This window comes from Lycorma delicatula, chromosome 7 (assembly GCF_047948215.1).
Source record: "Lycorma delicatula isolate Av1 chromosome 7, ASM4794821v1, whole genome shotgun sequence".
Lineage (NCBI taxonomy): Eukaryota > Metazoa > Arthropoda > Insecta > Hemiptera > Fulgoridae > Lycorma > Lycorma delicatula.
The window spans coordinates 85,017,814-85,161,992 of record NC_134461.1 but is presented as its reverse complement, the minus strand read 5'-3'; the positions used below and the strand labels follow the sequence as shown (position 1 = coordinate 85,161,992).

The 144,179-nt window shown below is 29.4% G+C and overlaps 3 protein-coding genes across 6 annotated transcripts; all 3 read right to left on the bottom strand.

Annotated features, from left to right (window-relative positions):
• Positions 1 to 28,822: 28,822 nt before the first annotated feature.
• Positions 28,823 to 104,043, bottom strand: LOC142328094 (uncharacterized). Of its 4 annotated transcripts, none has more exons than XM_075371585.1 (26): positions 103,874 to 104,043; positions 98,449 to 98,522; positions 92,242 to 92,330; positions 91,191 to 91,296; positions 87,001 to 87,210; positions 85,803 to 85,916; positions 81,695 to 81,927; positions 80,046 to 80,127; positions 78,820 to 78,998; positions 77,903 to 78,029; positions 56,550 to 56,691; positions 55,193 to 55,374; positions 50,445 to 50,576; positions 48,559 to 48,744; positions 48,317 to 48,423; positions 47,837 to 48,022; positions 47,185 to 47,383; positions 45,933 to 46,220; positions 42,738 to 42,938; positions 37,696 to 37,841; positions 35,665 to 35,757; positions 34,959 to 35,022; positions 33,873 to 33,954; positions 32,325 to 32,404; positions 30,019 to 30,098; positions 28,823 to 29,070 (listed from the first exon to the last, which is right to left on the bottom strand). In XM_075371585.1, the coding sequence occupies exons 2-26, from the start codon at positions 98,500 to 98,502 to the stop codon at positions 28,899 to 28,901; spliced, it is 3,534 nt and encodes a 1,177-aa protein (XP_075227700.1). In that variant the 5' UTR covers positions 98,503 to 98,522; positions 103,874 to 104,043; the 3' UTR covers positions 28,823 to 28,898. The 4 variants fall into 4 exon arrangements, 2 of the variants coding, with proteins under 2 accessions (XP_075227700.1, XP_075227701.1); XM_075371586.1 differs by having other exon boundaries at positions 32,331 to 32,404; XR_012757185.1 differs by having other exon boundaries at positions 28,952 to 29,070; positions 29,920 to 30,098; positions 32,331 to 32,404.
• An 8,368-nt stretch (positions 104,044 to 112,411) lies between these two features.
• LOC142327983 (retinol dehydrogenase 12-like) lies at positions 112,412 to 128,933 on the bottom strand. Its single transcript, XM_075371409.1, has 5 exons — positions 128,628 to 128,933; positions 121,424 to 121,627; positions 119,337 to 119,618; positions 115,747 to 115,954; positions 112,412 to 112,805 (listed from the first exon to the last, which is right to left on the bottom strand). Exons 1-5 carry the CDS (start codon positions 128,743 to 128,745, stop codon positions 112,694 to 112,696), a joined length of 924 nt encoding a protein of 307 aa, XP_075227524.1. The 5' UTR covers positions 128,746 to 128,933; the 3' UTR covers positions 112,412 to 112,693.
• Positions 128,934 to 129,263: 330 nt separating this feature from the next.
• LOC142328322 (uncharacterized) lies at positions 129,264 to 133,938 on the bottom strand. Its single transcript, XM_075372028.1, has 2 exons — positions 133,801 to 133,938; positions 129,264 to 129,902 (listed from the first exon to the last, which is right to left on the bottom strand). Exons 1-2 carry the CDS (start codon positions 133,936 to 133,938, stop codon positions 129,264 to 129,266), a joined length of 777 nt encoding a protein of 258 aa, XP_075228143.1.
• Positions 133,939 to 144,179: the final 10,241 nt, after the last annotated feature.

Here is a 144,179-nt window from a genome sequence, read left to right as displayed (position 1 = left end):
GTCAAAATACTTGCAATGACTGTTCTTAAACCTACTTTCTAAAATTTGCTCATTAAGTTTTTTTATTACTACTATTTTATTTTTTTTACAAAATTATAATTAATTTGAAATGTTTTAAAATAACTGAAGAGAACAAAGACAATTTGCTACGGGATCATACTCTTTCACACCCACAGAATTCCACCAAGATTACGACCAGAAAATAAAATATTGAGATCAGTGCACTAACAGTATGAAGTATTTTTGAAGGTATATAAGCTAAAATAATATTTAAATTACCAAATAAATCTTATTTTAATAATATTTCAAATATTATGATAGATCAAAATCTATCGTTGAAGACAAAGAAAGACTACAGTATATATAAAATAGATAATTGAGAACGTTTGGTGTAGTAAGTGATGATATTAAGAGATTAGTAGTGAATTAAAGTTGTGACAATTAATTAAAAAATTAACATAACAAATTCAAATTTTCTTTAACAATGCTTAATCAGTAATTTAGCAACTGTAATGATATTTTAAAATTAGTTCTGCTGGATAACTCAAAAAGAGTATATCTTTTATATTTTGCTCCAGAACTAAAACTTAACACAGGCTTAATATAACTAAGAAAAAGCGTTAACAGATAAAGTAAAACAAAAAGATCGTTCAACACATCTTTGAAGAAGCAGTACATACTGAAAAAACACCAGAAAGAATTATAACATAAAGAGGTATTTATAGCAAAACGAAAATTAAAGTAATTTAAGTAAAAGAAAAAGAACACCAGAAATGGTAGAGCCATAACATTAATGGTGGGCCCCCATCCTGAACTTCTTTTGTGTTTTTGGATATTAATTATTTAAATGTTTTTGCAAAAATGTAAACTAATGAGAATGAATGTATATTTTTAAATCCTCTGTAAAACTATTTGTAGTAAATCTAAAGCATCTGTTTCAATAAATTTTTCAAAATCTATGAATTTTGTTATTTTTATTGTAGTTATTAACACATAATGTTTCAGTGAATCAGATATTTTTGAAAAGTTTTAAAATACGAGAACACTTCAACTACATTGATAAAATATTTTTCTTAAATATTATAATTCTTTAGGTAACAACAATTTTGTTACAGGCATTTGTAACAAATTTAATTGTAAATATAAATCTGCTGTGTTCCCTTGTCCCTTGTTACTCTTTTACAGCATTTCCATAGAATTCGGGTAATTTCTAGTAGTATTCAATGTTCCAATTACTGAATTATGAGGATTGTTAATTCATTAAATACATGAGTTTTCAAATACTTAGAGAAGAAAAATAGGTAATTCTGATAATATTGATATCATCAAAACTTTCTTATAAATTGCATTTGTCTTTTTAAACCGTCGTTTAAAAACAATTAGATATACATATTGTAGCAATATTTAGTAAAAAAAATACTTATTACAATACTATTTTTGTTGTCTTCAGCTTGATCATAAAACAAAAGTAAATAAGTGTAAAAAAAAGAAATCATTCTTTTACATTAATGTACAATTGTAAATATAAAAATCCATTTTTGTATTTTTTTTTTTACAAAATTGATGATACATACATCCAGTTTACATACTGACATTTCAGAACATTTTTGATGACAAATTGAACATTAACAGATTATTAATTATAAGTTAACTAACCGGTCAGGAGCTCTGTCTCTTGACGCGCCAGTGTTCATTAAATGTCTTTATATTGTCATTTAGCATATAAGTTTTTGTGTGTACTACATCATGTAAGTTTTAAGTATGTAAACTCACCAGGTTGATCTACTGGTGAATTTGTGATCACAAATCAGCTGATAAAATCTTCTTGACTGGGCTTTTAAGTTTAAGTACTACTTCAATCTTCAATATTCTAAGATGTTTGTTTAAAACAACACGGTTTTTGTTAGTCATGATTCTTAAATGTAGGTCTCCTGGCTGGCCTTCTGCTATAATAACTCATTTTGATCTCCTGAGCTTCATTTTGCATTTTATCTGATCCATTGTGAATCATGATTCATTTACTTCAATAGTCCCTAGAGTTAGAATAATTATGAATTATTTAATTTTCTACTTAAAAATTCGTCTTTTGGCTATCTATATACATAAAAAAGGAAATGCAAGATTAAGGACTCCATAGGTATACAAAAAAAATCTAATCTGGCAAAAAGTTTCTATTTATTTCAAGGGTAGTTTTTATGTGTTTTTTTACTCTCAATTATTCGGTTGTCTGATCATTCTCTTATTTCAAAATTCAGTTATACAATGAGATGGTATGACCAATTTTAAAATTTCAAGTGGCTTATTTTTACTGTGTTGAGAGTTAATGTTTGTATGTATAAAAAAGATGTACAATGGATCATTCGGTTATCTGTTATTTTTCCAAAATTTACTTAATCTCTGACCAGTTTTAAAAATTCAAACATCTTATTTGCTAGCAGTACAAGGGCTAACATTTGCATACAAAAGATATACACTCGATCATCTGGTTGTCCCGTTATGTATATTCATAGATACAGTGATGAAAATGAGGTTAACTACCTAACAGAAGTGTTAAACAGCCTCTCACCTCCTGGAATGTCACCCCATAATTTATTATTGAATAAATATGCAGTTGTTATGCTTTTGCGTGCATCCACCAAAGCTATGTAGTGGAACATGTCTCGTGTGATTGAAAGTATATCTTCCAACGTATTAGAAGGAATTATCCTTACAAGATGTGGATAAGTATTTAAATTAGAGTATTAAATGAGAATAAGTATTTATACCCAGAATACCAATTATTTCCAGTAACCTCAATCTTCCATTTGAATTTAAAAGAACTCAATTTCCTATTCGATTATCATATGCGATGACAATAAACAAAGCCCAAGGACAAACTGTGGAAGTTGTGGGTCTGGATTTAAAAGAACCATGCTTCTCAAAGACATCTCTACATTGGATGCTCTAGGGTAGGAAGTTCTAAAGGATTGTATATCTTTACCACAGAAGTCAAAAAAAAAAAAAAACAAATATTGTCTATCAGTAAAATTGCTTTACAGTAAAATTATGAAATAGAAATCAAAATGTATAAAATTAAACCGGAAAAACAAATAGTAAAAATCTTTTAATTAAAGTAATTTTTCGTAATATGCAGTTAATGTGAGGCATGCAAAAATGAATTATCTTGAAAAAATTTTCCAGACTATAAAAAAAAAAACGTACATTTGGCAGTACCTCATGGGCTGAGTGGAAAACAATTATGGATTGAGTAACAGTTATTTTCTAAAATTTTATAACTAAATTTAAAATTATGTATTTTTACACGATTACAATAAATAAGTCAGTTTTTAAAAACTGAATCTCCTCTTATGTTCCAAAGAGCAGAGCAATGTGGTAAATGCAGAGCATAAGTTGTAGATTGATAAATAGAGCTGCAGCTTAAAGATCACAATAAGTTTATCGCGATGAAATGCTAATATTTATTTTCTGAAAATATTTCAGTAAAATACTTAATATTCTCACAAACATGAGGATACAAACGTGTCAAGGGTCCAGGAGGTAGAGTCTCCTGGCCAGACGGTTGGGTGATTGAAGCAAGCCCTGACCGGCAAGTTTAAAATAAAACTAACTAGTTTAACCTTAATTAAAAAAATAATGAAAAAACAAAACTATTTTTATCAAGGTTCTGTATCCGAGTAGAACGAAAGTTTTGAAGATTAACAGATTGAAGGTATCTGTGTATTAGTATTTTTAATACTGTCAGTTCCTTGTTTTTCTGTCTCCCAGACACATATCATTTTTCAATTTTAGTTAATAAGGTGCTTTTAAAGGGAAATGTTGACATATTGAGGCTTAGTCATGTTTTTAAATTAAAATAGTGGAGCAGTACCTTCAGTATAATTCAAATGCTACCAATCCAATTAACTTCATACCATAAATATCATTAAGATTTCTGGACTATGTACACTCACATTCATTTATTTTACTGAACATTACTAACTGCCTCTCATTTGACTGAAATTCATAAGCAGAATTTTTATAAAAAGTTTTCACCTGTTTTGTTGAAATTTAAACTACACAGCTATATGAAACCTACTTCATACATGCAGTAGTTGTTAATTCAACTATTACTTTTTATCAGTCTTCTACCAGTTACCAAACTTTGCCTTGTGAATTAAAATGTGCATAGGTTCATGTATGAAATAAAAATTATCCTTCATAACAGACTTAAAGAAAGACTCTCAACTCACCTGAATATTTTTAAATACTGAAATCTTATTCACAATCGAATTAGATTTTATGTAACAACTCTAAACTTCTACGTGACTCATACTATGATTCTTTTTTTTATTTAATAGGGGGAATTTACTAGAGATCCCATATTAAGTTTCTGCTAGGTAATATTGGTGGAAAAGTTTTACATGCTTTTTGCCTGTTGTCATTCTAATAATTCAAGAACATGAAACACACATTCTGAATTTGAACATAAAACTTCAAGAAATTACTTTGAAGACTTGATATAAAAGTGATACTCATACATATTTCTACACTGTACACTTCTTCAGCTCTAGCCAGTTGTCTTTATCATTTCTCCATAATTTTTTTCTTTTCTTTATCAAGTACAACTTTCTAACCTTTATCATTTGTTTTTTGTTTATATTCTACCCATATTTTGTATAATAGTAAAATAAAAACCGACTCAAAGAACAAGTTTAAAAATGAAAAAAATCAATTCTTTAAATTTTGATTTTTTGAAGTTGAACCAAATTAAAAATTTAAACAATTCTTAATTTCATACCATCTTCAAAAGCAAATTAGGTAGTAATTTTTTTTCTTTTTTACTGCCAGTTCATGAACTGAAGAGAATGAAGATGTCATTGATAGGTTTAACCTGGATTTAGCAGGTTTAGCTAGCTGATACAACAATACAGCTCAATGAAGAAGGCAATAAAAACCCATTTCACTTCTCATTTACTTCCCTAGTAAGCCTGGAATAGGATGCTTATTATACAGTGTGATTCACAGAAAATGTAACAAACTTTCAGGATATGTTATACTGGTGAAAATAAAGAACAAAATTCATATAAATAAAACTCCAGAAACACTTTGTTAGTAGGTTTTGGCTAATGAAAGCTTTCACCCTGATTTCAGCGCTTTCAGTACAGTAAGCCAGACTGTAATTCTTGGGATCATTTTATGGAATAAATTTAGTGGTTTTACATGAAATCTCCTCTAAAAATAGAAGAAAAAGTCTCAGAACTATATTTTTAATAGTTTTTGAAAAATGTGAAGTAAAGATAAAAGATTAGAGCTGAAACACACACTATTTTATTTTACGTATAAAACAACTGTGTTAAATGAATAAGAAACAAAAAAAATTTTTAAACAAACTTTTAAAAAATTTGATTCTGAGTAAAATGATATGAATTAAGTCCACAGAAACTAAAATACAAATGTAAGAACTTAGGAGTTTATTTTTCTAATATAGTTTCTTTTGATTTGTAATATCAAAAATTTTGTTTCTTATAATACCTAGTTAAAATCTGAATATAACTAGAATTACAGTCCATTTTAATTTTACTGAAAGCACAGAAATTGGGGCAATATTTTTTACCAGCCAATTTACTAGCAAAGCGTATCTGAATTCATGTTTATATGAACTTTCGCCTTTATTTTCAATGTAGTAATCTTGAAAGTTTGTTACATTCTTCATGAATCACCTGTAACTGTAAATTATTATGCAGATCACCTACAACTATAACGGTTATGATACCTAACATAAACCATAAAGAATTTTTGAAATTAGTTTTAATATTTTTTTGGTTGAATATAAATAGCTTTTTTTTCAGCAGATGTAAACTATGAAATAAATACACATATATTTTATATAAAACTGTAAAAACATTTATTTGTAGGAATTTCTGAGTTACTAAGTAACTATGGTATTATTACTAATAAAATTAATAATATGTTTGTTGTAATAAATGAATTGAAATGCCACTATTTAAAAAATAGAGTAATGTGCTTCCATATATATACATAAATATGCATACATTAAAAAAAATCTATAAAATAAGTTTTCTTATATCATTATTATAACATAATTAATAAAAACAAATATTTTTTATGAACCACCAATACATTATTAACATTTACAAGAATCCACAAACTTAGTGACTCAATTTTTATTCTTGTGATATTGTTAGTCAATTTATTTAAAAACAGATTAGAAAAAATCCGGTAATGCCATTGATCTTTAATAACCATTACTCATATCAGCTTAGTACATACTTATCTATTTACTTTTATTCTTCCATATATATATATATATATATGTTCTCTATGAATACAGAAAACTTCTATTTTACTAAAATATCTTGTTGAATATATATATATATATACATCAAGAACTGGTTCAAATAAATTCACAAAATTTGATTTGAAATTTATGCATTAAAAGTATCGACTCTGTTTTTAAAGTTCTAATAAAATATTGAAAACATTTTTTTTTTAATGGGGATATGATAAAATTTTTTCCATACTGAAGTTTTATGAAAATTTTCTTAACTATAATAGTGATGTGTCAGAAAATATCAATTTGACAAATTGTTTTACATAAAAAAAAAAAATGGATTGTTTCACTTCAGTACTATCTTTTCTGCCCAGTAGAATAGCAAATCTGCCTATACTGCATTGCAAACACGTTGAATCAATATACACCCATTTTAACAAATACTAAGTAAATGAAAACAGATAAAGTGAATAAACAACTGTCTGCTGAGAACAGATTGTTTACCTGGCAAACTGTTGTTTTATTAGTATTAGATACGCCATCAAATCTTGTGATAAAATGATATATGGTATTCGCTGGGATCAACCAAACATTCTGCAGCCTGCAGTCAAAAATATTAAAATTTATGTTTTTAAAGGCAGTTTATGCAGTTAAACAAGCAGTTTAGCAGTTTATGTAATGGAAAAATGAGTCACAAACATTAACAGATTAATAATTCAACCTGTTTTTTCCAACAGTTCATTTTTCTTTGGCAGAAACAAAAAAACGTCCACTTCTAATCTGGTTTATAACCATAATTAAAAAGTAAATTTAACCAAGATATTAAGGTGGAAATGACTTACAAATTTTTCAGAAGAGGTAGGAGAAATATTATTTAGAAAAAATGTAAATTTTCTTTAAACAATCCATAAAATACTGTCATTTTATGATATCTAAAGATATTAATTTACACAATTTTTTTCACGGAAGAAAAGAAGTAAATTTATAACAACATACATAATTAAGGATTGTATAAATAAAAGAAATATCTTTTAAAATTAAGCTCTACGAAAATTCTAGGCATAGTTATATACCAGCTTTTTTGTTTCTATGTCAATCATTAAACTATTCCATTTTCTTTTTAAGTGGTTATTTTTGCAACACACATGTAATACTTATATAACAACCATAAAATCTTACTTCAAAAATTCTTCCCTAAATTTTTTATTTTGTGCATCACTATCAAAATATAATTTTATTATCTGATTATACATAGTTATAGTTCATTTATGTTTTTACTTAAACACACCTAGTATGGAGAATGAGGCATTTCACACATTTATTATTTGTTACCTAATTAAAGCATAAATAAATAGAACACATCCCACTAAACCAGTGACAAATATAATAAACTTCTTTTTATCTTGTGATTAACAATGAATTTATTAAAATCTAAGTTTACCTATTTTTTTTTTTTAAACCTCTAACCACTTATTATTATTATTACTTTTTTTTTGCTTTAATGGTATCTTTCTGTTGGTGGTTCATTATTAAATATTTATTTTTTACTTACAAATAATATAACAACTGTAATATATTTGCTAAATTTACAATATTATACATAAATGTAGCACTGAATAATAATCAAAGTTTTAATAATAATACACAATATGAACTCATTAATTTAAATTGCAATTATTTTGAAAATCCAGTAACCCAGATTTTGTACTTTGTCATACATATTAAATAAAAATATCAATTTAATAAAAAATTAAACTCAATACAAACATTTAATACAAAATTAGGTTATAAAAACCCATCTTTTTTAACAACTTATGTTAAATTTGTATTTGTATCTATTTCTTTTGATTTCAAGAGTTTTATGGACATTATTCTTTACTTAAATAAAACTTACATTTTTTTAATGTCTAATAACAATTTCATCTTAGTTAGGACTGACCTACAAGCAATATTTTACGTTAAAATATTTTTAAATGATTCCATTCTTTAAATTTACCCCTGATTCTCACCAGAAGTTCAGTCCATTTATGGAAAATTATATAAAAAAAGAGAAAAACTACTTAAATTGTTAAAAAAATTAGAGTAAAAATAAAATGTGTAATTTTTTTTACATTAAGAACTTTCTTTGTTCCTTTATGTGCCAAGATTTTTTATTTAGGAATTCTATTCTGAATCTATTGGGCCTAAAGAAATTTATATAGAAGAGTTTTATTTAGAAAATAATTGCCCAGCTTAGCATCAGTTTTTATTATAACTGCTGAAGAAGAGCTAGATTCAAAACCAAGGAAACTTTTTATAGTATTATCATGAAAGAAAACTTTGTCTTTGATGATCATATTAACTATTTTAGAAAAAAATGAATTTTATACCACAGGATTTTAGTATGTGAAAAAAATGATGCTAATTGTTTGTCATATAGAAATTGACATAAAAAAATGCAAATAATACGTAAAACTATTACTTAAGTTAAATGAACTAAAATTAAGTTTTTATACAACCTTCTTCATAAAATTAGGAAAAATATGGTTATTTGATGTAATTATGAAAACCTGCAGGTTTCCTTCAAATAAATTCAAAATGTCAAGAATAACACATTAAAGGTTTAACGCAATATAAAACTCAATTTTTTCCATCTTATGTTTCATAAGATATAACACCTCCAAAACAAATTTTTCTTTTATGAAACATAAGTAGTAAATTACTTATGATTCAGATTATATATCTGGGCATCTATCACACACACACTCGCACATAAGCTTGTGAATGAGAATATGGATTGGAAATGTTGTAGTTTACAAAAATGCCATTCCTAACTAGGATTCAAATCCAGGACCTTCTGGATAAGACGCTACCACTCCACCATGGGGGTCAGAACATAAGTTAAATTAACTCCTTAAAATTTAATGGTATTATCTAAGGACAAGTCAAACATGATTCAAAAAATCACATAAAGAACAAAAGAATCTTTCCCCACTTGTTTCTCTATTTATCTCCTTGTGACAGATTTTACAACCACAGAATCAGTGATTTGATTTTTAAAAATATATAAAAATGTATATTTAAAAAACCACAATTTTTAATTAAATGTTTATTTTCTTTAATGAACTACTGCTAATAAATCATCATTATTAAATGTAACTGTGTGCTACGGGCATATGCTGAATAATAAATAATTATGATAAAAAAGGGTTGATCGATAAGTTTACCTAAGTTTTAACTGGCCATAAAATAAAAACAAAAAACTGAAATTGTAAAAATGAAAACTATTTCATTTGAATCAGTTAAATGGTTTCACTATATAAATGAACACAAACTAGAAAATTATTCTTATATGAATTAATCTCTTAAAAATTTATATCATAAAATTTGATAAACGTTTAACATTAAAATACTAAGTCTATTTTTATTAACAAAAATTAATGCCAATAACATAGAAATTATACCATTATAATCTACCTATTGTGCTTTTATAATATAATATGATATAATACTTACAAAATAGTTAAATATAATAAAAAAATATTTTAAAAAATCATAATATTTTAAATATTACAATATACAAAAGGCACCAGCTAAAACTAATTATTGTATAATAATAATAATAATGAAACAGCTGCGATAAAATACTGTACCAGAAAGCACCTACCCTATTTTATCAACAGCAGAATACAGTTTTATTTTACAATAAAACAGCAATTAATATTTTTTTATTATATTTTATTTATTTATAAATAAAATTAAACATAAAATTATTATTAAATCTTACTTACAAATACAATAAATAGAATAACAGCTTTCCCAGTTAATATATTTGGATTAGTAGATGGCAGGGATATTAAAAGGGAAAAAATGTAAAAGTTATTATATTAGTATTAAGAAAAGAGGAATAAACAGATAATTTTTAAAAGAGATTACCTAATAATATCAAAATATGCTATCATTTAAAAAGAGATAAAACTAGACTACGGCTGTAGGAATATAACATGTCTGAGCAATATAGAACTGATTGAGTTACAACACAAGTTACTCTGTATTTTTCAGAGTTACATCCTTGGGGTAAGAGTGAGAAGGAGGGGGTAATACATAAAACATATTTCCAGGACTGCAAATATGTAATACCCATTACTCATTTTTTCGAACAGCAGACAAATAATAGTTTCCGACTGAATGGCGAGACAGACCGCAGAAAGTAACAATAGTGTGAAATGGCAACATTGTGCTCGATTGAGTGGTAGTGATTACTGGTTGTTATGACTATACACAATGCCTGCAGAAGCCCAAAATCCATCGTTCAACTTTGAAAAATATAAGAGTGTTAATAAAAATCTATGAAACTGGAGAAATGCTCTTAAGATTTTAACAAAAGTCTTACTTTTGTCATTCCAAAGAATGTATTTTCAGATAAATATGAATTTAAGATTTCATCTTTGAAATTAGTAATATAATCTATATTAAGTATTATAATAGATGGAATATATAGAAATAAATACCAGTTCAATTTTAGGAAATGATTGAGTATAAAATAAATAACTTCAATTATTAATTTTAGAAGCCAAGCTGAGTAATGAGAAAACTACTTGCAATTTGCAGTTTTAAAATAAATACAATGTGGAACGAATCATAATGAATGAAAACAAAAAGCTTATAATGAAAACAAAAAGCAAGCAGCAACATACAGGAGAGGAAGGAATAAGACAAGGATTTAGCATATTTTTATTATTTCAATTGAGAAATGAAACAGGAAAGTAAAATAAAATAGTTTATTTATATTTGTTATAAAATATTTTATTAAAAAAGCAGCTAACCTAGTATTATGAACAGTTGAACATTTTTAACAACATGGCATATAACAGTTTACAAAAAAAAAAGAAAAAAAGGAGTTCTTTAATATGCTAAACATGGGATGGGTTAAATATTAAGCTAGGAGTATTATAATCTATTAGAAACAACAGAATTTTTAAAGAGTCAAAATAAGTATGAACGGACAGGACAAGGAAGACATATAAAAAAATTAACTGGTCTGAGGCCAGGCGATATTAAATGCAAATGAAGTTAATATTTTAAAGTAGCAGTTAAAAATATAAAAAAATTATATGATAAATAATAAACAAATCAAATATTTGAGAATAGCTTACATAAGAATCTGGTAAAGAGAAGAATGTAGTTGTTCAGGATTATATTAAAGCATCCAACAACCATTCGATTTCCAAAGGAATACAATAATACGAATATATAAAATGGGAAAATACAACGTTGTACATAACTGAAGATGTAGATTATAGTAAATAATTTGCATTTAAAAAATTAGTGGAAAAATGTACTTAACCAGTCAAATGGTTGATGGAAAAAATAACTAAATTTTACAAATAAAAAAATGCTTATATAATCATATAATCATATGAAATGTTATTATGCATTCACTACAATAACTAATTACTAATAACAACCCTAATAATAAAAAACAAAACTAAATTTGATTTGATTATTTAAAATTATATTAGTTAATTAAATATAATTACTAGAAAGCAGTGGTAAAGAATTTATTTAAAAATGATTCAGTTTAAGGAATTATTTAGCAAAAATTGAACCTTACACTACTGTAGGTTAAATCTTATGTTACACCATTGACAAATAATTTTACTCAGTTAATTACTTTCTATTATGTATATACTAACATTAGGAAAGGAACTGGCTAGTACCTGAAAATTCTAAGTTGAGGAAACCTGTTTAGTATTTTGTTAAGGTATTGATTGTATAACAACTGATGGGTAGGTCAAACTAGTTTAACTTTAACTTTGTTTTTAGTTTCAGAATGTTTTTAACCACAGCTACTTCACTCTTAGTCCTATTATACTTAGTACGGTCTTGTGCTATATCACAATTAGCAATAAGACTGTCAAGTGATCCAGAGAATGTTAGTAGCACTTAGCTTACCATGCAGGATGTACATAGAGGCAAGGCCAGAATAGTTATACTTTAACATTAATGGAAGTCTGATACTGTTTAATCACCATTAAGTTGTAGGGTTCTAATTAACAACTGGTATGGTGATCCAAAAATTTAAGTAGCTACTAGTACATATACAAAATAAACAAGGGATACAGATGCCTACAGGTCCTAAACCAAGACTTTCAGAACGTCATCCAAATTAATAGATCAAATAGTGAGTGATAAATGCAACTGTACAATCATGTATAACTTTTGTAAAAATGTTTCATAAAATTTTAATTGTTGTAATAGTAAGACTGCACAAAATTCTTCACAATTTAAAGCCAGAACTTTCTGTAAGAAAAAATAGGTCTTTCTGTAAAAATTGTGAAAAACTTTCTGTATAAAAAAAGAAAAAGAGGACTATACTTAAATACAAAACAAATTACTGAAATTTCAATGAAAACATGATAAAAAAACAATAATTTTTAACTAAAATGATAATGAAAATAACATAAATCATCTGAAGATCAAAAGTTTTGAAGTTTGTAATCAATTACAAACTTCACAAGTATGAGCTAAAATATAAATAAAAAAATGAAACCACTGCTTCATTAAGTAGAGTGATAAAAAACACCATTAATAAATAATACAAAATTGAAAATAAGCTATAGATATGATAGTTTTAATAACTGCATTGGTAACTGTCTACTAATATGTTTAAACAAAAAATGTACAATATAAAGTAGCTAATGTTAGTAATTAATGAAATAATACTAATAATAGTAACAAAAAACCTAAAAAAAAAATATCACAAACAAAAATAATTATGAAAAAATTACAAATATTATACTTAAAACTTGGAAGTACTTATAGGTGGGGAGGGGTTTCTTAAAAATTATATTTGTTTTTAAATTTACACAAAAAACTTAAATGCGTGATAATATGAATTGATAGATTATATAAAACAAATAACAATGGTGGCTCACACAACCCACATAGAAGGATGTAAGATTTTCTTAGTAGCCAAGCTTACATGGAATAGTAGAAGTGTCAAGGAGTACTGAAAAGGCTTACTGGGTGTCAAGAGATTTTAAATATTCAAAAAGAAAGTTGAACATTTTATTAACAAAACATTATAAAATATTTGTACTAAAAACTGGAATTTTAAGCACTGGAATTTAACCGAAAGTCTTCTTTGGGTATAAAGGTTTTAAAATTATTTCCAAGAATAACAAAATTTTATTCCCTGATAAAAACTTATACATTTGATAAAAAAAGCCTGTTTCATCACTTTAATATTAAAAAAGAGTTTAGCATTTTTTTATATGATTTTTTCAATCTCTTTTTAATATATGGCTGGGTAAAACTGCCATTAAAAAACAAAAAACAAAACTGCACCTAAACCTTAAAGAAGAACTTTATACAATTTATTGTCATTACAAGAAATTAGGTGAATTTTCAACGGAAACAAATGTAAAATTTAGCTAGTCTTATTTTGATTTAATTTTTGACAATTAATATTATTAAATCAACAAATATATTTTTGTCTTCAAATGAACGTTTGAAATTTGGAATTACATAATACACTCGCTATATGATAAATACAAATAGTTTGCACAAGATTTGAAAAAAATCTAATCAATTTAAACAAATTTGAGAATATACTCAACATAATAAAACTGAGAATCAAAACAAAAATTTAACATAGCCACAATTATTATGTAAAACCCTATGAATGAGCCACCATCAAAACACAATTACATAAAAAAGAAAGGAAATAAATAATTCTAAACAACAGATTAACATTTTAATAATTATAAGTTTAAAAAACTAATTATTAAATTAGGTATCTTAATCTATAATATTTTACTAATATAAACAAAATTTGATTACAAAAAAAATTGTTAAAAAATAAATTTAATAAAATATGTATGTACATACATACAGTAATAAAAACCCATAAAATATACCACAATTACACAAAACAGAAAACGAGCACATAATTAAAAAAACAAAAACATTTTCGAGTAAATAATATTAAAATAAACAAAAAACTAAAGACAAACCATAAATACAAAAATCATGTTAAATATAAGGCTTATATCATATATAAAAAATAAGAACATAAAGTATTTTAACGAATCAAAATAGAGTATGAAAATAAGATACTAATGAATAGCTGGATTGTACATCATAAATTAAATTATTCAAGTAGAAAAAAAAATATATACGTATAATTATATTTATACAGCCAATTCTGAATTTTCAAACACTATGAACATATATCTGATTCATCAAGACATACACAAATATACATTATAATAAACATGTGTTTGTATGATTTCACTAAATAATTACGATTATTTTAGCTTTTAACTACTAAAATCAATGTCATTATTTATTAGAAATAGAGAATCTCTTAAAAAAATAATTAATTATGAATGAATTTCTTGGTGAAATTTCAGTTATAAAAAATGTTTCCTTTCTTATAATTTTTTATTTTCATGCTAAATTTACCATAATGTCCAAATTATCAATAATTGATGATACAATCAGTGGTAAAATTTCTTTATTTACAACTTGGTTAGAAAAAAAAATACAAAAAATCAAAAATGGAATCCTTGTAATCTGGAAATATATACTCATTTACAGAACATACAATAAGTTATTTGTGGTATACTATATTACTGAACTCAAGCATTCGCTTAAAAGTTAATAACTAGTAAAAGATAAATGGTATTCAAAATAGAAAATAATAGAAGAGCATCAAGTTGACAATAGTAATATTATTATGCAAAATAAAAATATGTCAGTCTCTGGTAAAACATCTCATGATGCACTTTTACTAGCAACTAGAAAACTAAGTGTTAGTAATCACACTAGCTTTCCACAGTATGAATTGCAAAAGAAAAGGCTGTCTTTGAAGATTTATGAACCACAAAATGGGAAAAACTGAATTTTTTACCAAATTAAACCTTGCTCAATTCTGTGATGTAGTGAGAAGTTTCAATCTACTTGAAGAAAACTAGTAGGAAATATAAAATTCTATCTAAAAAAAAGCTCATCTTTTATAGGTTATCCTGATAGTGTAATTTCAACATCATTGCAATAGAAAAAAAAAGAAAAATGAAAAGTTAAATATGTTTAAAAAGGAGATTTATCTGTTTTGTAATATAATTTTTACGAAAAAATTCCTGGTCAGCTTCAATATGGTAATATTTTTAAAAAAAATTGCTATTCAGCTCTTAATAAAGGTAATTTTTTTTACATAACATTGTCTTCTAGCAAAACTATTACTGTAAGCAGCTAGTTCTTAACTTCAATTAACAATGGAGCAAGAAAAGGGTTGGTAAATTACCATTAAAACAGGTGACTGTCTTAAACATCTGTTAAAAAAAGACGACAGTTGCTTCACGTAAACAAAAATATATTAAAATTCTGTACTTTGCTATTACTCTTACTAGAAAAGAGTAAGGTAACTGAGTCTACTAGCAGTTTTTTTAACTATTCAGCTGGAAATTATCACCACCTTTTCTTTTTCTATCCTGTTGTCAACCAAAATTATGAAATTAATTACTGCATTGGTGTTGTTAAAACATGTTTCTGTGCAGAAATAAATTTTTTAGTTCTACAGCTGAAGTAGCAAAATTTTTGTTAAAAAATGGAATACTTAAAGAACTGAAACTCTTAAATACTTCTTTAATAAATAATTAAACAAACTAACACATACTTAAGTGCTAATTTTTTTATCTCTTCATGTTACGAACACTGAAATCTAACTACTAGGTAGGCAGGTGAAAAATATGTACTTTTTAAGCAATAATTATCAGCATTTCCTAAGTCTCTAAATTAAATAAGTAATAATTTCCAATAATAATAATAATAATACAGAAAAGGACAGGGTTTAATGTGATATAAAACTCAAATTTTTTTTTTGCAAGAACAATTTGTAAAATATATCTTTCAGCGACAAACTTTTTTCCATTTGTGATGAATATTGTAACATAAGATTTTATAAAAAAATTATTTGAAATGCAAACAAAAACAGTGGTTTTAAAACATCAACTTTTCTTTCATATGTAAAAGATTTCACAGATAGGAATGAAAAACTTAGAAATTTTTATACATTATTAAGAGAAAAAAACAATTTTGGTGTTTACATTAACAGCACTAATACAACTAATACGCACCAAATAATAAATAAAAAACAAAAATATACAGTATAAAGAAAAAATTCTCTACAAAATAATTCAGGCACACATTGGAGTACTAGTTTATCATCATATTACGTATTATTAATAAATTACAGTCAGTCATAAAATTTTCATTCAGTCATTAAAATTTAAATAGTAATTTTTAATAACATTACTAATGTTGTAGAGAACTTTTTTTATACCAATATATAAATGTTTTATAATTTTAAAATATAACATTTTTTAAAAATAAATAAATAATTAAGTCAAGCAAATAATAATTTTCAAAAATATTTAAAATCACAAAAACAAATTTACAGAAACATCTTCTTAATATTATTGCATGTTTGTATTAATTAAAAGCTAATTTTAATAATTTCATATAATATAGTGATGATTATTGATTATATTAAACATAAAAAATATTTATAATTAAGTTATATGAACATCAGTCATCATTATTATTATTAAACAAATAGTTAATATCTATTATTTTATAGAAAACTTAATTAATATTAAATTACATTACAGTGCATTACATACAGTGATGAGCACTATCAATAGTTTTTATCATCAACAGTTGAATAATTTTAAATAATCAATTATTTTTATATACTGAAAAAAAATTACAGACTTTTACTTTTGAATTGTATATATGTTATATGAATTGGAATTTTATCATTCAGTGAACAGAAGAAATAAAAACAGGCAAGTGTACGAGCTATATCAATAAGGAAATATAAGCTTAGAAGAGGCAAACTGAAGGTATAAAAAAAATTATAACTTGTATACACTGAATATAAAAAGTAAACTTTCAACTGTTACTGATAAAATTCTTCCTCTTTTCTAGAACAAGTTGTAGATGCTAATATTTTTCCTCTTATAAATATAATTACTGCATTTTCATGATGGAGTATTTCCCAGTTGCCTTAAATCATCCACTGTAATTCACTTTTCTGAAAAAGTTCTGCATATGGTTTACAATATTAAAAGCCAATCAATCTCATTATTATCTTTAGTTTTTTAAGTATTTAAAATATATTTTTTAGATTACTTGGAAAAATTCCTACTTGTACAGCCATTTCCTAATATTAATAAATATTTTAAATAGCATCTATAAAAATAAAATCTCTTTTCCATTTTCTGTGATTTTACAAAACCATTTAGTTTAGCAGTCATTATATACTTATGAAATAACCTAGTACTATGGAATCAGAGAAGCTGCTTACAAACAGTTTACTTAGCCATACCATAAAAACCAACTTAAAATTTCATTTGTCAATAAAAATATTTATATAAAACATAGATCCTTATTTTAGGATGTAGAATGCAAGGTGTCCCAAGGGAACCTCATAGTCTAGTTATTTGTTCATGTCAGAGTTATTTGTTCTTCCTATTAATTATACATAATTTTCCTAAAAATTACAAATAATTCACTGTTATTTATTCACTGATGTCCCCTGTATCTACATCTTACGATAATTATTTACTGAATAAATTGTAAGAATCTTACTTAAAACATAGAAAACATTTTAGTAATTGCTTCAGGAAAATTATTAATTTTGTGAGGTATTATTTGCATTAATGATAATAGTACTCCTGCTAATCACAAATTTCTGATTATCTTGATAGATAGTGTACTAACGATGTAGAGTAAGCGTTTCTTAGAATAATCAGAAGGAAGATAGTTTATGGCTTAAATATCTACCAAGTACCACCAGTTCTTTTAAAAATACAAGGGTCAATCAATAATTAAACAAACATTTTTAGTGAAGGAAATGCTAATGCAGGCAATTGAAACTTTTGTAAGCGTTTGCCTTGTGAAGACTATTAATCCAGCTGTTTGATTAATATTTACGTAATCTTATCCTCTAAGTCTTAGTTACGATGGCATGTTTGGTCGAAGAAAGTACTTTTGAAGAAAAGTGTTCTGTGATCAGATTTTTACTTTCGCTAAGTGTACAATCGTCAGAAATATTCTTTCAGATTAATAAACAATATGGCAGTAGTTGCATGAACCATTTGAGTTTTTATGCGTGGGTGGAAAAGTTTAGAAGTAGCCGCAAAAGTGTGACCGACAAGCACTGCTCCGGGCGTCCGGTAACAGTGTCAACCTCAGCGTTAGATTCTCGCATTGATTCACTTATCCAAGAAGACTGATGACTTACAGTTGAATAAATTGCTAAAAAATGTTAGACACAACTCATTCAAAACAAACTGAACTACTGTAAGACTTGTGCAAAGTGAGTTCCCAGAGAGGTTACCGTTCATCACAAAGCCGAGATTTTGCATTTGCACCGAACTCAAAAATTGTTTCAATAATGAAGGCGACGCATATTTGGACAGGATTTTAACCTGTGATGAAACTTGTATACATCATTTTGAGCTGGAGTCCAAGCGTTAAAGCATGCAGTGTAAACACCCTGAATTTCTTATGGACAGGGTAAACACCCTGACCATAAGAAATTCAAAACGCAACCATCAGCTGGTAATCTTTTGGAGTGCCCATGGTCTGATTTTCTCTGATTATTTGGAGGAGCAACACGCTATCACAAGCCTATACTACTCAGTCATGATTAAGAACAAAGTCAAGTCCGCGTTGAAGAGGAAATGTCCAGGATGGCAGAGGAAAGACATGCTTCTTCTTCAAAATAATGCTCGACCTCATGTGGTACAACCAATGCTGGAAACTATTGGCAAAGTGGATTGAGAGCTCCTCATCCTCCTTACAGCCTTGACCTTGCCCCTTCGGATTTTTATCTGTTTGGTCCGATGAAAAAAACTTTGCGTGACATCAAATTCAATGACAAAGAAGAGGTAAGAAAAAAGTCCAAAACTGGCTTCGAGATCAAGGTAAAGAATTCTTCACTGAGAGCATAAGAAGACTAGTAAAAAGATGGGGCAAGTGAAGTTGGTGGAGATTACATGGATAAGTAGACAATAATTGTATTTATTTAATAAACCATTTTTGCTAAACAGTTATTTGTCTGTTTAATTACTGAATGACCCTTGCACAAATACAGTACAGAGCAATTCAAACTATCCAGGATAAAACTAACAACAGTAGTAAGAAAGCCAAATAGTTAGGATTAGCTTTTAATTAGCTCGCATACCTATGCTCCAGCACATAAAACCCACATTCAAATATTAATTCTTTAATTCAAAATCAAAATAGTTTCATTCCTGTCTAAAGAAAATAAGTAGATAATAATCTATTCTCATTCATTAAGAAAACTTACTTGATACTAAAATGAACAAAAGATAGTAAAATTTATGTGATAGTGCTCATCACTAAATTCCATATAAATATGTGCCTCAAGGTCACTTCTTTACCTAATTAACTGTGTAATTCAAAAGTCAATTGCTGTAGCTGATCAGTATAAGTTAACCTCTAAATACCTTATTTCAGTTTAATTTCTAACTAGGATTTGCATTTTTCTCTTCTTATCTTTTCTATCAAATAACGTGTATAAATGCAGTTCTGAACATAAAAAAAAAAACAAACAAAAACATGACAACACCCCAATTTTGTACAGAATGAAAGCAACAATATGTTCCAATTACAATACCATTATGGTCTTTGTAATTACAGTTTTTTTATGTTTTTAACAAATCCTGTAAAAATAATGGGGTGGATGGTCATGTACATAGAAAACAAAGCACCTTATCTTGCCAAGATTCTTTGCACCATACTTATAGCAATGTTATAAATCTTTAACACTGTAAAAATAATAACATTCTTCAGAAGATTAGACATGACAAAAACTTCAAGTATTTTTCAAAAATAAATACAATCAATCCTTTTTTTTCAGCACAGTAGGGGCATAACTTTTTAATTCTAAAGATAACTATCTACCAATTTAAGAGAGAATATTATGAAATGATGTGATGTACATATATTTTTCTAATATAATTTAACCATTAATATAATATGTAAGTATTCATAGGAATATATTTAATTATTGAAATATATATAGAAATAATATTTCATTTTTAATAATAAATATTTTATGATTTTTATTTAATTCCTTTTCTAATAATAAACACCACTGTATTCAAATAATAATCTAATAAGTCTTCTTAAAATATATTATTAATACAAACTAGGTAGCTGCTAATAATTATTTTAGTTAACATAATATTGATTTTACTGTATTTCCTTCTGTACATAAAATGACCTTTAATACAAGAAAAGTATGTTCTCATTTTTAATGGTATTTATAAGAAAAGTAGCAACTAAGTATAAGATCGAGATGAAACATTTTAATGGAATTGGCTTTCATTAATCAAATATTTTGTAAATCAGGTGTTCATATGACAACAATCTTCTGGATTAAAAAAAAATCAAAATCTCTTTTAAGTGTATAAAGTACTTGAAACTAAATTAATTAAATTGTATCCATGAAATTATGTGTTTTAAGTTATATAACTTCCTTCTCTTGGGAAGAGGCCTCCGACTTGGAAAATGAGTATGTCTCCTGGATGGAAGAAGGGGAACCAGTGGCGGTGAAGAGGTAGTACGAGTATGGATCTTAGAAAGTGGAGGGAATGTCTAGCTTTTAATACAGCGACTCTCCTGCGTTATGTCAAGGAACTTAGTTCGCTTATTTGCAAAACTGCGAACATGAAACTGGAAATCAGAGTGTTCTTGCAATATGGATGGTATTGCCCACATGGTGGAAATGTTCAAAGATGTTTTAGAGGATACAGCTGTGAAGTCTCAGGAGACGCGGCCTACTCAGTTGGACATGGTAGATGAGGCCACACAAACATACTTCATTATTTCGGATGTGGGCTTCCAGACCCCAGTTGAGGGTCTTCACCAAATGGTCTCATCAGTTGGGGGGGTGTGAATGTCCAGCAGGTGCTCGAGAGTGGTGTTAACAAGGCTGATTTGCCATGATTGGTCCTTTGGGGGCGAGCGAAGGACATTTTCTAAGTATCTGGACGTTGGTGAACTCCAGGGTATCCCCCAGGCTTGGCTTTCGACCTGGCAGCAAATGTGGATTGTCAGCATCAAACTCGTTTTCAAGAGTGTGTTACCTTGGATGGGACACCTGGTCCATGCCGGTAACGTGTAGGGTAAGTCCTATGTGGATCTCTTCTGGGCAGTTAAGCGAAGTGTGTCAATGGGTGAGGCAGGGATCCTCTCTGCCCATAAGGGTCAGGGGGAAGACCTCTTCATCCGGGTACATGATGCAGGTGGTACTGTGGACAAGCTTAGGCAGGAAATCCTGGAAAAGGTAGAGGATACCATGGTACTGAATGGTGATGCTTGACGGGTTCACCTATTGGTAAAAGCTGTAGATGTGCTCACAACAGAGGAGGAGTTGGTATGTGATCTGCGCCGGGCTGCTGGAGTCAGTGACCATCAATGTATTCTCTATGCTCCTGACTTACAGTGCCACGCAGATGGCAATGATTGGTGTGCCACCCGTCCTGGCAGGTACTTTGTTGAAACAGGGTTGTGTCCATATTGGATGGGTGAACTGCCAGATGATGTGCCAATCAGGAGAAGAAAGATGCTTTTGGTGCTGGAAAGTAGGGCATCATACATCCTGCAGTGGGCCGGACAGGAGGGAACAGTTTTTTAAGTGTGGAGGAGTTGGTCACCAAGGCAAGGACTGTACGAAAGAGACCAGATGTCCCAACTGTAACATGTGAGGCCTTTGCTTGGCGGGTCGTGACTAAAGGGCCTCGCCACCGAAATGAGATTCCACCTGTAGAGGTCTGGGACAGCCCTGTTCAGGAAGGGTGGGATCACGTTTGCTGATTAATTGCAGGTCTGGCACCAGGAGAGGGAAAGACAGATGAACAAAAAAAAAAAAAATAGTTACATAATTTATATGAAATGTTACAATCTTAAATAATTACATTTCTACATATTTTAAATGTAGAAAAGAAGTATAAAAGCTTGTTTAAAGCCAAAAGGTCTGCAATACAGGAATACCTCAGCTCCTGGAAATTGAAGGATAAAAAGTAACCATAAAATATTAACAGTTAAAATCCTGTTTAACTAAATAGTTTTCTTGGTTCCAATGATGAAACACTAGGTAATCTTTTATTGACATTTATTAGATGATAATGGCTAAATAACTCCTGCATTTTGGTGGACTTGGCATGCTGATATACAAAAGTATATTCAGCTTAGTGAAGAAGCTAATGGGCATTCCTCATACTTTCCTTAGTAAACTTGATATGTGATGCTTACTATTTTTAAAAATGACTATGTCATTTTTGGGAATTATTTGTGACAAGTCAAACCACTTACAACTGTCACAGTCATAACCCTTAGCACATATGAGATGTTCACGTCAATCTGAAACTGTTACACTCTGTTACACTAGAGTGAAAATGTAGATTCCTGCACACTCTGTTGGTTATACACATAAGGTACAAGTGTCAGCTATTACTGTATGGTGTGTTGGTGTGAAGCCAAGTTAAACAACAGTCAATCGTAAAGAACATGATGTCCAATGTAATGAATTAATATGTGGAACAGCACATTGTAATGAAGTTTTTTGTGAACGAAGGCATAAAACCCAGCGAGGTTTATTCGCAACTCCTTGCATAGTAGGGTGATGAGACTCTTAGTCACAGTAAAACATTTGTATGGTACAAACATTTTAAAGAAGGCCGTATATCAGCGAGTGATGATCCGATTGAGGTGGTTCAAAGCCACCAAAATTATGGCATCAGCTTTTTGGGATAAAAATGGCATCATTCATGTCAATTTTCTTCCCCATGGAGTCAATATTAACAGTGAATACTACTGTAAAGTTCTTCAAGATGTGCACAATGCTCTCAAGAAAAAATTTCCTGGTGTGATCACTAAAGGCATTCTGTTTCAGCAGGACTATGCACGACCACATACAGCCCACCACACGACATGCACACAACAAGCATCTTGGCTGGGAGTTACCATGAAATTTTTCCTGGGAGGCCAGCATTTCATTAGCAACGATGAGGTGAAGCATTCAGTCCTATTTTGGTTGACATAACAACAAATCTTTTTACAGTGCAAGAATTCAGGCACTAGTGAAAAGCTGGGATAAAAGTATAAATGTAGAGGGGATTACATCAAGTAATAAAAGTATTTTTTTACTATCATAAGTGCGTTCTACGTTTATTAAAAATTAATAGTCCCAGATTGAACTGAACATCCCTCGCATATAATGAATATGGCAACTGATGTCACTTAAAAGAAAATGGGGTAATGTCAGAGGGAAATCTTATTGTTAGATAAACCAAAGAAATCTATGTAAGTTGTTTTAAGATGTAAACAACAATTAAAAAATTAACATATCCACTTAAAATACAGCAGGTTTTACTTTTCTTCTTTTAAATACTTTCTACAACTAAAAATTCCAAAATGCCATTTTCTGAACTAATACTAAAATAAACAAATCTCAAAAACATCACTGGGTGAAAAACTGAGTAGTTTATTTAGTAGTAGATGGTTAAAACTGTTATTTCTATAACAGAAATAACAGTTTATAATAATAGATATTATGCTATCATTTATTTTATTTAAATAATATTTATTCAATATATTGCAAACAACTCATTGCACTGGAAATAAAATGATCATTAAAACAGTGAATTAAAAGCTTTTATTTTTACAAAAGGAATTTTTACTTTTGGTACACTTCTAAATGATAAATACATCATCATTTCAGCCTTTCTACATCTGTCAAATGTAGAAAAAAGTATAAGACCCTGCCTATGTGATGGAATGCTACCTAATGGTTTTTCAACATCCAAATTGTCTCAGAGAGTAGCATCCTGGAAACTGAAGGATGAAAGATAAAGATTTATATTTACTACATGTAGCTTCTAATTTTACATTAAATGTAATACAAAGGGGAAAATTAAGAGCTAACAATACCCTGAGCACTAATGTCAGTCTTAAATTTACTTTTAATAAAGAATAAAGCCAACAGTATATTACTGTATTACATATAAACAGGTCATCTTACATACAAGTTACTACAGTAAAATTTTACAAGTTAAAAATTAATTTTATTCATTATATCCTATAGATAAGATTTTGACAGCACATGAAAATTGTTACTATTCTAATACATAAATGTTTTTTTTAATTTGTTCATTCTTAAAATTTTAATCTATTTCACATGATTGGTATTAATTTAATGAAAACTTTAATGTTAAATAACATGACACTATAAAATGTACATGTGAAAATACATGATCGAAAAAACCTATGTAATTACATTACATGACATAAAAAAAAATCTAATAAATATTTCATGAAATATGGTACAAGAAAATCAATAAATACAAGTTTAGGACTTCATACTAATTCAAATAGTAGTCCCACTGTATCTGATGTGATGCATTATATATCCACACTAACAAGATAATACATGAATTCATAAAATTATAGCTATATAACTCATTTTTTTTGTGTAAAAACATAACTATTACATATACTAATATTATCATATTTAAAAGTACAGCAATAATAAAGCACAGTCAACTCTAAAGAATTCATGAATAAACTTCTTTATATAATCAAAGTTAGCAAACTACCAGCACAACTTGTTTTTTAAATAACTTTAAAATGCTGCAAAATGTATTTGTAAAGGTTCATTAAATAAAATTAAGTATAAGTAAAGTACAAACAAATACTCAAACAAATACAAACGTTAAATTATTATGTAACAGAGAGTCTTTTAAATAATAATACAAGCTTTAATCAGTAAAAAAAAAAATTACGTTTTTTTAAACGTAAAAAAATTACTTTCTACGTTTAAATTTTTTTTAAAACACTCACGTTTCACATTAAATTTACATCCAATATTATTTATATTATTATAAATAATATTGAACAATATTATATTATACATTGGACAATAATTTTTTATATTATTTACAGTGGCGGCTCGTAGCTAAAATTAGTGGGGGTGCTGGTCCAGAAATTTTTTTGTGCCTTTTCAAGGCCTCAGTTAAACTTTTCTGTAAAATAAAAGAACTGAAAAGAATAATGAAATAAAAAGAATAGTGGGAACCAGGATAATAATCTAATTTTACACTTTATCATATTCAAGAATATTGTATACTGTTTTTAAGCACATTGTGCTTAAAAACCAAAAACTACTATTTTAATAGTTAAAAACTATTTTATTATTTATTCAGTTTAACCGAATAAATAATAAAATATCAATAAAGATAATATATTTTAGTATTATTAGATAATAACTTAATAAAATGACTGCTTAAAAACACTGTAGTTCAATGGTGCTTAATTTAAATTTCTATGAACACAGAAATAAATGCATAATTAGTTTTAATTACCTTCTCTTTCGCCCTTACAGTGTGTTTTTGGACAGATTTGGCAATCAAAGAGTCCTTGCTTTCCACCATCTTCTGATCACTACTGAAAGAACAACTATACCACTTTTTCATATTCCTTCCACCGACTAAACTAGAAAATGGAACGAACAAGGAATGTTCCATATACATGTGGTGTAAAAAAAAACTACCTTCGTCCAGCAAGCTAGGGTCAGCCCTGCAGGAGCGATGGTACTCTCTCTCCCTTGCAGCTTCGTATGTGCGCATGCATACAACAGCCAAACACCATGCCGCTGGAACTGTGTTTGAAATGAAAATTCATAAGTTTCAGCCTGCTGTTATGATAACAGATATTGTTTATGAGGTCTGTTAATGGCTTACAAACTGATGAGGGATAATTGAGAGTAGAAAAGTAGAGTTTGAGGGTTTTAGTAGATATTTATAGAATCCAACCTGATGCTATTTAGTTAGGTAGCACAGACACACACATGTAGCCATATGCATAAAGGTAAGTTTAAAAATGGTGTTCTTGGAAAGTATACATCAACAACAGCACACTTTTTTGTTGGCAGAAGTAGTTTTTGCAAAGAATATTCATAAGTGCTTCCTGTTTAGGGCAAGCTTTTAAAGTAGCATATAACTGAATTAATAAATCCTCTCACTGATCCTCCTCAAAAACAGGACACGAAAACTAAGTCATTTTGCAGAAGCGTAGCAATTGAAGGAAAAGTCATACCAAAAGGCAAGTAATTATAGACTGCATAATAATTTTAATAGATTGTTTCAAGGTTTAATCTACAAAATAATGAATCTACCTACAAAATGGTCATTTGAATCTCTCTAAAAAAGAAAAAAAATTCTTAACACGTAGGATAACCAGATGACTAAATGAAGAATATAAAATGCTTGGAATAAACCTCTCCATATGTCAATGAAGGTAAGATGTTCCTTTTTTTAAAGTTTATGTAATTATATTTATTTTATTATTAACCTTCCCTTGTATAGGGACATCAGCTTGATTGTATGTTGTGTAAAGTATAAACTTTCTAACTTTCATTGTGACCTTATGCCTATTACTACTGTGCTGACAGAAGCACCAGCTGTCAAATCTAAAAATTGTCTTCACTTTCTTGCTAGAAAATGCTAATAAAATTTCCCTATCTTAAACTTAAAATTAATGTAATATAATGTTTTTTTTTTCTTTTAATCAAAATAATCTAAAAAAATATCTCTTGAATTAAATACAAAATAAATTATATACTCATGAATTTTTTTGGAGTTGACTGTACATTGCATTGAAACTTATAAATTTGTTATTTCTGTAACATGTTCATTCACGTAGTAGTAGTAGTAAATTCGCAATACAAGGACCTACTTTTCAAGATTATTACATACATAACATTCAAAATTAAAGTATTTATCAACTCTTGGTTACACAAGCTAATATTTTTAACATTATTACAGTCAGAATTCCCTCATTGTGACAATTAACTAATTCTAAGTACGCTTTTGTATAAAATATAATAAAATCTACCTTATAATTTTGGATATATTTTACAAATACAACATACTGATGGTTTAATTCACTATAATTTATACAAAATCCATTTACAGTTACACAAGATATAATACACGTTATAGTGAAACAAACTGCATGTACTCATGAATCAATCCTTCCATATAAAACAAGAACCTTGGTTTTAAATTGTAAGGAGGTTAAAGAAACAGTCATGAATGCTGTGAAAATACAGACATTATAATTATTGAGTAGTAAGAATGGGACAGATGAAAAATCTATTTGATGAAGTATATAACTGTAAGTTATGATCATTTTTAATATATGACAAGATGGGGAAAAGAACTAATACCGAATAAGACTTTAAAAAGCAGAAACAGAGAAAAACCATGAGAAGGAACTAGATCCTTGAAGAAAAAAACTCAAAATTAGCATAATTAAGCTACTTTTACCTTTAAAAGATATTAAACTTAATCCCAGGAAAAAAATGATCACATTTGGTTAAATTTCCAATTGTAATGAAAACCTTTCAATGACTTGAAAACTGGAAATAAACTATCATGTAATATGGTTGAGATATTCATTTTTTGTTATAAATACTAGCCAATAAAAGTTATCGTAAAAGAATATCTTAAAGTCATCAACAGAATATTGCTCAAAAGATTAAAAAAAAATTGAAATAATCTACATATTTCCACACATAACAAAAACTTGTGATAAATTTTTACATAAAAAATAGCATCTAAATTTGTTACCCAGTAAAATTATACAAATAATTTTTTTGTCTGAAATGCTCTGGATATATCATTAACTAAATAAAATTTGTGAATAACAAGAATTTTCGTTGCAGATTTCTGAAATTTTTTATCAAGAAATTGGTTTACTTTATTTTTCTGAACTTCTAACAAAACTTTAAAAAATTAAAAATCTCAGAATTACGATAAATGTAATTTCTACAACTAAATTCCTATGTCATAATAGACACTTTTCAGTTGTTAAGAGAATAACCAATTAGCTTGTGTAATGAAGATTGGATAAAATAATACTCTCAAACTAATTATAAAATTAAAACTACACAACATAATGGCAGTTAAAGAGGCACCAATACTTTCAAAAAGTCATGCTTTAATAATATAATGGAACAGCATCTGCATATTCCAAACAATTATAAACCATATATATTCTAAAATATATAACATTTATAAATAAACAGATAATTTTAAAATTAATGCTTCATAAATTTATCAAAAACTTAAAATTATTATTTTTTTTTTATAAAATGGAATCCACTTATATATTTTTTTTATTAATTTGAAATAAATATTTAAAAAATCATATGGAAATAAAATTATCAAATACTTAAAAAATAATATTAATAAATGAAAAATAATTAAATAAACTTATAAAAAATACAGATTTCATGATATACAAGTTGATGAAAATAAATAAAAATTTACAGAAACTATGATCAAGAAAACATACATATGTAAATAAATAAACATGCAAAAATTATGACAATACATGTAAAAAGGAATTGGAAAAACATAAATGGATAACAAAACAACTCGATGATTAAGAAAAAAATGTTCCAAGTCAACCAACATCAGAATAAAATTTAAATTTTTAATAAGTTAAAACATAATACTTACACTTAATGTTATTAAAATTAATTTTAAACACAACCATATTCATACCATACAGGATTTTTATTTTCCGGTGAATTTGGTGCATTTTTATTATGACCATGTCCATGCTGTGGTGTAACATTAGGTGAATGCGGTGCTGATGTTACTGTTGCTGGATCGTTAAGAACTGTTGTCAAACGATTATAAACTAACAAAGACCTGTGGGTAAAAAAAATTATTATAAAAGAAATGCAATACAAAAATGAAAAGCTATAAATATACTACTGGAAGAACCTAAAGTTTTAGAAATTAAATAATTGGGAACAAGTATGGAATTATATTTAACTAATTTTTAAATGTAGTGGGGTCTTATACAAAGAACAATGATGATGAATGCATTTCATGCTCTTTTTTTGTTGTTTTACACACTTCATGAAAATGATTACCGCTATATGCATATCCAATAAATATATCTTCTCCTGCACTTATTTTTTCTTTTCAAACACATTCTTTCCTTTCAATAAAAAAATTTCATATAAAATAATTTTCATTAAATCATAAACATCTAAAAGATGTACAATCTAAAGATTCAACTAAAACACAGACACAATCATATTTTTTAAATTTTATTTCTATATAACAAGTAACTATCAGAGAATGATATTTTTTGGAGTTTAGAGTTTATTCTTTGTTTTAGATTTTAAATTTCATCTTAAGATTTTAATCTTAATGATGATAATTTTATCTTGATAGCATCTGTTTTGTTTGTATTACAGCAAAGTTTAATGATACTTGCAAACTGAAGTTATATTAAACAAAAATAGCATTTTACATGCCTGAAATCTCAGCTGTGTCTTTTGTTTTCATTTGAAGTATTTTTTAGCCAACCAGGCTCTATTTGTGAAAAATAAATTTTGGTATTTAGATGATACAACATAACTTAAGAATATAGTTCTGAAAGACTTTTATGTAACAATGTAAGTTTCATATTGAAAACATTGGCTAATAATAAGATAAAAATAACATAAGCTGAACAAATGAGTGAGATGAGATTTCACTCAGACTTACATTTACACTTTGTTTTACATGTGGCGGAAGTTTGTTGGCAGTTTAAAAAGGTCATGACCAATTATTCTATATAATTTCAAATTCATAATATCAATTTACCCAGTATCTTGTTGCTGATTCTGATGAGGTGTTGATGTTCTTGGTACATCTGCATTATTTTTCATGTTATCTTCATTATCCTTAAACAAATGACAAAATAAATTATCGTTTATCATACAAATACAAAATCTAACTTATAGGAAAAAGAATTTTTTTATAAATTGTTAAAAATAAATTAAAAAAATAATTCATAAAGTACTTCATATAACAAGTAAATGGAGAAATATAGCCCACTTATATATTGGTTTACAGTTGTGCATACACTCTTATTCAGATTCTATTGAATATATTGTCATTTTAATAATTACAACAAAAAAAATTATTGATGTTAACATAACCAAAAAAATTACATCAATTATCTGATTGTTGTAAAAGAAATCACTCTCTATAACCAAACATTTGCACTAAAAAATTTCCAATAAATTATTTAAAAGAAAGAATTATTTTAAATTAATAATCTTAAAAAGATTATTTAAACTGAACAGATTATTATAATTAAATAAATTTAAATAAAAACACTATCAGTATATATAAGTTTATGGTAACTATACTATAAATGTTTCAGTTAATATGTTATAAAATGAGGTAAAAATTTATTTAAAATCAATCATATTAATACATTCACCGTGGATGACACACTGGTGCATTGGTGACTATAAATACATTGTGAGGATGATGCACTTGTGAGTCATTGACTTGAAAAATCATGCTATCTTTTCTCCACATCTTTTTTCTCTTTTTGTCACATCACATCTCAGTTTGCTTTGTAGCATGCTTGTCTTGTTATAGTTTAATTATCACTAAAATGTGTTCCGTTTTTAGATTGCCAGTTCTCTTGTTTTTATTTAACGTATTAGTGATATGGATGACCTAACTAATTGCAAGCCAACTGCTTCAGATGATTATCGTCATTTGTTGGTAAATTAAATAGACAGATTAATTAATTCTGATTCGTCTTCTGAAGCTTATGCTAGTGATGATAAATATCTTCCAAATAGAAATGCTTCAAGTAGTAGTGAGTCTGAAAAATACACTGTCGAACCTTGTTTTTCCAGATGTGAGTGATGATGCTCCAAATTTTGAATCATGTGTTGGTGCAATTAACATTAAGAACTTTTCTATTTCTTTATCTCATACAAGTTCCAATACTTGGAACTTGTATTGGAACTTGTATACAAGTTCCAATACTAGGCAATAATAAACCCATCGATTATTTCAATTTACTGGTAGATGAAGTGTTTTAGAATCCATTGTCAAGGAAACCAACCACTACACTGTAGAAGTTTTTTTGTCAGTGAAAATCACAGAAAATTCCAGGATAACTCACTGTAGAAAGAATTTCTGAACTGAAAATATTTTTTTGGGTCTACTTTTTCATACGGGTAATAAAAAAGTGCCAAAGATGCAAGATTACTGGCGCAAAGATAAATTATTCAAAACTTGTTTTGGAGAGTATATGTCACGTGACAGATTCCAGTTAATTCTTCATTGCTTTCATCTTGTAAAAAGTCTCATTGACTATTTTAATAACAAAGTATTATGTGCATACAACCCAAGTAAAGAGCTTTCCTTTGGTGAAGCTCTGGTGCTTTAGAGAGGATGGCTTGTTTTTAGGTAATATATTTAAAACAAGCGCCATAGGTATGGTATAAAACTTTATTTATGTGAACCAACCAACCTAATATTGTAATTTGCAGTGTATGCTGGAGCACTTGATCACTAGGAGGTGAAGGACATACAGAAAAGGTGATCATACACCTTTTGGAAGAAAGACTTGGAAAAGATCATGTTGTTTACTTGGATGACTTTTATAATAGCGTAAAACTAACAAAAAATCTTTTTGATAATAAACCTGTGCAACTGGAATCCTCTGTTATTGACAGGAAAGATAATCCTAAAAAAGTGACGGAGAAAAAACTACAGAAGGGAAAAACTTATACAAAGTATACTTATAATTATATATACAAACTTATAAAAAATAGAGAGATAAACGTAACATTCTGTATCTTTCAAGCCAATACAAAAATTGATACAGCTTAAAACAAGAAAGGCGAAGAAAAGGAAATGTCCTTGACAATAACAAAATATAATGAATACATGTAGGTCATTGATAGACAAGATCAACTGCTAAGTTATTATCCTTGTGAAAGAAAAACATTAAGGTGGTATAAAAAGATTTTCATAGACATCCTTCAAATGTATGTCCTGAATTCATTTCTCCAGCGCAAGTGATATGTTCAGGTAGTTTAGGAATTATTGTTCTAAGACATTAATAGTTATAATGGAATAACATTTTACGTACTTACACTTACATTAGCGGTAGAATTTTCATCACCAGAATAATAAACAGTACGGCGAGTACCAGGTGTACCAAGGCTTAAACCATCTGCAGAAAAACAAAAAAAATATCAGAAATAAAATAAGCTTTTTTAAACAATAAGTCTACTTAAGGAAAGTACACTTAAAAAATAAAACATTATTCCAGTTATTTAAATTTTTAAGTTTTAAGTTTTAACTCTATATTTTTATTTACATGGATATGCTTATAAAATCCAAGTGGAAAAAAAACAATTTGCAAGAAAAGTAGCAAAACTTCTGCATTTTGATAAATGTAAACAAAATGTAGAGAAATGACACAGACTAACTACTATTCTCTTAATTATAGAAATATACATTATTCTTATGTTTTCTTAACAATTTTGTTGAACATGTAACACTTTGAACATCAGAATGACATCAAATTACACACAATTATACTACAACAATCAAATATTAAATAATGATGACAGCAAAAAATAAAATATAGTTTAAGTAGAACATGTAACTTTTCATTAAAAAAAAATATTCTCTGAAAGCTGTATGAGAAAAAGTACAACCCCCTTGAGAGGAATACCTTCAACAAATTAAACATCACTTCAAAATCAGCGCGTTTAGTAAATAATTCAAACCTTACATACATATTAAGCATTATGTTAACCCGTTGATGCCGACCTTGGTACTTTGTATGGACTCAACTTTTGTGTTATGCTGCCGACCTCTGTAAGAAATACGGACTATTGCATGACATATTTCGCACTGCCCACCTGTCCTCAAGGCCGAGAGAATCTGACTGTGTAGCATTACAGCTGAGGTAATGAACTTTGGTTTCATAAGTCAGTAACCCCATTAACATCATTTTTATTTACAGTATTACATCATTATCAAAGGGTTAAAAAAAAAATGGAATGAACTGACAAAAAATATAAGTTGTTTCTTGAGGTTAATCTAAAAAGATACCAAAGAATGACTAAAATGGTCAAGACTAAAAAATGATAAAATAGATTCTGGTCAATAGAGCAGTAAACTGCTATTTGCAGTACAGCTTATAAGCACCAGAAGGTATACTGTAACATCTTGGGAATTTAAGTAAAGGGTTACAGCAGATAATGTTAAATGAATCAAATCCGCATTAACTGAAAAACTGTAAACTGTAATCAATTTCTGGCTAATCATCATTTCAACATCATATAAAAAAATTAATGAGAAAAAGTCTTCTTTTAAGAAGTTAGAAAAACTAACTTCTTGCTTCATTCATTTATTTAAGAAATGTAACTATTGACAGGTATGTTAACTATTCTATAAGGTGGGTAATATATAAAATATGATAAAGATACAGAAGTATGAGCGATTGCACATGAGAATATCAATTTTTTTAAACTGAACATCAAAAATTCCTCATACACAATGATTATAAAACAAAAAGCTAAAGTTCAAATAGTTTGAAGTACAAAAATTTTAGGTTGGGTACAAATACAACAAAATACTGCACACAACACATAATACTAAAATAATTTAAACAAAAATTAAAAATGTACCCTGGCGAGTGCGAACATCTTCTAGGCTTGTGTCAGAATCTGTTCCTCTTCTGGCGGCGTCATCATGCCAAGATCTTCGACTCTAATAAAAAAATGTTAAATAAAATCATAAAATGAAAGAAAAATTTTCTTTTGTTTTAAAGAATACACTATAACAGATAATAAATATCATTTACTTATGTGAACCCATAAAAATAGATGAATCCTTACTTGAATAGTTATTATTCTCCTGATTAACCATCCCAAATTTATTTTATTATAAAATTACTTTAATCATCCTCAGAAATACACTAATAAAAAATTCATTTGTAAGCTTATAGGACAATTGACTTCATGCTTCATGTAATGACTTGCATTTGGAGGAAAAAATAAAATCTTTGTTTGTTTGTTGTTCAAATGGAGAAATTTATCATTAATTATTTTTACAGAATATAAATTAATAAAACTAAACGAAATATTTTTAAATAGCTAAAATTACTGTAAATATTTAACATAAATCTATGATGGTTATTAAGTAAAAACTTCTAGCCAAATCCATTTATTCAATTAACATAATATAAATTTGGAAAATCTAAGGGAATGAGTTTATTTAAAATAGATTTAGATATTGGCATGTTATTCTCATTTCATATTCTTGATGATAATCTGAAATGTATCAGCTGTTGTGGAACAATCATAGAAAGGGGGTTAACATTTTACCCAGGACCCAAAAAGTATTTTAAAGTACTTAAAGAAGGAATTAAAAAAACTAATAATAAACTTAAAAATACCAACAAGTAAATTTTAATTCTAAGGAAAAAGAGTACAATTATTGTCTTGCTGATGTAGCTTGAATATGGTGCTTCCTAATATGTGCGACAAACTTGTTTAAACTCCTATTTTTTTCACTTTGCATTTGTTTTACTATTTTCAGATCAATCACTTTCACTTCTCAAACATTTTATTTTTAAAGGAACATTTTGATCTAAAAACACAATATAAAAAATAAAACAGACATAAGATAAATTAAAAAATAAGTAAATATGTAGTAACAATTTTATTGATCTTAACCACAGAGATTAGAATCAAAAGGAGGATTATACTTACTTTACTTATCAAATCTGAGCCAGCTTTCCTTACTCGCCGCACTAAACTAGCACCAAAACTCTTCCTGTAAGAAAAATTAAATTTACAATAACTTATATAAAAAAATATTAACAATACACATAAAAAAACAGAATTAATAATTTTTCAACACAAAATTACTGGAAAAATCTGTTCACTAATTAGATTAAAAAATGATTTTTAACAATATGAAAAAGATTTATCACTTAAGAATAATACATCATCACAGGAAAATTCAATGTTCATGAACATTACTAATTTTTTTTTTTTTGGAAAAGTTTTCAATTAATGAAACAATTTATATAATCAATCCACTGTTTATGAAAACAGGGGATACATTAATTTACAGCTTTATACAACTGGTTGCAGTTGTATACATACCCTTTGCTATGTGGCACATGTAAGGCATGTGAGTTTCAAGAAGTATCAGTGAGACTTACTATCTATAAAAGTAATAATGTATGGTATATGTGTTGAAGAGTAAAGGTGCCACTTGTCAGGCAGATTATCAGCTCAGATTGGTCAACTTATGTACAAAAACATATCTGACAATGGGAAACTACTCCATTCCTCACCTTTCCTAATACAACTTGAATGGAAAAAATAGAAAAAAAAACCAAAAGGTAAGCAACTAATTAAAGAAAAAGAAATTAAATATAAACAGCAATAATAAAAGCTCAGAACTCACTTTTTTGCTGGACAGCTGTCCAATTTTCTATAATGTTCCATTATTTTCTCTTCCAACTTTTCTTTTTGTCTATACAGATTATTCAGCTTATCCCTATTAAAAACAAATATATTTCATACAATATAGTCAGAAAAAAGAAAACATCAATATATTCATAGACTTAAACAGACAAGATGGTAAAAATAAAAAAAAAAATACCTGTCCACTCTAAAAAACTACACTGCAGAATAATTTCAATAATTTATGCAAAAGTATCTATAAAATGATAAGTATGAAGAATACTAAATGATCTGTAATAAAATAAGAAAATATTCAACAATTTTGCATACTTAAATAGTTTATTATAAAGAAAATAATATAAACAATTATATAATTTTTTTTATTATTATATATATATATATATATTTTTAAATACAGATGTTTAAGACAGATAAAATACAACAAAAACTAATACAACATTGATATGAGCTGTCTTAAATGAAAAGGAGTAGAATTAAGAGTAGAGCCAATACCTCATAAATATTTCACAGAGGATTAAAAATTAAGCGAGTACATGAACTGAAATAAAGGAATGGAAAACTCATAAATTCTCTGATGGCAGAATTTTTTAGCCCGAAAAAGATTGTAAAAATGAGTTCTAAACAGGGTTTTCATTTATAAAAAAAGGCATCTACCATACTCTACTTTAGTTTCTCATTAAATAACTATATCCAGTGTCATTCATGTAATGAAGTAGATTATTTATTAGAGATAATATTTATTTTTATGAGAAATAATGAATGAAGATAAAAGACCTATAAGAGATTTATCAGAGAGTTTTTTGGAGAAAGCTGGAAGAAAATGAAAGGGATTTAAGTAAATAAAAAGCTAATAATGGCATTTTCAGGTAAAGTTTAAACTTACAAAAGAAATGATAACATTAAGAAAATACAAACAAACAAATATTTAAAAGCATATTTGCTTTAATATCATAGAATACGGAAGCAGATGGAAAAGAGAAAAATTAATAGATTTGAAATAAATATGCTAAAGCCAAATTTAAGTATTATACACCAAATATACATTAAGATAGGATGTTAAAGTGAGAGTAGTTTGAAGACAGAGAATAATACAGCAAAGTGTAGTTTCAAATATTTATTCATCAGCGCCTTGGATAGGATACAGACCACCATGAAAAAAAGTAAAAAAATGCAATTTTCCAGTTGTTTACAACCACAGAATACAGATACAAAAGAGATGGAATTCACTCATTCACATATGAATGAGTTGTAGTATAATATCATGTAAATATCTGATATACTAAGTTCAACACTTTTTTTCTTGATAATATCAAGAAAAAACACAGCTTAAAACTTTTACGTGGAATGTGGAAATGGAATTTTGTAGTGTGTGAAAAATGCCATGCATGTATGAAAAATCTGTCTGGGATTCACACCCTGGACCTCCTGATGAAAGGCTGAGATGCTACCATTCCACCATGGAGATCAGGGTTTGAAGCAGCTCCAATCAATCCTAAACAATCCTAAATATCCAAACAACAAAAACAAATGGTCTGGATTTAAATTCAGGATTAAATACACCTTGTTCTACACAAAGACCAATGATTTGCATATTTTACTCAGTTAGCTTAGGTTTCAAAATGTTAACAATATCTCTTATTGCTACCAAAGTTAAGTAATATTATGAACATAATTTCCCTTTGGAAAAGTTGCCAAATAGAAATAATGGCTCTTTAATAACATGAAGCCTTATAAATATAATAAAATGTATCAAAGAAATCTACTGGATCTGATAAATTGTAATTTAGTGTACTCATAATAGGCCCTTTGTAATAAAGTAAAGAATACGATTTCATAACAAAATAGTTATTTCTTTTCTAACATTCTGGTATTATCACTGACTTTGATTTTTACCAGTATTATATTTTCAAGATTAAAAGTATACCAGAAGTTACACATAAACATAATCTATTCTCTAAGATTTAACATTTTTACAGTTAAATATTCATCGATAATGAAAAAAAAAACTGACGTAAATATTTTTTCCTCTGTGTGATAATGTTCTTTGTCTTCTAATGAATGTGTTAATAATTCATGATATTGACTAAGTAGTAATGACACATGCTCCATAAGCGATTTTCTATCCTCCTCTAAACCATTTTTCATTTGATTTAATATCTGAAATAAAAAAGAATTTATATTTAAGCTAAGTTTTAACCTAACTTTATTATTCAGATTAACATTTTCTATTCCGTGTTCATGCTATGTTTAAGCATACTGAAATGATCCAGTTTACTTTGTCCATATTTATTTAAATAAACTATGGCTGCTGTGCTTTCTGTTTGCACCAAAGAAGAGCAACGCTCAGTGATCCGGTTTTTGTGGTCGGAAGGTGTATCAGGGGCCGAAATTCATTGAAGACTTTCGGTACGGTACGGGAACAGTGTGTTGCCACAACAGAGTGTCTACAAATGGATTGAAAAATTAAAAAATGGTTGCAGAAGTGTTACGCATGATGAAGGAGCCGCACGACTGTTTACCGCCACAAATGAAGAAAACATTGAGCGTGCATGTGACAAGGTTTTCTTATACAGACGAGTAACTATTCATCCAGTGGCACATCATCTGCAAATTAGTCGCAGTTCTGCCAACGAAATCATTCACAACAGACTTGGCTTTCATAAAGTCTGTGCAAGATGGGTCCCAAAACAATTCACACAGTTGCATAAACAAACGCGCTTGGACATCTGCCAAAAATATTTGGATCGCTATGATAACAAACGGGACATCTTCTTGGACAGAATCATCACTGGTGACGAAACACGGATCTATCATTACGAGCCGGAGAGTAAATGCCAGAGTAAGGAATGGAAACATCCAAATTCACCCTGCTAAAAAAAGTTCAAGACCCAACCATCTGCGGGGAAACTGATGCTTACAGTTTTTTGGGACTCACAAGGCCCAGTATTGGAACATTATGAGGAATGGGGCATGACAATAAACATGTGCGTTACAGTGAGATGCTTACTGCAAAGTTGAAGCCTGCAATTCAAAGCAAACGCCGAGGACTGCTGTTGAAAGGTGTTGTGTTGCTGCATGACAATGCCCGTCCACATACTGCTACCCACATTGCTGAAACGCTCCAGAAACTCAACTTTGAAGTACTGGCTCATCCTCCGTATAGTTCAGATCTTGCTCCTTCTGACTATCACTTGTTTGATCCACTCAAAGAGGCATCATTAAGGGGCCATCGATTTACCTCGGATGAAACAGTGAAAGAAGCGGTGCATTCCTGGCTCGCAGCTCAACCGAAGACCTTTTATGAAGGCATCAAGCAGCCTGTGCAACGATGGACCACGTGCATTGACATGCAAGGAGACTATGTTGAAAAATGATGTACATGCAAGTTTCCTATTTGTATTGCAATAAAATTTATAACTACATTGCAGATAATAATTGATTTACCCTCATACAATGAATGGAATTTCCGTAGTGGTGTTTCCTGTATTCTGATTGAACCTGTATTATCAATAATGAACCAAAGGTACAATTCTATTTATTCATGCATACCACGAGTTCTGTTCCTACATCAGTTGCAGTTCTGTTTGTCGCATCATTACTTCTTTTTTGCAACTATGTGCTTGTTATTTATGAAGCAACATAATTATTTAAGACTTTCATTGTTTTACTAAAAACAACTTGACAAGACTAATGAAAGTGAAATTTCTGACCTCTTTCAAAGGTTTATGATTATTTGGAATTGATGTGAAGTAGATGATAAAGATGAAGGCTCAGATTATGAAGTCAAGACATAAGGTATGATCTCACAAGGGAAAATGAGAATAAGTGAAAAGAAAAAACTACCTGATTATGACAAACTTTTAATCAAAGGACAATATAAATTTAAAATGTAAAGCATTTTAAATGTAAAGCAAAAGTAAAAATGTACAGCAAGATAAATGTAATTATAAATTTTTAATTATTGAAGATAATCTAAATTTTAATTGACAATTTAATTTTAATTTAGCTTTTATTGAAGAAAATATAATGCAATCTTATAAATAAATAATTTATACAGTACCTTCTACCCAAGGCAAAAACATTGGGGTCCATGAAGATATTAAAATATCCTCGCACTTTCCATGAACCCATAAGTTTTGGGTCTTACATTCAAAATTTAAATTTCTAAAATATAGTTAAGCTTTCATTAATTTACTATTTTTCTAAATTTTGATAAAGATTCTTATACAGAGTGATTTACCATGTTATGCCGATACTTTGGCAGCTCATTCTACATGTAAAAATAAAGAAAAAAAATACACATAAACATAGGTTCGAAAACACTTCATTAACAAGTTATGGCTGCTGAAAAATTTTGCCTAGATTTAATCTCCTTCAGTGAAATGAAGCCATGCAGATATTATTGGGAAAATATTAGTTAATTTGATGGTTTCACATGAAATTCAATCTGACAAATTGAAAAAAGGAGTATGAGAACTGTAACTTGTGTAGTTTTTAGAAAACCGGTGAAAAACACATAAAACAGGAGCCGAAAAATTTGTTTACATTTTACTTGTAATAACTTTGTTAAATTGCCAATAAACAGATAACATTCTTTAATAAAACTTAACAGAAAGTGAATAACAGTTAAATAAAATGGACTTTTTATCTAGAGCAATACAAAGCTAAATTTAACTTAAAAATGATTTTTAATGTAAAATATTAATAATTTACAATACATCTTCGAAAATGTTTCCACTTATTTCACTGCACATTTGTGGATTGCTAATATTGCTGTTTTTAGATCTTTAACAGCGCAAAAGCATCAGTAACACGGAAAAGTAAATCGCCTTGTTTATTTACTTTTAATTTATAAACAGTACACTTCATCCAACCCCATACACAAAAATATATTGGCGTAAGATCTGGTGATCTGGGTGGTCAGGATTTTGGGCCTCTCTCTTTTTTCTGTTTAGTCTCCAGAACAACTGTAAAGTATTACTCCAGAGGATGAATGAGGATGATATATATGAATGTAAATGAAGTGTAGTCTTGTACAGTCTCAGGTCAACCATGAGATGTGTGGTTAATTGAAACCCAACCATCAAAGAAAACCGGAATCCATGATCTAGTATTCAAATCCATATAAAAGTAACTACCTTTACTAGGATTTGAATTTTAGAACTCTCAACTTCGAAATCAGCTGATTTGTGATGACAAGTTTAACCACTAGACCAACTCGGTGGGTTAGGATTGTGAACTGCCTTCATCAATCATTTATCTGGGAATTGCTGGTTTAAGTAGGTGGTTTAATTGCACGACAGTGCAGACACTGTTGTGCTGCAAGTAAATCCGGCTTCATGTTCCAAGAGGAACATCTTGAAGTAATGGCTGTATTTGTTCTTAAAAAAACTGTAAGTACACCTCACCTGTTAAGCACCCTTTGAAAATAAACTGTGCAATCAACTGATTATGAATAATCCCACACAATACATTAATGGCAAATTGCTGTTGAAAGTTATGATCCACATTGCATGAGAGTTCACTTCTGCTAATGAGTGTTTGTTTCTCATGTTGTTTATACTATCACAAGTGAACTGTGACTCATTGATAAATAAAATGTACTTGAAAAGTTGTAGAAGAATGTTTAACTGATTGCAGAACGCCAACCAAAGGGCAGGGTCTCCTGCATGTAGATGCTGTATGTTTTGTTTATGATATCAATAAAGATTGTTATTCTTAAGTGTCCTCTGTAATTTAATTTGTGAAACTCTCAACCGGTTAGAAAGACATCTTGTACTGGCACCAGGAATACGCTAAACAGAAACAATAATGCTTTCATTGACATTAACATCATGCTGGAGAGAATGGTCATAAGGGATACGATTACTTCTAGGAAGAGATCCTGTTTCCTGCAGTACACAGTTCGTCTACTTGTACTAACAGGAAAATTGCACTAATGAACTGAAACTCAATTACATATCACAATAACAATTCGAAAAACTTAACTGTTGGACAGCTGTTATTATATTGCCAACTTGAAATAAAAATTTCTCCAAAAAAATTATTGCTTATTATTTTAATTTTAAACAAAAATCAAGAGTTTTTTAACAGAAAAAACTTAATACACTGTTACGATCATTGATTCAGTACTATCCCATTATGAAATAATTTATTTTGAAACTTCTTTTATTAATTTTGAATACCAGAAATTTATGTTTTTTATCATTTTTTCACAGTTTTGAAAAATCAGTTATTGATAAAAATCATTTTCCAGTTAAATTTAGCTTTGAATAGCTCTAAATAAAAGTCCATTTTATTTAACTGTTATTCACTTTCTGTTGACTTAATTATACAATTCTGTTTAGAATTAAATTTTCTACAAGTTTTATCTGTTTATTGAAAATTTAACAAAGTTATTACAAGTCAAATATAAAAAAGTGTGTTTTTGACTCCTGTTTTTTGCATTTTTCACCGGTTTTCTAAAAAACTACTTGTTACAATTCTTGGACTCATTTTTTTTAATTTGTCAGATTGGATTTCATATGAACCATCAAATTAGCTCACATTTTTGTGTCCCAAGAATTTCTGTTTGTATGGCTTTATTTCACTGGAGGAAATGAAATCTTGGAGAAGTTTTTTGTCAGCTGTAACTCATTAATGAAGCATTTCCAGACCTATGTTTATATGTACTTTTTTCTTTATTTTTACATTTAGAATGAGCTGGCAAAGTATCTGCATTATGTGGTAAATCAACCTGTATAACAGAGTAATAAAAAATACGCAATTGGGATTATTTAATTCACAGATTTAAAATAATTTAAAATCTGAGAATAGTTTACTTATCAATTCTGTCCCACTTTCAAGTTATGGAGCAGATAACATACTTCTTGATAAAAAATGTAGGATTTAGAAAAATCAGCTTATAAATGTGTAAGAAAATTTTTTTATTTTCTATCTCATTGCCAAAAATTAGAGCAAGAAAAAAGAAGTTGGAATAATTTTTAACAATATACTACAATTTGTGATATAAACATGTATTAAAATCATTTTTATAAAACAAAATATACATACCTCACATTGGCTACTAAGTTTAGATATTTGTACTTGTTGGCTTGTAAGTTGATCAGTTCTCTGTGCGAGTTCACCTTGTAATTCAGTAACAGTCAATTTTAATTTACCACACTCACTCCTTACTTCCCTATATTGATCTTGCACACCTCTGTATTCTGTTTTTAATTTATCAGAAGCAGCAAATAAGTTCCTAAAATCTTCCTAACGAACAAAATAATTTAAATTAATTAAAAAAAGTAATTTTTCAAAACTAATAATATATTAAAGAAAAATTCAATGAACAAAAATTAATATTTAAAATACAATTGGCTATTGCCTGTCATCTCCACTTATCAGTTTTCCAGTTAAAATTAAAAAAATATTGTTTTCCTATAAGTTATTTCTAATTTTATCACTATAATTTTGTAGCTGCACTCAGAAGTTGAGAAAGCCAAATTTCTTTTTAGCAAAACGAGTGATGGGGCCCAATTGTAGCTATTGAACCAAAATAAGACAACAATCAAAATAATTCTGACAAAAAAGTATTATCAAATAATGGATTTTTAAAGAAGTAATAAAACAATAGAGAACCAACCCTAAATTAAACCATAGGTTTCAGTAAGCCTCTTCTACAACTGTAGGGATGAAAAGTTTTAAAAGAAGTTTACAAGCTGGATGGACATGATATGATGAGAAATATTTAAAAAAATTATAGTTTTTTTTTTGTTTTTCAGGGAAACTTATTATGGTAAATTAGCCAACGATAAAAAAACTGATAAATTCCAGGGACTACTGGAATGTGAGATACTAAAAAACTAAAGAAGCATAATTTTTTTTAAATTATGATACAAGGATGTATCCAGATACAAAGTGGACTTGCACAGTTGTACAGGTTGACACCATAGGGGGCTAAAATCCTGTGTGTAGTTATTTTCAGAATACAGAAGCAGGCTAGAATTATCAGGAGAGGAATGCACAAAAAGTCTTTCAGGCTATAGTGTACAAGGCGACACTACTCAGCGATATAAAATCTAAATCTAAAGATAAATCTTTTACCTTATTATAAAATAATAATTTAATATGGAAACATATGAATGAAATTCAAAGTTAAATTAGAAATATGAAAACAATTTTTAATTTTTGATCTAATTTTTAATTTTTTCAGTTTTTGAACTAATTATTAAGTCTGTCTACAATAGGAAATACAACAGCTGTTTGCCTAAATTACAAATTAAACAATAATTTTTTTTTTGTGTAATTTTAGAAAGGACCCACGCATTAATACTTTGGTTTTTTAACATCATTCTAGTTCAAGTAAAAATTCACTTTAATTAAACATCTTCTAAGAATTTTATTTTATCTTTTAAATTTAAAAAATAAAAGGCATTTAGAACCTGACTTTTTAAGGTTCCTATACTTAATAAACAGGAATTTTCTGTGCCCGTTCATAGCCCAAGTACATAAATTAGAACTGGTAATAGTCAGCTGACAATTTTTCATGAGAAGGATCTGCAGATCGACATAAATACACCTAGGACTTTTTTTACTCTATTAATAGATATTAGCTTGGAAACAATATTTTAAGATAACATAAGATGATTTCCGACAAACTCCAACCTATCTGATGAAGATGATAATTAATACATTTTTAGGTAACATTTTAAATTTACTCGCATAATAATTTCTATTGTTATTATAATAATTAATTAAGTACAACTAAAATTACAAATATTGTTTTGTTGTTTATAAATTGCCGTATTCTATCAATGTTAGATACAATTTCATTACACAAACAAAATTGTAAATTGGGGCTTGCACTGAAATAAGATACTTTAGCAATGCTACAAACCATATAAAAATAGAAACTGAAGTTATTAAAACAGAATTGGACAATTGAAAACAAAGATTAAACCCGTATTTACTAAATCTTATAAAATCTACATTTAATAAAATAAATGATTATGTCTCTTGAATGAAGAATAGAAAAGATTAAAACCAGTTTATTAAACTGCATTTTCATTCTGCTGATGATAAAGATTTTTTTTTTTCATAAAAAATTAACAAAATCAAAAATCAGGAAGTAATATAATCAGACAGCTCAGTGCAGCTACCTCTAAGTAAAAATATACCCAACGTTACTAAAACAGAAGCTAACCTTTTCTGAATTTTTACTAATTTTTATTACTTAAAGAGTGAATTTCATCAACAAATTTATTTCAAACACCAAAAGAATATGTGCTTACATTACTTTCTCAGTGAATTTTATTTTCACAGAAAAAGTTATATCATATGAAAAGAGAATGTAAATTAGCATTTTATAACCCAAATACATCAACACAAAATTTAATCAAAATATTAATCAAGTTTTTTAGATTTACATTGGGTGAGAGGACTAGGAGGCTCAGCTTTAATAAACGTTATTATCTAAGCCTGTAATCAAACTATCTGTACATCCTCTAGATTAGAACCAGTGCCTTTGGACAAACCCAAAAGCAGGGACACTATTTCACCCAAATAGCAGCTATATGCCATTTTAACAGACAACCGATGTACAGGCACCAGCTTGGTTAGGAAAAATGAAGCTGTACGTAGATCTTTCTTTCTTTTTCCTGTTTAGCCTCCGGTAACTACCGTTTAGATAATTCTTCAGAGGATGAATGAGGATGATATGTATGAGTGTAAATGAAGTGTACGTAGATCTAGGTAAGTAGATGTATAACTCCTTTAGTATTATCCAGGAACAAGAGATAGGAATGGAGGTAATCCTATAAAGCAAATGCCTCAGGAGATTGGAGTGGTTTACTATATTACTTAGAAGCAATATGAGTTTGATAGATTACAAATTTATTCATAAACATGTTTTCATATGTACAACAAAAATACATGAATGAATATGTATACACACAATTAAAGTTTCATTCCTTCCATTGGTTATAAAGAAGCAGTCTTCCATAATAATATAGCATTATTTTATTATTAAACCATTACACTTCCTGGGATGTTCAAAGCCACACTGCCCTCTGAGGCTTTTATACATTGTATTAAGAGATTACAATAATGCTAAAATAATTCAGGATTTATTCTAGAATATGTTAATTTTCAGAAATATTTCAGAAAAATGGAAAAGTTGAAAACTATTGAAGAGGAAAAAGCAGAAGAGGGTAAAATGGGCATCAGTATAGTATCAATGAAATAGAAATAATTGGTAACACTAACTTTAAGTTTTGAATGTTCCGCTCTTAAATTGTTTAATGATCTTGATTCAGCCTTCAAGTTTTCACTATCTGATAACAAAGTATTATAATTTGATTGTAATAAATCATATTGTTCCCTTAATGAACGCTGTTCACTACGTAAATCTCTTAACTGTGATTTTAGATTTTCACGCTCTTTAACTAACGTTTCATATTCAGCAGTCAATTGTTCATGTAAAGTTTGCAATGTCAACTGATCTAATAAGCGCTGTTGATGTTCTTGATTTAACTGATTATGTTGTTTCATAATCTGAAATAAATAAGAATAAAATAATCAATGCTATGGATGAATAAATGGTTACAATAATTGTAATAAGATGAAAAAGAAAAACACAAACACACACACACACACAATGTTATTATAAAAAATTATTAGCTGGATTATGGAGGAAATGTAATTCTACTTATAGAATATTAGATCTTGTCCTTTAGTATCTCAAATTCACTAACTGCCTTTAAACGGAGAAATCAGTTTGAAAATAATAATAATAATTTGAAAGTAAAATCGAAGAATGAAATGTGTCAGAAAGAAGGGAAACAACATTAAGGAAGAAGATATAAAGAATTTACAAAGACTGAACTGGAATAGGTGAATTCATGTAGAAAATAAATCCGACAAAATCAGAAATAAATTACAAAATGAATAAATGTTTTAAAAAAATGATTTAAAAGTTTACAATTTTCACAACATGTAGTTAGCATTTTATTCCTAAACATGAACTACAGTAAACAAACAATTGAAGCTTTTATAATGTAGTATTGTATGAGAATGCTGATTGGTTGATAAGGAAGAAAATCTTCCTTAATTAAAAAAAATTAGATCAAAATTGCATTATGATCTAATTTGCAAAGACAAAAACACAAAAATTTCAGACAAAATTGTTGAAATCTGTAGTGTATCAGCATTGTCAGTATTGTGTTTATATTATAAACTAGTAGTAGCAGTAGTATTGAATAAACAATGATTTTTTTATAGTCATTTGCCTCTTTAATTAATGAACTCATAAAGTTTTTTTATATTTTTTAGTTTTTGACTTTAAATAAATGTAATAATTACCTAGAATTAAAATAGGCAATTTATCAATTAACACATCAAGTAATTCAAATATTTTGAAAATCTTCAGCAAACATTTTACATAAAACATTAAAAAAAAAGCAACAAAACTGTTATGATAGAAACAAACGTATTAAAAATAAAGTCAAATTTCTTTTACCTCTTCTTTTTCTACAACTAACTGAGAATTGGCAAGTTGTAGAGCAGTATGTTGTGATGTAAGTGAAGTTATCTGTGATTGCAAAGTAGCAAGGTCAACTTGTAATCTAGCATTAGTGGTAGCTAAATCACTAGCTGCCGTTTCCTCAAGGGCAAGTCTTTCACGCACCGCTTTTAAAACTTCAGGACTTGATAATATCCTGTTAACAATAACCAGAATAATAATACATAGCGCAATAAAAATAACACAATTTATTGAGAGATTTTCAAGGAGATATTTTCATAATAAAAAAAATATTTTTCTTTATTAGATAATAACAACTATTGTTCAAAGAATAAACTTGCTAAACAGTTACTGAAATAAAATAAATCGAGAAGAAATGCTCAAGAAATGTTTACAAAAATTATAACCTAAAACTAGGTGCACATTTTAATCATACAAGTATTAATGAAATTTATTTTATTTAATTAATTTTACTAATGCCTCTTTATCCACTGATGACAATCTTTAACAACTGGAAAATATATTTAGTTTTAGATTTATATTTTTCTTAAGTAGTACTAAAGTTGTTCAAATAATAAATGTTATTGTAATGTAAATAAAAAAAGCTGTTAACCTGAAATAAAAAGTAATTTAATTATATTAAAAGTACCTGTCCAAAGCATTATCAGGATCAGATAGATGATCAAACGCCAAACCCAGTCTATCTAAACTGTTCTTTAATTTCTGAGTATTTAATTTTTCCATAACTAGCTCACTCTGTAATGCACTCAATGCGGCTCTGTCAACAGCTGATCTACTTTCCAACTCTCTAGATTCATACTGCAATTGTTGTAATCTTCAAAAAGAAATGAAAACAATAAAGATCATGAATACAAAATATTAACATAAACAAATAATAAAATAGAAATTTTAAAATGGGAGTATGTTAAAAGTTATAAGTTAACTATAGAATTAAAATAAAGATTTTTTTCTATGAAAGAAGGGATGATAATAGATTTATATAAATAAGCATGGCCATTCATTATCTTTGTTTATACATAATAAAAAAAATCCATTTCTATAACAGAAAATATCCAAGTTAAGTTATATTAACAATTAATGAGTATCTAATACATAAATTAAAAAATACCTAGCTATTTGGCTGGTGGCTTCTTCAAACTGTTTATTGAGCTGTGATTTTTCTTTAATAACAACTTCAATCTCACATGATAATTTATCAAGTGACACTGCTTTAGCCTGTAAAGTTAAAAACAGTTATAAAATTTAAAAATTATTTTAAATTTGTTTTTATTTAAATTATATATTCGAGAACTAACATTAATAAAATAATAAATAAATCATTTTAATGAATAAATAAATAAATTATCATACCTCTAGAGCATCTTTTAACCGGTTAATATCACGTTCCATGCTGGCAACCCTATTTTGAGCCTCTTCCAATTCTGGTACCCTATCAGCTTGCTGTTTAGCTGTTTCCAGTGCAACTTCTAATTCTTCAATTCTCCTCTCCATTCTTAGTTTTTCCCTTAATATACTTTCTGCTTCATCACTTTTGATCTGGAATTATAAGTATTTTTTTTTAATTTTTAAAATTTTAAAACTTTTTAAAAACTCAAACACTGATTTGATCCTTACAGATTCAACTAACAACTCTATACAACACCCGAATGTTTTACTAAGTCTTAGAGCAGAGTTTTACTAAGTTATTTACTATGTCTAAGTTTTACGAAGTTATAGAGCACAACAGATTCCTTATTTGTATATTCTTTCAGAAGTATATAGTACTGTACAGTAATTAATAAATTAGATAAATGAAGATGAAAATGATTAAAATTTAGTAACTCTAACATACAATGATTAGCATTTGATAACAACTGGGCAGGACCCCCATCAAAAGACTATTACTAAACAACTACCTACTCAGATATTTTCTAAAACTTATGACAGAAAATGAGATTTCTATGATATGAAAAAAGGGAGTACAATCCTCAACAGTACAGCAAAACAAAATCTATACCTTTTATATACAAAATTATTAAGTATAGATAAATTGTTTTCCTAATAGTTATTTTCCGGCTCATATGTAGACTATAACGGTTTGGATTCTTAAAAAGAAAGCAAGTAAAAAAAAAAACAAAAAAAAAAAAAAAAAAAAAAAAAAAAAAAAACTTTAATTTATGCATAACACAAATAAGACCTGCACAGAGATTGAAAGATCAAGAAAATGAAGACTTGAAAAAAACTAAGTTTTCAAGGAAGAATGACAGAGGGGCATAATTAAATAGAGGTCCTGATCAGTAGCTCAACCCAATATATTAACAGGATAAGGGGAAATCATGTGATAATGATGATGATTCCACAAAACACATAACTGTTGTAATACCCATGAATCTTCCTTACTTATTTTGTGACATTAATTGATAACATGAATTTTGCAGACAACCATAACTAAAAATTAACAAAAATTTTTTCTATTTTTTATTTCTGAAGCACTATAACTAATAATCTAAAAAGTTAATGTTTAATTATTAAATTTAATTTATTTAAGATCACAAACATAGAAAAAGCAGTCTAAGGCTACATCTAATACAAAAAAATTATCTGACAAGTAAATCTTGCTAAACACAAAATTTCATTTAACAAATTTATGACAAAAATATGTTTGTTTTTCATCTACATCAACATTGTCATTCTCACCTTTGTACTGGAATTCTGTATTAGTTTCTTCAAAATCTATTTCTATCAGCTTTTAAATCTTTTTTAAACATTTCTGTATAAAATAAAACAGCCACAGATTCAATTAAATAGGACCAATTGATTGAAGTATGATACAATACATCTCCAAGAATGTAGTATGCATTTTCCAGGGACAAGAAAGCCAAAGAAGAGGTGGAAACACCTAAGAAATGGAAAATGTGATTTGATAAGGGGCAACTGAACAACACTGTATCCAGACAACAAAGCTTATGAAGAGTTTTAACTACAAAGGGCAATTCAGGGAAATCAAAAGAAACAGAGGTTTAAAATATAATTCAAGACTCTAAAAATAGAAACTGAACTTTCTACTTCTTAAGAGAATTACTGAAATTAAATACCAAAAGAAGGTATTTCACCTTTCACAAAGAAAGGTGAAGAACAGAAAAGGTAAAGGATTACATAGGCAAAAATGTATTAAGATGCAAAGTTATAAGTCAGTGGTAAATTAAACAAATTAGTTTTAATCAAATGTTGGCAGACAACAAAAAATTACAACTTACTTGTAATTGTAACTGAAGTGTATCGCGTAATTCTTGCATCTTTTTAGTATCTCGTTGGGCATTTTTAACAGTAGTTTCTAATTCAGAATTATGTTGCAGCAATTTGCGTTTGTTTTCTTCTAAATCTTCAACCTAAAAAAAAAGTTTATTTTTTCATAATACAATCCAAAATTAAATAACTTAAATTAAAAAGATATATTTTCTATTATTTTTACAATAAAATTACATTGAGCTAAATCTAGTTTTAAATTTATAAAATAAAAATATTTTTTTTTTCTTTTATTACAAAGAATGTGGTAAAACAAACAGTTATTTAAATAACAAAAAGGCCATGTTTAGAAATTATTTCTCACAGATCAATTTATTAAAGGACAATGAACTTGTCAGTCAATGCTGCTCAAAATTTACAAAGCAAATATGACTCATTTCTTTTCAATTAAAATATTACATATATACTTTAGTTGAATATTTTAAGTCAATTATCTACAAGTTTTTTACTGTGTTATACACATAAATGTATAATTCATACATACATGAACACAACTAACTATTAAAATAATGTAACAATATTTTGTTTCTTTTCTTTTAGATTATAATTAATTAAAAGAATATATAAATTTAAAAGAAGACAAAACACAATTTTATAGTTGAGAATGAATAAAATTGATGAATAATACATCAAGGAACTAAAATCAGAATCACTTAATTTCCCTGTAAATAATCTTAAGTCAACTCTACAGATGCAAGTAATATCAGTAAAAAAAATTAATACATTACCACAAATCCTCAATCAAATAAATGCAACATCCTAACCCTGCCATAAGGGAAGACACCTGCCTTGTGACGATCCTGGTTCCCAAAACACCCCCTCCTAGCCCTGATGGGCTTTACTGGTTGTCTTTTAGACCCTCTAAACCTGATAACATAGCACAGTCATTAGTTCGGCCTCAGTCAGAATGCCACAAATGCAAATGCCTTGGCAGACATTTCCATCTGTGAATTTACACAACGCTACGGCATGGACTCTTCCAACCATGACCACCTACCATAACTTACAACCCTCAACTATCAAATTAATAGATTTGCAGAAGCATGATCCCCACGCCTTCCTCTAATATCAAATGTTTCACACAAAAACTCTTTCCATACCAAACTTCAATTAGACTGCGCCCTCAGATCATTACTTGATTGAGTCTTTAAATACCAAAAATACTATCCTCACACCAACAAAACAAGTGTTCATCATAACATCAATTTTGTCCTACAATTGAATTTACTCAAGTCCTCTTAATTTACTTAAAAACCAAGAAACAGATTCACAAATTTAATAAGCCTCTAATGAAAACATACCCTATCTCTGTCTGTCCTGTTTTGTTCTGCTTTTGGGAGCGAGTTCAATGCCTACACCCTCCCACACTGCGGCTCCATCATAGTTCTTCATACATCCATTCGCTCCTAACAGCAAATATTTCTACTAACTGGGGCTTGATGCCAAAATGCCTATCTTGACAAATTAAACACCCAGGCGGCCCCTAGCCACTCGTAAATGTTTATACCAGATTGTTTCAGTAATCACAAAAATTCTAAAAACTTTGAAGTGCAAGATAAGCTAAGAATTATTCAGTGGCCAGTTCTTTTAATTTTTATTTACATTATTTATTTATTTCAAATAAACAGGATAATATCCCTTGGCCCAAAAAAAAATTATTTATAATAAGACAGACACTTTAAGATAGTACTTATTAAATATAAAACTGTAATAAATTTACCTAACAAATTTTTAAACTTGATTTTGATTGTATTTTAATGAAGAATTATATAAATCAAACCAGTCTTTGAGATTACATTAATTGGTTTTGATATATTATTATTGACTAACATATTGGATTCTATCATTGAGAAACAACTTAAATCATAATAATAACAACAAACTGTTGAAACCAAATGCTGCTAGTTTTCTAACAAACAAATCAATGTTGAAAACATCATGCTCTGACAGAAGTCAGTATAAAGTGAATCAATTATGTAACCATTATTTAAAGATTCACTAATATGTTCTAAATATATAGTAACATTTGTTTGAATTGATTTACTATCAAGGAAGCTGTTGAGTTTGATATTTCTAGCAATTAAAGGGCATAATTTTATTATTCGAGGGACGTTCAATAATTAAAAAGACAAATTGATGTATAGAAAAAATAGTTCATACAATGACAATAAAACTTTTTGAGTCAAGTTGGCAATGCTGGGAACACATTAATCGGCTGTTTGATCATAATTTATCTAAACATAACCTCTCTTGTTGATTTCAGAATGCCAGCTTCACTTGAAAGTGTATACCAGAAGAGAAACATTCAGTGATAAGATTTTTGTATTAGAAAATGTGAAACCGGCAGAAATTTACTCATTACTTATGGAATTACTCATTACTGGCAGAAATTTACTTACTTTATAGTAAAAAGTGTTTAAACTGCAGTTCTCATTGTTGAAACAGTATGGTAAAAATTGTTTTAAACTGCAGTAACGTATAAAAGTAGGTCAAACAGTTTAATGTGGGCAGAACAAGTGTGACTGATCTCTGTCACTCTGGAAGACCAGTTCAAGTTTTGACTACCACGTTGCAAAATTTGCATAAATGATCTTATTCGCCAAGACAGCTGAATCAAAATTTCCCAAATCACTAGTCTGTGTGATATTAGTGTTGGAACCACGCAATCCATCATTCATGACATGCTGAATTATCGCAAAAAGTGTTCGAGGTGGATTTCAAGACAGTTGACTCAAGCCCATAAAGACACCCGGATCTACATTTGTTCTGAGCTCAAAGAATGGTTCGAAGCAGAAGGTAATGTAACAACTTTCTATGTAAGAAACATGGATACATCATTTCGAGCCCAAATCCAAATGGCAAAGTTTTGAATGGAAACATCTGAATTCACCCACCAAAATAAATATTCAAAACTCATGTGTCAGCCAGTAAAGTGATTTTGATGGTCTTCTGGGATTTGCAAGATTAAATTTTTAGTGACTATTTAGAAGAATAACATAACAGTGAAAGCTATTCTAACAAGCTCAAACAGAAAGTGAGAAATAAGGCAAAAACATCAGGCTGCTCTCTCAGAAGGTGTAACTCTCTTGCATGACAACATGTGCCACCACATTGTCAGATAAGGGGAGAAATGCTCGAGAACTTGGGTTGGGAGGTGTTGCCACATCCTCCTTACAGCCCAGACCTCACCCAATCCGATTTTCATTTGTTCGACCCGCTCAAAGAATTTTTACGTGGCAAGAAGTTTGAAAACAATGAAGTGGTCAAAAAAAGAGGTACATGAATGGTTCAAATAGCAAGGTAAAGTCTATGCGGCAGGAATCAGAAAGATCACAGAACGGTGGGACAAGACAAGTATCTAAATGTTGCTGGAGACCATGTCGAAAAATCAGTTTCGTTGTCATTGAATAAATGATTTTTTCTCTACATCAATTTGTCTCATTAATTACTGTATGTTAACTTGTCAAATAATTTAGTAAATACATTGTATTTGTCAGTAGTTATTAAAATTTGTATTATCACCACTTTGAAATAATCGTTTAATAAAACTAGTTTTCCATAATTTAGGAAATATATTAGATGATAAAGGCATATTAAATAATTTACTAAACAGAAGTGCACAAAAAAGAACTACAATGGAATCTTAACATATTGAAGCAGTTTGTGTTCCCTCAAATTGAGGTTAGGCATTCTAATATCATTTTTCAGCAAGAATACACTGGCTTCTTGAGGCAAGGGAAAGGCTGGATGAGACAGTTTTCTGGTAGATGGATTGGAAGAGATGGTTTAATTCCCTGTTCTCCAGATTGCCAGACATAACAACCCCTCTGGACTTCTTCTGGGGTTACGTCAAAGTCAGGATGTATACAACAAAAGTAGCAAACATCCAGGAGCTGCATGAGAGCGTTCAGAATGCCATTTCAACTATCACACCAGAAATGCTGCGATGAAAATGGCAAGAAATCGCCTATTGGCTGGATATTCTTCAAGTGACTGGTGGGGCACATGTGGAAGTGATGTGATGTAATGTGATTTTATCTTTTAACTTGATATTACAGGCTTTAATTTAATTTTTATTTTATGCCGATATACATATTTTGGGAAATAGTTAAATAAAATAGGGCATTACAAAGGGAGACTATTTTTTTTTTTTTAGCTTCCGGTGGTGGTCCCAGAACTGAATCAATCATTGAAGCAATACTAATGTATTGCTTCAGTGGATGAGATGAATTGGCAATTTTTTATATGAAAATGCCATGCCTATAGCCTGACTAGGATTTGAACCACAGAGGCTGGTAATATTTATAATGAGTAATAATACAATTCCATAATCCCAAAGAGTGAAAAGTATGAGAAGTAATTATGGCAAAAAAAAAATTTGTAGCTAAAACTCAAGGCAAATTTGTGACTTTTATGGCCTGAATATCATGAGTGATACTAAAGTAAGACAGAAGTGTCATTTACTTTGAGAAGGGTAAATATTCATGATGAAGACCACAGTAGCCAGTTATTGGTGACAAACGATAATTTGATTGAAAAGTTGAAAGACTTTTGAGAAAAGTGGCAAATATTTTTGTTTTGTTGTACTGCAATATTTCTATTACATTCTCAATTATTAACATCCAAAAAATGAACCTTTAAATATTAAACTATTACTGGTGAATCACTCTTTATACTGAAAATCAAAATACATACACACCTGTAAAAATAACTTCTTTTTATCTTTCTCTAAATCAAGTATTTGTTTGTTGGTTTGATGAAGAGCAGCTTCCTGTAAACTTTCAACAGTTGATGCTAATCGCCTATTTTCTAATTCAAGTCGCAATGCACGAGCTTGTGCACTGCTGGTCAACTGTTCTGACAGACTATTATCACCCGAACCTAAAAACAAAAGGTAAAACAATAACGCTAAAAAAAACATCAGTATATAAAACATTTTCATAAAAAAAAAAAAATAAAATCAATAAAAGTTGGCAATCTAACAATAGATTCTAATACTTAGATTTTAACTTCTGGTGGTAGAAATTGAACTCGATACTGAAAATAAATTTCAAAATTAGTAAGCAAATTTTAACAGAAAATAAATTAGTCATTAGAATGTTATTTCTTTTTAGTAACATCATGCTCAACACTTTTTCAACAAAAATATTGTATACCAGGAAAAGTTACATGAATTCTTAAAGGCAAGGTAATCTATACTGGCATAATCCATGTGCATTTAACATTATAATAATCTACATATGTCTATACAAATGTGTGTCTGCATGGGCACACGCGCGTGTAAATAAATAAATACACACACACACATACACTCTCATGAAGAAGCAGAAAGAATTTTAAGAGAATGTTCTACAAGTCAAAGTAAAGAAAAAGTCATATAAATATGGCTCTGGAAACACTTTATTTTCAAGTTACAACTTGTGAAAAATTTCACAATGGTTTCTGATCCAAGGATAAAATGATTGCGTTGTGATAAAAAATTTCTGCAATGCTTTTACAATCTTAATATTCATAACTATGTTAAAAGATTATAAAAAAAACTGTTTTAACTATATTTCAGAGTGCAGTTTTATATGCTACTTACGTATTTTTAAAAAAATTCTGATGGTTGGTTTGAATGTGGAGAACTTTTAAAAAAAATTTTAATAACACTATTGCAATATATAAAAAAATTTCAATATTAAAAGAAAAATAGTAAAAACAGTTTTGAAGGAAAAATAATATTTCAATTAAAATTCTTGGAAATCACAACTGTGATTTTCCAAGAATTACTTACTCATATACTAATGAAAATTTCTGTGCTATGATAACCATAGTATTTGATTATTAGCTTGAATACATATTCTTAAAATTCAACAGAAAAACAAAACCACTGTGATATTTGATTAAAAGTGGTTATAGCCACCATACAGTTTATATTTAATAGCTAATTCCCACTGAACAAGATAATCTATTTCAAAATTATATTTAGTTAATAAAATTATATAATCCTTTTGGTCCTTATACATATTACCATTGAACAGTTAGTTTTACTTTTTTAAGAAAAAAATATTTACCAGTTTCAGCATCCTCGTAATGATCAGAATCATTAGCAGAATTATTGTAATTAGAATAATTTGTAGTAGATTTACTTAATATTGTTAATTGAGCATTCTCTTCAAATAATTCCTGTATTTTTTCTTGACCAGCATCTCTCTCCTATTTAACAAACAAACAATTAAATGAAATTTGTGTAAAAAGGTTTCTTTAAAGTAATAATTCTTTCTGTTATCTATGACAGATTTATATATTATAAAATACCTTAGTGAAATGATTATTTACATAATAAAAAACAGAATCAGCAATAGATAACCTTAGTTAGCTTTTCTTATTGATTATTACCATATCTTAATCACTGTTGTTATTGTTCTTCCAATAAAAAACTAATTTTTATATCTGAACAAAATTCAGTTAACTAAACATATGAAGGCAGTGATTCCCAAACTGTGTGCCATGGTGCCCCGGGAGCAGCAGCCTCTTCTCAGGGGCACCGTGAAATATTGTAAAAGCTTCATAATTATTTGAACCAAGACATTTATAATTATTATTTAATGTTAATAAAGTAAAAAAAATGTTAAATAATGAAGTTGTTAAATACTCATTTTTGTCTCTTACTTACAAGTAGTCATACTTTTACTTACGGTAGGGCACCATGGAAATATTTTAATTGAAAAAAGTTTTCAATTAAACAGCTCAGAAAAGTTTGGGAACCACTGTATGAAGGAAATATATATAGTAAACTTAATAAGTTAAAATGAGTATTGTTTTTATATTTAAAGTGTTTAGTATGAAACTGATTCACATTTCATTTTTTACAGCTCTGTTATATATTAATAAAACGAGTGAAAATTTACAATATAAGTAAAATCTTAAATTTTTTCAAGAAATACACATAAATTTCAAACTGTTTTCAACAAAAACAAAAATTAACACAATTATGTCAATTTAATTTAAAACTGAGAAGTTGGATAGAATATATGGCAAAACTGCCCTTTTTCAGTAAAAGTATATGACAGATCTAACTGCTATCTACTAGTGAAAAAATGAACACTTCAAAATTCCTTTCTATTCCAAGTTTCTTGTACGGAATTTCCATTCTCTTCTATTACAAAGTTCTGTTTGTAATGAGATCTAATATTGCCCTTCTTTGATAGAGTAGTGTAGTATGACTTATTGAATTTACATAAACAGCCATTATTATTTAAATAAATTAAAAGTGTTTATTTTGATAATCCTGACTACACACACATGCACGCACCTTATTTAATTTTCCCAAAGCAAGAAGTGATATTTATGATTTTTGCCATAAATTCCAATTACTTTAGCAGAAAGATAAAAATAATAAATATAGATATGATTATGATATCCATAAACAGAAGTTTATAAGAGCAAAAAAATATTTTAGTTTAAAAATAATTTTTTACTTGTTGAGTATTATTTTGCACAGTATAGACAACTGCCAAAAGTTAAAGTAAAATTGTCAGATTTACAAGCGTCTATTTTAGCTATATATTTTTAACTGAGCTGTCATAAAGACAAATAACAGTTACATATACTGATGTACTGGTTCTCAAAACAGAGGCAAAGAAAATTCAAATGCTATATGTTCAATAACTTATGATTGCATCCTCAAAATAATGAATGAAAAAATGATTTTCATTTTATCTTCAGATGTCACTGGTAGTAAATATTTTTTATCTTGACCATTAAAACAGATTACTTTGCAGACTGAACACATATATTTTGTATGAGATCACTCCTATTGTGTTTGTAAGTATAACTTGGATTACATTATCAAAAAATGAAAAAAGTTGAAATAACTGAAAATTTACAAAACTATATTGATATTATTTGTGAATACGGCAATTTTCCAATAATTTTAATGTTAGCCATGCACTAGATTTACTAAAAAAAATTGGTCATCCATATTTTCAAAGAACCAGTGACAAAAAAATTAAAATGGATCATCCAAAAATACACCATTAAGAAGTATGCCAGTGAGTATTACATTGTTAGTCCTATTTACAAAGGCACACTGACTCAATTTAAAATTCTTAAAATAACATCACATTTCAAAAAAGTGGAATCGATTCTTCCAGAAGTCAAAATTAATGAAGCGAAAGTAAATGACTTTATATTATTGCTACTGCACATATCAGAAGGTCAAGAGAATTATGGTTTAAAGAAAATATAGTAAAAATAGTAATTAACTCAGTGTCAAATAATGGGCAGGCAGGAGTAGGTTTCGTGATGAACAAGAAGATAGGGAGGAGAGTGGAGTATTTCAAGACGCATAACGATAGAATCACTGTAATAAGGATAAAATCAAAACCTAAACTGACAACGATTGTTAACGTCTATATGCCTACAAGCGCCGATGATGATGATGAGGTAGAGTGTGTATACGAAGAGATTGATGAAGCAATTAAACACGTAAAAGGAGATGAAAATTTAATAATAGTTGGAGATTGGAATGCAAGCATTGGAAAAGGCAAGGAAGGAAATATAGTGGGTGAATACGGGCTGGGCAAAAGGAATGAAAGAGGGGACCGACTTATAGAGTTTTGCATGAAGTATAATGTAGTAATTGCCAACACCGAATTTAAAAATCATAATAGAAGAATATACACTTGGAAAAAGCCAGGCGATATTGCAAGGTATCAGATAGGTTATATCATGGTTAAGCAAAGATTTAGAAATCAACTCGTTGACTGCAAAACTTACCCTGGAGCAGACATTGATAGCGACCATAATTTGGTGATAATGAAATGTAGATTGGGGTTTAAAAACCTGAAGAAAAGGTGTCAGATGAATCGGTGGAATTTAGAGAAGCTTGAGGAAGAGGAGGTAAAGAAGATTTTTGAGGAGGACATCGCAAGAGGTCTGAGTAAAAAAGATAAGGTAGAAAATGTAGAAAAGAATGAGAGAATGTTAAAAAGGAAATTCTTAAATCAGAAGAAGCAAACCTAGGCGGAATAAAGAGAACTGGTAGAAAACCTTGGGTTTCAGACGATATATTGCAGCTGATGGATGAACGTAGAAAATATAAGAATGCTAATGATGAAGAAAGTAAAAGGAACTATCGGCAATAAAGAAATGCTATAAACAGGAAGTGCAAACTGACGAAAGAAGAGTGGATTAAAGAAAAGTGTTCAGAAGTGGAAAGAGAAATGAACATTGCTAAAATAGACGGAGCATACAGGAAAGTTAAGGAAAATTTTGGGGTACATAAATTAAAATGTAATAATGTATTAAACAAAGATGGTACACCAATATATAATACGAAAGGTAAAGTTGATAGATGGGTGGAATATATTGAAGAGTTATACGGAGGAAATGAATTAGAAAATGGTGTTATAGAGGAAGAAGAGGAAGTTGAGGAGGATGAAATGGGAGAAACAATACTGAGATCTGAATTTAAGAGAGCATTAAAAGATTTAAATGGTAGAAAGGCCCCTAGAATAAACGGAATACCTGTAGAATTACTGCGCAGTGCAGGTGAGGACGCGATTGATAGATTATACAAATTGGTGTGTAATATTTATGAAAAAGGGGAATTTCCGTCAGATTTCAAAAAAAGTGTTATAGTAATGATACCAAAGAAAGCAGGGGGAGATAAATGTGAAGAATACAGAACAATTAGTTTAACTAGTCATGCATCAAAAATTTTAACTAGAATTCTATACAGAAGAATTGAGAGGAGAGTGGTGGAAGTGTTAGGAGAAGACCAATTTGGTTTCAGGAAAAGTATAGGGATAAGGGAAGCAATTTTAGGCCTCAGATTAATAGTAGAAGGAAGATTAAAGAAAAACAAACCAACATACTTGGCGTTTATAGACCTAGAAAAGGCATTCGATAACGTAGACTGGAATAAAATGTTAAGCATTTTAAAAAAATTGGGTAAAAAAAAGGTTCAAATACAGAACAATTGGGTATAGAAGAACAATTGCTAACATGTACAGGAACCAAACAGCAACAGTAATAATCGAAGAACATAAGAAAGAAGCCGTAATAAGAAAGGGAGTCCGACAAGGAAAATTCCCTATCCCCGTTACTTTTTAATCTTTATATGGAACTAGCAGTTAATGATGTTAAAGAACAATTTAGATTCGGACTAACAGTACAAGGTGAAAAGATAAAGATGCTACGATTTGCTGATGATACAGTAATTCTAGCCGAGAGTAAAAAGGATTTAGAAGAAACAATGAACGGCATAGATGAAGTCCTACGCAAGAACTATCACATGAAAATAAACAAGAACAAATCAAAATTAATGAAATGTAGTAGAAATAACAAAGATGGACCACTGAATGTGAAAATAGGAGGAGAAAATATTATGGAGGTAGAAGAATTTTGTTATTTGGGAAGTAGAATTACTAAAGATGGACGAAGCAGGAACGATATAAAATGCCGAATAGCACAAGCTAAACGAGCCTTCAGTAAGAAATATAATTTGTTTACATCAAAAATTAATTTAAATGTCAGGAAAAGATTTTTGAAAGTGTATGTTTGGAGTGTCGCTTTATATGGAAGTGAAACTTGGACGATCAGAGTATCTGAGAAGAAAAGATTAGAAGCTTTTGAAATATGGTGCTGTAGGAGAATGTTAAAAATCAGATGGGCGGATAAAGTGACAAATGAAGAGGTATTGCGGCAAATAGATGAAGAAAGGAGCATTTGGAAAAATATAGTTAAAAGAAGAGACAGACTTATAGGCCACATACTAAGGCATCTTGGAATAGTCGCTTTAATATTGGAAGGACAGGTAGAAGGAAAAAATTGTGTAGGCAGGCCACGTGTGGAATATGTAAAACAAATTGTTAGGGATGTAGGATGTAGAGGGTATACTGAAATGAAACGACTAGCACTAGATAGGGAATCTTGGAGAGCTGCATCAAACCAGTCAAATGACTGAAGACAAAAAAAAAAATTTTTAACTGAGCCGGCTCCAAAATTACACAAATTATGAGTAACACTATCAAAGTGCGTTGTTTGAATAACAATTCAAAAACGCCTGAGATTTCATAAGTTATAAAATAAGAGAATTAGCTAATTGTATAAAACTTGGAACGCTATCAGTCTATTGGTTTTTTAGTAACAAATGATGAAGTCAAGGTTCACAATAAAAACTAAAAAAAAAAAAAATGGTATCTTTTGTCGTTTTCACCATGAACTTAGAAAATTAGAAAAGAGAATAATTTAATATCATCTAACAACATTAAATAATTTAAAAGGTAATCTAGTTTTCTTTGAAATTTGATGGGTAATTTTATTTTTATATTACCTCAAACTGAGTGTACATACTTCTACGTCAGTAGCAGATTCTTCTTCATAATTGCGAAATTAAGCAAAAATATATTAGCGTTTCATCGGTACATATTTTACATATTTTTAATATTGATATATACTAATTTTCAAAATATATTTAATGAATTTATCCACAAGCTACGTATAAAGAATTTGCTAATAATTAGTAAATTAGATTTATTTTTATTAATTTAAAATGTTGCTCAGCAACATTTTAAGTTTGAATTTATTTTCTATTATTATTTTATTAACTTCATACACGTTACACAATAAAGGTACATTTGTTGTTCTTTGATTATAATCATGTGGAAAAGGTGTTTTCCTTGTATATTTTCTAACATAAAGTTAGAAAAACCAAATGTCACATCTAACGAAGAAATTCCTGACGACCAGTCAGAAGATGATATTGAAGCAGATTTGATTGAATTAAAAAAAATTGCAGAACTTTATAAAAGCCAGGCGAAAAACAATAAAGATTTAAAAGTCAAAATAGATATATTAAATTCTAAACTGGATAACTTATTAATTTGAAGAGAAATTAAAAAAAATTATTGAAAAAAAAATTTTTTTTTAAATAAAAATTTAAAAAATATAAAAAAAAATTAAAAAATAAAAAATGAAAAAAAAATTTTAAAAAATAAAAAATAAAAAAAAATTTAAAAAAATAAAAAATAAAAAAAAAATTTAAAAAAATAAAAAATAAAAAAAATATTAAAAAAAAAATAAAAAATAAATAAAAAAAAAATAAAAATAAAAATAATAATAATAATAATTAATAATGATCAATTTAATATCATGGATAATATCACGGAATACCGACAGTACTGATTATTTAGAACTGAAACAATTATTAATTAATGCATTTAATGTACACTCTGCATCACATAGATTGTCTTCAATTTGGGCAGTTGATGCAGTCACAGTTCAACAAGTATGAAAAGGAGGTACAAAAAAAAAACGAATATGGAAGTATTATATTTATTGGAAGAATACACTGTACCTTGCAGTATTGTTAAAGAACACATGATTCTAATATAATTAAATTTAAAAAAACACACCGAAAGTAATATTATTTTCAAAAATCATTATAGCTGTGCAACATCCTTTCTTTCTTATCTAAAACCGGAAATTTGACGTACTTGCGACAGAATGTTTTATATGAACTCCATTGCATATACAAATGATAAAACACTGAATATATTTTATTACAATGATTATGTAGATAATTTTATATATGAATTAATTTTTTTTAAATTTATTAACACGTGCTTAGGAATTAATACATCATAATTCTTGATAAAATTAGAATTACAACACCGTTAAAGAAAAATTCTTTATGTACAAAAATAAATCTATTAGCGATTATTAAGAAGAATACAAAATTAGTAACTTTAGACAATCAACAAAAAATCGTTAATAAAAAAATGATGGTAGAATTACTAAAAGAAATTCATTTAAAAAACTTTTACAAATATTTTATAAGCGTAAAAATATGATAAATAAAAATCGAATTATGCTAAACAAATTATGAAAAATAAATATGCATTTTCAGTTATTAATTTTTTGTTTTGTTTTGTTTAACCTACGAAACCACTATTAGGTGGTATCGTTTCAGAGGATGAGATGAATGATTTGTAGCGAGTGTGAAAATGCCATGCCTAACCGGAATTCGAACCTGGAATATCCGGATTAAAGGCGGACGCTACCACTTGCACCACGAAGGCCGGCGCGAGAAAATACCTTACTCACGAGAAAGTATACGTAAAATAACGAAATACAAACAAGTAAAACTTGAACATCGTGATTGGATTAAGAAAATGTTCAATTTAAATTATTCAATTAATATTTAAAGCTTTATAAATTCAAATTATTGTACGAAAAACATTTTCATTATGTATAATAGATTCTATTAACAATGGATAGTTCATTGTATATCAGTGACTGAAATTGTTAACAAACATCTTTCAACAATTTAAAAAATTTTAAACTATATTTTTTAAATTTCATTCCACAATGAAACGTTTTGATGAAATAGCGATTTCTGGGAATGCTTTGGAAAAATACCGGAAAAGGGTTGATAGTTTTTTCTTTCAAATCTGCCATACGGTTTTTAAACAGGAATTCACTGGTGCCGGAACTCTGTTTCAGTACTGCTTTTTAGAAGAAATAAAAAATTGTTCTTTCAAATAATTTTTTTTTTAACTTAAGTCTGGCTATGTTTTATTTTAACACAAAACATATACTTCAAATTATAAAAATCAGGTCGTATGAAAATGGTCTTTTGCTTTTGGATATTTGTAGGCGACCAGTAAAAGCCCACCGGGCTAGTTTAGTGGTTAACTCGTCATCGCATATCAATTGATTTTGAAGTCAAGAGTTGTAAGGTTCAAATCCTAGTAAAGGCAGTTACGTTTATACGGATTTGAATACTAGATCGTGGATACCGGTGTTCTTTGATGGTTGGGTTTCAATTAACCACACACCTCAGGAATGATCGACCCGAGACTGTGCAAGACTGCACTTCATATACATTCAAACATATCATTCTCATTCATCCTCTGAAGTAATAACTTACGGTGGTTCCGGAGGCTAAACAGGAAAAGAAAGTAAGCGACAAATAAGTCAATAAAAATACAATTAACAAAAAAGTTACAAATTTAACACGAAAAAGATTGCTTCTTATCGATGTGGACATAGAAATGAATGTACATTTTTTATGACATTATCATGTAGCCTGTGGTTGTGGACCGTATTCTTGCGGCCGGTGTAATACAAAATCCAACATTCCGGTACTGGGAAATTTACGAGTACACTCCTGTTTTAAATATTAATCGTATAATTATGAAATATTTAGAGTACAATTACGAATAAGATCAAAATGTTCAGGCAAAAAAAATTTGGGTTAATTTTGATTAAATAACTTAAATATCTTAAAATGTATGAAGTATTAAAAGTATAATTAAGGGGATAATTTATCTGAAATTCATATTCTGATTACTACTGAAAAAAACAACCTAACGGCTTTCATATTCCTTCTATTGACTAAACTAGAAAAGGGGACGAACAAGCAACGTTCCATACACACGCGGAATAAAAAAAAAATCTACCTTCCACCAGTACACCAGGGTCGAAACTGCGGAAGCGACAGTGATGTCTCTCCCACGCAGCCTCGTGTGCAGCTTTCTATGTTCGCATGCGCACAACAGCCAAAAACCACGCCGCTGGAACTGTGCAGCGCACAGTACTATTCAAAGATTTTTGTATCTTTTTCATAATCTGAAGGATTTCTACTGACATTAAGCATAAGGATTATATATTGTACAACTATAAAGAAAAAAGGAATCATTATATCAAATGTTATTGATAATATCAAGTGGAATAGGGGCTGCTGCAGTTCCACAGTACCTGTACCTGAGCTGCCACTCATGAAAATTAAACTAATGCTACTTTTCAACCAATCTTTGGCTACATTTAGGTAACTGTTTCATTCTTCTTTGAGCTTTCTTATTTCACTAGTAAAGAAATATTCACCTCGTAGTCTGAGCTATTCTTGAATTGCCCTTTTGATCTGCTCATTAATGCCGAAATTATGCCTCGTAATAACTCTTTGAGAAGACCAAAGAAAAAAGTTCTGTTGATGCATGTCGGTACTGTAAATTAGCGATCTTGCTGGTGTAGCAACACCTCCTAAACTGCCTTTTGAATATCTTTCCGTATTTTGATTGTACTTTTGAGAGAGAACAGAGACGTTCCTCCTTATTGCAGATTTCACTTTATTTTCTAATAAAGAAAGTGAAATCATTATATAAAATAAAGAAAGTGAAAATTTCTATATTATTCACTGTCGATTATAAGTTCTTTTAAATAATTCCAACAAATATGGGCCTCTACAGTTCCAAAACATTGTTAGCATCACTTTATCGACTGGCGCGTAGGTTTGAATTTTCTTTCTTGAGGGACGAAATGGGATGATTTTATTCCATTTTCTGGCCTTTGGATTCCGGCCCAAAATAATAAATCCAAGTTTCATGATAAGTTATTATGCAATCTAAAAAATCAGCCCGCTAACAGGTTCCACAAGATATTATTAGGTGTGTATGTGTTCTGCGCACTACCGACTAAACCTCCATCATTGGCTATCCACCCCTCCTGGAAATCACTTATGCACCATTATTTCAGGAAGGAGGACTCGTCCGCTCACACAATCGGACACCGCAATTAAGGAACACAAATACAATCACATACTCAACACAAAGATACAAAACATAAGCAACACTAAGACACAACACAACACAATTACACCCACACACACAGTCGGCCCTCACAGACAAACACCAAACACATACAACAGTCAAAACAGATTGCAATACATGTACACGCCACTCACGTACACGCTCACACACACAGCCAACATCATGCACATTCTCACTACTTAAGACGTACTAACACAGAACTTACCATGACGTCCACAGTCTAAGCTTCAGAAGAGAGGAACTTACTTACAGGTCAGTGCCAGCGGAGTGACCATGGCTTCATTGCATCCAGTCGCCCCCCACAAGGTCAGGGCCCCCCTAGACACTCGACTGCAGCTCTGTCAACTGCACAGCAACCCTTCGGCTCGTATCTATCTAATTGTCTACAACTACTTTGGCAAATCTCGCCACTGCGTTCCAGTTCTCTTCTTTCGCTAACATAATCTGCTTAAGTCTTCAGGTAAGAACATATCCCTCCTGCCCGTGTACAAGATTTTGCCACGCTCTAGTTCAAAACGGCGACACCGGAAAAAGACAAGGTCTCTTCAGTTCCACAAACAGGGCAACTGTCCGTATAATCGAGTCCAAATCTAAACAAATAGGCTCTAAAGCCCTCATGGCCCGACAGAAGCTGCGTTAAATTGAAATCTATCGAGCCATGAATTCTCCGGACCCATCCACCAACGTTCCCAATTAATCTATATGTCCACCTGCCTTTCGCACTGTGGATCTATCTCTCCTGCCACACCCCTATCAACTGCTCCATAATATCCAAATTGATAGTTTCTTTTCGGCAGCAATTAGTGGTCCGCGTTGGCCTAACCTTCTCCATTTAGTTATCTCTGGGTCAATCGGGAGCAACCCAGCTATCACTTTGACCGCCTCCCGGGATACGGTCCTTTAAGCAGCCACCATCCGTAACAACATTTCCTATGAAACGACTTCAATGCTCTCATGTATCTTCCGTATACAACAACATCTGCCCAGACTTCAGCACCATACAAGAGCGTGGCATGGGCCACTCCTGTCAGTAGTTTCCTTCGTTGTTGACCTGGTCCTCTACAATTTGGCAGAATCCAGACTATGTATCGCATTACCTTCTCTGCCTTTTCAGTAGCTTCGAGAGCATGCCTACTTCTTTTCAATTATGGAATGACCCTAATAAATACAATTTTTGTTTCTTAACATGAGATACATAAAACCAATTTTTTTTTTAATTCATAATTTTAAAGAAGTCAGAATTTTTCCAACACCCTACGTTTTTAAAAATTACAAAATTTAAATTTTGAAAATTGTTTTATCAATTTTTAACCGTGAAATAAAAACTTAAGTCATAACACACATAAACATCACATATCATGACATATCTTTCTACTGAAGCGTTCATTTAGAAGATTCATCATGTCTGTACAACTGAAAACAACAAGAAGCTTTTTGGATTTGATGATAGCCTACTGCTTTTAACAGTATAATCTCTTCAGTCAGTATGATAACTATATTAAGTGAGTGAACAGTGAAGTTTCACATAAGTGAGTGATTCGCAGTTTTTTATACGTTTATGTTGAGTTCACTATAATAAAATCATATAAGAAAAACATTGCAATTTTAATTTTAAAAAAAACTTATAAACTGATCTTTGACTAAAAGCTCGGTGATCAGAATAAGATTGGCTCCTCATATAGTAGATAGATAGTAACTTTGCGGTCAACTTGGGAGGTTGGCTAAAAACCATACGAAAGGCCACGCCATTTGGTCTGTCTATGTTTTGATATGAACTAAAAGATCACTTAATCGATCGTCATTGTTATTTAACTAATGCGTCTGGAATTTCTATAGACCCTAAACTCACTGTACTCTATCTTTCATTGCCATCTGAACTCAGGCTTATACCTTACAGTTAATCCATTTCAGCTTTCTGAGGATCTTGAAAACTTGTTTCGTGAAAACAGTGATGAAAAAGCGAATATTAAAGAAGAAGAAATGATTTAGACTTTGAATTACAATCCAGTGAACCAGATCTTATATCACAAGGTGAGCTAAATAATTAAGGTAAAAGATTTAAACTTATTAAAAAAAAAAACCAAGTGAACTTTTAGGCTCAAGATTGCAAGGTTGAGTTATTTAAAAAAGAAAAGGCTATCGAAGCGAGAGAAATATTTCATTCAATACTATAATGAAGAAAATTATTTAGTATACTTACAATTATTGATAAGCTTATGTTACAATTAGGGCAAGTTCGTGAACCTGAAGGGTGGTGTTTTTTCATCAATTTCTCCAAATATAGATTAAAAGTTCTGCTTCACAATAGTAATAAGGAACCTTCTGTACGAGTCTGTTATGGAATTAATATGAAAGAAATGTATTATTAGAAACGGAACTGAAAAAAACTAAATTATAAAAATCATAGTTGGAACATGTCTAAAGATTTAAAAGTAATACCTCTTTTGTTAGGAATGCAGTGAGAGTATACAAAATAAAACAGTTGAGCTACGAATCAGCATTATGTAGTAAAACAGTAAAGGAAAGATGAGATTCCTGGTGAAAAAAAAACATTATTCATGAGTCTCTAATTAAACCAGAAAAATATTTTTATGTTCAATATCTTAATATTTTATCAGTGTAATTAAGAATAAATCTCTCCAATAAAACAAGATGGTGTGTTGGTTTGTTAATTGTATGTGCTCATATTTTTATTCATTATTTTTAGCTGCTACTGGCGCAGAGCAGACCAATAGTGGTGCAACGGGCGGCTGACCGCAGCACACGAATCGCACGAACGATTCATTCGTTCAAACAAATTATACTTCTCGAACGATTCATTCGTTCGAATGATTTATATATACCTTTTGATAAGAACGATTTATCTAAAATTATATTTGTGTTTTGGAGATAAAAATGAAAACATTGAAGTTAGAGCTGTGTTAAAAAATCACAACTCAAGAAACAGCTGAAAATTATCAGGATTTTGAAGCTTTTCGTTGTAAAATTTTTTGTTTTTGTAAGTACGCTAAATTCAAGAACTTTATTTAGTTACAATTGGCTAAAACATTTAATAAAATCACCTATAATTAAACATAATCATGGAATAGTTTCGCGGCGGGCCCACGCCAGCCTTTTTTTAATATTTATAAATTTATATATAATTTTTTTTGTGTTTGTTCTCCTGTTCCCCTGGACGACTCAACAATCAAGTATTACTCAGCCCAGGAGAGTGTCTTTCCGACTATAATGAGCCTCCCCGCCTACCGGCAGTACGTCCAGCATGGCAAATCGGTTCACCGGTTCCGGATCTTTTCCTTATATTCATCTTGACTTTGCCTCTAACCGCTATGGCCAGGGTCACCGGGCCCAGCTATGCCGTTCCCGGGCCCTGGTCTCAGCCGTTATGTGTTTTTTTCTTAAAGTAACTTCTCCCACTTCTTGAATCCATTTCCTTTGCTGGTACAATCTCAGCTACGAATCTCTCTATTGTCAGCCATTCCTCTTTACCTCTCAGCGTATACTTTGTTGTTGTAGTTTCCGGGGCAATCTCTTGTATGTTATATCTTGCTTTTAAATCCTTCCAACGCGCACATTAAAAAAAGATGTGGCAGGGAGTGTCCTCTTGACCGCAGTACACACAATTTGGGAGGTCCCTTCTTTTAAATTTGTGTAAGTATACACCAAATCCTCCGTGACCGTAAGATGGGACAATGGGAGACGCAAGGTGCATCAGTGTCTATATTTCCCTTCGTGTGTTAGTTTTTGGTTAGTGTTCTTCTCACAGTTTGTTTATGTATTTGGCTTTTGTTTTTGTATCAGATTTTGTTTATGTTTAGGTGTATGTATATTTTTATTTTTAGTCTGTGGTTTTGATTTGTCGGTTGTAGAGTCTAGTGTTAAGAGTTTTTATTTTCTTTTCTTTATGTTTTGTTTTGTTTTTAGTTAGGGTTCGTTTTTGTTAATTGTCAATCGGTGTTGCGAGTTGGGCTCGTCCCCTTTTACCGTTTTCGGGTAGGTAGGGCAATTCAGTTCAATCGGTATGGTCTTCCTTAAGACTATCGGTTAGATTTAATTACGTTAGTGTAGTACACTGATGGGAATGTTATTTGTGGCATTCGCATCGTTGGCATCCTGACTGAGGCGATTGAGACTGGAAGATGTTGCTGAAGTGTTGAAGAGGACCGCCGGTAAAGCCCCTATTGACTAGGTATGGAGGGGGTGGAGTGGCAACCACAACTGCCAGGAAGGATTCTTCCTCTTCGGGGTTAGGATTTATAGTTAAACAAAGAAAAGGTAAAATATTAGGAAAGTAGGGGAAAAGACGATAATTCTTAATGTTTTCAATAAATTTCGTGAAAATGCCCTAATTTAGAAATTAAACTACAGAAGCGCTTATATCTGAATTCACGGATGCGTCCATTTCAAGTATTGAGAGATCGCGAACTGGGGTAGTATACACGCCAAAAAAGAAAAGAAAACGCCCAAAATCCAAAGTAAGCCAATTTGATGATTTCAATAAAAATGCTGTCAGATCCAAAGTCCACGGGTTCCTTTTTTTAACGTGAATCGCCCATACTCGATAAAGTACTTTTAGCTGTTAAAGTGATCCGGTTTTACTGAAACATTTTTGAGCAGTTTACATAAACTTCTTTTATCAATGGGTTTGAAACTTGTAGGAAAACGTAGAAATAGTTTTATAATTGATAGAGATGACGTAAAATTTGGCGAAGGAAATATTTGAAACAAATTAAAAGGATTGAGAAAAATGAGAAGCAATATTTTTTATCAGTATAAAATTTGGTTGAACGAAGGTCATTCAGTCGATAAAGTTTGTTGTGACACTTCCATTAAGACATCTAAACAGGGTTTCCTGTTTAATTTTTAGTACCGGTATAAAATTTTCAGTAACAAAAGAAAACGGTTGATTGTAGGTCATGTAGGGAATGCAGATGGATTTGTTAGCAGTGCAATATTAGTTTTCGGATCCAATAAAATAGGGTGATTACACAAAGATATGAGTGGTAATTTTTTTACAAACTTGTTTAATACGATTATGAAATTAATTCCACGGAATTGTATAATTGTTATGGTTAATGCAACATACTGTAGTGTAAAATTAAAAAAACTCCAATACAGCACGGCTAAAAACGAATATAGTATCGTGGCTGAGGGAAAAACAAATCCTATTTGATTCTACACTTTTAAAGGTTGAGGAATTTAAAAAAACAATAGCAAATCTTTAACAAATATGTAATCGATAATAAGGCTGAAGCAAATGTTAATACACTAATACTGCTTTCACCATACCACTGCAATCTGAATCCAATAAATTAGTGTGGAGTTAAGTAAAAGGATTTGTAGCTCGGAATAAAAAAACTTATAAATAAGTGAATGTAAAGGCTTTACTTGAAAACTGTATCGCTGAGGTAATGGCAGGTGAGTGGCGGAACTGCGTTAAAATGTGTTGCAACAAGATAAAATGTGGAAGATGATTATAATGGTTTTGGTTTTGATTTAGGTTATGTAATCTCATAATCGACATTAATACTATCAGAGTATATAATAATTTCAGAGTTTACTAGTCGGTATAGGTTAAATTTAATAACTGTATTGAGATTCGGTAGAAAGTTATTACAATTTAAAATTAATGCATACAGGAAAAACTAATATGCAATTTTATAAAGTTAAAATTTTAACGTATTCTGATTAATATGCACAGAGGTACAAATATTATCAGAGGATGTATAAATATTATCACCTCTAAAAATAATTCTCTTTTAATATCAAGGTGCATGTGCGCGCGCGAACCTTGATTTATGTATGATTAAATAGGTAGGAGTGTAAAAAGTAAAATAAAGGAAAGATTATATTTATGTTTTTAAAAAGAAATTGTATTTATTTTTAGTAACGATCTGTTTAAAACTCAAGAGAATAATTTTGATAATTAATTTCTCAAAAGAGAAATTGTAACTATTTTTCTGGTTTTGTATAAACATTTTTTTTTTTAATAACAGAGGTCAACCTCTCAGAGTACGCGTGCAATAAGGATTGTCCAGCAGATATTATTCATGTATGCATACTTATACTTACATAATAGAAAAAGAGGTAGAAACAAGGTGTAAATGGAAAGAGAAAAAAGAAATAACATTATTATTTTTCCTCATATAACTTAGAAATGTACATACAAAAATATACTTTATTCTGTAAGAAATGATTTGAGTTTTAACTTGAGCGATTCATATTAATACAATGTATTCATAAAAGTTACGTAACCCAAAAGAGATTGCTACACTTGTAAGTTTTTATTACAGGATTCCTTGAGAGGTAGATATATTGCTGAGACTGTACTAGAAAACAATAACCTAAAAATCGAATTGTGTGTGTGTGTGTGTGTGTGTGAAGTTAGCATGCTTGAATCTATTCCATATTAATTTCAATAACAACAAAACTACACTAGTACAGTTCAAAAAATAACCACAACAAAATAAAATAAAATATTATTATTTAATGATTCACATAATTTAATTAAAATATTTCGATTTTCTCAAAATTTTCTAATACTCATTTTCACTGTACGAGGCTGTTAACTAGGATCGTGTTATAGGTGATGAAAATTAAATCCACCTAATCTAAGTCTCCAGATGCTAAATGCACATTCGGTGCTGCTTTTTAATTAAATCGAATTAATATATTTTGAAATACCTGCAGGCGGATTGACTGTTGACTTTTGGCTATTGAAGTGTCCATGTTTATAATTCAGACTTTACGAATTTATATATTTTGAAATATTTGCAGAAAGTTGGCCGTTGACTCTTGGTTGTCTCTTGGTTGGTTGTCGTTGACTCTTGATAAAGACAGAGGATATAACATTTTTGCATCATGTTACTCTTGGCTGTTGAAATGTACATAACATTTTTTTATAGTGTTACAATCACAAATCCAAAATCCATTTTTTTTTTAATAATAATATACGTTGAAATATTAAAATGCAGTTAAAAATATTGAAATGTTAAAGATGAGGTGTTAAAATGAGAGACTTATCTTGACTTATATGATTTTATTATTATATCTAAATATATATTAATAAAATATGTATATAAAAATATTTAAATTAAAATAAATAATAAAAAATAAAAATTAAAAGAAAAAAATATTATTTTGAATTATTTTTCTAATAATCTTTCTCTCTCTCTCTCTCTCTCTCTCTCTCTCTCTCTCACTCTCACTCTCACACTCTCTCTCTCTCTCTCATCATCATCATTTGTCACGCTAATTTTATTAGATACACCTCACTTTTCTTTTTTTAATTTATTTTTTATTTTCCTGTAAAAGAAATAATATTACACGATAAAAGAAAATAATAAATAAATAATTGTTTGCTTATTGAAATAAAACAGAATTATAACAAAATTAATGTACAAGATTTACATAAAACTAAACTAACTATACGTTCGGGCATCATCGCGCATCCGTTTCTTCGGTTGATTTCATGAATCCAAGGAAAAGTAATACAGATTAATTTTACATAAAAACCAAAGGCAGGCTACTCAACAAAAAAAATTGGCTTTTACTAATTAAAATCATACATTTCTCAATCTCACTGCCCGCTAAATTTTGCTGCATCGCGGACATAATTAACCGATTTAAGTCCATCTTCTCCATTTAATACACAAATTATATCCTTAACAACTAATTCAATTCGAACCAGAAGATCCTAATATTTGGAGAACCCAACATGAACCTAGAAAATGTACTTTTAATGGTTACAAAGGAAGCCAACGTGTCTTTCAACCTCCCTATTCGGCAAACTGTTTAAGAGTAGCAGCCTACTTCTTGCTCTGAACAGCGTATTAATAAAATTTCTGATGTTTAAAAATCATATGTATTTAGATGATCAAATCTAAATTTATGATATATGGCGTGATACTATGCCCGATTAACTCTCTCAAACCACACTTCTTTGCATTTCTCATTCATTTTCTCTAGAATAACACTAAATTGACCATTCCATCCGTCTTGTCATCAAACTAAACATCATTTCTAACAATAATCACCGTTTAATAATAAAGTAGACGAGCATGTTCAGTATCGTCCTCTAAATCACCTTTTATCTTCAGAACTACTCGACCGATTTTGAACAAATTAGATCAGATTAGTTCTATGTATGGGGCACTGATGCCATTAAATTTCAACTTAAAAGGTCAAGGGGGTGAGGCTGTAGAGCAACGTCACCCTCAGTATCTCGAGATTTCGCCTGCTTAAGATCTTATTTTTCTTAGGAACATTTGTTAACAATTAAAAAATAACAATATTTCCATAAAAAAGTTTTTGCAAATCTCGCCCCCCCCACCACAAAAAATGCTCTAAATAAACTAGTGGCTAAGTGGGTACACTGCGTCATTTAGTACCCCTTCTCATCACAAGTAACGCTAGTGTAGCACTGACGTACAGCTGCTGTAGTCGTATTTATCAGAAAAAAGGACCCGTGACAGGAAAGTTCTACAACTGTGTTGTCAACTTTTTTTGTTATTTGTGTGAATATGTATTATACGCACTTTTTCGTAATGTTTTACTGATAATGATTGTTTAATAATTGAAATGGCAATCTTTTTTGTTGCTTTTTTACTTTATTTGAGCGTAGGGTTTTAGGATATATTCAGTTTCATAAGGGTCATTAAGATTTTAAGTAAAATTTTTGTTAGCAATTTTTAAAACTTACATCTTATTTTCAAATTTATCTCAATTACCGTTGTAAAATAACTTTGTATTCGCATGAATTAAATAATTTTAATGTAATTAATTTTTCTTTACACGAAGAAAAATTTGTATTATCTAATTTTGTCTAAAACTATTTTATAAGGTAATTTTTTTAAATAAAAAAAAATAAAAAAATACAATTATACAATTGATAACCTAAAAATTTTAAGTCCTAATGATATTGATACCATTCTCCAATTGGGCTATTATTTAATTAATAAATGTAGAAAAATAATTTTTTATACTTTTATTTTTCTGTTGCAAAAAATTATAGTATTTTTAATTTATTTCTTTTTTTTTAATTTAACCACGATCTTATATAATATGTTATATTTTTATATTACCCTATTTAGTACATTTATGTTTTTATTTTATTTAATAAAGTATTAAATAAGTATTATTTAATAATTAATTAATTAATATTTCATGTCAGTTTTTCAACTGAAAAATCTTTTAAAAGTTAAAAATATATATATATATGGAAAAAAGATTTATCGTAACGAATTGTTGTAAAGGAATTTCAAAAATAAGATTCAAACATATACCGCGTAGAAAATGTAATATAGTGTAAATATTTATTTATATTAATTAAATCGATTTATGAATAATATAACGTAAATAAATTATATAATTAATAATAATATTAACAATTAAAAAGTAGAGGGAATTTTAAATTAATTATTATCCAATATAAATGAATACATATGAAGGAAATACGATATATTTCATTGAACGGAGGGAAATTATATATTATAGTAAAGGGAATTTTGCATCGAGTACCCTGGGCGTCCTGGCCCACACCATTTTCGCCCGACTGAGAAGGGATTGAATCGCTCGCTGGTCGAACATAACGTTAGGTTACTGAGAACTGTGTGTATTGTCTGTTGCTTGTATTGTGTGTGCATGTGTGTATGAAAGGCACTACAGTAAAACGAAACATCGACAGTTTTTATTCGTTACAACACAATCATTTATTTATATTAATACGCTTAAGAAATATTTATTACCGTAATATATTACATATATTTAATAAATTGATTATGTTGTGTTAGTGTTATGTTTTATTCGATTAAATGTTATTCTAAAATACCGGGAATAGATTATACAAACTGGTGTGTAATATTTATGAAAAAGGGGAATTTCCGTCAGACTTCAAAAAAAGTGTTATAGTCATGATACCAAAGAAAGCAGAGGCAGATAAATGTGAAGAATACAGAACAATTAGTTTAACTAGTCATGCATCAAAAATCTTAACTAGAATTCTATATAGAAGAATTGAGATGAGAGTGGAAGAAATGTTAGGAGAAGATCAATTTGGTATCAGGAAAAGTATAGGAACAAGGGAAGCAATTTTAGGCCTCAGATTAATAGTAGAAGGAAGATTAAAGAAAAACAAACCAACATACTTGGTTTATAGACCTAGAAAAGGCATTCGATAACGTAGACTGGAATAAAATGTTCAGCATTTAAAAAAAATTAGGGTTCAAATACAGAGATAGAAGAACAATTGCTAACATGTACAGGAACCAAACAGCAACAGTAACAATTGAAGAACATAAGAAAGAAGCCGTAATAAGAAAGGGAGTCCGACAAGGATATACCCTATCTCCGTTACTTTTTAATCTTTACATGGAACTAGCAGTTAATGATGTTAAAGAACAATTTAGATTCGGAGTAACAGTACAAGGTGAAAAGATAAAGATGCTACGATTTACTGATGATATAGTAATTCTAGTCGAGAGTAAAAAGGATTTAGAAGAAACAATGAACGGCATAGATGAAGTCCTACGCAAGAACTATCGCATGAAAATAAACAAAACAAAAGTAATGAAATGTAGTAGAAATAACAAAGATGGACCGCTGAATGTGAAAATAGGAGGAGAAAAGACTATGAAGGTAGAAGAATTTTGTTATTTGGGAAGTAGAATTACTAAAGATAGACGAAGCAGGAGCGATATAGAATGCCAAATAGCACAAGCTAAACGAGCCTTCACTAAGAAATATAATTTGTTTACATCAAAAATGAATTTAAATGTCAGGAAAAAGATTTTTGAAAGTGTATGTTTGGAGTGTCGCTTTATATGGAAGTGAAACTTGGACAATCGGAGTATCTGAGAAGAAAAGATTAGAAGCTTTTGAAATGTAGTGCTATAGGAGAATGTTAAAAATCAGATGGGTGGATAAAGTGACAAATGAAGAGGTATTGCAACAAATAGATGAAGAAAGAAGCATTTGGAAAAATATAGTTAAAAGAAGAGACAGACTTATAGGCCACATACTAAAGCATCCTGGAATAGTCGCTTTAATATTGGAAGGACAGGTAGAAGGGAAAAATTGTGTAGGCAGGCCACGTTTGGAATATGTAAAACAAATTGTTAGGGATGTAGGATGTAGAGGGTATACTGAAATGAAATGACTAGCACTAGATAGGGAATCTTGGAGAGCTGCATCAAACCAGTCAAATGACTGAAGACAAAAAAAAAAAAAAAATAGTAAAAATAATATTTAATTAAAAGTTTATTCAATTTTTTTTCTTTTTGAGTTTTATTTTTATAAAGAATATAAATTATTTTTCCATGAATATTATGTATATTGTTTATTTTACACGACCTATATGAAAGAAGGGCAATATTTAATAACATTATTACAACAAAAATTTAAGTAATAATTAAATTTATTTCACGTAAAAATATATAAATAAAAATGTGTTTTAAACAAAATTCTGAAGTTGTTTTTAATACAACTAAAAATATCACAATAAGTTAGTATGGAAAAATGAACACTGACAAACATTCAAATATCATTTTCTCAAAACAAACTTTTTGCAATATTTCCTTATTCCACCCAGCTTCTTAAAATATAAAAAATTTTATGGGCAACTATATTTTTTAAGAGAATTTAATAATCTGTATTATGGTCGTACAGGAAAATTATTCAAATGAGATTAAAAAATCTACTCAAAAACTTTAGCAGTAACGTAATTATAAAAAAATAAACATATTTTTAAATGAGGTGTATTTTATATACTTCTATTAAATACCTTTGTTTAAAATAATTATATATACAGTTACCAGAGCTAAATCATTGATTGTCTGTTTAAATTTAAGGATGTCTGCCTCCAGTTGCACCATATGGTCTGCACGCTTTCTTGCTCTTGCAAGTTGTTCTTCTAACATCTCTCTTGTTTCTTCTAAAACTCTGTAAAAACATTAATGTTACATCAAAAATTAATCATTAAATATGTAAGCTTCAAAATTTAATATACTATTTAGAAAAAAAAATGAATATGAATTATAAAGTAAAAAATTTACTTTAAAGAAAATCATGAAAAGGTAAAATACTACCTAATGCTACAATGGAGGTGGACAAAGTCTATATAGTCAGCTGAACATTTGAGAAAAACGATTTTTGGTTAAGAAAGTACAAATGTCAAGGAGTAAATTAAAGATTTATGGAAAATCCCATTAAAAGCTGATCTACACAACACAAATGAAAACTTTCATCACCAAAAATATTATGTATATTTTAATAGTTTAATGAACAAACAATTTATAAATTTCATGTAGCATAAGTTAGAACCAGTAGAACTAAATAATTTTTCAAATTACTTCAGCAAAATGAAATTAACAAAATTTAATTATGCCACACCATCCATACATCACCTAGTTTCTTTACCAATACTTTTTAACATAATTTAAGAAAAAATAAAAAAAACACTCAAATAATTGATATATATATATATATATATAAATTAAAAAGAAGCAAATAAAAGTAAATAATAATATATTGATTGTGTATTTAATTATGCCTTAAAGTAATTAAAACTGTGTGACGAGTTCATGAATTTTTTAAAAATGTTACACACATTTTGAATTACTAAACATGTAAATATAAGAAAATGATCCTGTAAATGACTTAAAATGACTAATCTTTGTGTAGTTTTATAAACAATAATGTTTTCATTAAATAAAAAAAATCATCAACAAACCTGTTATCTTGTCTAAGTTCTTCTACTCTAGATCTATAATATTCTAAATCACTTAGTTTATCACGATATCTAGCAACTTCACTTTCAAGTTTCTCACAGCGTTCAGCTCTTTCTCTCAATGCATCCACTTCATCTCGGTATGCTTTACCAGCTCTAGCAGCTTGTTTTAAGTCTTGCATCTAAAATAATTAATTTAAATTAATAAAAATAAAATTACAAATTATTATGAAAAAATATACAATATATACAAAACAATAAAGAGAACATTTTAGTAATAACAGATCATGCAGCTACCTGTTAATTATTCGAATCGATTATTTTATAAACGATTACAAACAGAAGACAGTGAAAAGATTTGAAAAGGCTTAGCGATTTTTACTTCATATTTTTTGAACTAAGATAAACAGCAAACACAAAAAATGAATAACAGAAAAATATTAATCTATTAACTTACGGGAGAGAGGAGGAATAAAATTAATGCTATTGTTAATAGCAGTAATATGAAAAATACATTACAATGTTAAAATTTTAATGTGTTATAAATATTTATCATTTATATTACATCACATACGCACGTGTGCACACACACACACAATCATTTCCTCTAATTCCTAACTACAAAAAAGTAGATTCTACAGTCTTCTTCATTATTTCCCCTTTTTTTCATATCCGAAGTGTTTAAGCATGGAAAGACAAATGAAGCAATATACTGGAATTATGAACAGTTTTTTTTTTATTATACTCAAACTTTTAAAAAATTTTATCTCTTAATTATATCATATAAAAAGCTCAGTTTCCTTTTTTTTGACAAAACTGTAGCACCTCCATAGCTTAAAAAAATATATCATACTTTTAAGGATAAAAATTTCTTCCATACAGCATACAAAATAGGAGAAAACACTATACTCACAGCTTTTATTATTTCAGTCCCTTCTACATTTCATTTCAGCAATATGAAATCTTTAAAGTTTAAATTGAAATGTATTTGTTAATATAATTATTGTACATAACTATACTATATCTACTTCTAAATAACTTTGTTTTTATATTGACTTACAAAAAGAGTAAAAAAAACTTGTACAAAATATATACACTTACATTAATAAATGGATAAAAAAAAATGTCACACTATAGCTCTAAACAAAATATGGAACGCTAACTAATAAAAATTCTATGTTAATAACAATGAATTTACAAATTAATAAATTATTATTTTATTTAATTACCTCAGTCCTTAGTTTTGAAACTACAGCTTTATTATGTTCTAATTCTTCCCTAGTTTCAGCCAAAGCTTCTGATTTCTCCTCACTGTACAAAAATAGTTATAATAATAAAAAAGCGCTATTATTTTTTTAAAGCAAATTGAATTCAATTTTTCCAGATAGAAGGAAATTTTTTGTATTTTTTTTTATAGGATGAAAAAAAATACTCTATTATATAATACAACATATATTTTAGATTTACAGGACAAGATTTAAGTTTGCAACAAATCAAAAATCCATCTACATTCAGTAATGAACCACAACTTAGCAAATAAAACTGAATTCTAAAATACAGTTTATAAATTTCAAATAATTAATTGGCATGTTTTGACAGAGTGTGCGTAGACAGCACACTCAAGTCATGCAATATGTTAATGTTCCAACATCTTAACTGAAGTTAAATAGCACATACCACATGTTTTTTTTTCTTTCCCAGGAAACTTTCAGCACTAAATGATGTTATCACAAACTCTGCTTTCTTGAAAGATTGCCTTTCATTTCAGAGTTTTTTAATGATAGTAAATTTTCTTTTTATTGGAAGAATAAAAATATTCCAGATTATGCCATATTTCATGGCATAATATGAAAATACGTTATTTTCATGGCATATTTTGTCATTGGCAGATTTAATAATCTGCCAATGACAAAAATAACTCGATCTTTTCCAAACTTTCATTGATTTTCTTTCTTTCAGTTATGAATATATCACATTATACGCAAGCGTTCCACTCATATTCACGTTGAACTAAGTTGAAAGAAATAAATACTTGTCGGAGATTAATTAAAAGAAATGATAGAAAATGTCTATGATGACAGAAATAGAAACGACTGTCATTCTTTATAATACACTCACATCTCAATAAAGAAATCATTTTTATCTTCAAAAATCTATTTTCAAGTTTTGCAGTAAGGACTTATACTTATTATGAGATATTCTTATAAACAAAATTCTTCCGATTCTGTATGACCTTTGTAAATAAAAACAAAAATAAATCTTAAATAAAAATGATCAAATTATTAAAAAACTGTATATCTTGGACCTTGAAAAATCTTTGAAGGCAAAAAATTGTAAAAGAAATCTTGGAAGAAGGGAAAACTCTTTAAGATCTTGAATAAATCAGAACAATGCTGATTTTCAACCTTAAATTTCCTTTCAAGAAAACTTGTCCCGTTTCTAACCTGGTTTCATTCATAAGTGCATATTCATCACTAAATATGATCACACTTATAATATAATATTAAAGTATGAAGGGATGTAGTAGTAAGAATCTAAGAATCTGAAACATTTTAACTATTTATTTTGTTTTAATTCATAACATAGTAATTATAATTAAAATAACCTACTCTGAAGGAAAATTATCTTTATTTGCATTAAGAATCAGAAATTTAATACTAATATGTAATAAAGCATAAAATTTGTAGCGTGAACTAATCCAAAATTATAATAACAAAACAACCAAACTACTACAAAAATACAAAACAACTATTTTGCTTTCAGTTGTAAATATAGGATATAAGATCAGTTAAAAATGACTGTAAATCTACAAATTATTTTACTATGAGAAACAATTCTTTTATGGAATAAACATAAAATAAAAAAAATATAAACATACAGTTCTTGTCTTAATTTCCTCAATCTAGCTTTCCAGTCAGCTAATTCTACAGCAAGATGTTGATTTTCAGCAGCAGCCCCACCCCCTCCACCAGTACCATGAGATTGACCACCAGAACTGTTTCTGTTTACAGAGCCACTACCATCTGAACCAGAGCTGTTGCCACCAACACCACCACATGAACCAGAAGAAACATTACTGACCAGTTTCCTGTCATCTTGACTGGCCCAGTACTAAAATAATCAACAACAATAAACTAACATAATTTATTTGATTTTTGAAAAAATAATAAATGATCTACTTATAAACTTAATCTAATGCAATTTTTCTTATAATCATTTATTATCGTATATATAATTTTCTTTAACATGATTATTAAAAATAAAATTTTTAATTTCCGTACTATAATATATGAATTGTACCAATAAATTATTTCTTTTAAATAAATTAAATTTAAGTTTTTATAATTTCATTTAGTAAATGTTTCAGACATGTAAACAGTTTGGGAAAAAATTATAAATACTCTTTCATGCACAAGCAATATGGGGAAAAGTAACATTTAATAAAATGCATTCATTTACAGCCCACGCTGCCTTCCCTGTCTGCCACATAATTATTTTAGTTCACGCTCTCAAAAAACTGTTTCTTTACTGCATATTTGTTATTGTAATCTCAGATATATAAAAACTAATTTAAACTGTTCTGTTGAAATGCAGATAAAATACTTCATCAAAATGAATTTTCAAAATTTTGAGATAAATTTTTTAAATGCAAAATCGTTTTGCACTTGGATGTTAACAGATAATTATCCAGTTAACTTCTAAATAGTCAATTTTCTTTGCAGTTTTGAATAATTCTTTTGTATAATTCATATTTTTATCCAATTATCTCTGATTTTTAACAGTGATACATAAATAAATTACGCATTTGATAGAAAACTTCTGCAAAGTTTTCATTATTATTATTTTAAGATAAAATATCCTCTACGACAACAAATATATTTTATCAGTTTTAAAAACTTCAGTACAGCAGATAATTTTTATTTTAATAAGTTCTAAACATTTTTATCAATTGTTTGATTTTTTGTTCTCAGAATGTCAATTATTTAACAATGGTGATACTTAATCTACTATAACAATTACTTAAATTATTTCTATGGGTTGGGCGGGATGTCCCTTTACACTGTAATAAATTCAGCTTAATCGAGCTCTACTGCTGCCAATTCTCATCGTTGACATTGTTCAATGCTGCTGGAAAAGGCAGGGAGAATAAACTGTGTTGTGGATCGTCTGGTATGCTCATTCGTGGTGGGATGACCTTAGTCACAGTTGGATCTGGAACAATGGTGGATATGAGTGCATTCCCTGTCAAAGAGCATGCGTTTGTTAGCATGTGTATGGAGCCATGAATGACCACGCACTGGTAACATTAGAGAACATTATGAATAACTTCTGTGCGTTTTGGAAAATCATCACCATTATGACAAACATTACCGACATGGGAGAAGGGTTTTTCAACAGTAAGTGTTCTTGATGCACCAAGCAGTAGGAAGCTAAGCCCTCAAGCTGAATGTGAGCTGCTGTGGAGGCATCAATTCAATGATTACTGATGAAATCAATGCACAAACATTCTGCAGAGTTAGGCATTCCAAGATCGATAATGCAAGACCTTATGCGGAAGGACTTGAAAGTTAAATGTTTTTTTACAACCACAGTTAATGAGTTGAGTGACAATGATCTTCATTGACGTGTTTATGCATGTCAGTTATTGCCTGAACGTTTTCTGAAGGCAAACAATAAAAAGAACATTGTGTTCTCTGATGATTGTGTGACATTTCAATTTCTTTAATACAAACCATAAAATCTACATGACAAATAAAACACCTTGCTGTGCAAAGATAAGCCCACAAGATCTGTTGAAAATTGATAGAACTACATAAAGAAAACCAAAATAGATAGCTAATCTGTAACTTTACACTGTATATCCCATTCTTTCTTGTGGTGGATGATATATAAAGCATCCGAGATACAAGAAGAACCAGTGAGTTGCTTTTTCTCACAGTAATGATATCAAGTATACTGCCAGTCCTTATAGTGATCACAGTTGTGGCACTATAGAGCTGAATATTATCTACATTTCACACACCTGTGTCTACTGATATGAACCATGCATGAGGGTGGGCTGATAAGTTTCCAGCTTGATAAAGAAAACAACATTTTTTGGGGTTTTTTTAGTTTTATTTTTCAGTATAATCTCTACAAAGACTAATGCATTTTTCATACCAGTCCTCTAATTTAGTTATACCATTTTTATAATACGATTCGTCAAACTCCTCAAAATTATTTGTATACAGCATCAATAACTTCTTGTTGCTCTTAAATTGTTGTCCACCAAGCCATTTTTTGAGGTTAGGAAATAGGTGTAGTTGCTTGGTGCTAAATCTGACAAATAAGCCAGATCAGCAAGCAATTCCAACTTCAGTTGTTGATTTTAGCCACTATGACAACTGATGAATGTGCTGGTGAATTTTCATGGTGAAACAACATTTTTTTCTCGCTAGATGTGGTCTTTTTTAACTTCGCCGTTCAAATGCTACAATAAGTTTGCATAGTACTCTCCAATGATAGTTTTACCCTTTTCAAGGTAATCAATAAAGATAAACCCTTTAGCATGCCAGAAAACAGTCGCCATACCCTTGTTCGCTGACAAAGTTGTCTTTGCCTACTTTAGGGTTGGTCATCTGTCCCTGTCCACTGCTTTGACTGTCGTTTACTTTAAGGAGTGTAGTGTTGGACTCAAATCTTATCCCCAATTATGAATCGACGCAAAAATTCAGTGTGGTTCTGCTTGTAGAATGCCAAATTCACGCCTGAAACAGTTTTCCATTGCAACTTCTGCCAACATGACATCCACCTTGTGCAGAGCTTCTCCATGTCCAAAAAATTATGTAAAATATAACCTAGACGTTCTTTTAATATTTTTAACAGTCTCAGCTATCTCACACATTTTTAATCTGTGGTCTTCCAGCATGATTTTATGGATCTTTTCTACTATTTCAGGAGTTGTCACCTCAGCAGAGCATCCAGAGTGTGGTTTGTCCTCAGTGCTCTTATGACCATTTTTAAATTCAGAAATCCAGTTTTTTATTGTTAAATATTATGGAGAAGAGACTTCTAGTGCTGAATCCATTTATTCTTTGATTTGAAATGGCATTAATAATCTTTCAAATGGAAGTATTTTATAACCACACGTTTTTCCAATTTTTCCATTTTTGTGAGAATAACAAAGGTGTGTCTCACTTCAAATGCTATCAAACATATACTAACCAAGATATTGACCTGAAATTACATACATACGCTAGTGAAGGATAGTATTATAGAATGCTAGTAAGATGTTAGACCTGCTGGTGCCATTTCTATATCAGGCTGGAGACTTGTCAGCCCACCCTTGTATATAGCGCAGTGAAGAAAGCAACAGCAAACCACTTTACTCATCACTTTCCCTAGTAAACTGGCATGGAATGTCTGTTTTTCTTGAAAATGGTTATATCATTGGGAGTGATTTTCTCATATAAGGTTGCCTACAATCATTACCGTATAATATAAACACATGAGCACTTTTGTGATGCACTACCGAAGTTCTGTTATGGGTAAATAAAGATGTGGCCAATTCATTGCTGTCAATGGATTATTGTAAAATCGGTCAACTTATCACACAAAAGAAAACTACTGTTTTAGATAACGAATGAGAAAGAAAATTATTAGATAAGAGACCAAAATGTTAAAGACTGTATATTTTTGGTTCCTTCTGCTTATCTCATACATTGCATTCATAGTTACTATCTATAAATAATACTACAGGTGATTTACAATATACTTGTATAATATTAAAAATTTATAAAGGAACAAAAAACTTACATTTATCTATATTATTTTAATAATTATTTATAATTTAATTATACATACAGCTATGCAGTAAATTTACCAATGTAGTAATAGCAATAATAGTTCATTAAGAAAATGCTAAGTAACAAAGAAGAAAAGAAAAAAAAAATAACTAAATTAAATAAAATACATTAAGCTTAACTTCATACATTCATATAAAATACCTGAAGATAACGGTCACGTTCTTTAACAAGTCTTCTAATATGATTTAACATTAAATCAGGTGGGATACTTTCACAACCCTCCTGGGTTAAAACAATTTCTTGGCTTTCAGTCACCTAAAAAAGAAATTAAAAATTTAGCATTAAATTTCAGCATTTATTAACTTTTTGCGACTTTTTATACCTAATAGTACTATATTAAAAATTGTCATCTATTAAATAAACTTCTTTATGTTGTTTTTTATATAACATCAAAACTACACTGATGGAAGCCTTCAACCCTTTTGGAGGATTTCTGCTACTTCTTTTTTTTTTTATTGAGGATAGAGTCTGAATTAAAGATGATTAGGACGTTTGGAACTCACATGTGCCTGTAATACTGACAATTATATCTCTAATTTTTTCCGGCAATATTTTTTTTTGTTTATTTCTTGTCCTATCAAGAAGTAGAAGCCCATAAATTAATAATTTTTATTAAAGAAAAAATGTAAACAAAAAAAAAAGTTAGTTCATTGTTGGCAGTGACAATACAACCTTACATCAAGTTGCCTATTATTATTATTTGGCTACAGTTTCTATTAGACATAATTGTTGAAAAAATAAACGACATGGTTCAATAGTGAAGTAAATTAGAGACTAGTTCAAAATGTCAGAGAGAAAATTTAAGAAAAATTTCTACCAAGCACAGAAAAAATGAAGTAATTGTAGGCAATTCCGATGGAAACAAAAGAATGAAAGTCATTGTTTAACAGATAGCTTCCCATTCATGTTTAAAATAAAGGTAAGTCATGTAGAAAAGAAAACTGTTTATACAAGATGTATAAGTGTGATAAGATACAATACTTCATGTATGACACCTTCAATAGCATGACAGAACCATTACCTTGATCTGAGCCAGAAGAAAAGGTTCAACAATTTAAAAAAAGTTAGAACAAGAACACTAAACATATAGATTAAATGAATATAGCGAATACTGAATGATTTGAAATGATAAATTCTCCGTTATTACTAGAACTCAATTGATCTGATGAATTTATTTTGTTATGTTAGGATGAATACACTACTTCATCATGTACACTTCTTGAACCCAATGACCTGATATAAATGTGATTCTTCCGACCAAACAATATGAAATATCACAAGACTCATATCTGTATACAAACTGTATATTTCTATAAGTTTAATTAATAAAATACTGAACCTGTTTTATACAGTCAACAAGAGCATGCTGTGCGTCAACAGATAATGTTTTTATCTGCTCAATAAAAGTTTGCTTGTTGGGACATTGGACTGCACAACCAAGCAGAAGAAGCAACAATAATTTCATATGTTCCAGTCCCAATCGGGAATCTGGTTCTCGACCAAGACAAACACAATCTGGTACGGCAACAACCAGCTGACACAATTCCTCCTGTAACATAGTCATATATCAAAACATTTATAATATTATACTGGTAAATTTATGTTTAATAATCGCAATAAAATAATCTTTATAATTGTGCACAATATTTTTTTATACAAATAAATGAAATGTATTTTTGCCAATCTCTTTTTATATAACAGGTTTTCTTTAGTATATTTTAACTACAATGATTATTACCAAAAAATGCCAACAGAATTAACTGGTTAAATCTAAAGTGCAACCAGAATTATTTAACTTTAGCAAAAAGTAGGACTTGGTATATAAAACACAGCTTTTATCTGTTTTCATTTTATCCACATTTTTTCACAATAGCTCATCTCTGAGATGTTTCATATATATCAAGTCATAAAGTTTATTATCTACCAACAAACCTTTTTATTTAATAATAACCTTTTATTATTGTATAGAAATTAACAATCAAAACAACATGCTGAAAGAATATAAATAAACTGACTCTACACATTATTTATAATTTGATCAAGATGGCTAAATGAATTAGCGCTATTTAAAATCTAGGCAACATTTTTCTATTTTTTACTCAATTCACAGTCATCATCCCAATAATGCCAATGTATTTTCTTGTGTATATCATGACAGAAAGTTGTAACTAAATGTTGAATTTTTTTGAGTAAAGTGATTAAATTTTCTGGTAACTATTATACTGTTTAGTTTCATTGTTTGATGTTAATATTTTCTTTCTTCTTTTGGTAGAGCAGTTGCCAGAACTAATAAAATAAATATATATCTAAATATTGTGAAGCACAGAAAAGCTTCTAGTAATGGAAAGTGCAAGAAGAAGAAAGAGAGAAAGAAAATGAAGAATGTAAATTGAAAAATAAATTTAATAACAGAAAAATAAAAAACATAATATCAAGCAGAAATAATGAAAAGAATGTCTAGAAGGTTTCAACAAAAATGTTTGACACTTAGATGAACAAGATCATATATCAATGTTTGTCAAGACAAGCCCTAGGTGCAAGGGTATAATAATGTTGAGGACCAGCATGTGATAACATTCAAAATCAATGCATGATGATAACAGTTGAGCAAACAAATGAAGAGTGCTTCACAGGCACATACTCCTTTGTGATAAGAGTGCAACAGTGTTCTGCTCTGCAAGTTCAATAAGTTCACTATGAACAGGGATCAAGGTGTCATTAATCACTGATAAAAATACAAGCTAGGTTTCCTTCACAAATAATAGAAGTAAGTAATTCTTATATAAAGTTCATTATTAATTTTGTAATTGTAATTCTACTCCCATAATCACTTCTAAATATTATATAAATTTTCATTTGGTTTGTAAATTTCATAATAGAATCAAAATTATTGTTAGTTACATATAATTTACTTATTTTGTAGGTAGTAAGACACTAGAGTTAATAACTACCATTAAATCCTTTAATCAGGCATCTTGCTTTAAGTACAATTTTCAATGATTATTTTTCCTTTTATTTATTTTATTTTTTTAAGAATTCTAATTGTGTGTAATCTCTCAATACCCTTTATCAGCCCAATAACACACTACAATATACTAGTGTATTTATGAATATATGTGTGAGTGAGTGTAGATACAAGGGTAAATCAAATAAAAACTGGAATTTTTGTTGTTGACACATGGCTAATGGAGATGGGCGTGGCTTCTCAGTGTTCTACATAGGGATGTGTGAAGGGGATCCTACTCTTAGAAAGCCAGCTCACTACTTTTTTCTAGTCAGTATCACAATATCACAGCAGAAGGTATCATCGCATGTTGCACTAGTGTTATTATTAAATTTCTAATGGCAGAGGGTGTGAAACCATCTGAAATTTTGAGAAGACTTCAGGTAAAGTTCGGAGACAACACAAAAAGACTCAAGTGTATGATTGGCATAAGTAGTTTATAGAAGGATAAGAACTAGTTGAAAATGAAGGCCACCAATGTCGCCCGAGGATAAGTGCTACTGCTGAAAACATTCTCATGGTTCATCGCCTTATCAAGGACGACCCTTAATTAAGAATTACAGAAATTGCTTCTGAGATTGGAATAAGTTATGACAGTGCTTAGGCAATCATTGAATTTAAAAAAATGGCAGCACAATGGGTCCCTCATTGTCTCACCAAAGGTCAGAAATTGGCCACTGAAATTGGCCAGGGGTGTGCCAAGGGTTTTGAGTTGTTACCAAGCCGAAGGAGAATTTTTTCTACATCAAATCATGATCTGCAATGAAAACTTGGGAGCACAATTACATCCCAGAATCAAAACAGGCTATGGCAAAAAAGTGAGAAACTGTACCCATTAAAGCCAAAACTCGACTGTCAGGTGGAAAGGTTCTGGTCACAGTATTATTTGATTTCAAAGAAGTTTAGCATGTTGATTTTCTCCATGGAAATTGTACAGTGAATTCTGCGTACTACTGCCAACTTTTAGACGAAGCAAAACTTGCATATCTCAAGAAAAAATTGCACCCAAAATTTTCTCCCTTTTTTTGTGCACACTGGAGCATCCTCCATACAGTTCGGACTTACCAGCCTTTGATTACCATTTGTTTGGGCCACTAAAAGAAGCACTTGGAGGACAGAAATTTGAAGACCATGCTGCTATTGAAGCGTTCATGAGTGCAATTGGTTGACACCACGCCACCTTCATTTTATGACCATGGGATCAAAAAGCAATCTATCTGCTGGGAATAAAGTGTTTCCAAAAAAGGAAAGTATGTAGAAAAATATTGTATGTATTTTAATCATCTTTCAATAAATTATAAAACAAAAATTCCAGTTTATATTTAATTTACCCTTGTATACGATTCTATCTCCATTTATATTAGGTCACAATGATGAATTTGTGTAACATTACGATTTTTTTGATCCCGAATTGGTAGTAAAATGAGCAACCATCTCATGAGGACTGCAATCAGGAATTTCATTTCCTTTTTTTTAATTTAAATATATTGATTTACTAATAATTATTAACCTTTCATTGTAAAAAAAAAGTTAACGATGAATACTAATTCAGTAACAAAAAATGAAAAAAATATCAGAAGTTATTAATGAAATAATATTTTATCTACTTTTCATTAAAAAAAAATGTGTATATGTAATTTAATGGGTGTACAAGGAACTCATGTAGTGTTTACACCAGATTTTTTATATCCTACTCTCTTGTTTCATTACTACATAAATTTAAAAAATTCTGAAACGTTACTTATAAAATTAAATATACATTTTAAATACAAAGATTTATATCATCAATATGTTAATTTTTAGATGACTAGGACTAGAATTTAAACATTACTAAGAGTTTGAATATAATATTACAAAATTTATTATCTATTTAATTATTTAGATTTCTATCTATTTCAAATACACTAATTTGAATTCCATTTTGAAAATACATAAACCATTTTAAGCCCACAAAAAAGCATAAAACTTAGTTTTTCAAAAGTAGACATTTCTAAAGATTTTTTTTATTTAAACATTTTAAATGTGTAGATAATTTTAAAGTTAATACTTTTACAAACAAATGAATTGTATTCTTCCAGGTTATACACAATATATTAATAACTATTACAATTTAAAAATTATTTTTAAAAATTCTATAAACATTTTTAAAAATTAAAAATTCTAAAAACAAAGTTTCATAACTAAATCTCTCTTTCTAAGTAGTGGATATGCATTTGATTTTAACAAAATTGAAAATTTTTGGCTTATTTAGACTATTACATTATTTTTTTTTTAAATCACCTAACTAGGAAGAATATGAGAAATAAGTCACAACATCTGAAAAGTAAGTGGAGTACTCCACTTACTTTGAGAATTTTTTTTGAAAACAAGCTTATTTCATTAATAAAAAAAGGATTAATCACCAATATCAAACCATTCTTAGTAACAAAATAGTAATCATTTAGAGTAGTAAAAGAAAGAAGAAATATAAAGATTGTGAGATTTAAACCTACAACTATTTAAATTACTTAATACTATCTACTAACCTCATACAATGTTTTGATGTTTTTAATAATGCAATCCATATTACGTACACGTACAGCTGGGTTACCCAAGCTAGGAACGACTCCATGATGCAAAGGCTCTGGATCTCTATAAAAACCAAAGTAAATTTAACAGAAGTTTTACAAAGCATATTTCCTATTTATAAACTATTATTCCACTGTATTCATTACGCAAAAAGCCTTTTTATATGTATTCCTATTTCACAACACATAATACACATCCATAAATAAAATATTGCCACTGTTGTTACACAACCATATACACCACCCAGCGTTTCATAGCAGACAATATGAACAACTTAACTTATTTAAAGACAAAATATATCACAAATTAAACTTCATAAACACATTAATTTAAAGTCAGTAACAGACACATTACACAACATTTATTAGAATGCTTTAAAGGCACACTGTTCACCTCTTACAGTCAAATAAAAAAAGTCTAATGATACTGAATGTTACCAAGGAAAAAAAATGTTTATAATTCCATGTTCCAATAGCTCACTAATTATATCACAATAATAGGTAATTAATAATAAAATACAAAATTATGAGGAAAAAGACAGCTTAAAAATTATATAAAACTAGATATGAAAAATTAACAGAAAGAAAAAAAAACTTGAAAAGAACACACATCATATAAATTTATAAACTAACCTACCATAACACTCTACATTTAAAAAATACATATCTTCAAATTACAATAAATGCAAAGTAAACACTTAAACACATCATCAGCATTTGCTGACTATTATAAAAACAACTTACAAACACAACCTAGATATTTTAAATAAATAAAAATGGACTGCATCTAAATAACATAAAATAAAAACTGTTAAAGTTATCTATTTCATTCTGACAAGGTTTATGTTAATAAACTTCTTCATCACATTTCTATTTCACATCAGGATACAAAGTAGACAATTAAAAAATTAAATGATGTTTGTTAAAAAATATATATACAGCCCAAGGAATGAATCTACTAATTCAAAGTCAAGATTTCCCAAAAACCAATATAAATAAAAACACTTACATTAATAAAAGTACACTGTATATCATAACTCCATCAGCCAAGTCGTCATAGTCTGTAATGCCATCTGGACTATCAAGGCACGAACAAAGCTATAAAATGATAATAATAAATAAACAATTTAACTACAAAATTTCAATAAAACTTCATTTAAATAATATGATTAATCTAATTCAACTACTATTACTACTACTAATAATAATACCAACTATTAAAACAGAATGTTAAGTAAGCTTTGATTGCTTACCTCACTTAATGTGCTTTCTTTTAAAACTGTTTTATTAATCAGAATACTGACTTTTAAAATTAATTTTAATATTTTAACATAATTATTCTCAAATTAAGACAATTAGATACAATTATTAATTATCTCACATTACATTTATTCAAAAACGTATGCAATATTTTTTTTTAAGAGCATCTTAAATAAAAACCTGAAATGAGAGTACAATTGAAAGACCTCATGTATTAACTACAGTACAAAATAAAACTTACTTTACCATTTTATTTTAGTGGTTACCATTATTTATAATTTAATTTGACAGAAATATTATGTACGTTAAATATTTTTACTATAATTTAATTCAGTACAATAATGAGTTACTTCATTTGTTTGTTCTGATCCTGGACAAGAAAGGTAAACTACTCTTATCAGCAACAGTCTGTGGGTATAACATCAACCCTGAACAGAAGGGGGCTGTGAAGGCGACTACATCATTATCATCATTATTAAAAGTCCTATTTTACATAAGTCCTATTGTAGTATTTATCACAAAAAGCTTGTTTTTAGTTACACTTTACAAACAACTTGACATAAAAGTCTGAATTTTATTCCATATACCCTGTTCTTTTCCTCACAGTTTCAATTCACTTGAAGATCTATTAATTAATATCACTATTTTTTATAAATTTTCTTGAGGAAGCCATTTAAAAAAAAAATTGTTTTTGATTTTTTACGAAGATACAATATACAATTTTTTGCACTGAAAAATCTATTTTAAAAACATACTTGTGGTGTACAAATGAGCATAATTTCAACAACTGAAGGGGAAAAAATTGTGAAGAAAAGAATTCCTATTAAAATTATTGATAATTCCAGCTATCTGTTAAGAGGAATACAATTACTACACAAACATAAACAGTGAAAAGATTGTAAAATAAATACAATGATTGTACTGTGTTGTATTTTTATGTTAGTGATTGTACTCCTTTTTAACAGATAGCTGAGATTCCAAATGGTTTTAATACAATCTTAACTTTCTGCACTGTGCAGTGCTTTCTCCATCCCGTTATAAATTATTTATGAACCTACCATAGAATGTTTTTAAAACATCTACTTTTACAGAGAGCTGAAATAGTTTTTCTTTTATGTTCAGCATACTGACCAATTATATTATTATAACAATCTTTTTATTTATTCAAACAACAATAAAACTTTGTAATTAAACAATAAAACTAAATATTTTCCTAAAATAAATTGAAACTCTCAAGAAATAAACAAACAATATTCTTAAATATTTTAAATACATAAAATAAATATTTCAAACAACTAAAATTCTTAAATGCTGATCTCTGTAGCAGAGTGGTAGCATCTTGGCCTTTCATCCAGAGGTTCCGAGTTTGATTCCCAACCAGGCAAAGTATCCTTTCTTTTTCTGTTTAGCCTCTGGAACCACCATAAGAGATATCCCGTATTAATTCACAGGATTAATGAGGAGGAAATGTATGAATGTGAATTTAGTGTAATCTTGCACAGTCTCCTTTTGACCATTCTTGAGATATGTGGTTAACTGAAACCCAACCAACAAAGAACACCAGTATCCACAATCTAGTATTCCAGTTCGTATAAAAGTAACTGCCTTAACTAAGATTTACACTTTAGAACTTTGAAATCAGCTGATTTGTGATGGCAAGTTCACCACTAGACAACCCGGTGGGGTAGGTAACTAATCTAACCTACCAGTTTATTTGCTAACCCAAATATGATTTTGTTCTAAGAAAAAGAAATGTGATCAACTGTTTTTTGTTATTTCAATAATTTAAGAGTGGTTATTCATAATAAAAATTATTAATATTTATTCATTCCTATAATCTGAAAGACACACAACAGCAAAATAAATTATATGAATGTTAAACGGATCCTAAATCTTCAAGGACAAAAAAAATTAATTTCAAACAAAAAAATAGCATATTTCAAAAGAACAGGAAACAAAATAAAATAGAGAAGATAAATATATATATTGCAATAAGAACAAAATAAACCAGAAGCACTGAGAAAATCTCAATTGTAATTCATTAAAATAATCTATTAATTAAAAGTCCCTCTGAAAACATTAATTACCGGATAACATGTTCACTAAATAAGTTACAGATGCATTTAGGTAAAATTAAAAAGGATGAGCAGATAGCAAAGCAGTTAAATTGGAACCTGGTAATAATTATTGTGAAAACAAGAATAGGAAAATTATTTCCATTTTATTTATTTTAAAAGTACCCGTGTTTAACAAAACCTGGCATCTAATTCATGCACTGAAGTATTTTCTACAAGTTAGCGAATTTTTAATATGTCAATCTTAAAAAATGTTATATGATTCTTTGTATGGGCATAAGTAAAAATAATATGTAAATTTTGATCCAGTACATTTATTTTTTGTGAATAAACAAATAAATATATGAATAATATTATTATATAAAATTACTATTATATAACAATATAATATTAAAAATATAATAATAAAATAATATTTTATCAATTTTCCTGAAAAAAAATTAACTGACGTTAAATCGAGGATATAATTTAAAATTTTCTAAACTTGTACTCTGCTAGTTTATACAATATTTCAACTGCACATTTTAATCTGCATATTAACATATATGAAATATTTATTAAAATTTATCCACTAGATTAGAACAGTTTTATTTTAATTAAAAAGATGAACAAAAAAATGCATAAACCTTTTTTGAAAATAGGAAAACTGACAAAAGAAAAAGGTTGGGGAGGACAAACTAGAAAAAGATTTAAAAGAAATAGATATTAAACAAGACTTAATATATTTGACATAAAGAATTTCAAAAAGAAAATAAAAGAATTTAAAGATTTCCAGGAAGAAAAACCCCAAAGACCATCTAAACAGAATAAATGGTCAAAAGAAAAGAAAAAGTACAGTATGAACATATGAGAGAATACTGGAAAAACATTAAAGAAAATAGAAGAAATAATTTGGTTGTCTTTTTTGTGGTCCATAGCTGGCTGGCAATGGAGAAAAAATAAAATGAGGGATATATGTGAACGTTTTTATTGGAAGTGGTTGAATGTGTGGTGTATGAGTATTTGTGATGTATGTAAATTATTTATTTTTTTTATAATTGCCAATCTCAGTGATGGAGTGGTACAGCCTTGGCCTTTCATCTGAGGGTCCTAGGTTCAAATCCTGGTCAGACATGGCATTTTTCATAAGCTACAAAATTCCATTTCCACAAACAAGCTTCAAAAGCTTCTCTGGTAAATTAACGCATTATTTCACTATTAGAAAAAAAGACAAATAACTATTATTCTATAAGTAGAACATGAAAAAACATTAATATCTAAGTTAGCTAGGGAAAATTTCAAGTTAGTTACACATGATTATTAATTTGCTTGCAGTTATTTGCAATTACTCATACACATAAATCAATCATTTTGCAACTATCATGAAAAATAAAACTAATAATAAATAATATAGTGTATGTCATACTGAAATGCTTAGAAAGCGTAATCTAATAAAAAACAAAATAAATAAATAAATGCAACATTTATAATTCTAAAAATAAAAATTATAAAACAAGAGTGGTTTACACAGTTCAAGACACCCTTCACAATCAATTATTTTATATAGTCTGGATAGAACTGTTATTTTTGTATACAAAACTAATTAACTGTTTTTCTAACCACATTACATCAAAGTCAACCAACAGTTTATTTCTTGTATGGGAATGAGTTTTGTGGGAACAGTATGAATATGAAACACTCTTCTCAATTAATTATTTCTTAATTTGGCTAATAAACTTATCTAATTATGAAACAAAAGATTTGCAGCATAAACATATATTCTGCTAGAATAAACAAGGAAAATTATAATTTTACCCTGTAATTACTTATGATTTATTTATTAGTTTACACCCTATCACAGTTACCATGTTCCTTTTCTGTAAGTAAATCTTTGTAATGTGTGAAAAAATCCCATAACTATCTGGGGTTTGAATTCAGAACTTTCTGGTGAAAGGCAACAACACTACCACTCTGCCATGGATGTTGGTATTATGATAAGAAAAGCAAATAAATTATAATATCTAAGATTAAGGAAAAGTTAAAAAAATAATGAAAAATCAGTATTTCTGTGCAAAAATTTTATTTCACATAAGTAAAAAGTCAATAAAAAATTACACAGATAATGCTTCATCATATTTGAAACATTTATTATTGTGAATAACCTCCATATAAATTTAGGCACACTGCTACTCTGTCAGGCATTGAGTCAATCAACTTCAAGCATTGATCTTTCATAACCTGTTGCCACAGACTTGCAACTTGAAGCCATAATTCAGCCTTATTTATTGGTTTTCTTTTAGCCTGCTGCAGTGCCAACCAATTCCATAAATTTTCAATTGAATTTAAGTCAGGATTGCGAGCTGGCCAGTCCAAAATGTCCACATCTTTTGCATCAAACCATGCCTTGGAAGTTCATTATTTATGACAAGGTGCGTTGTGTTCTGCTGGAAGATGAAATTGTCACCCAACAGGTTATTATGAACACTAAGAAGCATGAATTCTTCCATTGCCTTTGCTATGGTGTTCATTGCTATTCCTTTGCTATTCCATTGGCTATGCTGTTCATTGTCCCACCTATGATTCTAATGTGTCCAGGACCTTCTGACAATATGCAACCCCCATACCAAGACAGCATCTCAACCTTGTTGTACAGCAGGAATGTTGCAGGCTGGTAGAAACTTTTCAGTTTTTGTTCACCTGACCCTAATTTTTCGGTTTGAATACAGCTGGAATCTGCTTTCATTGGAAAATACAACCCTTCACCAAGCTTCTTTCAACCAGTTCTTCCTTTCTACACAAAATTGATGTTTAGATTTATGATCAGTGCCTAAGGGGCTTTGGTAATGCTAAATGTGATTCTATTCCAGCTTCTTTTAAATGTCTGGAAAGTGTGGCAATACTAATCTGAACACTATAATGTTCTGCTACTTCTGTTGCTATATCAAGCAAACTTACAGACCAACTTAGTTTTGATACCTTTATGATAACTCTGTCGTGACTCGTTGAAGTTTTTCTTGGTCGACCTGATCAAGAAAGATCAGCAACAGTTTCTCGATCAGATATTTTTTTAACAACTTGCTGTACACATGTTTTTGATATTTTTGATTGCTCTGCTGTGTCTCTGTATGTTTTAATTGTTTTCCAGAGACTGATCACATGCCATTTAACTTTTACACTAACACTTTTCTTTCCGAATGAAATAAATTATCACTACACTAACCTGAAATAAAATGACCTATTTCATTACAGTTTTGGTGGGAATCAGCTGATAATAGTGCCAACTTAACATTTCTAACAGTTGGTATGCCTGACACTTTAAAAATGATTTGCGTGTTCTTTAAAAAATATCCTGCTTGAGAAATCTGTCAACTAAAATTGATAAAAAATTAAAAATCACTTAAGCCCTTACAGCTCAAAAAAATAATTTTTTGAGTTTTTTCTAATTACTCAGTAAAAAACTACACAAAAACAGTTTTAAGATGATATCACACTTATTAGCCTAAGTTAAATACTTTTCAAGAAAGAATTATCTATTTATAAAAAAAACTAATTTTAGGTTATTTATAAAATAGAAATTTCCCTGTAAAATTTGAAGCATCTCAGTTAGAAGCTTACAGTAATCACCAAAAGGCGTATTTTTTAAACCTCTTTCCTACAGATTTATAAAATTAATATGTAGTCCATAAGTTATAGGGCAAACTCACATAAAAGTTTTTCTAGGGTGTCCTTTAATTTATGAAAGGTACTGTATATTCTTTTTTTTGAAACTATACAAACTAAGCCAATGTCAAATAAAAACAAATTTTTCCATAAAATTTGGCACTAAAAAAGTAATGAAAACAAAAAAGGAAAGGTAATTCAATAATTTTAGTTATGTTATTAAATTCCAATACTGAACTTACCCAAGTAACAAGTGGCCCTTGTAGAAAGTCTTCTATTTCTGCTGGAGTTGCCATTGTAATTACTACCAGGCATACTATAATAAAAAAATATTATTAATCTATATAATAAATTAAAAATAAACAGAGAAAACTAAATTAGTAAAAACTTATACAGAAAAAAAGCATTGAAAAACTATACACAATTGAAATGGCTAACTTGTTTTAGATTTTGACAAGTTTTTGTAATTAAATTTTGTTAGCATATTTTATTAAATTTATTTCAATAGTCATTTAGCATAGCTCTTTATTTGTATTTTGTATTGAAAGGCTGTTTGAAATTACTAAAATAATTTAGCTTTATAATAATTAGGTGATAATTTAATAACAGCAATACTAATTGGTGCATGTGTGTGTGAGTATATATATATATATATATATTTATTCACAAGTAAATGATGTTGGGGAATTCCATTTTAATTCAAGAAATTTTCAAACATTTTATTGCATCACTATTTTTGATTTTGATATTTGGTGTATGATAACTACCCACCTTGCTTTTTGCAAGTTGCTCTGATCCATTTAGCTGTCACACTAAACCGGTTAAGAAATATTTTTGAGAAATATCTTTGACACTTTCAACAAGCAATCCAAATTTAAAATTAATTCTAGGTAAAGCAATGTGTATGAAATGCTTAAACAAAATACAAAAACCATAAGATGATACAGAAAGAAAACTGGAATGTCAAGATATATTTGAGTCTAAATGTGTTACAGTTGAGTCAGTGAAAACGTCTTGTTCAGCACTTGGCATTTCCCCTGTAAAGGTTCAAAAATTATCGAGCAACAAAAAGGAACCAATTTTAAAAAATAAAGTTACAAAAATAGCTGAGTCAGTTACCAGTAAATTAAATGATTCCTTTGATTAAAATATTTCTACAGAAGAAACCAGTTTATTACCACAAAATTATGCTGATTTAAGTTGGGAATATGAAAACAGTTACATCAACCCAGGAAAAAATTAATATTTTTATTACCAAGCAGCTGGAGCATTCAAAGAATTCAAAATGAGTTTAGTCAGTACTTAGCCCGTCAACCCAAACAATTTGACCCAAATCAAGAGGAATTTTGTCACAGATTGGCAAAAAGAAACCCAGTCACGTAAGTGATGAAAATGTTATAAAATGTGTCCAAAATTTTTACCAGAAAGATGAGCACATCCAAATGATGCCAGGCAAGAAAGATTGTGTCTCTGTAAGCTGACAGGAAGAAAATTAATATTCAGAAAAGGCTTGCTTATCTTATGTAACTTAAAAGAAAAATATAATTTTAAAATTGGTTTTTCAGAATTTCCTGATTTAAGAACTAATCAGTTCTGGCTGGTGGGTCAGGTACTCACTTTCCACTTTTCTTGTATGAGTGTCACCCACCAAACATAAAACTCATGTTATCTGCTCTAAAAATGAAATTTGATTATAAAATTCTTCTTGCAACCATGGTATGTGATATAGAAAATGAAACGTCCATGCTGTCATAGTGTGAAAAATGTCCAGGCACTAATGAAGTGCAGAGATTGTGAAAAATGTCCAGGCACTAATGAAGTGCAGAGATTACTGCAAGAGAGTTGGGATGATTTTGATTCTGAAATTATATTTAAACAGTGAGTTTCTGTTGACCATTGTGAACTAACTACTCAAATTCTTTCATTTCAAGAGCACTTAAAAAAGTTTACTGAAATTTTAAATAACCTAAAAAGGCATCATTTTGTTGCAAAGAAACAAGCTAGCTTATTTCCTCAAAATTAAAAAGGAAACCTTGCTGGAGAGGATGTATTGTAATAGGAGACTTCTCTCAAAATTTTCCTTTTGTGATACAGGATGAAGTCCAGTCATATCACTGGTCAAAAACTTATGCCACAGCACATCCATTTCTCATATATTTTAAAAAAGAAGGAAAATTGTAAAGCCAAAGCTACTGTGTGATTAGTGAGTACTTGAAGTACAATACTACATCATTCTTCTGCTTACAAAAACAAGTTATAAATAAAGTAAAAATACTGCTACAAATTAAAACTACTTTTTTATTTTTCTGATGGCTCCTAAGCCCAGTATAAAAACAAAAAAAATTTCATAAATTTGTGCTAAAATCAAGAAGATTTTGAAATTGCAGCTGAATGGCATGTTTTGCCTCATACCACAGAAAAGGAAATACCATGTGATGGTATTGGTGGAACTGTAAAAAGGACTGTGACTAAAGCAAGCCTTCAAAGGGCAGTCAACAATCAAATTGTTACACCTTCTGAAAAGTACAATCATTGCAAAGACAATTTTAAAAGTATAACATTTATTTTTTGCTCTAATAAAGATGTTCAAGATATTGAAGATCACCTTAGTTCTTGTTATCAGGTAATCACAACAGTCCAGAAACAAGAACTTTTCACAGTTATGTTACAACAGGTTAGAAATGTATTCTGAACCCATCGGGTTGGTCTAGTGGTTAACGCGTCTTCCCAAATCAGCTGATTTGGAAAGTCAAGAGTTACAGCGTTCAAGTCCTAGTAAAGCCAGTTATTTTTACACGGATTTGAATACTAGATCATGGATACTAGTGTTCTTTGGTGGTTGGGTTTCAATTAACCACACATCTCAGGAATGGTCGAACTGAGAATGTACAAGACTACACTTCATTTACACTCATACATATCATCCTCATTCATCCTCTGAATAATTATCTAAACGGTAGTTACCGGAGGCTAAAAAGGAAAAAAGAGAGAAATGTATTCTGAAAGTCCAGGCGACCTCTGAATCAAAAACATTTACGTTAGTATTGGTACACAAGGACATTAGTGTTTCTGATTGTTTTATAGGTTTATCAAAGCCAAAATGTAAAAATTATATTTGCTGCATATACGATGGCAAGTGGTGGTTAGGCAAAGTCATTGAAGTCAAAATACATGAAAATATTGAATACACTTTTATCAACTGCAGGGTCCTGGTTCTTCATTCAAGAAATCATTGAGGGATAATCAAATATGGGTTCAACTGGAAAATATTTTAAAGATATTACACACCTTCAGAGCTTTTCTATCAATTACTGGAAGAGGACATCACATTATACCAAAGATGAAGAGGACTTATCAGTTCTACTGAATAAAAAAATGGCAGGAGCATTACGTTATGTTAAGTTTGTTATCAAAAAGAGCAAGATTCATTCATAATTTCCATTAGCAGAAATGAAATAAGGTAAAAGTGAACTGAACAACTTGTTAATGTATTTGAATTGTTTATAATTTTGTAATTGACTGTTTATTAATCATCAATTTATTCATTCTAATGAATTTAGTTCTAATCAGTATTTGTGGATATGTTGTTTACTGTTAGAAGGAATGGTGTTTTTAGCGGTCTTGTTGGCTTCATTACTTGTCAATCCCTTTGAGTAACAAAATAAATTTTATATTGCTTTAAAGTACATAAAACTTACTACAGTAAAAGTTCAGATTTTTGCCATCTGTCCCACATGTGGTTTTTGGGCCTTAAAATAGAGAGATTTTCAAAATCTTACGAACTGGTAGCCATTTTTTAAATGAAGAACACTTGGTAACAGTCAAATTTTTTTTATAAGTACTACTAGTACCTATGAGTTAAAAGGTAAAAAACAGGCCTGTTATACTAAGCCCTTATATTATTTATTATTTATTTTGGGCTCAAAATTTAAAAAAACAACAATTTGTAAACATTACAAGATTTGGTTGTGTAACAAACTGAATTTTGAGTACACTAAGATGAAGTTCCATTTTTACTCTCAAAAAACCCCTTTTTGACCCTCTGTACGATGTACAATAAAAATGCTACAGCTCACGAAAAAACTGACAAAAATAGCTGTTTTTACCTGTTGGCGAGTTAGAAAATAGTCTATTACTCAAGAAAAAAGTTTTTTTAAAAATATACAAAAATATTTTTTGGCAACTACAAGGTGGGTAGTTATCATATAACAAATATCATCAAAATCAAAAATAGTGATGCACTGATCATTTGTTGAATTAAAATGGAATACCCCTGTCATACAGCCTTAAAAGATGAAAACTTGTTGAACAGCATGACAAAATGTGATTAAACTAAAATTATAACAAATTATACACTATTATTTATCAAATTAAATGGAAATTATTCTCGCAATAAACCTTTCATATTTCATAGTTATTATTAAGATCATTCTTTAGTTTGAGTTACCAATGGCACTAATGGTAATGTTGTTACATGAAATATGTGGTCCATTAACTACATACAAAGACATCACAGAAAGATAACACATATACAATCATTATTATCTACTATAAGAAAATTTTACACACAGCCCCTCAAAAACCAAGATCTCAACACATTTGAACAATATAAAATTTTGACGTATAAACGCTGTTTTAACAAAAAATAAAAATAAATTGAGTACATTATTTTGCTGCACATTGGAAAAACCTATTCAATGCAGGCAAGGCTAGCTAATGAAGAAATAATCAGCTCCTAAAAGTTCTTTAGAACAAAAATTTTCAAGTAATTTTGTAGTTAGTAATTTATTATTTTTAATAATTTTATATGTGAAAAATGTACAATCTCTTACGGTAACAAATTTACCATTCTACAATCTGCACAAAATACTTTTGGTAAATACATTCATTTTATTTAGCTGTAAATATTAAACTGAACACAATTCTATTCATTTATGAATGTAAATAAACTAACATTGAAAGAAGCTAATAAACTGAAAATTCAAAAAATAAAATATTAAATAACATATTTTCTACATGGAACTAATAAGCCAAAAGAGATATATTAAATTAATTTAGATACAAAAATGTAAAACATTCTTTTTCTACTATTTAACAAAACTTAAATTAGACAATAGAATTATTTTTCCACACATTACAACCGAAAAGGAAATCAATATTATAATAAACTAATATATAAAAAAACTCGCAGCTTAAATTCGAGTACATCTATAAGAACTCAAATAAATATACCTTTCTTATTAAAACAAATCTACGAAATTTTTCTTTAATCCTTCACTTAAAAATTGCTTTATAAACTAATTTCTGATGTTACATTTTTATACAAATATCATCACATTAATTTAACGCGCTAACATTGCTGCAATAAAATTTGCCTACTATAATAATAATATAGTAATAAATTGCACCAAAGTCATTACAAACTGAAATTTTATCGCAATCATAAACCACGGAACGTCAATAAATTACAAACTATTGCATACAAAACTGTACACACGTTATTTCAGTTACATAAAGGCACGATAAATATCACAACTTATCTCTCTGATAAAAAAAAGAAAAGACTACAAAAGTTACACACGCTCACAACAGCTAACTTATAGGTTAAAAGAAAATAAACTACCAATCTTTACTAATAATGAATGCAGATAAATCAGATTTACTTACCTCCAGTCTTTAACTAAAGGGTGATACGCTCCATTTTACGTATATTTACATATTAAAACATTGAACTACAAAATACAGGCAAAACATTACTTGACAAGGCCATAGATTTCTTCCTAGGCCTACTTTTTTCTTGATTTATAAGTTGAAGCATGGGAAAGCAGTCGAAACATTACAGCAAGCTTTTTATTTAGTAGAAATTTACCTCGCTTTTTTGTCGTTAGGAGCGCTCTTGTAGTTCATACCAAGCCCATGTAATATGATAGGGAAATTTATCGCATGGGATCCTTCTACCAAACCACTAGATGCTGCTAATATTAACAAGTAAACGTTTAAAAAAATTAATTAGAGGAAGATTTAATTAACTTCCAGATTCCCAATAGTATCAACAATGAATACATAGTACTTATTTAGTGTAAACATTTTTACAATTAACAAAACGCATCTTTGTTAAAAAAGTTGCATCTCTTGTTGGTGAAAGTTGTTCTATTTAGGCAACACTGAAACAAAATTTCTTGGATAAGAAGCAACCAAACTCATTTTCTATATTTTTTATAGTATGAAAAAAATATATATGAATGACCAAACTCGAAATCATATATCTTAAGAGGAAAAAATGTAACTAATCAATGTTTTATACATTTAACCGTTGGTAACATTTCTGAAGTAGAAATGAATAACAAACAATGAACAAATTCAAATATGGTAACTTGTTAACCTTTGCAAAAGAAAATATAAATAATATTATCTTTGGTAATGAATTTTATGTGATGTTCACAGAAAAATTATCATTGTTATTAAAACCGAAAAAATCAAATCCTGTACTTATATGATCAAATTTGTTAAAAACATGTCCAGATTTAAACTTTCAGTTATTTTCAGATTTATCTACAATAAAGATTTGTTCTAAATTTTACTTGTCGTGGTATTTGGAGAAGAAAGATGGGGCAAGAAGACAAACCATTAAAAGAACAGGTACTTTCAAGATTTATCATCATCATCATCATCATCATTCACTAAAGGCTACAGCTTGTCAATTTAGCCAAGTCACTCTCCTCTCAGCTTCTCTCTTCAAGTCATTATATGAATCAAGGCCCATTTGTTCTTTAACATTATTGATGATGATTGATCTCAGTCTACCTCTAGGTTTTTTACCCAAAACCTTGCTCTCAAATGTATTTGTCAAGAATTGGTCATGTCGTATAACAAGAGTTAAGCATTGCAATTATTCACTATACTGTTACTACAAACCCATCACTGATGTGAGTGTGTGCCCCAGCACTATTGCTCATAAATTAAAATTGTAGAACACAAATTTTTGAACTGATTTCTTATAACATTTCATTTGAAAAATACAGTAATAAACAAATAAAAGTTTTCTTATTATTAAAATGATATAGAAAAGCATAATGAAACGTGACAAAATTCCATTTAATATGTGTATTCTTGTGAGTTGTAAATAAATGTATCACTTGTAATGGGGTATTCTGTAGATTTAGAAAACAATTCCTTGACCTCATGTCTATATTTGATATGATGCAAAATAGTTACAAAATGTCCTTTTGAATAACAAGTTCCTTTATTTTGAAAGCTAGTTTTATCAAACTATTCAATATAAAAAAAAAATTAAAAAAGTGTTGAGAATAACAAAATTTGATTAAAGTTTAAAAGAAAAAATTAAAATCAGTTAACTTCCTAAATGTGACTTATACTTTTAGAAGATGAATTACTTGGAATGTTTTTCAGTGATCTTATAATTGTTAATTGTACCCACCTTCATAAAACTGGTTATAAACTTGTTTAGTAAATGGTTAAATAATACTTTTTTTTTACCGGTGATTTTTTTTTTTTTGTTCATATTATCTGCCTGTTTTAGTCAAATTAAGCATTTGTAAATTTTAACTATATTTAGATACTGTTTTTTATGTTCAAGGAGTAAAATTTGCATATTGCAGTTATATGAGGAAATGAAATGTAATGCACAGTCACTTATAACTCACAAATGAAAAGATAGTTACGGCATAAAAGTACAAATATGGCATAAAAGTATATTTTATTTGCTACAAAACTTATATTTATTTTCCACATAGTTACCATTTACAACTATAAATATCTCCCAATGATGAATCAGTTTTTGCATTCTCTCAATGAAAAATCCCGCTGGTCTTTCCTTTATTCACAACCTCATTGCATCCTTCAGTCCATCATCCATGGTAAGAAAACGTCTGTAATATTCTTCTTTAATTGCAGAAAGAAGTGAAAATCTCAGGACACCAATCTAGTGAATATGGAGATTGTGGAATATGTTCAAATTTCAACTTCACAAGTGCATCGCCAGTTGTATGTGATGTGTATAGCTGAGCATTATCGTATTGGAGAAATATCAATTTCATGGATTGTTGAACATGACATACAGGTTTCCTTAGGTGTTTTAATGTCTCTGTGCATCAGACAATACTTACAGTCAACTCAGCTTGAATCAATTCATCCACCTCTTTTTGGTGCTTCTCATTATTAACACAAACTGGTCACCCATTGTGAGGTTCATTCTCAATATTCACTTTACCAATTTCTGATGTAAAAAATTTTATTGCTCACCTACTCATAGTTCTTCGATTAACAGTTTCATCAACATAAATGGCTTTTAGATTGATAAATGTGACTACTTTCCTGCTGTTAAAAATTGATTCAAGGCACATTATTTTAGACCTGTTGATATAGCAGGTGTACTAGACTCCCTAACAAAATGAGAAGTCGTGAGTCAATGAGTTTTGGAATGTTAGTAGTAGAAAAACAAAACTTCAAGATGGCAGCACCTGTCGGTTTTTGTCCCCTCATTACATTCCAGTGTGCATTATATTTCTGCTGCTTCTTGTATTTTTATGTAAGACCTTTCTCTATGAGATTCTTGCAAAGATTGATTGTGTTAAATATAGTACTTCTATGAGTCCTTTACATATAGCGAGTATGTATCCAGACTTCTCAACGTAGTTTTTATATGCTTGTTTGTGTGTTCCTAGCTTGTGTATATCCATGTGTGTATTTTCTTATATTTTTTATTTTTTTACCATTCTGAAACTACACAATAAGCTTCTTCCTTGATAACATTTACAATTTTTTATGGATATTTTATATGTTATGGATATATTTTTTCTCACTAAGTGTACATTACTCTATATTTTATGTAATGTATTATCTACAAAAGTGGATAAACAACTATTTAAACGTGAACTATTTTATTAAATGGAAATCATTATAGTTTAAATTCTCAAAAATGTGTGTTAGATGATGCAGCATACTCATATTTGAAAAACCTGCAAGTTTACACTATATATTGATTGATTTGATTTATATTTATGATTGGGTGTCTATATTTTTAAAAAATTTGCTACTTATCTACCTTTTATGTGGTAACATTATTTGTTATTTACTAATGTTAAGGAAGTTAAGTAATTTGTTGTGTTTAAATTTTGCAGTAAATGTATGTTGGGCTTAACAAAACCAGATGTAGAATGTTTTTCTTTCTTGAAGTATATGTAAATGGGCTTTTGGAAGATCTTTTCAAAGATAGTATTTTACATCTCCTTCACGACAGTTATTGACACTACTGCTTAAAGAGCCTTTTATATAAAAAAAATATTTATGAAAAGATCTTCTGGAAACTTATTTCCAATATCAAAATAAACTGATTTTTTTTTTACATTTCTTTTCTCAAAATGTGCATTTACAATGTAAATTATAAACCCAGTTTAAACAAAACAGTAACAATCTTTTTTTCAAAGACAAATAAATCCACTGTTTTTTTTTTTAATCAAATGAATTGAATTGGTACTGAATTCAATCAGAACTATAGTAACTAATATAGTTTGTATTAAAATCCCTATTTTTGTTAGCAATTATATGGTTTGTTACATCACTGCTTGCATAAATTTCAGTTCTATTTTTTTCTAATTAAACTCTATTATTTAAATTTGAACAACAAAATTTAATATTATAAATTATCAAATTATAATTTATTAAATGGCTCATTTTGGAAGTATGTTTCCAGAGGTTCTTTTTAGAGCCATCATGAACGTGCTTTATTAGTAGATTAACAGTTGGCACTACTATTAATAGTTTCTTCTTGAGTGGTATGAAAACCTTTTAATACATGATTAAATAATATAATTGATCTTGTTGAATTTATTCATGAAATAATATACTCTACCTTTTTTAATATGCTAACAATTTGGAGAGAGTGACAATATCAAATGCACACTGGACAAATACAGCTTTTGATACTTTTAAAACAAGAATATGATGAAAACTATATTGGATATCAATTCCAACAACTTACAAAACAATAATTTCACAGTTACTAATGGTATTGCAAACAGAAAGAAATGATTTCAGAAACATTTTGTACCTTCATCACATAGAAATTTACTTCATCGTAACAGCAAGTAGATCCAATTTCAGTACTGGTTTAGGTTTTCAACTTTGAAGTATTTAGTTGAATGATTGTCTACAAATACAGTTTCTTGATTTCACAATTATAAAAAGCAGACAGTAAAAAGTACAATTTCAAAAATTAATGACAACCACAAATTCATAATACCTCAAAGTACAATGTATCACAACAAACCCTTAGCTTTTATAAATATGATCTATAAAATTTTTAACACATCCATATCATCTGAGAACCACAAAAAACAACACTATAAAATACCAACATAAAAAATCAAACGTACTGTTATACAAAATAAATTAAAATTAAGATTAGCCAAACAGAAAATTTTCTGTCATAAATAAACAAATATTTAGAGAAAACAGTTTATAAATTTAAAAAATCCCTTTTGGCACACTGGAAAGCGGAGGTAGATTTCACCGGTGCTAAGTAGGGGATAAAAAAGATTTACACCTTAAAGTTAAGAAAGACTTCAAATTTACTCAATATGACAATGGTTGCATGTGAAAAAAAGTTTCACATATTTAGCATACTACAAGTCCCATCTTCTTACAATTCCAGCAATATTTTGGTAATCACTTGCTGTAAAGGCTGGTCATATCAAATATTGTTTCAGACAAAAGTTTTAAGTAATGTTTTGAGGACTAATGACCACTTTAAACCGATTTGATACTGTGCCTATTAAGGGAGGTATGATTTTTTTTTTGTCTTCAAAACCCCATTTTTTCCACCCCTTGCCCAATGGTTGGTGATATCAAAAAACTTTACTGAAATAAGTTTTAGGCCCTTATCCAAAAAATAGTAGGAACTTTAAACAAATTTGATATTTTACTTAATAAGAAAGTTATAGTGATATTTTGTTTTTTTGAAAAAGCCCCCCATTTCCATCCCCATTTTCCGATTTTGGCTGTTAACAAACTCGACCAAGATTTTGGGATGAGTTATTTTTAAGGAACAATTTCAAAGTGATTGGTGCAAAATTACAGCAGTTATCATGGCCACAAAAAAGTGAAATATACATATAAGTGTATACATAAACGTTTGAGGTCTGGGGGATGTGAAACATGAAGATATGTCGAAATTTTCTGGAAGTCAAATCATGGTATCCATTACAATAATAGGTAGCTTTCTTATAAAATCTATCTAAAAATCTGAGTAAAATTTCTAAATTGGTCAAATAGAGCACAGGTTTTGTATGGAGCTATAATGTTAGAAAACCTTCTACAGCAGTGATTAATTGACATGTACTGATCATCTTATGGAAGCAAACCACAAATACGACCAACACAGGCAACAACTTTGATAATCTACACATAAAATGGACCACATCTTCATAAACTTAAACATCATGGATTTTAAATACACAATAATGTAAAAGATAAGTTGGATTTCAACTGTCTGTAAGACAGTTGAAATCCAACACACTTTGTGACCAGATTACAAGTACGTGTCTGTCTAAAGTAGAAAAAAGCCATCAATAACATTACATTAAAACAGGATGAGAGAAACTCCATTTACTAAATATATTATGACATGAGTTTTGAATATGTGTTATTTATAAAATTTAGAATTTGGTTTTGTTGTTTAAAAAGTTTGTTTTTAAATAACTTTCACGGCCAACTATTATGAAAAAAAATGTAACAACTACAAGGAAAAGTATTAAAGTAGTGTTTATAGCCAAGATAAAAAAAAATTTCATTCAGATAAAAGTCAAAATCTTCAATCAAGATTTCAAACAATATTTATTTAAAAGTTGGAAAATTTATATGGGCTTCTATCATTTTTTTAAGAACTAACAGATAAATAAGGAAAATTAATTAATTTGATTCACTTATGTGCAATACAGAAAGGCACCATACAAATCGCTAGCACAGATAATCCTAAACAAAATAAAAAAATGTCTAATACATTACTAATATTAATTTTTAAGTTTATTTTCAGTTGTGACATTATCAATAATAGCAATAGGAAAATTTTCAGAAATCTTTAGGCATGAAAATAAAATTAATAATATATTGATTTAATAATCTGCTGAGCTTAATGATAAAATCTCTGTATACTTATAATAAATATTAAAAAAAAATTGGTAATTTACAATTTTCTGCTGGTAAAAATAACAGAGTTTATGCTATATTATGTGAGTTATAAGTATGCAGATGAAAAATAACAGTTTTTTTATTGATGAGGCAATTATCTGAATGAAATATTACTTTGTATGTTTGTAAGTATGGCATAATAAAATAAAAGGACCTTTTTTATTACTACTATGATTACCATCTGCTTCATACAAAATGAACATTATGCTCTTTGAGTTTAAAATTAAGAAACTTCAAGAAATCCAAGATATTTTAAATTATTGATTAAAAATTTTACATGAGGAATATTAATTTGTTTTCATCTTTTAATATAATCTCTATGAAAGTTTGTCATAGTATTTCCAATGTACATAAATTCTTTGGGGCTGTTTACTCAAATATATTAACTTTCAGTATAAGGAGTAGAATAATTAATCTGCATACTTCTTTGACTATAGGTTCAATGTTTATCATTCAAATTTTCACATATTATCTGAGAGGTCTATTATTGTCCCATCAGAAATGTTCAAAATTGACACAAAATTTTTTTTTCATATTTTAAAATAAACTAAAAAATATTATGTTCCATTGAGGAGTTTTGGTATGGGAGTACTGGTATTTAGGTTAGTTTAGTCTTCTAAGATAAAATAAATTCATGTAACTGTATGTTTCTAAGGACCTGGTAAATAATGTTTTCCAATCATCTACTGAAAACTTTGAAAAATATATTATGTTGACTTTTTTTTAACACAAGATTTCATAAACCAATCATGAAATATTAATTAATAGAAAATATTAATTGATAGAAAATGATGCATGTTTATTATTACAATTCTCATTATGTTTTCAAACATAACAACTCTATGAATTTGAAAGGTCCAGTCACTCTTTTTCAATAATTTCTACAATCTTTAATCATTTGCTGCATTATTTCTTTGTAACACTGCTACTTTTCACTAAATAGAATTAATGAAAATAGTATTAGTAATTTACTGAAAACAAAAGTTCATTTAAAACATTTAAATTAGTGAATATTGCAGGACTTAAAGTAAGTGATTACATGAAATGCTTGAATGCAAAATTATTATAATCATTGTGTCATATGTCAAAATATATTACTGAAAAACACTGTGCAATTTTAAAAGCAATTTACTTTGTTATAAATATTGGCACACTTCAAAATGATGTACATTAAAAAGCGGAAAATCATCTGAAAACAAATAAATTATTATTTATGGTATATTTCTGGTCTTATTATTTTAAAAAATATAGACATATTTGAAACTAAATGTATTTCTAAAATTAATGAATTAAAAAACTTTAATAGTATCATGAACAGAAATATCACTTCGTAAAGATAAAATAAAAAAACAAAAATAATCTCACCTTCCTTCTATAGCTTTTTGTATTGTCAAATAGAAATACATCATTTTCAGATACATTTCTCTTTGAAGACATCATACAATTGATGTGAGGTGTTACTAATGAAATATTTTGTAATACACACTATGATACAAGAACAACATAAAATCCCTCTACCAGTATTAATGTTTAGAGTTAGGCATGTCATTCTCATAGAAAAAAAATAGAGCATTTAAAATATTTTTATCCATACAATTAAAACTTGAGAAATTTAAGTTGACACTAATGAACAACATAATTGATGTATACCAATAGATTTATAATAAATTTAAAACTAATATGTTTATAGCTAACCTTGTTATAGCTTCTCAGGTAGTTTAAGTCCCATAATAGAACATAAAGATAATACTATGAACCTCTAGCCATCCTAACAATGTTTCAATATTTTACTGATGCAAAACATGATGGATATGAATATTAATGAGATTAGTACAGTCCAATTTATTAATTAATTCATTCTATTGACTGTTGATGCTTACAGAAAACAATCAAAGAATATTAAGTAGGCTACTAAAAACAACTCAAGAAAAAATTATTACGATTAATTTTGTGTTATGAAATTCTAGAAACAGGAAAAATAATAAAAAGTATAAATCATTATTATAAAAATCAAAAATTTATTGTATCAGTAAAAATATACAAAATATAAACACTTTTTTCCTTAATAACAAAACAAAAGGAAGGTTTTACAATATGTTAATTACAAAGGCACACTGTTACTTATGCATTCCTAGTTGTGCATTACATTTCATCATAAAAATAACAATAGTAATAATAAAATGAATATCAAATGAAATTGTAGTCACTGCAAAAAATGAATTATGATGAACTTTACAACTTCAATTAATTTGATATAAATATCAATCACAAAATGTTTATTTATTTAATTTCAAAATTCTCTAATCCAACAAGTTCTTCACTCACTTTCCATAATTTTTTAGCTGCTTCCAAATCTTTAGCGAGTTGTGAAGGTTCTTTCACTTTACAATCACTGAAAGTAAAAATAATAAACTAAAATAAATGTATCAAATGATAAACAAAAAAATGTAAACCTTGTTTATTGGATACTGCAACCAAATCAAATTACCAGGTGTCTTACAAGAGATGCAATTCATCCATGAAAACAGCTTTTATTATTTAGAATGAATGCATCATAATAATATATAATAAGCACCACAACCTAGACTTACTAGGAAGTAGAGAGTAAAATGGTTTTCTACTACTGCCATCTTCATTTACGCTGAAAATATTACTGTGCATTAGCAGCATGCTACGCTCACTGAAATGGATCTTATTATCTGGTTCTAAGTATGATACCTTCTTTCAATTCAACAAAGATTGGGAGTATACCAAATATCATTACTTTCAAACAAATCACTTTTTAACAGTGCCTCTTATTCCTAAGATTCTATTCACACATCATAACCATAAGCAAGACTTGGAGAGTAAATTTAAAGCAATAAATTAATGTGACCCTTTAAGTTTCAAATCAGTTACTATTATGCTTATATAAACTGACATAAGTAGAAAAACTCCTCTGAAATTGGTGACAAATTTTGTCCAAGACAAAATAATACACAATTTAAACAAGTTTGGAAGAAAGAAAAATTCAAAATCGATGTAATTTTAAAAATTTGTTTACAAAATGCTGATCTCCACGGCAGAGTAATAGTGCCATAGAGGTGATGTTCTGTGGCTTTTGATTTGGGGATCATGAGTTTGAATGCTGGTCAGGTGTGAATGCTATCTTTCATATGATAAAAAATTTTATTTCCATATTCCCACATCTACATATAGATTTCTGTGTAAGCTTTTGTGGTGAATTAATTCATCAAGCAAAAAAAAACCATTTATTTATTAACTGAAAACACAAATAAAACAAATCATAAAAAAAGTATTCTAAAATAAGTTCAGAATTTGTTTTCAGTAACTTCTTTTTTTATTGTTTTTAATTAATTGTAAATAGATATAAAAAATATTAAACACATTAAAAAAATAAAATAACTTTTAATTACTAAACTTACTAAACTCTTAATTTTCATTTTTAATTCATTTACATGTCATATAAAACTTTTTTTTCGGCATTGAATTTCGTTAGCTTCTCAAACATGGTACCACTGATATTAAAATATCAGTGGTTACCATACCAGTGGTAAATATTTTATTTATTGAATTTTGTGTTTTATGTTAGATATCTTAAAAAATACTGGAATTACAGCTCTGGAACCTGTTTTATCCTATTTCCTAGCTTAAATTACATAAGAAACCACCAACTTTACTTCTTAATTTGGGTCCCAAAAATTACAGTAGAGCTGAAGTTCGGGTGAAATCTTATTCTAGCCATAACTCGAAAACAAAGCATCATCAGACCTAGGAGCCTCTGTTTATAAGTACATTTTTCATTATTTTTACCAGAAGAACAAGACCTGAAAGTTTCTGTGTGGGAACTCGGGAACTCTCTCTCTCTGTGTGTATATATATATATATATATATATATATATATATATATATATAAAAAATAAAGGTGCAACATGCACTTATGCAAGATTTTTAGTTAGCAGGAAGTATGAATTTATTAAATCAACAATTAAAAACTAAATTCAATATATACAACATTAAAAATAATGTTACAATTATTAACTCCAAAAACATTAAAATTAATGTTTATATTTAATAATATTCAAAAAAATCTTGTCATAAAATAACTTTAACTTGTACTTATTAAATTTTGATTTTTTGTTTCATTTTTTTTTTTTTTGTTAGATGATTGCTATTTTCATGTAACATGACATACTTCAAGTTCATTGTCCTAAAATACTTGAAAAAACTTTTAATCCAACATCAGTGAAAAATACATGTTAAGTTAACAAAATTTTAAAACACCCATCAACCTTACATGGAAAAACTCAAATAATTTTCAGTGTAATACCACTATCAAGAGAATACTAAAGACTATTTATATTGTAAAATTAAAAATAATATATGACTAAAAATTCAATTCATGCAAATAGTATACGACTATTTCTTTATTGTAATAATAAAATTATGATCTTGGGAGGGAGGATTATTACCCAATACGTTTTCTATAAGCAGCACACTTATCAAATACCAAGAATGCATTTGGTTCTTTAGGTCCTTGCATTGTTAGGAAGGAGAAGCTAACACAGTCAGATGCATTCACACAATCAATAATGTGGAAGGAGGTGCCAAGGATAACGATGGGCAATGAGAAAGCCACCATGACAATCCATCAGAATAAATCATGGTACTTTACTATAGAACCAAATTTTGTTTTCTGAGAGACCCACAAATTAAAATTTAAAATTTCATTACTGTTTACAGATAGTTTTCACATTATAAATATACAATTTAATGATTTAGTAATATTCATTTATGACTATTAATTAAGTTTTATTTAAATTATTAAGATCACACCTTTTTACTTTCCTGGCTGTAATAAAGGAAAAGTACTAAATTTAAAAAGCATTCTGTGTATGTATTTTTCCTCTATTTAAGTCAACAGATTTACAGAATTTCATTTAGTAGTTTGTGTGTTAGGAAAATTGACAATATTACATAGGCCTACATATTTTTTGATGAAAATAAACTAACAATCAATATCACCACTACTAAACACATAGAAAAAATTGGTTGATAAGAATAAAAGTGCTGAGGATATTATATCTTATAGAGAATTGGATTTAAATACTTTATTGGTAAATAGTTTTTATCTTATAAAAATACAAGTTCAATCAAAAAATGTCATACAAGCATAATTACTTCTAAAAATTTGACTGACCATTAAGAGTGAGAACAGTTTTCAATTCTTTTCAGAGGTTAACTTCTGTAAGCCTGCATGCCCCTTACATGAAATTCATTTTTTTTTGAGTTCATCTGAAAAACTAACATTTAAAATTGTGCAAAAAATTTACCTGTAATAAAGTCCATTTTCCTGACCAGCAGCATCATCTAAAGCACAGTGTAAAGTAGTCTGGGCTCCTTCCTCGGGTGTTTTTATTAAGAAATAACTAAGTGTTCTAGCAAGAACACGAGCACCTTTAAAATAAACTTCATCCATATGTCTCCCTAATTCGGTTTTTACAATACCAGGATGAACAGCATATGTTGTTACACCTTTGCCTGAAATTGTCATTCAACATTAATTTTTTTACATTAATATTCATATGATTAATTTAAATTAAATATTTTCATTCTCATTCTTGATGATATTCTTTTCTTTCTATACATTAATCAATATTGGTCTTCCTTACCCTGACATATTTTTATAACTTCCATGTAGAATAGAATAGTTAAAGATAATTTCATAGTACTTCAGTATACACTAAAATCAAACGTAAAAATAATTATTTACAATGAGAAACAGGTGGATTTGTTTCTAAGAGGTGGTCAGAAATTACTTTATGTTGTTATGGAAAGCTTTTATGTGTTCATTGTATCTATTTGACACTATCCTTTAAGTTTAATAGAAAAAATTATATAAGGGGAAAAGTTTAGTTAATATATAAATGGACATTTATGGGTGTAGTGTTTAGAATTGGACTTTTTAACTTTTCTCCAAAATAAAAACTTTAACAAAACTCAAATTGAGCCTCCATGAGGTAAGTCTGGATATATCCAGAACATATAGAAGAAATTTGTTCGCTGAATTGAATCTAAACAAACTCCACAACTTCATCTGTCATCAAGTCATACCCACTATCATCTCACTAGATCACATCTAGAGTTGTAACTCAGGACCTAGTTCCGCCACAGGTGACCCCTTGATAGATAACCATGAAAGGTCTTTTAAGGAATACTCCACTGGCTGAATCAAGCAACACCAGAGTTACAGAAGGTAGCACTCGGATAACATGCGATCAGAAGCATTGAAATGATCTAACACTACTCATACATACTTCAAAATAATAAACTCCATAAAAGAATTCAAGTCACATTTCCAAAGAATCTCACCACTCACTCTAAAAGAAACTAATAGAATCTACACCATAATAAACGCCCATGCCCTCCACTAATAATAAAAACAAATCTCCAAAAGACCATAAAGGAACAGAAAAGTTGTGGGACCAACTCGACCAGACCATAAATAACATTCCCAAAAACATCTGTTTTAATTTTTTGAGAATTTTCAATCCCCAAAAATTAAACAACTAATCAGAGACTTCAACACTCAACTAGGCAGAAAAAGAAGATACCTTGACATCATCGGAAAATGGCCCGTCCAAAAGAGAACAAATGAAAATGAAAGGACTCATTGATCTCTGCAGAAACCACACCTAATTTTGAAATCCACATATTTCAAGAGAAACCTCAAAAATTCAAAATCTGGGCTGACTGCACTAAAGGAGAATGACAACAAGATCATGTCTTCATGGACAAACACACCACCAAAAATAAATTTACAATGTAAAAGTCCTCCGAGCAGTAGACACAGGCTCAGATCACTACATAGTCAAAATTAAAATTAAATTTATTCCTGAAACGAAGTAACAAAACCAAGTCCCTAGAATAAAAAAAAAAATAGACCCTATCCAAGTAATCAAGAATGAAAATTAGCAAAAAGCAATAGAAAAAATAACAACACACATGCGATGAAACAGCAATAGACATCAATAATGTCTATTACAGTAATCACAAAAACCAGAAACATACACCCTTCCAAAATCTAAAAAAACAAATAAAAAAACCCATCGAATCCTAAGCAAAATAAAAAGACAACATCATAAAGACAAACTGAAATCAACAGAAAAAGAATTTAACAAAATGCAGCAAAGAGAATAACATAAAACCTTAAAAAAATAACTCCAAAAATATAAACCCCCAACCATACTAATGAAGGATGAAAACCATAATTTGGCCAATAACAGTAGACAATGTGAAAACCTAGAAAAATATTTCAATAAACTCCTTGAATTGTAAAGAACCGACAGAACTCCTAAACCCTGACACCAGCACCCCCAATAACACCACCAAAAAATATCAATCCTCACACATTAAAAGAAGTATATCCAGAACTGGACGAGATGAAGAATTACAAAGTTGTGAGAGATCAGACCTTTGCAGAAATCTAAAAACATACAGGAAGACCAGAAAAAATTACCATTCATCAACAGCTTGTCAACATCTGGATCAGATCATGAGTCACAAGCTAATAATGAACTACAACAGAAAAAGAAGCAGAGATGTGGTGATAATGTTTGTAGAGTTCAAGAAAGCATATGATTGCATCCACAGAGAATTCCTACTAAAAAAGAACACCTCAGGCTACATACTAAAAATAAACATGATAAAACTGACTTTCAAACATTATGTCAAAAGTAAAATTCAGAGGCGAGCTCTTGGAACTACTTGAAATCAAAACAGGACTGCATCAAGGCAATGGACTCTCACTGCTATTATTCAACTATGCTCTGAAAATGGTAATGAGGAAATGAGTCAAAAAATGCCCACAAAAGTAAAAAAAGGGTTGAAAAACCAAAACAAACTGTCTTGGCTTCTTTTTCTTTTAATTTGATGAACAATCAAGGACAAACAGACTCCAGAAAATCAAAAGAAAAATTGGAAGAGCCTGCATCAATAAAAAGTACTAGAAAGATGGGCAGTGGTGGATTGTGCTCAAAAAAGTCGTGTACATAGACTTAGAACCCATCATTGATACCATGCATAAGAGGGAACTAGGATTCTTTGGACATATCATGAGGATGCAAGATTCAAGACTTCTGAAACAGCTAGTACAGTACAATCTCGACTTCAAAAACACCAAGACAGGATGCAGGTGGATCAGAGAAATAAGAAAGGATATGAAGGAAACTGGCCTTACACCACAGATAAAATAAAATTAAACATGAAAATCAAGAACAAAAACACTCGTTTCACGCTCACAACACAAAAATTTTCAATACTAGAAAGGGCACAATGATTGGAACATATGAAAAAGTATTGGGAAGACCACAAGACCCAAACAGTCCCATCAAAGTGACTTGGATAATGCACTAACTAAAGTGATCCTATGCAGTCATAAAAGATAATAATAATAATAATTTAAAGATTAAAAAAAATACTTGATTATTTTTTTATCATGATTAATTTTATAAGGGAGAGAATTGATGAATATTGTCTGTATGTATGTTAAGTAACATAACATTATGCTAAAAGTTATAAGATAAGATATTGTTGTAAATGGCAAAGTGAAGTCATTTTTTCCCCCAATATTTCCTTCGCCAAGCTGAATATATTACTGTTTATCAAGACCATCAAAATGAAGGTAATATTCAGCTCTACAACTAGCAATAACTCCGTTCGCCATAAGGGCTGGCTATATGATGACCATATAAAAATAATTATTCTCTGAGAAAGAAGTCTTCAGTAACACAACTTCATATATATATTTTTTTATAAATTAAATAGTTTTAAAAGCAAATAAAATGATTCTCTGTGAAATAATAATTGTAATAAAGTTCTATACATTAAGATAATCTTATAAAAAAATAAAAAATATTAGCACCTTTTAATCTTTCAGCTAATTCCTTTGTGAATAATACATTAGCAAGTTTACTTTGACCATAAGCACCAATAGCACTGTATGGCCTCTTTTCCCAATTAATATCACTAAATTTAATAACAGCTCTTTCATGAGCAACTGAAGACAAATTAATAATTCGAGCAGGTGCTGAACTTATAATACGAGGTAACAGCAAGCATGTAAATAAAAAGTGGCCCAAATGATTGACACCAAACTGAGTTTCAAAGCCATCTTCTGTTTTACCATTTGGGCACATCATAATACCTGAAAAAAAAATCAATAATTATGTATCAACAATAATTTCAGATGTTTTAAATATGCTAAAAATGTTCATTATAAGTAATTTTAATTTTAAAAACTGAGCACCAAAGTAACAGTATAGATTTTTAATTTTGGGCCACCACATTTGAAAAAAATAATTTTTAAATGTATACAGATAATTTTTTTTTAGAGAACATTATCTTTTCAAATTATAAAAATCTGGAATCAATGCACAAGATAAAAAACATCATTCACTACTGAAACAGGGAGAAAAATTTTTACTTTTTACTTATCAGGTGGTTATTTTGTATCAAAACTGATAATGTCTCATTGAATGTGGTTTCATCTTGGATGGTGAATTGTCTAAATGTTAGGTAATTATATTAAAGTGGGGTTTGGCCATGATCTTAACCTTCAATGAGCTCTATGTTGGATGCACCTTCAATAACAATTTGCTGGTCTCAACATCAAGCCCCACTTAGGGATTCATGTGTTCCTCAGATACTCATCCTGAATGTATGCTATAGTTTGATTGACAAGTGGGAATTTTGATTCAGTGAATAGTACTAATTGACTATGGTCTTGTTTTTTTTGTCTGCCTAAGGACAACTGATACTATATTTGCCAGGCATAGTAACTAATTATTAAATTCACAATTTACCTAGATAAATGTTATACTTTATTGAGAAAATTTTGTTTTTATAGGGATGTTTATTAAATTAAGACAGTAACATTGTTCATTTTATTTCATCATTTGTTATAAATATTCCAAAAAAATGGACACAAACATTTGCTACAACATAATTGCTATCAATTTTACATTCACATTTCTTACAATGGTATAAATAACTAAAAGTGCATGTTTTTTTTTATTATTTAATTTGTTGGTAAGAGGTTGTTTTTACTTTACATTAATTATACCAAGTGATAATGGTTATACTTGATAGAACAGACATGGTTTCACTGGGGCATGTGGATATATATGAATGTAGGCAATTAATTAGTGTTGCAATCAGAATGAATCACATGACATAACAGTTTTGTAGGGCAGAGTGTATGTTTATTTCTTTATCAGTCTTAATACCATGGATTGCACTCACAATAGTAAACTTTCTAATAAAGTGGAATATTTTTATTGAATATTGACAAATAAAATGTTTGAGTGTGTTTTTAAGAGGTGTCCTTTTTATACTGTAAAGATAAAATTTCAAGGTAGTTAGTATTTGTGAATAATGATTTGCATAATGGGATGGTGGGAAAACTTTAGTAATTTTTTTATATTCATTGTATCTTAGTTAAAAGGTGTGTCCAACATTTCCAATGTAGAATAATGATATGCAGTCAAAAAATATAAAAATGAGATATTTGGATTTTTCTACTTTACTGGTAAGAATTTGAATGGTTGTATATCTAAAATTATTCATTTTAAAGAGATTAAGCTTTTTCTTTTGTTTTGCAAAAACTGCAGGAAAAACAGTGTTTGACTGGAATCTTATTCTCCTAGGTCCAAAGATATATCATCAAAAATGACAAAACATTTTCACTGTTCACATCTAGTTTTATTATAACAAACCCCTCTAAATTTGCAATTCAGAGGGGTTAATTTGTTGGTCAGAGATTGTTGTTACTTTATATTAATTTTAACAAGTGATAATGGATATACTTGATAGAACAGACATGGTTTCACTGGGGCATGTGGTTGGATGATTGCACTAGACAAATTTTAATTCAATCACAAAAAAATTCAATAATCAGTAATAAAATAAATGTTAATGCCTTATAAAATATAAGAATAGATATTAAGTTACCCGCATTGTTAACTAGTAGATGGATGTGTTTTTCAGTCTCCAATATATCATTTGCACATTCTCGGACAGATTTTAGTGAACCTAAATCAAGTTTTTTAATTATTACCTCACCAACACCTTCTACATCTTTTACCTCATCCTTTATTTCTTGTGCAGCAGCTTCAGCTCTCTGTATGTCTCTACATGCCATTATCACTCTAGCACCTAAAAAAAACAATCATTTTAATTCAAGTTTTAATGAGATTATACAGATTTTTACAAAAAATCTTACAATTAAATCTATTTATCAATCAACAAGTAAATGTCTCTATTTATCAATAATTAAGTAAATAAAAATGATGTAAAAAAAAATATACAAAAAATCCTGTTTTAACGGCTGGATATAAATTAAAGAAAACCGTGTTTAATGCAGATTACAATAATTTTCCTTATTAAACAAAATTCTTGAAAATCAATTATTTTAAAATTAATATGAAAATAACTTTGAGGAGAATATGCAAAGGAGTATATTAGTTTTTAAAATTAAAATTGCTTTTTTTTTGTTTCTTTTTTTTAATATACAGTATAGCTGCAGTTATTATAGTATAGTTATTGGAAATAACTAAAAAAACTATAAATGTTTAATAAAAATAGAAGCAAATCCATTAGAACTACCATTGTATTGGATTATCTATAAAAAAAATTCTAGTTGACAGCTGAGATATTCAAGTAGCTCACAAATGAATACCAACAAGAAAAAGAAAAATCAGACAATTGTTTTTATTATACATGGCATAATGCTACATGCCATATATACTCATATAAAAATTATTCTACTTGATGATGTTATTCTTGACCCAAATGCTAGAAGCTACTGCCAACCACTTGATTGAGGTATTACTAATGTAAAAAAAAGATGTATTTTAATTATTTAACAGAAATTTTTAAACATCAGTTAAGAAACTAACTGCAAAATAAATTAGTAAAAATGTCATTAAATTAAATATAACATAATAGATTACTCTTGCTTGGTTAATGACCGAATTAGAAAAATATTCAGATAATTTTAAGAAATCCCTTCGATTTGTTTTTTTAAGCAAGCACTGATGACCTAATCCCAAATGAATTGAATAACTTGTTGAAGCAAGTAAAGAATGAACCTTTTTAAAAATAGGCAGAAATATTGTAGATGAAAACTTGACTATGAGTGAAATTGTTAAACATAAGGTAGAAATTCTGTCATTACTGATGAATTCCAGCAAAATAGAAAATGAACTACCCATATTTTTCAGTTGTACAATATTTTATTTTATAATAAAATAAAATAGGGGGGTCCCTAGCCAGAAAAATGTTACACCACAGTTCTTTTTTTAAGAAGTTATTTTTTCAATCACTTAAATGAGACATACACTTTTTAAAAACTATATATTTTTTATATTACATTAGTTTTATTAGTTAAAAACTATTTGTCCACTTTATAAACATCACAAATTTAATGTAAATAACAAAAAAAGAAAACATAATTTTTCAGTTATTTATTTCTGTAGTCTTATTAGAAAATAATTAATCCCAATAAAGAATAAAATAATTTAATATTTATCAGTGGTCTAATGCGTTTTGTTTCTAGTAATGTGTTATTTATATAATACTGCATTTTCAAGATTTTTTTCACCAACAATGGATAACTCTTTTTTTTAAATTTTAAGAATGTGAAGAATAAAGAAGAAAATGCAGTTGCTCTCTATAAAGATGAAGCCTTTAAATTTATTAAAAAATCTAATTTTAGAAAATCAAGTAATTACTTTCTATTCTTAATCTGTACATTGCACTCTGTTCAACTTATGCAAACATTGCAATTTTAAGCAACCCCATGGCCCAACCAGAAAAGGTATGTATAACAAATAAATAAGGTGTAGTAGTTGTTGTACAGACACAGTTCAGTCATTCCTGAGAAATAGGCTTAATCTTTATCATCAAAATATACTGTTATCAACTGTCTAGTATTCAAATCCATTTACCTTTACTAGGATTTGAACCTCAGAAACTTCGATTTTGAAAATCAGCTTTAAACAGCTAATTTTCGACAATGATTTTACTACTAGACCAACCGATTGGTTACCAAGTAAATAAATAACAAATGTGGCTCAGGTTGAAATGATGATTCTGTAAAAGTACAAGTAACGAATTATGATTTTATAATTATAGATCACTGTGCAAGTTACAGGATGTAGGCGTTTCATAGACAATTAGAACACCTATAATAAAAACATATATTTACTTACTGGTTGGCATTACAAAAATATAAGTCACTGCATAATTTAAATATTTTAATTCCTAAAACCTCCCCAACATTAATTGAAATAACAGGTAAGAATGTTACACTTAGAAATAAATAGATGTAGATAATATTTTTGAAACATGCAGATTTTATTTATTATGAAAGAAATAAATATTTTTTATATTTGTTAAAAACAAACATTATAATAAAATCTTTTCATGTTAAAACTCAGAACTGAGTTAATTACACAAACCTGCAAAAATTTGGGATGTGGAATGTTTTTTAACGTTTGGTAATTGATTAGTGTGTATTTTTTAGCGCTGAATCCGAAAATAAACTTCATTTTGTCCATCACGTCAGGATTTTTCACAAATAGCTAATTTCAAAATTTATAAAAAGTTGAAAAATTACGATTTATAAAAAGTAGGAAAACTTGGCCCGACAGGTTGTGACAATACTTAACATGATGTAACATGTTTATTGACAGCTATCCGCGACACTCATGCGCCGTGAAACTACTATCAGTGCTGTTTTGAGCATTAGCGTGCGTAATCGAGTTTTTCCGTCATCCGTGATCAAACGGGTTTTTGTCGGTAGAAATATATTTTCAAGACATAAAGCAAACTTTCCGTTTTCTAAATGGCTTCAAGAGGCTGCAAAAGTTCTGCAAATTCTTTTTGTTACATTTGTGATGAGTTAATGGTGGAAAGGCAAAAAAGAAATACAAGTTTCGTTCGACAAGTGTACATACCTCACATATTTCGGAGTGAAAAAAAGGAGATTAAGACTAAACTTGGGCACCCACTACGTTTGCTATACATGTGTTGAAGAACTTTGAGGGTGGTCAAAGAGTAAACAAGAAGCGTTCAGTTGGAGTTCCAATGGTGTGGCGAGAGCTAAGAAATCACACCAATGATTGGTACTTTTGTTCGACTACTGTTCACGGTTTCAATTTGAATAATACTAAAAAAAAGGATCGTCAATCCAAATACGCAATCCGTTTTACGCCCGGTTTCTCATGGTCCAGACGTACTAGTGTCAATTCCACCAGAAAATTTACCTGAAATAGTCGGTTCCACAACTGATTTAAATGAAGATAACCTCGAGTACGAACCCGGAGATAGCTGTAAACCAGAGCTTTATTCACAGTCTGAACTAAATGATTTGAACTAACATCTGACCAAAGAAAATTGAGAATTGTTTGGTTCGAAGCCTAAAGAGAAGAACCTGCTAGCAGCTGGAACCGCATTTTCCTGGTTCAGGCGACAAAGAAAAGGATTTTCTTCCATATTTTTCGGAGAAAGGAGAATCAGTCTTCTTCACTGATGTACGTGAACTTTTGACTCGATCTAACATTTCGTACGAAAGTACCGATTGGAGACTGATCATATATTCGTGCAAAAGAAGCCTCAAAGTTGTCCTACTTCACAATGGGAATACGTATCCGTCAATACCCGTCGGACATTCTGTTCATTTAAAAGAGAAATACGATAATTTGGAATTCGTTCTCGATAAAATTAGATACGACAGCCATAAGTGGATTACATGCGGTGATCTCAAAATAATATCGATGCTCCTAGGACAGCAAGGAGGATATACAAAGTTTCCTTGTTTTTTGTGTGAATGAAGTAGCAGAGACAGAAAAAATTGTTGGATAAAGATTGGATAAAAAGAGCTTTATTAGAACCTGGAACAAAAAATGTGCTCCAAAAAGCTCTCATAGATACGAATAAAGTTCTTCTTCCACATCTGCATATAAAGTTAGGCTTGATGAAGCAATTTGTCAAAGTCTTATGAAAAAAGGTAAATGTTTTAAATACATCTGTGACAAATTTCTGGTCTTATCAACCACAAAACTAAAGCAGGGTGTTTTTACTGGTCCTAACATTAGAAAACTTCTCAAAAATGATAATTTTGAGAAACAATTGGAAGTTGCAGAAAGAGAAACCTGGGGAGTGTTTAAAGACATAGTATCCAAGTTTTTGGGTAATAAGAAGGATCCAAACTTCAAATCAATGGTTGAGAACAGGCTGCAGAAATACAAAAATTAGAGTGTTCCATGAGCTTGAAGGTTCACTTCCTAAATTCATGTGTGGACTATTTTCCTGAAAATCGGTTCTGTCAGTGAAGAGATGGGCGAGAGATTTCATCAGGAAATGAAAGGGAGGTATCAAGGAAAATACTACGATGATGACAGACTATTGCTGGATGTTACACTGAGATGAACCTTATACAGAAAATAGAAGGAAAAGCGCTTAACAGAGTATAATCCATCTTGGAAACTTTTGACACATGGAATAAATTTTAAGTATTTTACTTTATCATTAAGGGTGGGTGAAGAGGAGGAGTGGTTTCCAAAGAGTTAACATACCTCATAAAAAATTAATTAATTTAAAAATGCACTATATAGAAATTAGGCTTATTTGGAGGAAATTTTCATTAGAAATTAAGGGGTCAATGACCCCCGCCACCACCTCTTCAGACTCAATTGTTTAGCTATAAGAATATATAGTATAAGTCAAAAAAGTGAATATATTATATTAATTTATCATAAAAAAATGTTATAATCTCTTTTATTGTATCACATTTTCACAATTTTTCAACTATTTACAAATTTTGAAATTTGCAATTTGCAAATAATCCTGACGTGATAGGAAAAATGAAGATTATTTTCGGATTCAGTGCTAAAAATACATAAGAATCAATTATGATTAATGAAAAACTAAAAAACAACCATCGCAGACTTTTTACTTGAATTTTTCAAAACAGTTCTCATTTATATAAAATAGTTAATTGTCTAATTCACTCTGTACACTGTAGCATCAGCATCAGCACATTTCCAGGCCATCTGGTACTATTTATTGAATGTTTTTCATGACAGCATGTTGACATTCATTTTCTTAAGGCCAATCTACATTCATAAGGGTTCCATCAACAAGTGCCAAGATGGAAATATCAGAAGATTTGCCGTTACAAATCATTTTTCACTCAACACAATCACAATAATAAAATTTTTATTTGCTTTTAATGACTTGTGATCTTGTACATATATGTTTTAAAGGAATAATTACAAACTTGTACTTTTTAGATGTTTTGGTTGTTTTACAGTAACAGATAACACCTGTAACTTGTAAAATTTTAACCATGATTTATCAGTGTTCACTTGTACTTTCATGAAACACAATTTCATTTCACTTGTTGAAAGATTACATGTAACTTGTACTTTTGTGAAATAGACTCCAGAAATGATTTATTAAAAATAACTGGGTTTTCTTCTATATTTTAAAATAAACAACAAACATTTTGTTATGAGCATCAGTTTATACTTTACATTTAATATAAAGTATAAGCACAATTGTACTTTGTATTAAATTTCCATGCCATTTATAAAAAGCACATTTTTAAAAATTTAAATATGTTTCATATTTAAGAACAAAATGTATAAAGTATGTACACTTTGGATCATCCGTATGCTGAAAACTTTTTTAAAGCACAAAAAGGTAAGTTCATGATTCTTTGAAATAAAAGTAAATTTGATACAGCAATATTAACCAAAAAAGTTATGAAGCAATATAAAAAAGTAAATAAATAAATGACTGATTGTATAATAATTAACAAATAGATAGTTTACAAATATTTGCAGCTAAATGAAAAACATAAAAAAATAAAACAGCTATAATAAAAAGTGCATTTAAAAGGTTAATAATATTTCTTTTAAATCATCTCATACTGTTTTTATAAGATTGGATTAAAAAAATCAATTTTATATACAAATATTTTGCAATCAATTCTGTCTATCGTAATTAATTTTAAACACATAATTTTATTTACTAAGATTTTAATTGAATTAATTAATGATTCCATAATAATAATAATCGTAATTAAGACAATTTCTTTACCATTAATAATAATGTAATCGTAATTAAGACAGTTTCTTTACCATTTTTAATACTGTTGGTCATATTCTTTAATAACATGACCTAAAAAATATTTTAAACTTATTAGTTAAACCTGTTTTTAAATCATTACTTTTTTAATTACTGAAAAATAATAGTAAATAACAGGAGTTGCACAACTCTGAAAGCAGATTCTTTTTAGTGGATAGTAGCACACTGTAGATTTTTAATTGCTAATGAATAAAGCAGTTTAACATTAACAAAAAATAATTCTTCGTTCAAAGATAATGACATTTAACTATTAAGGCCACATCAAAACGAAACAAACCACAAGACAACAAAAAAATTTAATTCCTATCTATTAGAAATACAATGAAATTTTAAAGTGATACCTTATGTTAAGTGATACCTTGATAAAGTGATACCTTATGTGATGTAACAATTATAAACAATATATATATTTTTTTAATTTAAAAAATTTAAACTTAAAGTACGTTTTTCATATATAAGAAAGAAATGTATGAAGTATGGACATTTTGGATAGTCCATAAGCTGAAACTGAGGGGTAATATATATATATATATATATATATATATATATAGCAAGAATTTTTTAAAGCAGAAAAAAGTAAGGTCAGGAATCTTTAAAATAAAAGTAAATTTAAAATAGCAATATAAATAAAAAAACTTATTATGAAAGCTGACAAAATAAAAAAGTAAATAAATAAATGACCGATTGTATAATAAGAAAAATAAATCTCAAATCTATTTAGCTCATTATTTAACTTAAGAAATTATTACAAACTATACGAAACTTTGTTATATTGTAAAAAAATATATAGTAAAAGATAAAATATGTATTTTACAAGAATAAAATGCCTTTTTATCTGTCGTAACATTAGATAAAATTCCCAAAAATCTTTAGAAACCTACATTGCTGATGTACTTAAAAGCAAAACCAGAAAAACTGTTCACTTAAAAATTAAATCTCCCACAGAAACAATCAGAAAATATAATATATATTTTTTAATTAAAAAAAAAAAATGTCTTACCAATTCTATAAAATTCTCTTGCAGTTATTTTACCAATTCCTGAATTACATCCTGTAATAATGGCCGTTTTCCCATCTAATCTTGCAGTACTTACACATTTCGCACTAGCCAAACCCATAATGTTTAACTAAAACAATTTACAGTTATCGTACACCAAACCAATTAGTCGATCTCTCGTATATTTACAGTACAAACGCTAGCCGCTGACTGACAAAGTTGTGGAGAGAAGATAATCACGGACCAACCTAAACAAAAGATTAACTGTCTATACATTGCATTCGTTTTTACTGCTCCTAAACCTTATGCGCCACTGTTCCGTTAGACCGAGAGCCCAGTTCAGTGATGAAATTGCTTGACCTCGATCCGATGCAATCTGAAAATTACAATTCTTTCCGTGGCCATTTAAATATTATAGCAGGTGGCATATTGCTGTGCTCATACGCTCACGGCTGGCTTAACTATACTGAAAATATCTTATACTAACTTAATTGCTGTTTTTTAAACATTTACTGAATTTTTTTAAAAATTTAAACACAACTGCTGTTTTTGCAATTTATAAGTATAATTATTATTACTAACATAAATAACTTGTTACCGTTACTTTAATCTAATTACCCTGCATGTATGAGACATCCGTCAGATTTCTTCAAAACCAATTAATGATTCGTCACTACTAGACGTATAAATGTCACTATCACTATCTCTAATTATAAAGGATTTTAAAGCATTGTCTATAAAAGGCTCTCGCGATCGATATTCATTTTCTATGTCTATTATTTGATCGCATTTCAATATCCAGTCTTTTGGTCTCATTAAATTGGTTTGTTCCTCAAACAGACTTTTTACTCTTTCAATTTTAAATTCTGTATTTCGATTGCGAATGTATTGTTTTACTTCTGCCCATATCATTTCTACTTTGTTCAAATCTGGATGATTTGGAGGCAGACGTAATACATTATGGCCTTCTTTTTCTAACATATCATCCAAAAGGTAGCGGGCGAATCTCTGTTTGTTTGACTTTATTATTTCATATAATTGCGGTTTAAGGAAGCTCTCACAAAATCCTGTTCTTTTTTGGTTAAGCCAAGATATCATTTCACTTTTGATGCTGTTAGATGTCGGTGCCTTTTCAATTAAAACGTTGTGGTAAGAGGCATCAGTTACGAGAACACTTTTTGATTCTTTAGGAAGGTTAGGTAATAATTTTTCACCAATCCATTTCATATAATTACTCATTTTCATTTGGTTGTGATAAACTCTTGAGCTGTGACTAGCCTATCACAGAGTGAAAACATTAGGAACAAATCCTCTTTCTCCACCGGCATGGATAACGATCAAACGCTCTTCCTTAGAGATCGGTTGTCGAAGGACTTCTCCTGAGCAGTCTCCCCAAGACTTGCCAGAAACATCATCACTAAGGACGTAAGTTTCCTCCGTGTAAATAATGTTACGGCCGGATTCTGTTATATTTTATGGCCTGAAATACTTTATCCTTTTGTCCCGTATATAACTCCTTTCCACGAATACAGAACGATTAACTTGGGTCTTTCGCCACTTAGAACCGAGATCTTTTAATATAATTCGAATACTCTTTTCATTACCGTTAAAGTCAATTCTGTCTTTTAGTGCTCCGCGCAATAACTCGGCTGTCGGAAGACGATTTTCTGGTATGTGAAAGTTATACACCAATTTCCGAACAACACATTTATCAAAATCGTCCATTCCAGTTATTGGCCTTGATTTTTCCCGGCGCTTGTTTGGGATTACGAACGACTGAGAAAAAGTATTATGAAACACTTGATTGTCCAAACTCGTAGAAGCGGAATTGGAAACATTAATTTTTACTTCCTTGTACGAAGTAAAGGATGTATTGTGATCGCGAAAAATGTCGGTTTTCAGATTTCAACGGAAATATCCATTTTGACTAGTTTCGGCGTGACGTCTATACGTTCGTATGTATCTCGCATAACTCAAAAACTATTAACGGTAGGATGTTAAAATTTTGAATTTAGGACTATTGTAACATCTAGTTGTGCACTTCCCTTTTTGATTGCAATCGACTGGACCAAAAGTGTCCAAAAACGCCCAAAATCCAAAAACATTTTAAGTTTGGACTTTTTCTAAACTGCAGTAATAAGTCCTCATTGAGAGCTTTTCAAAAATATATCATAAGTGGTACTTATTTTCATTGGTTCCAGAGCTATAGCCTAATGAAATATTTGGATCTTACAAGAGGAAGGCATATCGGTTCGAATCCGACTTCATCTCCATTTTTCATCTCTATTTTTAAATTTAAATATATTGATTTATTAATAATTATTAACCTCTGATCGTAAAAAATTTTTTAAATAACAAAAAAAAAGAAAAGAAAAAATACCAGAAGTTATTAATGGAATAGATTTTTATGTAGTTTTCATTTTAAAAAAATGTGCTTATGTAATTTAATAGGCGTACAAGGAAGTCATGTAGTGTTCACAACAGATTTTAATCTTCGTAATCAGTCGGGTCGATCCGCCAGTGTCTTCAGTAGTCCGATCTCAAGCTTTTGTTAGTGGGATCGTTCAGCCATTTGTTAACGTCTCCTTTTTCATAAAGTTATATACTCTCCAAACGATTTCCCTACTCTTGACTATGAAGTGCTTTACTTCCAAGTTTTGATTCAAAATGAACGTCCTCCATGATTATTGGATGATAACAAATACCGTAATTTAATTTTAAAGAATATACAGGTTTAAACTACACACTTGCGACAGACACCAAATTTAACACATTCATTATGCCTATACATTTACTATATGGTTTAAAAAAAAAACAGGAACATGAAATTATTGCGCAAATGTGCTGAATATTCTCTTAAGACTGATCTGTATAAAGAGTAATGCAATAACACTTCAAATTCATCACATCATCATGCCATAAATATTCAGCATTTCTCATAAAAAATTTGTCGTGACTAATAGCCCTACAAATAAAATTAATGACTGATGATTCATACTGTTATCAAATAATACGCAAAATTTTTCATGTGTATGATGATCTCTTTTTGTTTTGAAATGTATAAAGTAATTAGGATATGTTTAGACTAGGTATAGTAGTTGTTCGTAAAAATAAAGTATTTATTACTAGTATTTATAACTAGTATTTTTAAGTAAATAAAAGACAAGTATTTATTACTAGTATTTATAATTAGTATTTTTAAGTAAATAAAAGACAAGTTGTAACCACTCTGATAATATACTTTCTTTCTTTTCCTGTTTAGCCTCCGGTAATATTACCGTTCAGATAATACTTCAGAGGATGGAATGAGGATGATATGTATGAGTGTAAATGAAGACCAGTCTTGTACAGTCTCAGTTCGACCATTCCTGAGATGTGTGGTTAATTGAAACCCAACAACCAAAGAACACCGGTATCCACGATCTAGTATTCAAATCCGTGTAAAAATAACTGACTTCTCCAGGACTTGGACGCTGGAACTCTGGACTTCCAAATCAGCTGATTCGGGAAGACGCATTCACCACTAGACCAACCCGGTGGGTTCTGACGGCGTACTGCATACTATGTAAGTATACGGAGCTACAAAAGATGTTTTCGTAAGGTAATGACTATCTAACTGTTCCACCCACACCCACCGGGTTGGTCTAGGGTGAACGCGTCTTCGCAAGTCAGCTGATTTTGAAGTCGAGAGTTCCAACATTCAAATCCTTTTATATGGTTTTATACTTTTATACGGATTTGAATACTAGATTGTGGATACTGGTATTCTTTGATGGTTGGGTTTCAATTAACCACACATCTCAGGAATGGTTGACCTCAGACTGTAAAAGCCTACCCTTCACTTACACTTATAAATATTATCTCATTCATTCTCTGAAGTAAAACCAGACCGTGATTTCCGGATGCTAAACAGGAAAAAACTGTTCCATCTGTCCTATCAGTCTATCTCTCATGCATATAATGTGCACAGCTATACACCACCTGCTATACTAATTAAATAAGCATGAGTTTTCTGTCATCTAGTATAACTTGTATGAGAATAGTATATATGTTGAAACTGATTTTCCCTTCTTCTTTTTCTTTTCTTGATTTATTATAGTTTTAATAAAGATTTCAACCAAACAATGTAATAAATTATTTTCTGTAATGTGTACATTAAAAAATCTGTACATCTAGTAAAGAATAAGTAACTTCAGTGGCTCAATGAGATGAAAATTATATGTAAATGAAATGAAGTCTTGTTCAGACTCAGGGCCGACCATCCCTGAAGCATGTGGTTAATTGAACCCCAACCACCAAAGTACACCAATATAATAATAAATAATTACTAATAAAATTTTGCACAACTTTGGAGAGGATTTAAAAAAATTCAAATAGTAGCTACATCTTCATAAAACTATTTCTTTTTAAAATTTACAGAAAATGAATTTTTAGAAAAAAACAATTGTAGAGAAAATGCTATAAATTTTGTTGGAAAACATTTTGAATTTTTATCCAACACTTATCATCTTTGCATCAGAATGATAACCAGGAGGTGTGAAACTCAGTTTTAAAGAAATTATAATAATACACAGTGTTCAAAAAGTGATCCAACCTTATGGGAAAGTGAGTAAGTTATAATAGTTATTAAAACTGGCCTCCATTATGCAATTCACATAAATGAATAAAATGGTGCATGCTCTTAAACACATGTTCTAATATATGTTAAGGAATTGCAGTGACACATTGTTCAATTTCACTCTGTAATTTGGGAATGGTGAGAGGATGAGTTTTGTAAGCAGCATCCTTAAGGTATCCCCATAAGAAAAAGTGAGAAGAGGGTAAAGTAGGAGACCGAGGGGGCCACAACTCCTTCAAAATCATTTGCCCATGAAAACCCTAATCCAAGAAAGTCATAGTGTTGTTGGCTGTATGAGCCATAGCAATATCCTTCTGAAACCATGTGTACTCTAGCCAATCGGCAGGTATAGTGTTTACAAACTGTTGCACCATCTGAATGTAACGCTCACTGTTCACTGTGCCATGAAAGAATGTCATGAAGATTCGCTGACATGATGTTGCATACCAGACGCACTTTTTGCCTGTGCAGAAGAGACTCGTTCAGCAGATGTGGATTTTCTATACACTAAATGTCTGAATTCTGTGCATTCATGTATCCATCAAGGTGGAATCATACCTCATCAGACCAAAACCAATCATCGAGTTCATCCCCATCTGGCATTACAGATGACATGAACCACTGACAGAAAGCTAAAGGTTTTCCAGTGTCTTCAGATAACAACTCATGAACAACACGAATTCTGTACAGATGCATCTTAAACACTTTTGCAATGCTACATGAACACTGCCAATGTAGTGATGAGACTGGCTCGATAGGCGTCGCACGAACTTCTTAGGACTTATAGAATATGCAGCTTGGACATTGATCAATTTTTCTGGTGTTAGCACTTTTGGTCGACCATTTTTTGCTGCATCTGACACATTCCCTGTCTCTTGGAACTTGTCATACTGCTGCCTGAAGAGGACTTGTTTGGTACGTCTACACCATACTTTTCTGTAAAGGCATTCTTAGTCTGGTTACAACTGGTACATTTAATGTACTGGGAGACAATGAATATTCTCTACTGCATTGTATAACCTATTTTCCTCAGTTAAACCTGTAATATAAGGAAGAAATATTCTTCCATAAGGTTGTGTCACTTTTTGAACAGTGTCTATCTTAATCTTACTATAAACATTTTAAATGCAAGAATTATCTGATTGATACTTTCAGTACATATAAACAAGAATGTTACAAACAAACATAATCAAAAATAAACAATTAAAATAAATAACTCTGATCAATCATAAAAGATTATGTCATTATCAGGAAGTAATTAGTTTTTCATTTATAAAATGATTACAGTATAACAGACAAAAGGGCAAAGTCTTTTATCATTATTAATATCGCACATGGTTTAAAGTCTAAAGTACTAAATGGTTATAACATTTTTAAATAATACAATAAAATTCCATTATCATGTAGGTATATTTATGGGTGAGTGAGTGTATGCCTGGGTCAACAAATGAGGAAGTAAATTAATCTCTGCAATGTCAATTGTATTAAATCAATAATGAAGCTCTAGCAAAATGTAATGATATCAAAATGTTTATCGTACAATGTTTTTTATTTTCATCTTGTTAGTATTAATGTATAAAATTAACAATGTAAAAATCTTGAATTTAAACATTTGTATATAAAAAACTGAGACTATTATTAGATTTAACATTATACAGCAAAAACGTATCATTAAAAATATCAAAATATATTAAAAAAATTGTTTTATTAAATTTAGAAATGTGTTTTATAATTTATAATTACACGATCAAAACAAAAATATAAATAATGATCAGTGCAAAGCAATAGATTTATTTTATTTTTTCCTCTCTGCCTCTCCTAAGTAATAGAAACATTTTCTTTCATCGCACTTTCTGTCAGTGTACAAACATGCTACGTATTCTAATATTAGATATGGTAAACTATATCTTTGTACTGTATATTAATAAAAATAATATTTTAATTTTTAGTAATAATTTCAATATAATTATATTAATAATAAATGATAATTTTTTTAGAATAACAGTGACAAACTTGTTTTTTTAATCAAGTGCAGTACTATATATTTATATAATAGATGACTACACAAACATGCACATGGACATAATGCAGGCAAACACAGTCACACCGATGCTTTTGTATATTTTTACTTTCTCCTGGTCATTGCCCTATTACTAATATGTAGCAGTTGTAACTATAAAGGGAAATTATAAAGATCTATCCAAAATTTCAATGTTGGGTTTTCATATGAGTCAATGTTTCTAGATCCTCCTGAGTTCAAAAAAGTAAAAAAAAAAATATTCTGAAAGGTATATATACATACATATTGACCTGTATTTTGATTAATATATCTGGACTGGCTCAATATAAATTCTCCAAAAATGGCTCAAAAGATTTCTTTATCGAGACCTTGAATTTTAGGAAAAATTAAAAAACTATGAGGAATACTTTTCACCATTTTGAATTTTCATATAATGGTCGTAGAAAATTGAACTTTAGTACGATGAAATTATTTATTTAGTTATTTAAAATTCCAAAATGTTTAGTCTAATCGAAGTTAGGGGTGAAGGGATATTCAACATTATTTATCAACAGTGTTCACCTCATATCTCGAAAACCCATTGACTAAAAAAGTTAAAATTCGGCACAAATATTTGGCTGTGTATCTCAGTTTTGGCTTGATTTTGACTCCGTTGGACAAAGGTCAATCGCAGTACCTATATTCTCCTCCTGCAATAGCTGGATGGCTATTGTCTTGGGACTAAATTTAAGAACAGTCTTGGGACAAGGGCCACTATTGGGCAAATTTAAGAACTGATCCAATAAATCAAAGTAAAGAAAAAGTTCAGTTTGGTTCTTTTTCTATGTGTGCACTATTTTGTTTTTTAATACAAATTTTAATCTTAAGAACACATTGAGATATTTTAATAGAAATTTTATTTATATGTATCTAACAACATCTATAAAATAAACAGACTGAAAATTTTACCATTGGAAATTAAAAAAATGGTGGCCATTAAAATTTGTTAATCATATTAATAATAGTTCTTTAAATATTAGTTTTATTGAATTATCTTTGTTTTATGAGACAAAATGTTAAGCTTCTTATTGTAAACAAAATGATACATCATTTCTTCAAATCTGTTTACAAACAATTGAGATAATGTTAAAATTGTTTAAGTAGATGGGAAAAATTATGCATGAAAAAAAGACAAAATATTCAGACTGCGTAATTTCTATTTTGCACACCTACAATAAGCAGGTAAGGTAGTAGTGGTTGACAATTTTACATCATTTTATTACTTTTTCTAATATTAAAAAGGTTTTATATTAATTTTACTTAAAATGATTCCTTATAAGGGAAATTATGGGATCGGTTATTAATTTTTTTTTGGATTTTTTATAAGTTCTGATATTTATGTAAGACAGTTATTAAAAATGTTATATAAGATAGTTGTCGAGCAATTCGTCAATTGGGACCCAATTTTTTTTGTTTTTTTTTAGCAATTATACGCTGTATAATTTGATGATAAAATCGCATTTAGTTAAGGAAGTCAAATAGGACACAAAATTTGTTTAATAAATATTTTGATCGTTTTCTGAATTTATTCTAAATACTACATAATTATGTCATTAATATTTAAAAACCGTATGGAATATTTGAAGTAAAAGCGTCTCAAGAGCAAAGGCGGGAAAGTTATGCAACACTTTGCCAGCGTTTTTTTTTTTTTTTTTTTTTCTAAAACAACCATAAATACTTTGTTCTTTTACTTAATTTAGCATCACATTATAAGTGATTCTAAGCACATAACTTAATCCCTCACGGACTCCCACACACACAATTAATTATTCATTGTACTCTACTCATTATCATTTATACAGGTAGTTTTCCCCACTGCCTGTCAGTAGCACCTACTTGCCTTGTCAACCGCCACTATGACCCAACTCTCCTACTCTGCGTGACGGTGTAAAAGTTGCCGCGAAAACAGTAACGTGCTTTCGCTATGTAATGTACGTGTTTTTATAACTGTGATTGTAGGAGTGTTTTCTTGTGTGTGTGTGAGTGTGTGTGTGTGTGTGTGTGTGAGCGCGCGCGGTCTATTGTTAAAAATGCCTATAGTTTCACCTGATTTACGAAGTCAGAGTAAGAACATTGTGTATAATGTTTATTGTAATTTCCAACATTTAAAAACTATGCAAAAAAGTTCTTAATTCTACCATTATGTAGGTCGGTAAAATGATAAACATTGAAAATTATTAATGCAAACATGATGATTATGTTATTTAGATTTATTTATTTTATTCTACGATATGCGTTCAATTATTATGCTATTAACTGTACAGAAATTACACAGTGAGCAAAACACTGCTTACAGTTTTAAACAGCCAGTGTGTGAGACAGCGTATGTGTGTATGAACTGAGATCCTATGGCGGGAACTGTATGCTGCGCGCGCATCCCCCCTATAAATATATATATATATTTTTTTTTTTTCTGTGTAGCCTACGGAACCACCGTAGTGTATTAATCTTCAAAGGACGAATGAGCATGATATGCATGAATGTAACTGTAACAGTCTCAGGTCGAACATTCCTGTGATTTGTAAAAGTAATTGCCTTTACTAGGATTTGAACCTTAGAGCACTCGACATCGAAATCAGCTGATTTGTGATGACGAGTTCACCACTAGACCAACCCGGTGGGATAATCCGCCTATATTAATGGTAATGAGTATGTTTATTTATTTATTAACGGCATACACCAGTTCACAAAAATGCAATATATATATATGTGTGTGTGTGTGTAAATGACTTGCAAGTCCAATAAGTATTAAAAAATACCAGATACAATAAATAATAACAGGATGATCATCAACTCAATCTAACAATATGAAAAGAACCGGTAACAAAATAACATTTTTTTTTTTTGTCTTCAGTCATTTGACTGGTTTGATGCAGCTCTCCAAGATTCCCTATCTAGTGCTAGTCGTTTCATTTCGGTATACCCCCTACATCCTACATCCATAACAATTTGTTTTACATATTCCAAACGTGGCCTGCCTACACAATTTTTTCCTTCTACCCGTCCTTCCAATATTAAAGCGACTATTCCAAGATGTCTTAGTATGTGGCCTATAAGTCTGTCTCTTCTTCTAAAATAACATAACAGTAACAAAATGCCAATAACAATAAGTAACAGCTATAGGCCTATAACAAGATATAATGGATATAAAGTTATAACAGTAATATAATCTAAGGGAGTTATCAATAACAAATTAGTAATAGATTTCCACAATTCAAAACAATAAAAGGAAGACATGATAGTCGATGACCTGAATCAACAACAATAATAATAATAAGATAAGCAAACATACAACAAAACATGAATGAGATACAATCAGTAACAACAATAAATTAGCTGTAAATAAACAAATTCACAATGAAAAAAGGGCATAGTAACGCACTTCAAAAATTTAAATATTCTTTTCAGGTGATAGCAGCTATCATGAAAGAAGTCACGGAGCGGAGAGACCACCGCCGAGTCTGTGAAGTCGCGGAATAGTACTATGCAGCTTGTAACTAGTAGAACACACACGACGGCTGAACCGGTGTGATGAACGAGTCCGGCATGGAACTGTAATATCAAGCAGCTCAAACAGTTCAGAACAACCCACCTCTCAATCAGAACTCTATGGAGAAACATAACATCATGCAACCGTCGCCTCCTCAGCAATCCCCATGATCTCTCCTCATGGCACCCAGTGGAACGAAGCGGTATTCAAAGCCAAACCAAACTCCAACATGTAAAATCTGTCCTGAATCCTCTGGAGAAGCCCAGTGTGTCCAAGCCGATGGGACAACCAAACAACACTCCCAAACATCAGAACTGATCTGACAAGAGCAACATAAACCATCCTCATCGCCTCCACATGCAGACAGTTCTAATGAGAAGACCCAGAACTAGTGCAGCCCTGCTAGTACTAACATCGATGTGATCATCAGAGTTGAGATTGTTTGAAGTGTGATCCCCAAGTCACGGATGGATGACTCACGCCATAGTGTAGGTACATTAAGTGTGTAGTCAAACAGAAGAACGACGAAAAGTGTCCACAACGCACTTGCTAGCATTAATCCTCTTACAATTCAGTGCACAACATTCGTCAATTTTAGTGAAACAGTGCTGGAGCCAATGGCAATCATCCACAGAGGAGGCAGAAGTATAGATATTAATGTCGTCAGAAAACAACAGGCATTCAACATTGATGCACTCCACAATATCATTCAAAAAGATGGTAAATAAGAAGGGTCCCATATGAGAGCCTTGAGGAACTACGGATGTTCACAAGAAAATCACATGATGAAGCAGCAAGAAATCTAACAATGCGTGTCTGGTCAGCAAAATAGGAGTGAAATCATCAAAGAAGACTGCCCAAGATGGCATATGCTTTTAATTTAGCAAGGAGACATCTATGGCTGACGTGTCAAATCCCTTAGAGTATCGATGTAAACACTATCAACCTGCTTACCTTCTCTGAAAGAGGAATGAATATACTGTTCGTAAAGAACGAGGTTTGTAGTGATGATTCTACCACGAGTAAAACCATGCTGCTCTTTCTTCATGATACAATCACAGTGGAAACCAATATAATCGAGCACGAGGGACTCAAAAACCTCACCTAAGGCTGATTGGATAACAATGGGTTGGTAGTTCTGTACATCAGCAACATCAGAAGATTTATGAGTAGGAACTGTATAACTGGTCTTGAGTCTATCTGGGAAGACTCCAAGTTCTAAAATTTATTGTAAGTTGGGGTGCAAGTAGCTTACTGCACCGCTTGAAAACCAGTGGCGGTATTTCCTCCGGCCCTGAAACCTTATATAGATCAAGGGAGGGCAGTTTACGCTCAACATCAGTCTCATCCAGCAACACATGGTCGGCAAAAAGATTGCAAATTCCAGCAGAGGAAGACACAAAGCTGCCGCCGAGGTAGTAAGTTTCTGCAGAACTTAAGAAATCTTTTATGCTATTAAAGAAGCTCTAAAAAGATCTGATATTCAGAGGGATAGTGCAATTAAGATGGGAGTGATGGGAGAGCTCAGCTTCTTGTGCACTGATCGCGGCCAACAAAATTCAAAGTTATCATTGGGATCAAAAGAAGTTTTAAACCTCTTATGGACGACTTTCTTCCTCACCACCAAATGTTTAAGTTCAGCGGAGAACCAGCAAGGAAATCGAGGTTTTCTTTATAGGAGTGTACTTAAGTACAGTGCTGTGCAAAATGTCCATTAATTGATTGAAATATTCCAAAACACTGGGTATAATGAACACAACAGGGCGAAGCTGGTTTTGTAGTGTGCTAAACGTTTTGTCGACATCAAAACGAAATCAGGTGCAACACTAGGCTGCGGTTTAGGGAGCAGAAGATTACAGTAGATCGCAGGGTGAACAGGTTCCTCAGGTAGAACAGGATCCAGAGTTGGTAACGCACAAAGAGAGGAACTTGAGCTAAACAGTAAATCAAGGGTAACATTACGTGCGTTGCATGTCTTATTAATTTGAGATAGCTCAAAAGTAGAGGCCATATCAATAGTGACCCGCGATCTACCACTCATAGGAGTAGATAAAAGGTGCTCTCCGATCAACGTCGGGCAGAATGAAGTATAGCAACAATTCACAGCAGTAATGTAGAACATGCAATGCACTGATGTCAAGATATTAAATGCGTTGTAGACTAGCTGATTTCGCTGTTACCAACTTAGGAAATCATAATTTCTCAAATGTTCAATTTGACAGTGAATTCGAGAAAGAATAAACATTATTGTCTGAATGATATTAGTACTGGTTTTTCTGTATTATTAACTTTTTAATTTTATTTTTATCTTTAATGCAGCGGAATTTTGTATCATTGCACTTTCTAGTAAAGTAATCATGCTTTGTACGTGTAATCCCTTCGTTTTCAAATGGTAAGTGTTAATAATAAAATCAGATTTCTCGAACTTGTATTTGTTAATTATTGGACTATTTTACATCGATTTTCTTAGAATTAAATCATCTACAAGTTTTGATATAAATTTTAAGCTTTTATTAATCATTTAACAAAGTTTATACATTACAAGCATATAAATTCGTAAGTACAAATGTAAAAATTTGTTTTTAGACAACAAATGTTTCTGTTTTACGTCGGATATTATGAAAACTGCTGAAGATATGATTTTTGAACCTGTTTTATTCAATTTGTCAGTTCAAAAATCTTTAAGTTTACCACTTAATTTAACTTTCTAGAATTTTGTATGGTTTTATTTCACTCTTTGCCCATGAATCTGGGCGAAAACTTTCACTAGCGGTAACTCGCTAACGGAGCGTTTCCGGACCCAAGTTTATGTTCAGTTTTTCACTATTTTTTGCTAATATAATGAGCTCAGAAAACGGCAGGGAACACTACGTGAATAATTCTGTATGTATATATACGAGGGTAATTCAATAGTTAAAATGACAATTCGCTCTACAGAAAAAAATGGATTATTAAATAAATACAATTTTTTTGTCTACTTTTCTAAGTAATCCCCATCAACTTCTGTGCACTTGTCTCATCTTTTTACAAGTCTTATCCCCTCAGCGAAGAATACTTTACCTTGATCTCGAAACCAGTTTTGTACTTTTTTCTTTACCTTTTCGTTGTCGTTGAACTTGATGCCACGTAAAGTTTCTTTCATCGGACCAAACAGATAAAAATCCGAAGGTTCAAGGTTAGAGCTATAAGAAGGATGAAGTAGGAGCTCCCAACCCACTTTGCCTCAGCGTCAGTTGTGCCGTATGAGGTCGAACGTTGTCTTGAATAAGAAGTACGACTTTCCTCTACCATCCCGGACATTTCCTCATCAACGCGGGCTTGACTTTGTTCTCAGTCATGGCCGAGTAGTAAAGGCTATTGATAGTGCGTTGCTCCTCCAAATAATCACTGAAAACTGGACCACGGGCACTCTAAAAGTTCGTTAATATGACCTTACCAGCCGATGGTAGCGTTTTGAATTTCTTACGGACAGGCGATTTCGGGCATTTCACTGCACGCTTCGACGTTTGGACTCCAGCTCAAAATGATGCATCACAGGTTAAAATCCTGTCCAAAAATGCCTCATATTCGCTATTGAAACGATTTCTGAGTTCGGTGCAAATGCGAAATCTCTCGGCTTTGTGATGAACGGTAAGTTCTCTGGGTACCCGCCTTGCACAAGTCTTACGGTAGTTCAGTTTGTTTTGGATGATGGAATGAGTTGTACCAACACTTACTCGACATTTTTCAGCAATTTTTTCAACTGTAACGTCGTCGGTCTTCTTGGATAAGTGAATCAATACGAGAATCTAACGCCGAGATCGACACTATACCGGACGCCCGGAACGGTGCTCACCGGTTACGGTTTTGCGGCTGCTCTTAAATTCTTCCACCCGCGCGTAAAAACACGCACGGTTCATGCACCTACTACCGTATTATTTATTCATCCGAGAGAATATATCTGACGGTTGTACACTTTCCGAAAGTAAAAGTCGAATCACAGAGCGCTATACTTCAAAAGTACTTTCTTAGAGCGGACACACACCATCGTAACTATGACTTTAGAGGTTATGTTTATGTAAATAATAATCGAAAAGTTGATCACGCTCGAAAGGATGCCAACTAACACTTACAAAAGTTTCAATTGCCTGTATTAAGCATTTACTTCACTAAAAATGTTATGTCCCTCGTATATATGTTATAATTCAGTAAGTTGTTGACACATCATTGATAATTGCTACGCGCAACTGGCTATCATTAATTTCCTAGAAATCATTACGTTCAGGAATGTATTGCAGCTACATCTTAATAATAATAATATAATTTTGTCTTAATAATATAATTTTTACTCAGTACTACTTAAGAAACGACGTTTTTTATGTACTCCTTCGTTAAATTATTAACGTTCTAATAGTTATTTACAATAGCATGTACGCCAGTTGTAATGATTATAAATTATTGAAGTGCATATTCAATAATAATATATCTTAATTGTTCAAGTAAATGTATACTATTTTTAACATTAAAATAAAAATCCTTTTTTGAAAAGAAGGCATCGTTTGTATTGACATAACCGGCGCAGTCGGTAGGACATGTCAAATTGTATCATCGCATATGGTATCAGTTTTGATTTTCAAATAATTAATGAAGGGAACTAAATAAATCATCTCAAGAAGTTAATGAATATAATTTCTTCGATCTCAAATCGTTTTGAAGTTATAAATTTTTCTTGAAGAGTTAAGGGATATAATTCTTCCCTGCAGAGAAAACTGAGAACGAGAAAGCATATTATTCATGGAGTCTACATCGAAGGCAACAATCGACCAAGTAACTCAATCGATTGAATCTTCAAAAATTTCAGCAACGTAGAAATTCGGATATCTTTACAAGCTGTATCCCGTTGACAGAATTAGCGGACATAATCCTGATCGATGACCACTCATCGAAGGCAACAATCCATTAACGAGGGAATAAATCTAACACTCGTAACCAATAAACAAATAAAAAGTAACCCAATAAACAAACACAACGACACCGTGTATATAATAAAAAATTAGTACTGTAAGAAAGAAAACATTTAGTAGAATATAGTTTGATATTTGTATATATAAATTTAATTTTGTATAATTCTGTGAAGAATTTTTTAAAATAATTTTTGGAACACAAGAATAATTAAGTAAAATAATTTAATCAAAGTAATTAAATAATAATTTGTAAAAAATGGCTTCATCAGAAGTTGAAAATAAATATTTGGGGCGGTTCCTGATTTTTCGGGAGATCCATCAGTATTGGTTCAATTTACCACTTCATGTAATGCATTAATTGCTAAATTCTATCTCAGAGATAACCCTGACGATTTTTAAAATGATTATCTATATTCCATATTTTGGCAAAGCTTAAATAACTAAT

What these genes read in the sequence shown, in the direction of transcription:
- LOC142328094 (XM_075371585.1), bottom strand. Translation starts at nt 98,502, where the DNA reads ATGGCAACTCCAGCAGAAATAGAAGACTTTCTACAAGGGCCACTTGTT. An exon ending in TAGTTGTAGAAAAAGAAGAG is followed by an intron (nt 46,221 to 47,184) that starts GTAAAAGAAATT and finishes TATTTATTTCAG; the next exon opens with ATTATGAAACAACATAATCA. An exon ending in AACTTAGTAGCCAATGTGAG is followed by an intron (nt 37,842 to 42,737) that starts GTATGTATATTT and finishes TTTTTATTTCAG; the next exon opens with ATATTAAATCAAATGAAAAA.
- LOC142327983 (XM_075371409.1), bottom strand. Translation starts at nt 128,745, where the DNA reads ATGGGTTTGGCTAGTGCGAAATGTGTAAGTACTGCAAGATTAGATGGG. An exon ending in ATTAGCTGAAAGATTAAAAG is followed by an intron (nt 115,955 to 119,336) that starts GTGCTAATATTT and finishes TGACAATTTCAG; the next exon opens with GCAAAGGTGTAACAACATAT. An exon ending in GAAAATGGACTTTATTACAG is followed by an intron (nt 112,806 to 115,746) that starts GTAAATTTTTTG and finishes TTTTACTTTCAG; the next exon opens with TGATTGTAAAGTGAAAGAAC.
- LOC142328322 (XM_075372028.1), bottom strand. Translation starts at nt 133,938, where the DNA reads ATGCATCTGTACAGAATTCGTGTTGTTCATGAGTTGTTATCTGAAGAC. An exon ending in ATTGGTTTTGGTCTGATGAG is followed by an intron (nt 129,903 to 133,800) that starts GTATGATTCCAC and finishes ACTCTGTGATAG; the next exon opens with GCTAGTCACAGCTCAAGAGT.